General features: G+C 38.5%; 4 protein-coding genes across 6 annotated transcripts; 2 read left to right on the top strand and 2 right to left on the bottom strand.

Moving 5' to 3' along the window:
• The first annotated feature begins 32053 nt into the window (after positions 1-32053).
• On the top strand, positions 32054-70850 carry NSMAF (neutral sphingomyelinase activation associated factor). Of its 3 annotated transcripts, XM_053970212.1 has the most exons (31): positions 32054-32134; positions 41982-42071; positions 42171-42249; positions 42341-42408; positions 42494-42530; positions 45239-45289; positions 47716-47787; positions 48152-48199; positions 48325-48377; positions 48885-49014; positions 50811-50882; positions 51694-51802; positions 53856-54032; positions 55016-55095; positions 56457-56547; positions 56641-56704; positions 56823-56874; positions 57818-57938; positions 58180-58311; positions 60073-60115; positions 60550-60713; positions 61983-62091; positions 63439-63497; positions 63953-64020; positions 65590-65657; positions 65909-66032; positions 66769-66852; positions 67864-68014; positions 68402-68504; positions 69425-69534; positions 70476-70850. In XM_053970212.1, exons 1-31 carry the CDS (start codon positions 32082-32084, stop codon positions 70568-70570), a joined length of 2757 nt encoding a protein of 918 aa, XP_053826187.1. In that variant the 5' UTR covers positions 32054-32081; the 3' UTR covers positions 70571-70850. The 3 variants fall into 3 exon arrangements, with proteins under 3 accessions (XP_053826187.1, XP_053826197.1, XP_053826200.1); XM_053970222.1 differs by lacking the exons at positions 32054-32134; positions 41982-42071; positions 42171-42249; ... (14 more) ...; positions 57818-57938; positions 58180-58311 and adding an exon at positions 58793-58810; XM_053970225.1 differs by lacking the exons at positions 32054-32134; positions 41982-42071; positions 42171-42249; ... (16 more) ...; positions 60073-60115; positions 60550-60713 and adding an exon at positions 62429-62554 and having other exon boundaries at positions 62047-62091.
• A 3827-nt stretch (positions 70851-74677) lies between these two features.
• Positions 74678-90192, bottom strand: SDCBP (syndecan binding protein). The gene is made up of 9 exons (XM_053994114.1): positions 90096-90192; positions 85579-85660; positions 82575-82653; positions 79960-80069; positions 79483-79641; positions 78251-78426; positions 76883-77054; positions 76268-76359; positions 74678-75394 (listed from the first exon to the last, which is right to left on the bottom strand). Exons 2-9 carry the CDS (start codon positions 85627-85629, stop codon positions 75340-75342), a joined length of 894 nt encoding a protein of 297 aa, XP_053850089.1. The 5' UTR covers positions 85630-85660; positions 90096-90192; the 3' UTR covers positions 74678-75339.
• A 14595-nt stretch (positions 90193-104787) lies between these two features.
• LOC128809133 (cytochrome P450 7A1) lies at positions 104788-111448 on the top strand. The gene is made up of 6 exons (XM_053980868.1): positions 104788-104867; positions 106135-106375; positions 106726-107339; positions 108660-108790; positions 109718-109893; positions 110521-111448. The coding sequence occupies exons 1-6, from the start codon at positions 104788-104790 to the stop codon at positions 110818-110820; spliced, it is 1542 nt and encodes a 513-aa protein (XP_053836843.1). The 3' UTR covers positions 110821-111448.
• A 17849-nt stretch (positions 111449-129297) lies between these two features.
• On the bottom strand, positions 129298-142109 carry UBXN2B (UBX domain protein 2B). Its single transcript, XM_053991853.1, has 9 exons — positions 141965-142109; positions 139429-139529; positions 137832-137903; positions 136171-136330; positions 134597-134674; positions 133157-133266; positions 132554-132691; positions 132276-132437; positions 129298-130152 (listed from the first exon to the last, which is right to left on the bottom strand). The coding sequence occupies exons 1-9, from the start codon at positions 142088-142090 to the stop codon at positions 129990-129992; spliced, it is 1110 nt and encodes a 369-aa protein (XP_053847828.1). The 5' UTR covers positions 142091-142109; the 3' UTR covers positions 129298-129989.
• Positions 142110-144179: the final 2070 nt, after the last annotated feature.

Raw genomic sequence — 144179 nt, 5'->3', positions numbered from 1 at the left:
CATAGATGTTGCTTGCACTTGAGGACTATAGGACATACAATCCTGAGTGATACTCCCCAGATGGTGCGGTTTTTTTCAGCCTCTATACCTGGGTCAGGTGGCCTTTTCTATCTCCAAGGCATGGAGTTTTAGCCCAAAGCCTAAGAGCAGTCTTTTCCAATACCGAATGAGACAGAGAAGCAGCTGCACAGATTGTCCCACTGTCACAGAGCAACACATTACCATAATAGCTGCCAGATGGCCAGGCTTTGCCTTTATTATTGGAATTACCATTCATATCACAGGAGTGCTGAGATTTCCCAGCCAAAATTGGCACTTGAGAGACGCATGATAAAATGCATCCTTCACCTACAGAGGTTCCCATCTAAAACATCAGGACAGACAAAAAGGAATAAAGAAGCAGGTGCACAGAGAAGTTAATGGTTGACCAGCGGTTCTAAGCAGAGCAGTGGCAGACCTGGAGAGCTGGTGGGTGCTGTGCTGCCCTCCTGGCCACACTGACCACCCCACACCTGCAGGGGCTCACAGCTTCCAAGCCAGCTTGAGACCTGCACAGCCCCCAGTGCAAAAGCTCCCAATCACTTCCTAGGCATGTGCTGGGATTACTCCTGCTGTGCCATAGTAAATACTAGCGTGGCAATACCAGAGGGCAAAGTGAAGTTTTAACACGTTAATGACAGATTGTTCCTGGAAACCATCCTATCTTGGATTAAAAATGATGACAAATAAATTTTTCCAGCATCTCCTTGATATGTTACTGATACAAACTGATAGATTTTATCTTTGTCCACTCCCATTAGGGGGAAAATATCTCGAGAGTGGTTAGTAAGAGTGCAGAGAAAGATCCACCATCAGATAGTACATGTGCACTGGCTTTGTCTATTGTAAGCCCACAAGGAATCACATGCCTTTTTGGTTTTAATTTTGCTGAGATCAGAAAAATCAGTTTAACAGAAGCAATAAAAACTTACCCAGAAAGGTAAAAAAGTCCTGGGGTGAAAGATAAACCATATGGGGGATTATCGAGGTAGGTCACATTTTTCTCTCAAGTTGAGTAAACACCTCATACTGATAAAATCTTGCAGCCACACTTCATTTGATATGAGAAAACATCTGTGGGAGGGAAGCATCTGTTCATTATCACTCATGGGTTTAATTGTAGAGTTCTTATCACCCAGTGGTGTTTTCATACTTACCACAGGCACTACTGTATGTCCAACCTCAACGAGAGAGAACATTGCAGTGATGGGTGGCTTGTTTCAAAATGGAAGATTGTTCCAAATAACCTGGTTTTCTTCTGAGAAAAAGGAAAGGGGCAAAATTTGGGCAGTGGTGTCTCCTATAGCAGTTAAACTGATACCTTGGAGAATAGCTGTTTTGAAAGACTGTTTTGAAAGATCATCCGGCTCCAATGAGTTAGCTATTACTCTGCCTAGCAGCCACTGGAGCTAATGTGATTCCTTTATCCCCAGAGTGGAAGACTTACCGTTTCCCCTAACTTTAAAATAAATACGTGAACCAAAACAATTTTTTTTTTTTAATAAAGCAACTTGGAGCTCAAAGGAATTCAGGGTGATGCAAAAAGCAGTAGGAATACAAAAAAAGAAAGGGGAACATAGTGATATGAGGGGTGATGTTATTAGAGAGATTTTGTCCATGTCTTCTTGCAGTGATGGCCCTCAATGCTTGTCACCTCTTCCCTCATACTCTGCTCCCAGACTGAGGTCTGTGCTTCCAGTTCTAGTTTCCAGTCAAAGCCTCCAACATCAGAAAATGAAAAAAAGAGTCACCAAATTCTGTTCAAATCACTTTTCCTACTTTCCCATGAAAAAAGAAATAATCATTGCAGGGCTGAAATAGTCCTCTCAGTGTGAGTTTAATTAATTGAAGCAAGATAGTCCCCAGGAATCAAGTCATAATGCCCATCAAAAACACTGTAATAAGTAACCCCATAGCTATAGATGAGGGATTTTTTTCATTACTGTTTCAATCTCAACCCTTCAGAAATCCTTTTTGTATTTCATCCATGACTCAGCTGATTTAGGTACTTTAATTCCTCCTTTCTTCCTTCTTGCTTTCCATATTGTTCTGTATTCTCTAACAAGACGAACATAGAATTCACACTGTGAAAGATGAGAGGTAATCTCTGATAGCTACTTGAAAGCTCAAGTTGAAAATAATCTTGTGACACAAAGGGCTGCCTTTCCTTGTTCTGTAGATTTATACTCAATACTGGTCACATGCCAAGGAGTTTACCAAGATGTTTATTTCCCCACATATGGCCATCTCAGCATGCCAGTCTATTGAACAACATTCAGGAGTAGCCATCCACTGCAATTACATGACATATTATATTAAAAAAAAAAAAAAAAGCAAACAAATTATGATGAAATCTGAAGATTTCTTCTCCCTAATGCTCTAAGCTTAAGTTCCCAAAACTATTTGTTTATTCAAAACCTTGTTATCACAGACACTGAGATTTAGGTGCTTCAATTTCTCCTTTTTTTTCCCCTTTTTTTTTTTTTTTTTTTTTTTTTTTCATTTTTTTTTCTTTTAACTGGAAATCCCTAGATTTGGCTGTGGTCAAGGCAGTAAAACAGAGTTTTGAATGTTCAGCTCCTTTTGGCTTGCAGCCCTTCTTGCACCCACAAACAGAGCAAGCTTTCTCTGTTGATCACTTTTTAAGCTGTTCTGCCTGAAATTACTGCAAATCCTTTAGAATTTGAACCCAAGGAAGAAATTCTCTAAAATCTACTGAGCATCCACTATACTCAACACTTTCTTGTTGAGGTACTGCCTTTCTTTTTCTCTTTTCTCTGTCCTTTGGGTAAAGCAGTATTAAGTGTCCTGCATATACTGACATTGGCTCTACCATAGAGCCCCAGACTGCAGCTGTGCCCCCTCCCCTCCCAGGCTGCCAACAAAAATTACTTGCTACTGGAACTAGCAAAATATCCTTTAGGATAGAGAAAACCCTTCATTCAGCTGGTGTCCCTGCCCCCAGTGGCACTTTTGAGCTCACAATTAATCTAAGTTCCCCAAATTAGGATTTTCAGATCTTGTGCTCCCTGACTTCTTCACATTTCCTTTGTCTGTAAACTAGATCATCACCACTCAGAGTGCTTTGTCACAATTCATCTGATTCTATGTCATTTCAGATCTTTATTAAATCCAAGCAGTTTTAGTAACATTGTGGCAGCTTTCCACCATTCATATTCAAATATAATTGAATTATGTTTCCTATAGCTATTGACCACGCAAAAACAGTACAGCATATCAAGATACCACTGGAAAAAGAGCACAAAGAAGAGTTTGTATATATCTTCTGCGGCCAAGGCATTGCTTCTGTAAGAAAAGTAATTTTCGTTCCTTTCAAGTTTTTAAGTTTTTCCTATGCAGATTTTGTAGGCTTGTATTTTATTTCCTGGTTTAGGTTGTATTTTTTAAAATTAAAAAAAAAAAAAAGTGGAGTAATTTGATTTGAGAAAATTATTGATTCTTTGGGCATCAACTCCTAAGTTAAGGGGCATTTTTATGGTGCCCATACTTTCCTTACCGCATTAAAACACTGCCCTTGAAAAATAGAAAGCACTTTCTTCCAAGTTTTTTTTTATGTCTGGTCTGACATTTTCAGTCATAAACCCAGAATTTAAACTTAGAATGCATTTTTTCAGAGTGTTTTTTCTACCTTCTACTTTTTCTTGAACAGTGACTAAAGTAGTCCCTTGCTTACAGTTCTCAGTTCCCAAAGAAAGAGGGCAAAAGTTATACTAGGGAAACTTCTCCTGTACTTGCTTTCAAAGGGTAAATTCCCATTATCACCAGCTGCTGGTCAGCTAAATGATGGATGTCATTTATATCAGGGACTGTGCAATCTGGTGGGCAGTACCTTCACTCCCTCTGAAAACTTGTCTCCTGGCAGAGTAAAGACTTTCACTCCCCATTGCTAATGCTTGAGGAAAAATCCACAGATCTACCACACAGATCTGTTTCTTTGCATTCTTCCAAAATGTAATGCAAGTGAAAAACCAGTCCCCATCCCCAACAGCTACTTAAAAACACTGGAAGCACAGGGAAGCTGCTCTCCTACTGACATTTAAAGCCACTTTCAGCACTAGGAAAGCACAGCAGGGGTTTAGCTATTTACACCACTGTTACACAGTCAAGGTACCAATGCCCTCTCTCCTAAGATATTAATAATTATATTCCTCTGTATTAAAATAATAGAAAGAATTATCAAATCAAATCATAAAGGTAAACATGGAGCTAATCAGAAAGGAGATTTAGGAGTTACAGTATAATTCCCCCAAAGCCCCCAGCCTAATTAGTGAAGAAGATAAACTGGTTGACAGATTGCACAGCTAGAAAAAACATAAAGCAAAGAAGGTTATAATATTTATTATTACTGTATAACACAGTGATTAGACCCCCAACGTATGTACAGATCTAATCACCATCCTCTGGAAAGGATAATAGCAGCCCTGTGAGTCTAGTTTGACAAATTAATCCAAGCCTGATCCAAATAAAGAGATTTGTAGTTTTCAATGAAAAATTAACTCCCTGGCTGTGCAGTGGGAACATCACCACATGCACTAATGGCTTTGTTACCGAGAGACAGGGCTGCACCATGTCTGTGCTCAAAGGTCTGTCACACAGCACATGGTTTGGTGCTGCAGCAAGGGTAAAGAATTAATGTAAAAAAATATGTGTTTGTGAATCATTAGTCATCATAGGACTTAAAGCCTAATCTTAGGAGATAGACAGTAGTCTAAAAAGTGTGAGCTGACAAAGCTGGTCATTATCTATTCCATGGACTTCTTGAAGGACATCTATATAGTCCTGAAAGGTTACAGTAACGAAATTTATCACACTGAGTATCACTGAGTATCTACACCCACAGTGTAGAAAAAAAATCATCCAAAACAGACTTCATTACATATTTGTACTATGATGTGGAAATTTGCTAGCAACATGAGAAAGAAGCAACATGAGTAGTAGGTGAGATGTCATGTGGACACCTACATTTTGTCCATAAAAAGGAAGAGAGCATGGAGGTTGAAGAACTTAGGAAGCTTCAGAAAACTGCTGGAACAAAAAAGCAGAATTGGAGCAAAGAATCTACCCAGCTGAAAAAGAGTAGGGAAAGGGAAGGCCTGATTTTTTTTCCATGTAGTGAAGTAGGTTTGTTGGTTTGTGCTTTACAAGAGTTCTAAGTATTTCACACACTTACATATATTTGAGGAAATGACATAGCCATTTATTTTAGTGCTATGGTCATTCCCTTGCAGAATATGAACAAATGTTGTCCAGATTACAGGCTTCACTTTATTCACCTGAACAGTACAAAAACTACATGCATATATATCAAGCAAGCACAATTTCTGCTACAGTGCTTTTAATGAGATTAAGAGGAAGACTGAGAATACAAAGCTCAGCAGTTTGCCAAAGTAGGTTCCTACTTTTCATGTGTCTAGACTCCTGAAATGAAAGCCTCCATGTGGAGTTAGCAGTAAGTACTCAGTGCGATCACAGGGCAAGTTTTGTGTCTCAGAACAGCTTCCACAGCAGTCAGTAACCTGAGAGAGTTCAGGCAGTTACTGGGAGAAGCTGAGGACAGAGGTACATTTTCCCATCTCCTGCCCCATGGCACATGGTTCTGTGCTGCCAGGAGACACTCACTGACTTCCCTGGGTTTTCTCAAAAGCATTCAGGAGGGACCAATTCCTCTTCTCGGGTGACAGCAGCAGCAACAACCTTCTGTCCAGAGAGCAGAAAACTTGAGTTCATTTCCTCCTGTTTCCAAAGAGGACACCAAGCCATTGTTGCACAATGTCCCAAACACAGGACGGAAAGATTTCCTTCAGTGGAGATGATAATCCTGAAGGAAAGCTCTAAGAAATATCTGTAGTAAGGTGTGCAGGTACCTTTGGGATTAGAAAGCATTATCACAATATCTGTTTAAATTGGAATAACTTTAATATGTGTTTAACTTGGAAATTAGACTGGAGTGTGAATCTAACATAATTTTCTATCTACCTCTAATCTTCCTTCCCAAACTGTGCAAAATTCAGTGTAATCTTCCTTTTTGATTTTCAGTCTGAATGCTTTTTACAGTTTTGGCTAAAGAGCAGAACTTTTCAAGAGATCCCTTTCCAACCTTCTGAGATTAAAGCCTTTACTAAAGCAATGAGGTGTGTTTGCCATCCTTTGTGGCTGTATCTGAGTGATTTAGAGAAGCAACATTATGTTATTGTCTAGTGTCTTTTGAACAGCTGGGCTTTAAACAGTACAGACAAATAGTTGAGGAGAATTCAGGCTTTTATAATATCAATATTCAGAGAATAGAATTTTTTTTAAAAATCTCCTTTTATTCCAACAGCTAAGTGTTTCCCTGAAATTCATATTTGATGAATTAGATAACTATCAGCAATTCTTAATCTAAATGCCCAAAACACTATTACGCATGTGCTGTACAAAGATCATATGTGGTTATAACTGGACCCAGACACTGTGAGAGGAAAACTCACATAAAACAGTTTCTGGAACTAGTAAATGAAAAAAAAAAAAACAAACAAACAAAACCAAAAAACCAAAAACCAAAAAAAAAAAACAAAAAAAAAAAAAAAAAAACAAAACAAAAAAAAAAAAAAAAAAGCAGCAAAGGAATAAAGATAAAAGAAGATTTAAAAGTTGGGTTTTTTTCTCAAAAAAAACCAAAAATCTGACTCTAAATAATCTCCCAAGATATGGTTAGGTTAGGGAAAAGTTATCAGAAAAAGTGTTTTTAAGTCACTAAGTCTAGCAAGGGCACCTAAGACCCACTGATGCACTCAAATAAATATGAAGCATTTTGTTGTGTGTAAGGTTATTTTGCTGTTAGACTGTTCAAATAAGGCTGCCTCTGGTGCTACTGACCTAATGGACCTTAACTTGCTATCCACAGTCCTGGGTTATACTAAAGAAAGCCACACAGTCTCATTTAACTAGACTGAAAGATGTAGGGAGAAGACACCACTATGACCACTTAACCCGCTTTCCCACCTGTGTGGTACAAGCCTGTTTGATCTATGCGCCAATGCAGGCACAGCCCTGAGTGCCAAGCCATGAGCAGATGGCACAGGAGATGACTCCAGGACTAATTGCTTATCCCATGCAAATATAACAGCTCCTGTCTCTGAGAGGCTCTCTGTGTGCAGGGGAAGGTACTGAAAAGTGTTCCTTTCCTACCAAACAGTGAAACAAATACGTTTGATTGGAAGAGTCTTGGGGTAAGATTTGACTCAGATCAGCATTCAGATATTGACCATTGGGCTTCATACAGCTGGTTCCTGCATGTAATTAAAAACACTTTAAAGAGCATGTGATCTCAACTTAGATATTTCTAAATTACTTCACCATGGATTTTGGTAAACAATTAAAGTTTTCAACTACCATGGAGTGTTTGTGTCCTCAGCTTCTCAAAGCTGGATATTTTCATGCATCTACATCCAAACCAAAGAATCCTCTATTCTCACCTATTTTTCTCCTGCAGTCAGCTGTAGACTGTGACCAAAGGCATCCTCCTAACTCCTCCTTGTTGAGCTAAACAGACAGAGCTTTTGCATTCCCTCCCTCTCTCTCTCTCTCTAATGTATGTTTACTTGTCCTTCTGTATCTGTCATGACTGTTCCCTGAATGCTCTCCAAATTGCAAACATTTTCCTCAGGCTGCAGAGAAAACATTAACACAGGATTGCAGTAACAGTTAGATTCATGCCAAATGAAGAGGGAATATATTTTTCCAGCTCTTAAGATCACTCTGTTTACAGTCCAAAGATCACATCAACACTACAGCCCACTGCCATACAATAAGCACTTCTATTGAGTTGGCCTATTTCTTACTACTTGGTGATTTCATTTGCACAAAGAGGGCTAACTTGAGAGACATTATATGTGACTATCTGAAAAATAAAATTTGTTTACAATGAGCAGCTTATCCCTTTCTCTTCAACATTCACCTTTTCCCACAGCGTCCCTTACTTCTGTACTTCTGCAAACCCAATCAGCAATGAGAAACACAGGAAAGGTTCCAGATCTGCTCCCAGTGGGAAGAAGTAACTCTGTCCAACATGTTCCCCACATTTGCAAGGACTAGTTAGGAAATTTTCTATTCAGTCATATATGCCATGTTACTTTCTATCATCCCAGCTTTCACCCCTGAGGTTGCTCTGAACTCTGTCAAAAACCTCTAAAATACATATGTGAGATATATGTGAAAATAATATGTGAGAGGTGAGTATATTTGAAAGAATATAAATCTGAAAGCAGTTTTTGCATTCTGACTAGATATTTCTTAATCAGAATTAAGAATTCAGTGACATAACTTCTGAATAAAGCTGAATGCTTCTTCAGAACTGAAAATGATCTTCAGCAAAACTCAAAATAACTTACAACTCAGTACCAAGATTGTCTCTGGGAAGAGACAATACATGATCACACCATTAATGTAAAAAATTTGTTCACTGTAGAAAAGGCATTAAGATTATCAACATTTGCAGTGATCAATCCACAGAATATAGAAATGCAAAAGGAAGTACTTATGAGTGAGACAATATTGACATTGTAGCAACAACATGGTTAATAGCTCTTCTCATGTTGCTTATATGATTTTGTTTAGTCCCATTTTAATCACATAACCTGCATTTTTAGCTTATATACCTTTTTTGCAATCTGCTTGACATCAAGAGAAGAAAGGTTATTTTTTTCCTTTGTGCTATTCAAAGCACAACAAAGAAATTTATTTCAAAGTTTATCTGGTTCAAAATTTGCAGCTTGGGCAGATGTTTGTGTTTTTTTCTGTGCTTTTTGTGTACAGGGCAACAATTTTAATTTTTTTCTGATGAAAAGGAGAAAGCAGTAAAATTGGTTTTGACAATATTTTTCACATATACACAAAGCAAACCCCTTTTATATTCATATATGTGTATATATATGTGCGTATGGATATGGATATGTGTATACATATATAAACACATGTACACACACATATGCAATTCTTATTCCTCTGTTACAACTTTACATGAAAACAAAATAAAAATAAGAACATTCTTCTTCAAACTGAAGCTTCAAGATCTACAGCTGACACCATGGATTCCACAACCATTTACAAACATTTTATCACATTAAAAACAACAATAAATCATCATAAATGTAATCTGTGCTAGCATATTTTATCTGTTGCATTGATGTTTAGATTTTGCATCCAGATGCCTCATAGACTATCAACTTATGAATGGGATCTCTCTTTCTAGAAGATAGGAGAGCTGGGCAGAGAGAAGACATTTAAAACCCATCTGGGCATGATCTTAGGCAGCCTGTTCTAGTCCACACTACTTGAACATGGGAGTTTAGCCTAGACCGTCTTCAGAAGTGCACTCAGAACCCTGCCTCACTGAAGGAGAAGATGACAAGGATTCTGCTTGCTGACATATACAAATGCAGGAAAGAAGAGGCAAGGTAATGTAATTATTATGAGTGGAGAGCAGGGATAGCACTAAGAGGCTGCAAAAACAATCTCAGGACAGCATGTAGACTTCCCTGCTCTGCTTGGTGCAGGTCCCTGTACTGTTAATTAAAGAGACCCTATAGTGGGCGTTATGGTAAGGATCAGATTTCTGAAGTGAAAAAATGTCATGATTTCAATGACCTGTGGGGATGAACCAGATTTGTGTGGTGACAGCAGTGGTGTCATGGAGCCATGGGGGAGAAGGAAGGGCAACACTGTTATCTGCAATGGTGCAAGAGGGGGACTGTCCAGAAATGAGACATTAAAATGAAGGACGGAGTAAAAATGTCCCATCACCTTGTGATTATGATAGTCTGGAGTCTTGGGGTCTGTGAGACCATCTGACAGTTTCAACTATGCAGGACTTCTCTATAGTGCCTTTTGCAGAACACGCTTGTCACACAGTCCTAAAATCTGGACTCATCTCTTCAGTACTCACCTACACACTTCAGCTTTGGGCTGATTGCAGACCTGACATATTTTTGAACAGGAATGCTTGTATGATGATTTAAGGTAGTGGTTGTAACAGAGCTCATAAAGCTTGTTATTTTCTGTTATTGTCATCATCTTATTCACTAGGTTTTATGTATTCTTTTATGGTTTTAACTTATAAAACAAGCACTGAAATGTAGTGTTATTAATATAAAACTACGATAAGCACCCAGTCTTTCTCTATTCCAAAGTATGAGAAGATGTTATATGATGTAATTAATGGCAGTTAAATGAAGAACGAATTAAGGGAAATATTATTTCATGAAAAGCATGGGATTTACAGCCCCAAGAGACTTTTCAAGTGAAATAGTGAGTTGAGTGATTGGATTTTAAAAAGATCTAGATAATTATGTGACCATTAGCATTTATAATTATGCTAAGATAATTAAGTGTAATGAAACATCATGCTTCTTGATATAAACACATTACTTATATAAGTCAGGAAGGAATATGTTTTAGGAAATCAGTATTTCACAACTGACCAGGTATATTTTGGTTTTGTTGTGCAGACCTTTTTTTACACTTTTACAATCAGACAATGAACACATGTAGGCAGAATGATAGATTGAATGGAGTAGCCATCTATTTTACTCTAGAATACTCTATCTCCTCACCAGTTGAAGATAATGAAGTTTTACTGTCTATTTGTGAAACTCCTTATAAATGTTCAAAATTGACTATTCAGAATTGCCACAGAGGAAATCCTATTTGGAGATATGTCAGTAACCTTACCTGCTATATCACCTCCTTGTTGCTGTTTCACAACCAGGAATTTCATTGATGGACGTTGTAGTCTCAGAAGCCAGATGCTTTGCAAAGGAAATGTCATTGATCTAATAGAGGGCAGGCTTTTGGCAGAAGACAAAAAGTTACTGCATGCATAGTTTTAACATTGACAAGATTCAAAAGGGTTTTTTTTTCTTTATAAAAAAAGTGCAAATCAGAAGTATGTCACTGCTGGTTTTGAGGTTGAAAATCTGTGTTATTTTATTGACCAGTCTGGTTCTTTTTATTAATTCATTTTAAATATGACAGTTGCTACATTTTGCTGGTGAATATCTTTGCTTTCAAGTTGCAGGCCTGATTTATATAACCCTGCACATTGCATAGATATTCAGAGTACACAAGGTAAATGTGGTTTGACTGAAATACCATTCTATTTTAGATGTGTTTGGCATTTGCTTTCACATCATATCATCACGAAGAACAAATCTGATATACAGCCTAGCTATTTCTTGCCCATTAGGTGACGAGCAGTACTATTTTGCACAGGCTGAAGTACAAAGCTATAGTGGCTTGTTGCTCTGAAAGAAGCTGTACTTAAACTACTGAAGAGAAGTGTAAAAATTAGCTGGTAGTCAGCAGACATGGTATATACACCTAGTTCAAACAAAGATTCTCTGCATTGGCAAGTTATGCAATACTTCAGTATGTTGCTTTGCCTGGCTGTAATGTGATAACAGCGCTTATTTCAACCACTCTGAAGCTGCAAAGATTTACAAAGCTCCTTGAGATCCACCATCAAATGTTCAAAGTATAATGGTTAGATACTGAGAACTGTGGATACTTCTAGAATTTATTTAAAAAGAAAAAAAACCAACCAAAAACCCAAAACAAACAAACAAATGAAAAACCAAAGAAACTCCCTCCCGCAGCACACCTAGTGCTCTTCAGTCACTGATAGGCATTCAGCCTATATGATCAGAATAGAATAAGCCCAAAGTAACAGCTTCTGAAATGTATATAATTAAAATGTCTGTAGAGACACTCCTGGATTCATCTGCGTATTTGCTAAGGTAGGCATAGCCAAAGAGCTTTTCAAGTTAAATGACAATCCATTATTTCAAAAACTAAATAAATGGAAGAACTCCTTTAGCACAAACAAAGTATACAAAATAAACTTGGTAGTTGGAGTTTCTGCTTAGACTTTTTTGCCAAGCAGAGGCTGGCACAGAACACATTCCTATATATGTGCATATATATGGTCCTGTGCAGGGCCAGGAGATGGACTTGATGATCCTTGTGGGTACCTTTCAACTCAGCTTATTCTGAGATTCTATGATTCTGTGATTCTGTGTATGAGCATAATGAACTGTTCCAAGAGCTGAATGGAAAATTACACTCCCAGGCCAATGGACCACCATAGCAGTTTTTTCCTATAACTAGAGCTGAGGTACCAGTAACTGGACAAAATTCCTTCCTCATCTGCAATAGCTATAGAAATACCTGAATTCTGATTTCACCTCCATTGTGTCCTTCAGGAATTGCTCTTATCTAGTGAACAATCTGCAGCTCTGATAGTCGAGCCTCATCCAAGCAATCCCTTACCCAGACTGCAGCCTGAGGAGAGGTTCACCTGAATCTAATTGACGTCATACACATACTGATGGCATCAATTTTTGAGAACATTTCCATGTTTATCTGCCTGCCTATCGCTCTATCAACCTTATACAGTGCATAGCACTGCAGTGTCTGTAACTTGTAATACATGAGCAAACATTCAACTCTAATTTCTATGTACTCATGAAGAAAGAGGCATCTGTAGACATTTTAATAGGTCCAATGATTATTCCTGTCAAAGCAACTGATGAGGCAGAATTGATTGAGATGGACATCCCTTGTTTGTAAGAAAAAAAAACCTGTTACCCTGCAGCTATGAAATAACATTTTCTAGTCATCATACAGCCCCTTGGAAGTTTCAGAAAAAGTAACATACTCCTGAAGTATCAACACACAGGATCTTTAAAGACTCATTTCTTGTTAAGCTGTCTCAGCTTCAGCCTGCCAACCGAGTCAGCCCAGCTTGGGTTATATTTCACTCACTTTTCCAAAATCCACTGCTGCTGAGTCCTGGATTATCCCTGTCTAAAAATTCAGTCCCCCTGTGTCTGAAGGTGAAATTTGGTTTAGCAGCAGGAAGGTGTTAACACAACTGTACTGTGGAGATTAACGTTACAGCAAATCCTCAAAAGAACCAGAAATATCCAAGACACTTGAGATATCTATTTTTGATGAAAGCTTCAAGAAAGTAATAAAAGAATAGCATTTAATAGTAGGTCAGTTATTAATTTTCTTGGAACACCAACAAGAGCTTGGCAAGAAGCAACATGTCTGCAATACAATTTTTTGCTCTTTATGTAATAAGTAGTTCTGCATACAATTTAACTTTCTCTGTTCAAACTCCATATTTATTGTTTCACCTGCTTTGAACTAGCAACTGTGATCTCATTTATGAAAGGTTAAAAACAGTGTTCAGTTTCATTGCAGTTACTTTAGTATATACTGCTGCCCCTGGTGAGATGTATGTGTAAAGTCCCACTTTGCTAATGGTGGTTCTGGAAGCTTTTTCAGAAGTTTGAAAATCTTTTAAAGAACCAGTGACTCTGTCATCATTACAGTTATTTGAAGCAATCCCAGTCATTTAAAACAAAGTCATCTGAAGTATATACTAGATGTAATAGATAAAATGCTGAGAAAAGCACCTTGAATGAAAAGACATGCTTTCTTAGGGGATTGACATCTATGATGTCTGCTACACTAACCTTTGATCCATATGGTTGAATGAGAACAAAGTGAAGTGGACTTGCTCACCCAAGGTTTTATGCACATATTTCACAGGCATCTAAACTTCATCAGAATATGAATACATAGTCATTCAGTTTAAGAATTTTCCCATCTGAGCTTAAATGTTTCTAATACTTCTGTTATTGTAAGAAATCAAAGCAGCAAAGGAAAAAAAAAACCTCTTCCCTAAAGCCTCTCATAGAGCTATCATTACTGCTTTAGACTCAGCAACAAAGCAAACTAAGATGTGTTTGGAACCACTGACTTAAAATCTGCAGTATGTGCACTCTAGTATGGGTGCTAGTCATGCATGTACATAATCATGTTAAAACTGCGACCCCATGAGCTTAAGCTCAAATCACAGTTCTCTGAAATTACTTGGACAAAACAGGAAAGAGGTTTTTCTTGAGTAGCTTCTAGCTCTTCTACATCATATCCTCATATACTGTGTTGGGTAATGAAGAGAAATATGATTAAGGTATTTCAAGCCTGACATGAATATTTTTCCAGTGGAGAGGGTTTTGATAATCTAGCCTTGTGGACTGAATTTGGAATTTGCTTTGCTTCTGTAATTGGACTTCTAATGCCAGCAGAATCAAGGCCTGAGAAGCAAACTAAAAATATATTTCAAGGGAATGACACATCTGTGGTACACTAAAACCATTAGGCTACTGAATGCCTGTTTTGAATTACATCAAATCACCTGAAGACCATATGGCAAATGGAAATTATTTAAGTTAACATTTACTGCCTTATACAGGATTAAGAAAGATTTTTGTTGTTGTTATTTTAGCTAAACCTATATATGTAAACTCACTTGCTTTCATGCTTTTGTAATCGATAACTGAAGGCCAAATGCAATCTGCTAGGAATGCACAATCTGCTATGAATACTTAATCTGCAAAACAGTGAGCCATTTTGCAGTGGAGAAGCATGTCTGCATTTTTAAAAATCCAATGAATAAAGGACCAGTCACCTAATCCTTAGACAGTACCACTGATTCTTCTCAAATTCACTGGGGGAACGAGGACTAAGAATCTTAAAATTAGACGAACTCAGGTGCTTAACTTTAGGAGCTAATATTTTTTAAAATTTGACCTATTTATCTATCACTGAAAGGAGAAAGTATCAGGAAGTTTAATTTCCCTGTGCACTTTTCTGTGTACATTCCATGCTGTTTGCAGGTTGCAGACGGAAAGCAGATAGCAGTCCTAAGAAAGTTTTTGTACAATGTGGCAGAAGATCTTAAATAAAATGTCAAACAGAATTTCATAATTTTCTAAGCACATTTACATGTACACACATGGCAAGTAGCCAATCTATTGCCCAAATCAGTCATCTAATAGATTTAGTGAGCCTTTGCTTTGGTCCTCACACTGACAAAATGTGACTTCCACTCTGTATTGATGTCAACACCATTTCATCTAAATTGTCCCATGAGGATCAGGCCCATAGTCAGATTGATTCCAATTTCCTAAGAAAATCTGACCCTTTTAGACTAGAATGTCCATCACAATAGAAAGTATTTTAAAGGGCATTCTGAATGTATATTTCTCACTGCTGGGATGTTTTCTGTCTCTCCAGGCCCAGGATTTGTAATGTTTTTCCAGCTATGCTTGAAGTGGATTTTCTATAGTGGGTCTTGAGATTTCTGTCTCAAGAATATTTGCTCCCAATAATTGAGCATGAATATTTAGATGTTGTAGTGCACAGCACTACAGATCAGCACTAAATACACATTTAAGGCAGTAAGAATTGTGTGAGCATAGCTGAGTAATGACTACCTGGACTTAAATGTGCTCCTACATAATGTTTTCAAAAACAGCCATCTCTCACTTAGAGGATGCTTTTCTTGTCTTTTTTTTTTTTTTTTTGGTTGGTTGGTTGGTTGGTTTTTTTTTGCCCTTTCTAACTTACATAAGAAAGAAAGAGCACTGGTCTCTTACAGATACCACCTAGTTTATTATTCATATACTGACTTCATCCCAGTGAGGAAAAAAAGGAACCTCTCTAGGAACCTCTCTAGATGGAAAAGTTTGCATTATGCATTCTGTCCAATAAAACATTGGATTTTATTATTGGTGGGTTCTGGTTTGCTAGGCATAATACAGCATATCAATGAGATGTGCTTCTTAAATATTTAGGACTTTATTTTAAAAGGGTTTTTTTTTTAAATTTCTGTAATGAAAAGTGCATGCCAGATTTATACTTTGATATCATGGCTTATTTTTATGTCTTTACATTATGTAGTTGCCTAAACCAGGATAAAGGCCTTTCCTATGTTTGTACCTGCTATATTCTGTCAGGTGGCATTATAGTTCACAGAAATGTTACTTGGCAACACCAACATCCATTATTTGTCCCTGATACCACAGTGGTTGTTATTGTGGCTGAGCTGCCAAACAACACCTGTTCAGGGACCATTCTCTAGCTTTGAAGTGAGGTGGCCTGGCCTGATCCTCTCTAGACCAGGTATCTCCTGTCCTTCAGGTCTCCTTCAGGCCAGTGTGGTACCTCTGAGGCTCTAACATACAATTATCATCATATTTGTGAATGCTCACACTGTTCACTGGAACACAGAAGGCACTGCAACTTATCAAAAGAGTGCTTTTGCTGCATGAAAATAAAATAAGGGTTACACAATTTGGATTTGATATGCTGATATGTTTGAAGTTAAAAAGCTGCTAGCACAGTCTGGGAGAACTGTGGAGGGAGAAGGGTGAGGATGGAGGGAGCCAAGTTTCATCACTCTTGTTGACACTGCCTTTTTGGGAATGGTTTTTAATGACTCAAAACCCCAAATCTGACTCTGATCTTATGGCAGAGCATGCCAGTTGGCACAGGACAAAATCATGTCAGCAGGCTACTGAGTAGTCATGCAGATTACTGGCTGAGCAGAATGTGAGTTTCTCCATGACTCTTGCTACGTAGCTGGGTAGGTGGGTATTACACACTTCCCTGGCTTCCAGTGGTTCAAGAGTGCAGCATTTGGGTGTGTGCATTTATTTGGGTGAGAACATCCTCTGGTCAGTTTTCCAAATGAGGCCATTAATTTTGATCTAATTATTCCCAATTTCCACTTGTGACTGAAAGTCAAAACTTCTATTTTTTCAAGTTTAACCCATGATAATTGGAAAGCCACACCTATTTTCAGCTCTGAATCCCGGGGCTCTGCTTGGTCTCATAAACATGCCCAATCTGTGATTAAAGATTTGGAAAGTCAGTTTGTTTTTTCTGAATAACATTTGCTAGGATGCACTTGAGTTTCCATCCCTGGAGTTATTTAAAAGACTTGTACATAGATAGGACACTCAAGGTAGGACTCTCAAAGAAATTCTTTAGTGGTGGTGGGCTTGGCAGTAGTAGGTTACGATTGCACTCAACAATCTGAAGAGTCTATTCCAATCTAAATGATTCTGATTCCATAATCTTTAGAGAGGCTTTGTGCCTGTCTGCCCTCTGCCATGGTCTTCTCTGGGAACCCACAGCCTCCCAGGCAGTTTGTACAAGAGGCTGAAGGGCACAGGGGTTCTTGACAGGCACAGAAGCTGCAAAGGCTTCCTTTGGAGAGAGGGTGGTCATCACCAGGGTACTGCACCAGCAACGCACAGAACTATAGTTGCAGTTCTTTGTTAAAGACTAAGTCTTTCCAAAGTTTTGCACATTATTCAGGACTGGAATTGAGAGAAAAAGAGGAGCATGAGCAGTTACCAATGAGGGGAAAGAAAATATTTGCTCTTTTTACCACATTTAAGTGCTACGGGAAGCCAGATAAATTAAGTCTGATTTCTTGAGCAGATCTTCATGTACACAGCTATTAATTTGGGTTAAAAGAATGTGATTCATTTGAACTCCACAGGCTTCTTTATTTAATTTTTTTTAAATTCTATTAATTTGTCTTTTGAATTCACAACATGTTTCTGTTTCTTTCAGTGAACAATATTAACATTTTCCCATGCCCAAAAATAATATGTCTTAATCCCAGTGGATTTTAACAAAGGACTGCACAGACCTGTGGTTAAAAAGTCTGCTTTCTATTTCAAAGTACATAGGTCAAATTTAGTAGGTACTTGTAGATTTATTTTTATATTTTAATGGGCCAGATTCTCAGTTTGTGTAAATCAGAAGAACTCCACTGATGTTAAGGGAACTATGTTAAATTGTATTAGCTTAGTATCCTGCTTCACAATATTTTTTTCTCTTTGTATTCAACTCAGCCTTCAGTACTCATGAACTAACCATTTGTTTGTAGTCTGTAACTCGATGCCTTTTTAAAAAATCATTATAATTAAAAATATAACATGTGGATTTTTGAAAATTAGTAGGCTCTGTGAAGGGAAGGTTCATCTTTTCATTTGCACATTGTCCAAACAATGGCTATACCTAAAGATGGCCTATACCTAAAGAGTTAGTTAGGCTATAGATCTGTCAGATGCATACATCTTACTCTATTATAAGATAGAAGACAGAACTGAATGCAGCAGAGCTGTGGGCCCTGTTAGTTAGCTAACGGCTGATCGGGGCTAAAAGGGATAAGCAGTGGAGTGAATGGACATGGGAAGTCTTCCTAGCAGCTTCCAGGAATGTTTCTGGTTGAGTCACAGTCATTTCTGCATTTTATTCCTTTTTATTCAGGTACAAATGGTATCCAAACTAGTTGAATAGGGGTCACAAGGTTCCATGAAGACAGAGACGGGCAAGGCAGCAGTGCCCATGCCATTCAGGCAGTGCACTCACCCTTCCAGCAGGCAGAGCTACTAAGTTTCCCTGTGTCTGTCCTCTGAAAGTCCCTCTAGCAGCTCTTTCACTGAATGCTAGATTTTTGATTAAAATTTTTACAGACTGATTAAGTTTGCAATGTTTTTAAAACCCTTTAGAAATTTATAGAAGTAACACCACTTCTATGCTGAATGAACAAAAGATTATTTGAAAAACAGCAACATAAGGAGAGGCCAGTTTCTGAGCTGCATACTACAACTATAATCAAACCTTCACATACAATTAAAATTATGATGATGTTTCACCAGGCCTATAAAAAATTAGGATTTGTGCTATGTGATTCCATGCATATGTATACAAAGCACAAGAGACTAAGAAATGTAATAATAAAAAACTTATACGACAGTGTGTGATATTGAAAGGACATTTTCTTGAGCTTTTCCTCATTTCTCTTCTTTGCTTCTCTGGCAGCAAGCTTGCAAATTCAAATTTGAGATCCTATGATTTTATTTATCACGTAAAGAAGACATGCATCTAAAAACTACACTTTCATCTACTATTTTTTAGAAGATTTTAATATATATTTCTATACTTTCATATGAAGTTCAAATACTATTTGACTGGTACTGCATAGAACAGGGTGACATTTCACACCACTTATATTAGCTTAGCTCACATTTATGCAACTTTGTGAACAGATTCATTTGTTGTAGTTGGATTAAATTTAGTGCAGATAGCCATGAAAACAAGGTATTTTTTAAACCAAGATAGCCAAATTTGTCCTCATTTACCTCCTGTGGAAAGCCATTAACTTTCATGAGTAGAAAGGAGAGCTGAAATTGGTTTTGCATAGTGTGGAAATCACTTCAATGCTCTGCAACTCCTTTCCTTAAGCTTATCATGGTTAAGACCGTATGAGATGACAAATGCAACCAAAATTTCGACAATGGATTTTTGGCTAGAAAGCTGAAAATCTTCTATTTAATTGAACTCTTTGTAAGATCAAAAAACTCCCAGAAAATACTATATTTATTTAGCTCATTTGGTTAGAGCAGCATGCTAATAACACAAAGGTTGTTGGTTCAGCCCCTTCAGAGTTGGACTTGATGGTCCCTATGAATGCCCTTTCAACTCAGAATATTCTGTGATTTGTGATGTATTTCTCAGTAGGTGCAGAATAATTGAAGATAGGAGCTTATGACTACATGAGAAAGTGAAGTCCATCATGGCCTTATCTCTTCAGTGGCTAAACCACAACACAGTGAAAAAAAACCTGCACATAAATCCTTCACTGTTCCAGAAATGGTGAAATCATGGATATTTTCCCTTTCAGGATGAGTACCATCCAAGTTTCCCATACTGCACATAGATGAAAATGTAATCGGCAGTAAGAATGGAAACACATAGCACAGGTTTTGATTGTCTAGAACTTAATGATGGTACTGATAAGGTTGAGTGTTTGTGGGAAAGAATCATAGGGAAGGCCAACAAGGCAGATATTCTCATGAGACTCTGTTACAGACAAGCTAATCAGGATGAAGAGGCAGAAGAAATATTCTATAAGCAGCTGGCAGAAGTCTAACAATCGCTAGGCCTTGTTCTCATAGGGAAATTCACCTTACCAGATGTCTGCTGGAAATACAACACAGAGGAAATGAAACAGTCCAGAATGTCCTGGAGTGCGTGGAAGAAAAGTTCCTGGCAGAGCTGGTGAGGGAGCCAACTAGAGAATGCACTGCTGGACCTATGGTTTGTGAACACAGGACTGTTGGGTGATGTGATGGTTGGATGCCATCTGGGGCACAGCTATCACAAAATGATTAAGTTTTCACTTCTCAAAATAAGGAAAGTGGCCAGCACAACTGCCACCTTGGACTTCCAGCAGGCAGATTTTGGCCTGTATAAGAGACTGGTTGAACGGCAGTCCTGAAGAAGAAGCTCAGGAAGGTTGGACTGAGCTTCTTTCCTTCTTCAAGAGGGAAATCTTAAAGGCTCAGGAACAGGCTGTCCCCATGGGCCAAAAGACAAGATGGTGGGGAAGAAGACCAGCCTAACTGGACAGAGAGCTTTGGCTGGAACTGAGGAAAAAAATTAAACTTTATGACCTTTGGAAGAAGGGGCAGGCAACTCAGGAGGACTACAAGGATGTTATGAGGTTCTACAGGGAGAAAATTAGAAGAGCCAAAGTCCAGACAGGACTGAAGCTGGACCTTGAAATGCAAGTAACTTTGTGTTGAAAAATCCAGAGAAAAAGCACTATCAGGAGAAAATATGTTCCTTGATCCAAAAAAAAACCATTTCTGGTTGCTGATCTGTGAAGATTATTAAAAAACATGTGGTTTTGTTTCCCTTGTAGAAGAGGAAAATATGTTGAAAGATCAAATCTTCCAACAATTAAATAAGAATGCTCCCTTGCTACTCTATTAGATCCTGAAAAGTCCCCCCAAAAAGATCCATTTAACTGAGGATTTCTCAGATTTCAGTACAATTAAATACAATATAGACATTTTGCTGGACCGTCTGTGAGGAGATGCCTTTATTAGGAGACACAGTGGCCGGGCAATCCCTTCTTCACACATGTATCACAGCAGAGGCTTCTTATTATATGACTGAGACCATCCAAGCAAAGTTCTCCCTGCTTGACTTCCAATTCACACAAAAAAACCCAACATTTGGCCTTGAAATATTCGCAATTTCCCCAAAGACACTGAGACATGGAAAAGTCCATGATATCCAAATGTTTTGCCTCATGTGGGTGGCCACCTGATAGCCACAGACTTTAGTGTAAATGCCACTATCCCAAGTTTGCAGATACTTCTCTCAGATTTTATACTGGAAGTCTTGGTTTGGTCTTTGGTGTATTACATTGAAAAATTGACTTTTTTTTGCTCAGAAATGTTACATATTCCATTCTACTGTGGTATTTGTAGTATGTCATGAACTTTAACAAGACAGATGGAACACAGTCAGCCAGATTTCACTACTGCTTCTTGGGTTTATGTTTGTTTATTTTAATCTTCATTGTGTCTGAAATCTGCCCTCAACCAAACAAAGCACTTTGATCAGGCCAAGTCTTAAAAAAAGAAAACAAAACACTGGCACAAGAATATTCTTATGCTATTGGTGATTAATATGTATACAGTGTTAGTTTAGTGCCATCAAGTGACCAAAAATATGAAACAGCACTCCTATTTTTTCCGGGTTTTTGTTTTGTTTTGTTTTGTTTTTAATCTAAAGAAAGCTAATATGTTATCCTTTCAATATAAGCACAAGCAAATAGCTTCACAAGCAGTTTATCACCTACATTTAGGGCATTTCAAGAATGAAATTTTCAAGTAAAAATTCCAAAGTTAGTTTCAAAATTTCCTCCACACATTGATACCTCAAGGTCTCCTCTGTTTTCACAGTTTATGAGGTTTGAAGTACTTCACTCACCTCTGGCTGAAATCTTTGTTGTGTAGAACTCAATAGGAGATGTCTCCAAGGTGAAAACTCATAACATTTTTTATTGTGTGGCTGTATCCAAAGGCTTGGATAGAGGGTTTTTTAATGAAGGACATCATAAACTGTGTGTATCAATTTTTATTTTGTTTTCTAAAATGCAGTAGCTATCTCTATCAGAAACAAGAATCTTAAATGGATTGAAATGAATGCACCAAGAAAAATGTTTAGGTTTTAATATGTCCACTTACTGTATGATCAAACTGTGCACAAACAAACATAGGTAATGTAAACTTCTAAGAAAATATTTCTGGAGATTATTTTTCCATATTTTGTCTGTCTAAAATAAATCTAAATACATTTCAAACACTCATTAATGTATAAGACGTAGTTTAGTAGTAGGTTTCTGATTTATTAGGATGGAAACAATCTCAGAAGCATCAATCTGAGGTGGAGTGAGTTTGTTTTGTCCTGGCTATATCACACTGATTTCCCACCAGAAGACAGAAATGTGTATCAGCCACCAGGTAAACTTAAGGCCTAGAACTGGAAGAAAAGCAATGCAAACACTTTGCTAAACACACTAGAGAGTGAAAGGAGAAGATGGCAGAGCTTCCACAGACAGAACAGTAAATAGAAGTATTTTAAAAATCCCTGCTCATGCCTTGGTGTGCAATAAACAAGCTTCAAGGTTACTGGTCTGGCAGGGCTTGCTGTGGTTGAGAGCAGAGGAAAATACCACTACAAATCATATTTGTTACCTGGTAGTCCAAGTAGCAGAAATAGGACCACAGGTGATTTTGTAAAAGTATTTTCTTGATAGTTTGTTGCATCTCCTCCTTTACAAATTAATTCCTGTATCATCTGCTGGCAGTTGGCACTTGTGGTTACAGCTTCTGGTGAAATATAAGCAAGAACAAACCTTTGTGGTGTTGCTATTTCACAAGAGCTTGTGGTTAACAGTTAGAAAAACCCTGCAAAATTGAAAGCTCTGCATATATCTCCTAGTTTTTAGAGTACTTTATTGTGTTGGGTGGCAGTGTCCTAAGTGCAGGAGAGCTGTGTAATCAGTATTCATATATTTAGACACTGCAGCATATTTAAATGTGTGATAACTTCCTGTCTATTCATTGTACTTCCTCATGGTTTATTTCTGACTTTCCTATGAAATGATAAAAATGTATTAGTTAAAAACTAAGTTATAACTAAACTAATATATAAGTTAAAACTTTCTAAATATCTTGAGAAAAAGGTGGGGAGAAAAACGTTGTCCAATATCTGGAGACACGTAACAGTGACAAGAGCACAGATAATATCACAGACCAGAGAAATGCCTGTTGCAAAGATATATGCATTTTCTGGCAAAAAACTGAAATACATTTTTTAAAAATACAATTCCTTTAAACATCTCTCCTAAATTATAAGCTTTGAAATTGTGAAAGGTTTTGGTACTGTGATTGATTGAGAAACACTGGTCAGAGTAGAGGAAAACTTGAATGTCAATCAAATTCTGTCAGTAATTGACTAGTAGAATCTTACCCTGCCCATCACAACATTTCCTTTTAGTAATGGCATTTGCTTATGCTCTCATCACTTAATTTAGACTTCTGGAGTCTTGCTGGTTTCCTTGACTTTCTTATCATCCAGGTGCCATCACCAGTGACTAATATAGCTCAATTGCTGTAATTGGTTTAATGTCATGAGCCACAATATCCTGTCACATATTATATAAATACAAGCAAGAGATGGTCCTTCTCCCAGAGAAATAACTTTCTTCTTGACACAAAGAGGTAACAAATCCTTACAGTCAGATGAAGGAAAATAATCAGAGTTAAAACCATTCAACACACAGGTACAACTGGCTAAAAGAATGCAGCCACATGTAGGACATAGATATGGTGGTCCATATAGTGATGAAAAACCATACCCCTGTCTTTTTTCTTCTGTTCCTGTCTTCTGAAACCACCACAGTTCATTGCTTAAGTTGCCAACCAGAGTGCTTTATCCTTTAATGCCTGACCATTACAGATGCTGAGCATACATGCTTCCTTTGAAGCATGGATTTCAGGTTCAAAATCTCAGAGGAAGAGTAGGTACCTTTTGCATTAGACTTCTAAAAATTCTTGGGTACTGGAAGTATGTCTTTGCAGCATGTGAAGTCTTTAATGTTTACCATCCAAGAGTGACAAGCCAAATACTCCTTCATTGTCTAAACCATCTTTCCAATATCCTTTTAAAAGAAGAGATCAAGTAACTTGAACTTCTTCCATTAATGGTCTTTCACTTTAGGAATTTCAAAAAAACCTAAGTATCAGAAGGCATACAGCATGAAGAGCTGTTCAATTTATTTTCTGCATATTGCTGAGTGATGTAGTCCTAAGTACTTTCTCACACCCTATTCGGTTCCAATTCTTTGAACAGAAGGCTATTGAAGTCAAGCTATTATAATGAGGCAGCAATATCAAATACTGCATTTTTCTCTTTCATATCATACCAAGTGGGAATTCTAAATGTGATCCTGTAAAAACTACCATATGCTTATGAGTACTGAGCAGAAGCTCTAGCTTGGTTTTGGAAATTTTTCAGAAAACACAAAACCCCAGAATTTCACCTCTGCTCCTCTTAAAATGCAAAAGACTGCTTTTCCTCTCTCCTTCGAACCAGTCAGCTGATAGCAGATATGTTTCCACCACAATTAAAAGCACAACTTACAAAACAGCTATATGAGCAGTGTCATTCATGTCCAGGGAACTTTCCCTCCACAATGCTGCCTGGCGTCCAGCCTGTCCAGGCATGTCTGATTACTGTGAGATCAACATGGTCACAGAGATTTTGAAATGCTGAAAATGTGCTAAAGTTACTCCTGCATATGTGTGAATATGGCAATGGCTAAGTTTAATCTTCATGGCAAATTTGGGGTTGCTGTTAACAAATAATGCAGACATGGCTCATTTTACTCAGGTGTAGTAGCTGTACCTTAAAATTGAATGTCTAATCTACGACAGTCATCTGGATGCTCCACAGAGTGAGCAGAGATCCTATAGAAAGCAATCCATTCCTCTTAGGTGTGATGTCCAAGGTAAGAACAGTGAATCACCCATCTCTCTCCATGATGCACAGTAGAAGCCTGAGAGACTACCTTAGACTAAAGGCTTAACTTGCATATTGGCTAAATTTAGATGAGAAAAAATTATCCTTAGTGCTTCAAGTGCAATTATTTCCTGAAGAGGTTCTGTTCTAAACAACTGCTCTGAATAGAAGTGTTGTTTATATTCATTTGTCACTTCTGCAGCTGCAATAAAAAATACATATAACTCTATTGACTGGTGACAGAGGAGAAAGCATTTTCCACTTTAGAAAAAAATCTAAATCTTACATTCAGAAATACAGTCATAGGACTTCTCTTTTATACATCATACAAAGCATGCCAAGTTTTCTAGATGGGAAAGAAGAAGGAAAGGCTTTTATATATTTGTTGTATGTTCTTCAATATAAAAACAGTCTAATTTGTTTATGCAGGCCTTAGCTGTGCTGATCTTGTATCTCCTCAGTTGATCACAAGTCTTAGCTTTTAGATAGGACTTACGATAACATAGGTTTGCTTTTTATCTTTTCTGACTTAGGAAAAGCAGGATAAAGTCAACCAATACACAAGAATATATGTCAAAGAAATAATTCATTTGTATACATGTCTGAAAATTAATCTAAATTATGCATTTGTTTTATTGATTTAAAATGGAAGCATGAATATTATTCTTCAGTTCTTCTTTGCAGCAAGAATGCTGTTGGACAGAGAGTTTAAGTAGCTACTACATAAATAGCCTAACACATCTGGGACTATTACCTATGCAAAAAATATAGGCATTTAAAATAGTCTTCGCTGAAAAGTTTTAAGAGTTTTAAAAACCAACTGTGTAAGCAAATTAAACAGTTTAGTTCTGCATCTCAATCCTGCTTTATTTTCCCTCTCCTACATCCCAAGAAAAACACCCTCTGCCAGAACACTGAACCTGTAGACCAAAAAAAGGGAGACTTGTGATTTTAGCATTTACAGAGTGGGATTTAAACATCCCTTTGTGTTTTATACACATATATTCTTCGACGTCTAGTCACACACACTTGCTCATGAGCAAAGGAATAAAAAAATGTATTTATCAGCTAACTAATGTTCTGCCAACAACTTAACTGGGCCCATTCAAAATGAGGCAAAGCCCAATGACATTACAAGTTACTTTTTAAATTTACATTTAAGTGATATGTTATGGTGGTGGATAAAATGGAAACTGGTATTTAGTCTGTAAAGATTATTAAATACTGCTTTTGCATAGAATATCTATCCTTAATAGGTGCTCCCTCCTTCCCTGAGACTTTTCAGGTTTTCTCTCACCACCACTATCCATGTTTATTTTCATTACTATGATATAAATTACAGCTCCATTGTTGTGTGGACTATATGTAACAAGATTACTAAAAGGCCTTTCCTTAAAACTCCAGCTATACTGAAATATGACTCAAGGGCTCATCCATTTTTCAAATGAACATTTGTGGCACCACATTTAGCAGCTCTACAGCAGAGCAGAGTGACTCATGCATCTAATGACATGAAGTATGTATGGGTGTTGGAGGGAAGCCAAGTCATCAGCTCCATAAAGTAGCTGGAACACTGAAGGGGTGTGGGAGTATCTTACTCGGTGAACACATTGGGCTGTTTTTTCCATATAGTTCACATGTGTTCCAATTCTGTTTTAATAAAGTAAATATATTTTTTTCTGTTACAAATTTGTCTCTGATCTTTAAAATTTACATGCCTTTAAAGAGACTAAATCAGTATTATTTTCTTTCCCAGCAGTGCTGAAATATAAAAGTGTACCAAACTATTTCTGGATTACCATGCACTCTGCCTTATTTTATGAGTCCTCTTCAAGATGCTTCCAAAATGAAGTGCAAGGATCTGTATATGCAGTGCGTACCAAACCAGTGGCTGAAAATCCAGCCCTCGAATTCTAGAGAGATTAACCTATGAAAACCAGCTTAATAATGTTAGCAAAGGAGCACAGAGACCTGAAGGAGATGCAATCCTTCAAGGAGTACTAAAACCAAATCAATTTATAATCAAGTACTGTATTTCAGAATGGGTGTGGTTTAGAAGGATTTCACCAGAAACATTTATTTTACATTAAATCTTCAATTTAAATTGGCATGTAAAATAATTGTACAAATTTCTTACAGAACATCTTTAAACATTGATGCTTTAAATTTCTCTCTAGGATTATTTTTTTCTCCATGGAAAATGGTGAATTACACATTTGTTTATTGATAAATTTGGTTTAATTAAAATTGATTTTAAATCAAACACACACTGTGTACACTTATAAATTGACTTACAACTAGCTCAAAAAAATCTTAGCAGAATTTAGTACAAGAAAGGTGATTACAAACTAGTTTAAATGTGTTCAGAATGGAGCTGGCAATTCTATCATGAGGGTAAACTTTACATGATTGTTTTTAATCTAGTGGATTTTCTGCATGTACCCCCAGGTTTTCACTCAGATCAGGGCAACAAGTAAGCCAATGCACATCTAATTGTTGTTGATTTTGTTATTGTTACTGTGGTAGAAGCAAGATGTACCAGTTAAGGATTTATTTATTATTCTAGGCTCTGAGTACACACACAGTGAAAAGACTGTGTGTGTCACAGAAAACTGGAACCAGTGTTTCTCTTGCAGAAGTTAGTCTCTCCTAAACTTCTCCTGAAAGCAAAACTATTCATTCATATCTTTCAAAAAATGCTTTCTTTACAAAAATGCAAACTTATTAAATCATTTAAATGTCATTGTAACAAGAGATAACTATGTTGTTTTTTTCCCCCATTACAAAAATGTGTTTCTCTTTTCTGACTAGTTCTACTAACAATAAGCTAAAGTACTCTTTACTAGTTTTGCCTTTGGTTAACATGTCATAGGTTGGCTATTGACATACCTTTCAGAATAAATATATTATCGGATGAATCCTTGAACTACACTCAGAGTCTTTTATACTCCCAACAGGAACTTCACCATTGACTTCAACAGTTGAGGTTAAGCCTACTCTGAACATGTTTAAAAATGCCCAATAAAATAGAACGGATTGACAAGAAACACTTCAGCATTGTATTTAATGAAGCTTTTTAGATACCTGAAAGACAAAGCTTTAGTGATTAAATACCATGGGGAATATCTGCCAGAAACCAAAAATGAAAAAAAAAATTAAAACCACTTGGAATATTTGAAGTCAAATGCCAGGGATCCAGTGAACCTAGGGCAAAAATACAGGTTTAGGAGTACCCCAGAGAGATGGAGCATATCGTAAGTGATAACTGTATATTAGAATGCTAGGGAAAATGGACACAGTAAATCAGGGGATGATGATTCAATGCGTATTGAATTCAGGAAGAGACAAAAGATACTGTTCCTGGTGAAAATTAAAAGGAGGAAGCAAAATTACATTATGATTCAGGTCTATTTTTCATAGTAGACTACAGCTGTACTCAAAAGGAGGAAGTTGGTGTTTTTTCTGATGTATTCTGAGCAACTAATGAAGGTATTCAAGAAGCTTGCCCATGAGATAACAATGGATTTCAATCACTTGAATACCAGTTTGAAGAACAATATGGCAGGACACAAAATGTTCAAGTTATTGTACTATTTTAGGGATGAACTTTTGCTTCACAGTACAGAGGAAGTTACAAGAGGCACTACCAAATGGAACTGCATGACAAGTAGAGACAAGCTCACTCCGATCTTAAAGGCAGAAAGTAAACAGAGTGAAAGTGATCATGACACATTTGACCAAAATAGACTTCCCTACTCTGTGCAAAAGAGGAAGAAAAAGCATGTCAGCACTGCCAACTAAGGACTGCATTGTTATGTAGAAATAGTTAAGCTAGCTTTAATCAAGCTAGTCTAGGTACTAAAAGCAGGCTCATCATAACAGCATGCCATTCTATATGAGTTAATTAACTTCCTTTCTGTACGGTCTAGGCCTGAGCTCAGTCATTTAAAGCTAACCTAGATTTTCTACAGAGAACAATAGACTCATTTTTAATTAAACATACAATAGCAAGGTATCTTGATGTGAACAAAAGGAAGAAAAGGAAGCTTAAGTAGACTGTATTAACATCACATTAAAAGCTCTTCAAAGATTTGAAGAAAGAAGTCACAATAAGGGGACATAACTGAAGGGTAACATAAAAGAATATTAATAAAAGAATAAAATTACAAAGCTTACAGTACAAAATGAGTGACAGGTAAGAAAGAGTATAAAATGCAACAAGAAAATATTCTGGAAATACATTAGAAGTGCCCAGATACTTAGCTAAATTTATCTTACCATAGAGCTTAAAGAAGGAATGAGCTAAAATCTATGTAAATTTTATGTAATCAAGTTAAAAGGGCCTAAAGAAATTTACTTAATAATATACTAAAACCAATCTCTGAATTGCTAAAAGGCTATATAGGTTTAAAGAGACAAGAAAAGGATAAAATTCATCTATCTAAGGAAAGCTGGTCTAAAGCAATCCAGATTTATTTTGATGTCAAAGAATAAGCTAAACTAAATTTCACGATTAAGAAGTTACCATAAGGTTGTCAGGAACAGATGCTCTCACACTACTCTAGTGCTCTTTTTTTACACTCAATTTCACTGATTTGGTAAAAAAAGAGGAACAGTAAGTATCATAGGTCTTGAGTTTAGTATCATTTAGACATTGTCCCATTACAGTTTCATTAAAACAAAAAGCAAGAGAAACATAATTTTCATGAAAGTGCTAAGCAATTGGCATGCTGCTTACAAAAATCAAGCTTGGAGAGAACCTGCAATCAGAACCCCTCTGTTGTCATTTCAGTTCTATTCAGTATTTTCATTAGTGATTTGCAAGATGCAACAGAACATACATATATTAAAAAACCTCTCACCACCGTGAGAGCTAGAAGACAGTATCAAATTTCAAAACTATTTCAAAACTATTTTCTTAACTAGGATAAATGTCTAAAGTTAGCAAGATTAAATACTCATGGTTAAGGCAAAATATTATACCTGAGAAGAACTTACATATATACGAAAAAAGTGGAGAACTAGATGGCATTTTGTTAGAATCAGTTCTGAGTAGAAATTTCTGTCACAATAAGACAAGCAAGTCCTTACTGGGGTATATTTACGAATGTTCCTCTCATGTGTAACACATGGGGCATAATTACTGCACTCTAGTTGGTGTTGATGCCTTATATCCTAAGATAAAGCCCAAAGTCATACTGGAAAGAAGGCAGAATAAAGCTGGAAGAATAAATCATTTATGAGTGTGGTCTATAAGAAAAGTGAAAAAAATGTTTAGTCTATGAGAGGATGATATACATATCCTCACATATAAACAATTATATGAATAAGTATATATTTATACAAAATAATTATTAAAACATATGTGAAGCACATAAATACCTTTCACCTTCAAGTACTGCATTCAGCTCTGGGGTTCTCAACACAGGAAGGATATCAACCTGCTGGAGCAAGTCCAGAGGAGGCCACCAAGATTACTGGAGGAATGGAGCACCTCTGCTCTGAGGAAAGGATGAGAGAATTGGGATTCTTCAGCCTGGAGAAGAGAAGGCTTTCAGAGTAACCTAACTGCGTCCTTCCAGTACCTGAATGGAGCCTACAAGAAAGATGGAGAGAGACTATTTACAAGAGCGTGTAGTGACAAGGACAAGGGGTAATGGCATCCAACTAAAAGAGAGAAAGTTTAGATTAGATGTAAGAAATTCTTTATTGTGAGGGTACTGGGGCATTGGAACAGGTTTCCCAGAGAAGTGGTGGATACCTCATCCCTGGAAATGTTCAAGGCCAGACTGGATGGGGCCCTGAGCCATCTGGTCGAGTGGAAGGTGTCCATGCCCACAGTGGGGGCGGGGGGGTGGAACGACATGGTTTTTAAGGTCCCTTTCAACCCAAATCCCTTCCATGATTCTGTGATTCCATGATTTCCACTAGAAATATGACAAGGAATGCAGCAAAGAAAAATCAGGTTGGCTATTGGACAAATATATATATCCACAGATGCCATTAGAAGTTTGTACAAGGTACACACAAATGTTGCAGATTTTCTCCAAACAGGTGCTTTTACAAATTGGTTAGAGATAGATGATGAAGCAGATGATAGAAGTGGTTTTCAAACTGTGATCTGTTGCCCTCTTAGATTCTATCAAGTACTCCTGAAGAGGACTCTGAAAGACAATTAGCCAAAATAAACCTGCCTTCTGTAAATACAACAGTTCTCATATTTATGTCCACAAATTGAAAATATTTGAGTAACACTGATCAACATATACGTGAATCCATCTGAGTGCAGAGAGTACATCAGACAATCTCTTGAGGTCTAGAAGCCAGTAATTCTTTTAATTTCTATGTGAAAAATTATATCCTCTCCATGAATCAATTTTCCTAGCCTATAAATAGGCAAAAAGCAGGATTTTTCTACTGCACAGGAGATCGTGTCTGTAAATGCATAATAAATTGTTCAGATACAGTGGCAGTTCAATGTATTGAAGGGTTTTTACAAAAAGTAAGAGATTTTACTTAACTCCTCTTTCCATAGAGGTCTTTCTAGGCAATGATAGCACTTGAACAAACGGCATGAAGCTGAGTCAGGGGAGTTTCAGGCGGAGTAGGAGGAAAAGGTTTTTCAACTAAGGGGTGGTTGGGCACTGGAACAGGCTCCAACTGGAACAGGCTCCCCAAAGAAGTGGTCACAGCCCCAAGCCTGACAGAGTTCAAGAAGCGTTTGGACAGTGCTTTCAGTGCGTGCTGTGACTCTTGGGGATGCCCTCTGCAGGGCAGGGAGTTGGATCCCTCCCCACTCCGCATATTCTGTGATTCTAGGCTTTGAACACACCTCCTGCCTGGACAGCTTCTGTCACACGCATTACGGGCACAATGATCTCACTGCAGTGGCACTGCATTTAAAACTTTTCTTTTAGTCCACGTAACGAAGCTGTTTCACGATGTAACACAGTGTGAGCTTCTCTCCGTGTGCGCCGCGGAGGCCCCGAAGGGCCGCAGAAACACCGCAGCCCGGTCGAGGGCGCAGAACTCTCGGCGCCGACTGACTCCGTTTCCCCGGCCTTTTCCCTGTGCCACCTTCCCCCGCCTCTCCGGCGGTATAAACGGGGCGGGCCGGGCTCGCCAGCCCGGCTGCGGCCGCGGCCGGCCGCTCTCCCCGCCTCCCTGAGGCGCGGCCTGGCCGGGCCCGGCCTGCTGTGGCGGCGGCACCGGCGCCTCGGCCGGGCGGCTCCATGGCTTTCATCCGCAGGCGGCGGCTGGAGCGGGAGCTGTACTCCAAGGAGAGGTGAGCGGCACTGCCCCACCGGCCCCGGCCGCCCCCGCTCGGCCCGGGCTCTTCGGAGGGCCCGGCGGAGCTGCGGGCGGCGGGGCCTCCGGAGAGGCCGCGGCGCAGCGCCGGGAAGAGAGCCCGGGCGCTGTGCTGCTCTCGTTGTTGTTACTGTTGAGATCAGGAGGCTGATGGTTCCCCTGAGTTAAGGCTGAAAAGGGTGTCGAAAGGACCTGGGAAAATAGGAATGCTGCTTGCCTTGCATGAAAAATAGCGTCTTGTAGATTTTTGAATATTAGTTTGTTCTCAGTTGTGCTTGTGGCATGGAGCTGTGTTTCACTGTAGTTTGTTGTAGTATGTTGTGATATTTTTTCCTTTTTTTTTCCCCTGAACACTGTAGTCAGTGTACTGTCAGCCCTTGAATTACAGGCTCTGTATTGTCTCTTTAAAGCGTTAAATTCAATTTGCGGGCTCCTGTTTGCTGACTGTAATCTTTGTTTTGTTTCTGAACGTACAACAAAGGCTTATCACACATGCTTGAGTGTATCCTGAATTTACTCTCTTATTTTTAGGTAGTGTCCCACTTTCTTTTGCCTGGCTTAGCTGTATCTGTCTTGTCAAAAAGTTTCAAAATCTTTTGCAAGCCTAATATTTCCCACTAGGAAATCTGTATGAGAGCAGTAGGTCACATGGGTCACACAGCAGAAGGACACCACCTTCTCTGGGGGGATCAGGGATCCCCAGTTGTTTCCTGCAGTAGGAACCAGGGAAACAGCAAGCTGGTCCTGTGAGAGCCCTGCGCTAATTCCTGGTGCAGGTCTCTGCTGGTTACGCAGCACTGTTTATTGTTAATGAGAAAACCACATGATGAAGAGCTGGACTCACTCTGTCCATATAAATTCTGATTCATAGCTGTACAGCCCATGAAGCTACCTACCACATCCTCTGAAGTGGGTTTTTTTTGTTTTGTTTGTTTTGGGTTTTTTTGTTTGTTTGGTTTTTTTTGGTTTTTTTTTGTTTGTTTGTTTTGGTTTTTTTTTAAGTACAGATGTGTTCTGTGTCGTGTTTTATCTTCTTGTATATCTTGTTGCTTTGCGGGGGCTGAGTTGTAAGGGGCTGCAGGCAGAAAGGACAAACTTCCAGTGTAGAAGGAAAAGAGAAATATTTTGAATTGTAAAGGATGCATCTTACTTGTAGGAAAAACAAGTAAAAACACAGTGTTAGCTGTGTTATGGATTTAATGTAAATAGTCTTTTTTTTTTTTTTTTGGGGGGAAAGCTGAGAAAAAAGGCCAAAAATCAGACTTGTCCCAAAGAACCCAAATGGGATCCAGATCTCTTCTAAAAAGCCCTGAGAACAAACTCAGCATATCAGTGTCAGAATTATTGATCTACAGTTGTTGATGAGAACTTTTTTCTATGCTCCTACTTGAAAGCATATCAGGATCTTATTATTTGATCTTGTAATTTGAGCACTTCATGAAAGATCAGTCTCATTCTCATCTGCACTGGCAACTTTTCCTATATCTGAAAACCTGTTTCTCTTTTTTTCCCCCTTGCCTAACAATTGATTGTAATATAAAATCTAAGTAAATTTATATGTTTTGTACCCTATATCAGGTCCCTCCCTCTCCCTCTTTTCCTGTGCTTTTCTCAGTTAGAAAACATTAAAAGCATTTAAGTGATTTAAAATATTTTGAGTTTAGAAATATCAGATCAGAAACATTTTTGTATTTTTGTGGCATTTTGTCCTTATAATTCTACCTTAAAACAGCAAAAAAACAGCTTGCTATGACTTAATTGAAGGGACACATTCTGAGAATTTTTTTACCTAGGTGCTGGGTAGCTGTTAGAGACACCAACTTCTGCTTGAAAGCTTTGCTTGATCTTTGTATCCTTGGGGTAGATATTTCCTAGTGAAATGAACAGGACTGCTTAAAATTTTGTGGCAACTGCGTTTGATGTGTATTTTGGTTTGGGGTTTGTTGGGTTTTTTTTTGTTTTGTTTTTTGTTACTTGTACACTGCTTTTTACAAAACTTTAAGCTATAAAAGTTCCAGTTAAGAGTAGTGTGAAACTTTGTAAGTAAGAAGTTAATCTTCTTATACAGTTGCTTTGGGGGGGGAGGAAGATCAGATTAGTTTTAAGTGATCTGAAAAAAAATATTTATTCCTAACTGATTAGTCCACTTTAATATTTAGTTACATAAGCCTTCTTTTCTGACTATATGCCATTTTCTATAAGAAAACAAGAAATGCTGAAATGTCCTATGTCCAGTTCAGTTTACTTAATCCCTAAAATATTCATCCTTCATGAACAAACTTAAATCCCTAAAATATTCATCCTTCTTTTTTACAAACAATTTTAGTTACAAACAATCAAATTAGATGATGTGGTGTTTGGCTCAGGTCATTGCTTTCTTTATAAATTGATTTCTCACTTCTGCTGGCAGTATGCCCAAATGCAGACAAGTGTAAACACTTGGTACAGAGTCTCTCTATACAGTGCTGCTGGTTTGTCTTGCACCCTGCTTGCCTTCCTGTGTGAGGGGTTCATCTCTTCTGCTGGATACACCACTCACATGAAGCAACCTACTGGCAGCATGTAGGTGCTGCACATGGATCTTTGGTGTGATGGTTGCTTGGACATTGGATTTATAGTTATTTATTTATTTTATCAGTAGTCTTATCTTACTCTCTTGAGACAAAATATGCATAATGAAGGCCTTTATCCAAAGATCAGCAAATTAGTCCTACAGCTGGCGTATACATAATTTGTTCTTGTTGGGAGGAGGAGGTTTAATTTTAGAGTTGGTTTTGCATAGCTATGTGATGCTGCTAGATTGGGCTGCCCTGCTTTTTCATCCCTGACAGTTTCCTTCTGTTGTTAGGACTGTACTTCCATTTTCAGGTCAAGTGATTGTGCAAGGTGGGTTGGATCAGCTACTTGAAACCCTTGAGTCCAAGTAGATTTCCAGCATGTGCTTTTCTGATGAAAGTACAAAAATAGTAAGGCTTCAATCACAGATTATGAATTTAAAGCAGATCAATGGGTATCTTTTCTGGGTGGTATAAACAAGATTTTGCCAAGGCACTGGTCCCAGCATGGTCATTCCTGTGTCCAGTTTGAATAAGTCCAGTGCTTTGGTTGGTAGGTGAAATTGGTATATAAAATAAACTGTGGACTTGTTTTGTTTTCCACTCAGATGTTGAATGTCTGAGTTTTTTTCAAACTGAAGTATAGAGGGACATGCGCATCAAGCAAAGTAACAGTAAAATTCTCAAGTAGACTAAGCCTGATGCAGCACACTTCTGTTTGGAGGATATTTTGTAGCATCTTGGTAGGAGTTACAAATCCCAGGTAGTAGTTTATAAAGGGTGATTGGCTTCTTGGCTGCATACTCAGAACAATGCTAGGAATGTTTGGGTGCCTTTGGGTTCCCAAACCTTGTGCATTGGGAATGACCTCATACAAGCTGAAGTTTTGCAAGCGTTTTCTTTCTACTTAGTGCTGAGTTTTCTTATGTGTCTTGGGTGTGTTCTTGACTCATATTCCTCAGGCCTTTTCTGAGTGGCAATTATATGGTGGCTCTTTGAAAAAGGATGTGAGTTCTGTTTTTCTTGGCAAGATGGTTACCTTTTTCTTTTTTTCTACCTGGAGGTGCTTCTCAAAGGAATACTGATTCCCTTCACAAGAAAATACCTTCCAGCTGACTGGTGTATGAATTTTTCAGTTATTCTTACTACAGTCTTTCTGGGACTATACAAAGACAGGAATTTGAAATAGGTCTTCAAGCAAAATTATGTTGGCATGCTTTAATTTACCTCTCCCCTTAAGTGTAGGTGCTTAACTTTTAAGCTCAAACAGCTCCTCATAGACTGTTAAAAGATTAACTCTTTGCTCTACCAGATTCTGTATACTTTTAACACTGTGGGGATTGAAGATGTTCCAGCACAAAAGCTCTTACAAGCCTCCATTACAGTTATCTGGGGGGATGTAAGGATGTGTGTGTCTACACTGTACCAGTCATCCATTGCTGTAGCTCCCACCTCCCAACATATACCCTCAGACAGACAGGCACAACTATGGCTGAAAATCTTTTTTCCATTTTGGATCTGGGAGACTCCTTGTGTTATTTAAGTTGGTGGTGTTGGTTTTTCCAGCTGTGTGAGTTGTTATAATAAAAGATATTCCCTTATCTTGCATTTTCTTCCTTCTTCCCTCTCCAAGCTGCTGCTGCTGTTGATTTTTGGATGCACAACTTGCATTAAACCTGAGATGTAACAATGTAAGTGCCTTTCCATCCACTCTAAAGCTTAAGGCTTTGCCATAGTGGCAAAGTGGTGGCTACTGATTTATTTTACCCTGGAAAGTGAAACTGCCTCTTTCCTAGCATCTCTTGATAGCAGAGCTGCTGTGGGGGTTTGCTGCATTCCAAGGGGTAAAGTCTTGTTCCTGACCACCTTGTTCTTGTGCCTGACTCTCATGGTACTGTTTCTGGTATTCTATGTACCATTCCATGTGCAAAACTATCCTGGGAAAACTCCACAGCTCTGAATAGAAGCTTGCATTATGGTTTGTCTGCTAATGTGATAACTTTTTAAGTCAAAATTGGCTGGTCTCCACAACTGAAAGTAGTTTTTGAGACATTACAAGTGTGTGTGACTAGCAAAGTTACTGAAGCTGCTTTTTTTTTTTCCCTTCAATTTCCATTTTTCAAATATTACACATAGTAAGAAAATACAGTCCTCTGAAGGTTTATTTGCTGTTGGTGAGACATTGAGGATAAAGGCTGGACTGTTAAGAGGCTATAGTATAAGACATTGAACATCTTGCAGACTCTCAACCCTTATAGCTCCTTCCATGCATGGGTTTTGAACTTTTTTGAAAATCTTGTCTAATTTGTCTCTGGGTCATTTTCAGAATAATATAATGGGGTATTTTTTGGTAGTGTTTTTTTGTTTTGTTTTGTTTTGTTTTTTTTTTTGTTTTGGTTTTTTTTTTTGTTTTGTTTTTTGTTGTTTTTTTTTTTTTTTTTTTTTTTTGTTGTTTTTTTATAGATGAGTATGTCAAGTTCATTGTAGAAGGAAAAAAAATGGTCAGTGATCCCTGAAGACATGCCTGTGGCTTACTAACTTGATCAATGCGTTGCAAACCATTAAATAGCATAGTGACCACAATATTGTGGGTATAAACCTGTCTTTATTAAGGCACAAGCATAAAAACATTCTATAATGTGCGAGTTTTATTGCTGGATTTCAAAGGATTTTGTGTCAACAGATATTCAAATTGCTTTCCAAGCTATAGCATTACCTTTCTCTAAGTAGATTTTTAATAAAAACTCATTAATGATTTATACTTGGGAAGTTTCAAGTAACAATTGGGCTATTAATTTTGAAAATGGATCAAAATTACCACTTGCTGGTAATAAGAAAAATGTCTCAAACTTGATCCTTTTCTGTTTGCCTGAAAAATAACTTTGTGATATTTCTTTACTACTGTATTACAGGAATACAAAGATTTAGAGCCTCAGGCAAAGGTGTTTAATAGAAAATGAAGGGATCTGCTACAAATATGTAAGAACAAGAACTGGGCTTTGTTTGTTGGTTTGTTATTTGGTTGGGTTTTTTTTTAGATGCTGGTTCTTCCTGATAATTTAAAAGTGAAAAAAAAATCAAAACCCTTTTACGTTTTAGATACCAAAACATTTTTGTGCATTACCCAGTTAAAACTTTTGATTTGCCTGTCTAACTGCTTAGATTGAGAGGTTTTAATGTCTTGGGATCAGACTTGAAGGCAAGGAAGGGTAGACTGGGGACCCATTTACTTATTGTTGCTTGTCTTGACATTGATTTTTTTTTTTTTGATTCAGGTTGCTATTCCAGGTCGGTGTGATAAAGTCATAGGTTTACAGTGTGTGCTGTTAATTACGCAGCACTGGGAACAGTACACCTGCTCAGTGGCTGAAAACCAAAATACAGTTTTCAACTCTTACAGGTTTAACCAGTTTCTTATACAGGGTATCTCATGCATTCTCTGCCTACTGTTATTTGTTGATTTTTTTTTCCCAAGTCTTCCTGTTGTGTGCAGAATTAAATTACTATTTTAAATGTATGTTATACATGCATACAAATCCTTGTTGTAGGACCACATAGCAGTTGATAGTATATAAATTTGGTATGCCAGTCATCTTGATATCACAAGTGTCTGCCTCCTTTAGCTCTTTGAAGGCAGTCAGCCCAAAGCCCAACTGCTTAGTTGTGTGTTGAAGATCCCCATTGCTGTAATTTTATAGCTATTATGAATGATGTCCTGGTTTTTTTCAGGCCTTCACAACACTGTTTGCCTACTTATGCAACATGCCAGAGACTGATCTGTACCCTTGCTATCTGTAGATACTTGTTAAACCTCCTGGCAAGCCTGAAGTATCATTATGTGCAGTGATGGTTCTCAAGAGGGACCCTGTTGATACAGTGACTATCAGTGGCTCTGTTTATTATGTGAAAGATATTTCTTCTGTGAAGATACAAGGCTGACACTGTACTCTAGTAACATGTGATGAAACTTGACTTTTCTTTGACAATTCTATGGTTCATTAACACAGGCAAATGAAATTTAAATACTTAGAGCAGTAAAGACTGAGATGAGTTGAGAAATTCCAGAAGGTTAGTCCAGAGATCACGCATCATAATCTTCAGAGTTCATTATTAGTAATAACTTGAACTGGTCTAGATTTGTTAGCCAGTAGTGAGATGCAAGTCTGAAAATTTTGCTTTCACTTACAGTATCATATTAATTTTAAAAGGGGCGGTTTTTGTGGCATAGTCTTGGGACAGGCAATAAGTTAGTTCCAATTGCAGTGGGTGCTTGAGAGAAGTAGAGACTTATGATCGCAATTGTGGAGATTTTATATCTGGGCTCTGTCTGCCTGCAGAAATGACTTGTTGCAGCCTGAAAATATAGGAAAATGCAGTTAGAGTAAGTGGACTTGCAAGTAGAGTAGGAGCAAGCATAGAAATGCTAGGAAGAGGCTTCCAAACATGGAAGGCTCTGCAGAGAGTGGGAGGGGAAGATAAAAATGCAAAGTGCACTTAGCCTATATGATGGATAGTGTTTGAGGAAAAGTGCTTTAACAACTTCCAGCACAGCATTGCAACCCATTTTCCAGGCAGCAAAGCTGAGGTCAGTGAGCAGGAGATCATTGCACAGGAGGTCACTGGTCTCCAGCAAGAAGCTCTACAGTGACGCTGTCTCTGTGAGCCTGGAGAATGAGTACTCATGTGGAAGAGACAAAGAGAGAATAGCAAAAGGATAAACTGCATGCTGCTAGAAAATATGATATTTAAAAAGGAGTAAACATACAGTTTCCCCACAGTACCTATTTAGCCTATATAAAGAGTTTATCTTGAGTTTTTGTGCATATCTTCGCTTTTTTTTTTTTTTTCTTCATGACACCTTCTGGTTCAGCAGCAGTAAGTGTTATGCTGGGGAAAGAATACCTCAAATTCTTAAATTCTTGCCTACAGCTTCTGGTTTTGGGAAGGTGAATTGATTTATAAAGTGACAAGTATACAAAGATACAATAGTTTCATAGAGATAGTTATACTGAAAATTTTCAAAGAGAACTCTCTTGGTTTATGTATTTTGGCTTATGTTGAGCATATTGTAGTTACTGTGAATAACAGCCAATGTTTTCATATAAAAACATAGCTTGTCTTGAATACATGAGGAATGACTGCACTTAAAAATCTAGTAAATACCAGTGCTGTCAACAGGTAAATTTGGAAAGAATATAAAAATGTGAGAAGTTTGTTAAAAGAATAGGTGGAGACAAAGAAAAGAGCCCAAGAGCGAAAAATTTCAGAAACTAATTCTATTGAACAGGCATTGTAGTTTTCTTGGAAAAAAACTATTTGTGGGACCACAAATGCCATTTCTCTGAAGCTCATGTTCCCCATGTCAATAGTGTCTTTTTCTTGATGAAAGAGAATAGATTTTTTTCAAACAAACCTGGGTGCTACCTTTATTCTTGACTTTTTTATTACTTAAATAATAATAATTATACGTATAATACACATATATATAGTATGCATATACATACTAGAAAGAAGAGCATTTTACTGGTGAATTGCTCTTTATACATCCTAACATAGCTTTATTAAAAAGCTTTAAAAATGTGATAGAGCTTGCAAGATCTGAGTTTGCAAAATCAGAAATTTTAAGTTTGTCCTGGATGATTTCAACTGGGTGATATGTTGAAAAATGGGATATAATAGGATATGAAACATAGTAGCTTCCCCACAGTTAATGAGTGTAATTCCATATGGCACAGAATAGCCCTTGGTCAGCTGGGGTCAGCTGTCCTGGCTGTGTCCCCTCCCAACTCCTTGTGCACCTCCAGCCTCCTCACTAGTGGGGTGGAGTAAAGCAGAAAAGGCCTTGACTCTGTTTAAACACACTCAGTGCTTAAATCTTTGAATTATCAACAGTTTTCAGCACAAATCTAAAACAAAGCCCCATAGTAGATACTGCAAAGAAAACCAAGCCAAAACCAGCACAATGGGATCATAAAAAAACTGTTTTCAAGAGAGGAAAGTAAAGATAAGGCCATTTTAAAAAAGCAGCAGAGCAGTAAGAGTATCTTGGAAACACAAACAGTTTTGAGTATATAGACTTACTGTTACTTGTAGTTGCAGTAAAACCTGTATTATGTTCTGTTTAAAATAACGACCACAACACAATCTTTAAGTGGACAAGATGTATTTTCAGTGACACTATTTTCTTCATTGTGCTTTTTAATGAACAGGCTGTTTGATTCACTCAGTTCACTTTGTGAACTCTTGACATAGTTATGGCTGTTTGAATACTGCTCTGGGGACACTTGGTGTTTATTAGTGTTTTCACAGGCATTTCTAGTGAAGCACATCATGAGCAAAGTACAAAAAGCTCAAAATGTGGGTGTAAATAAATACTAAGTACTTGTGCAGATCAGGTCAGCGCTGCACACAAACAAGTTGTACTTCCAACTGGGGTTGCTTTTGCTTCTCCTGCTGTGCCAGTATCCACTGGCATTCTCTAAAGCTGAAACACTTAGTGACTGAGTGTTCACCCTGTTAGAAAGTTGTTGAGTTTTGATCACTTGCAGCAGTTTTAGTTAAGTTGGTAGAGAAAGCATTTTCATGTTCCCCCTAATCTGGCCTATTTGCATTTACTTGGTACCAGCACTGGCATTACTATGATCCTGCAATTAAATACTTTTGAATACTTCAATTTCCTATTTTTGTTTTGTTGTTGTTGAGGTTGATTGTTAATCACATTAGTCCATAACAGGCTTCCTGGGGGCTGAGCAGAGGTGTGGAGGAAGTACAAAATGTGGTTGGTGAGGAAGGTAACGCTTCCTCAGAGGGCATCCATTGAGCGACTCAGTCATGTTGTAAAATCTGTGCCAATGTTGCCACTTAACATTTTAGACCAGTTTAATTTGGCTTGGCTTCAAAACAATCTAATTCTATCCATTCTAAGTGATTAGTTCCTGCCCTTCCTTTTTGTGTCATTGCATATTTTGCCTGGTATACATTGATCAGGGCTGAAGCAGAAAGCCTGGCTATATTAGAATAGTTTCCACCTAAAACATCAGAATCAAATATCTAACCTTATATGTGTTGGAAGAGCATCAGCTGATCTTCTTCACAGATACACAGATTTTCCATATAGGCTGTTATTTTAAAAAGCTAAATGAATTAAGTATTGGGGTACAGCAAAGAGATCAGTGAAAACTTTCCAAACACCCGATATGTTTTATTAAGAGTACTAACTGTTACAGTATTTTCTCTTAGAATAAAAGATTTTTTATTTTTAATTTGTAGGTTTTCACTGCTTCTTCTGAACCTGGAAGAATATTACTTTGAACAGCACACAGCTAATCATATTATAAATAGAGATTGCAAAGATGAAAGGTACAAAACTCTTACATACCTTAATTTACTGGAGTAATTCTAGGCTCATGTATCTCGAATGCATGCACAACTTTTTTTTTTTATTGTTGTTCCTTTTAGAAAATTCAGAGGCTCCCTAAAAATCTGTTCAAAGTCAATTATCTTTGAACCAGATGACAGTGTCCAGCCCATTATCAAGGTAAGCAGTGCAAACTTAAATTTCTTGGTAACTAAAGATTCTCTTGAAAAAGCTTTTAACAAAGACTGTGTATTTTTATAACTTGCTGCAGATACTGTTGCGGGATTGCATTAGTATAAAAGCCCCAGAAGATAATGAAGCAAATAACCCTTTCACACGGTAGGTAAATTTGGGATACTGTATTTATTTAACTTCCTTTAAAGCCCAAATTCCCATCATTTCAAATATCATATTTACATTTTAGGAATACATCTGGAGGGATTTCTGTTGTATGTAGCCAGGTAAGACATGCATATAATAGATTCTTGATGTATAAATGGGTGAGGTTATATAAATGAGTAAGCTTATGTTCCTTAATGGTATTTTTCCTCAAAGCTGTAATCCAAGAGTGGGAAGTTAACTGAAAACAAAACTAATTAGTGTTAGCATTAATGTGAAGCTGTTGATGCTGGAAATTGCAAACTGTTAATGACTTCATTAATTCAATAAACTGAACATTTTTGCCCTGTGCATTTTATAATGGACCTTAGGGAAACCTTAGAATTGAATGAAAAAGGAGAATGAAGTGTAATAAAACTTGTTATTAATCATCTTTAGTTTGTTTGCTTTTGTTACACTGCTTTCATCTGCTTTCTGCAGCATGTTGGGGTAATGGCAAAGCGATCTCAGTCCCTGTGGTTCAGCTTTGTGAAAACTCTGGACTGTACTGTGTGTCCACCAAATAGTTTTTAGAAGGTGTCCTGAAATATTGTCTTCAAGTTTCAGTCAAGAGTTGTGATTGTGGATGTATTAATACTTAGAGTTAACCAAGGGGATACACTTTAAATTTTGATAAATTTGAGTTGATAGGTGTTCCAAAGCTGTAAAAGTTAAAAAAAAAAAAAAAAAAAAAAGTTTAAAAAAGTTTGTGTTCCTTTCAGGATAGAACAGAGTTGAGGTAGGAAATATAATACCAATGCCCAAAACTGATGGCCTTGCTAACTTACATGCTGCTGCAGTCAAAAACAAACTCAAGCATTTAATACTGTCTATGTCAGAGAAGTTTGTGGTTTGTTTTGTAGTAACCAGTATATTTAATTTAATTTTGAAACTGCTTCTGTGAAAAATACAGTGTAATCTATTTCTTGAGTCTGCAGGTTTTCTGTGTACTGAGTGTTTTTTAAAAAAGTATTTCTAACTCCTCCAGGCAGTGCTTCCACTGTACATCATTACTCTATGTTCTGAAGAACAAGGGATTATAAGAAACATCTAATAATAAAGAGGAATTAAGTTTCAAGATGGCAAGTGTGGTTAGCACCCCCACTCCTCCCATTTGTAGCATGCCAGTGCCAGTCATCTTCCTATCTCTGAGGAAATGTTCTGAAATGCTTGGGTGGTATCATAAATACTAGTATTTTGTATAAAAGGCATATGGACTTCAAGTGTCAAGTAGTCACTGGTTGTAATTATGACAGATCATTATCTGTTTAAAAATATGTGGTTTTCTTAAGTAGAATTTTGGCCTTGTAGGAAACCACACATAGGGAATATTTGGACCATCTTAAACATCTTTGCCTTTTAGAATCATAAAAAACTGTTAGTACATAGCTGGATAAGCAGCTTTTCTTTATGTAACAGACAACTTAGAACTAATGGCTTTAAAATATAGTAAATGGGAATAATAATTTGATATTATTTCAGTATTTTTTCTTGAGATAAAACTGGGGAAAATCCTCCAAAAATAGGAAATTCATATACAGTATGCTTAAGTTTTTGCTTAGCTTACAAGTAAAGAAAACCAAACCATTATGTCTACTTCTTATGTAATGTAGAGTGCTCAGTATATTTATCCTGCAGAAGAGCAATGAATGTGAAGGAGGTTTCTCATTCTGATTCTCCTATGGCCTGATTCAGGTCTGTACATAATGATGTCAGATGAAAGACACTAATTACCATTGGTTTTTAATGTAGCACTTAGAGAGGCATGCTGAGCGTGTGGGCTTCCGAGCCTACCACTTGCTTTGGTCTAGCTGGATGTTTCTTGGAGCAGTCATGGGGTGAAGATTGGTTCTGTCAGTTGGTGGGAATGGGGAAGGCTGTATGTAGCAGCCAGAAGGGTTCTGAATCAATCTGGGAGTGTAGAACTGCAGGTGTGCTACCTATAGGAAGGAAACTGAGGCACTGGGAAAGGACCTGCGATCAACCAAGTTTCTTGGGCCAGGAGTAGAACACAGTAGGTTATGCAGTTGTCACCCCAGGACAGCAGTCCCAGTATATTTTGTTTAGTTCAGAACCAGTCCTGAGCTTAGGCCTGAGACTTAGCAAATTTAAGCCTTCTCTACAGACAGCAAAACCATAACTTGTTTCTGGCTTGTTGCCTTTTAGATGGTGGATAGTAAGGCACACCTTACAAATTAGTGTGCTACCAGTCAGGTCTTTTTATAGGCGTTGTGAGAATGTTCTGAAGAAGGAGAGTAGTTTTATGTGGGTTTTGGAGAGGAAAGATTTCTCAGAGATGAGGCTAGCACCAGAGAAATAAAACTGTTCAAAAGCATGGTTGGATGAGGGAGGGTATCTGGTGTTCATTGTGGTTGGAACTGGAAGATGATTGTTTAGCCGTAGAAGAAAGGCATTAATTTGAGAAAGTTTGAACAGTGTATGTTGCCAGTCTGGGGTAATTCCTGTTTGGGCAGAACCCTGAGCCACTAAAAGAGAGGGAGGATCTGCCCCACTGAATGTAGCTCTTTGAAGATCATATGATTAGGATAAAAGCCCACTAATCAACTGTATAAGTAAGCCTGTGAACAAAATTGGACTCTTGCCTTCCTTGCAGTTAGCTGATATAAAAGCTCATTGTTTTTCTGCAGTTTATCTAGGGTAGTTAAAGCAGGATATTACAACTCAGTGTTTTGCTTGCTTAAACAGTGTTTTTAGCTTTGTATTTACCAATACTTCTGATTAATTTTATTAATTTTTTAAGGTGTAAATCTGTAGTGTCTTACTCTTTCAGGTTTTTCTCATTAAAGAAAGAAATGTTATTGCACCCTATAAAACAGTAAGAGTAAGTATATATTTTTTTCACTACTCTTAGCAAACTGGAGTTTTGTAAGAATTTGTGTTCTCATTTCTGAAAGAGTAAGATAATTAGCATTTGAGAAATATGACAATGAAGCTTTAAAAAAATTAATTGCATATTGAAAAAAAACATGTCTGAATTCTTCTGTGATGGCTTTCTGATACTTCTTGGAGGACATACTGCAGACTTGACACTTGCCATTTACCTTGATGTGTAGCTCTATGGGCTCAGTAGATGGAGCTGTCAGCTGACTGCTTGTGTACACTGGCTAAGTGGCTCCTCCTCAGTTCTGCTCAGACTGAGATTGCTGAGATTCTGCTCAGATGAGAGATTGCTAATTGATATTTCCCAGCTGAGTGTTTGTCAGTTCAAAGAAATGGTAGATAAGGCTGCTCACAACAGAAATTGGAGCTTGCTCCTGGCTGCTTTCTGCTGATGGGGTTGGTCTGCTCTGATTCTGAGCCTGGAGGCTTCAAGGCGTACAAGTATAGATTCTTTGCTTAAATTATGAGATTAATTAAGACACAAACACAAAACTTTTATTTTTCAGAGTTAATTCACATTTTGCCCAAGAGTTGAAAAAGACAGAATTATATTTCTCAATGTTTTTGTTTAAGTAAGAAACTTCAAGAATGATGGAGTCTATAAATCTGTATTACTGTAGTGAAGAGCAGAGAGACAAGAGAGGATCTCTGTTTTCTCAACAAGGGCTTTGGGTTGGTTTTGTCATTAGATCTACCTCTAGGACTTTAAAAGTTTTTTTTTCTTTATTTTTTTTATTGTGATAATTCTTCATGTGTTGAACCTATTTTGCCTTCTAGTCCTTCTATGATTTGTTTTGCAGCCATGTGCAAGATTTATTAAGTATCAGACAAATACCTTATCCCATTGCCAACACAGTGGAAAAGGAAAGAATCAAAAAGGTTGTTTGGAAAGGTTTTCACTTCATTTTCTCCTAAGTTATGATTCATCCACAGCTAAAACATTTCTGACAGTTAACCATCACAATTTACTTCACTGAAGTGCAGCTTTTTTTCCTGCATTTTAAAACAAGAAATCTAGTTCACTTCCAATCTTTTCTGATTTTCTTTTCTGTTGCTGCTAAATATCTTCTTATTGAATTGTTGCCAGTTCCATATATGTCACTGAGTGCTGGAATTGAGTAATACATTTTATCTTCCTTGTCTTTCTTTGATTGTTTCACATCAATTACAAAGTACTGAGCTCTTGTCTTTGAATATGACTGGAGAGCTACAGAGGCAACTGCTCACAAAAATTGTCACATTGTTGGCTGTAAGCAATAGTTGTAGACCATTCACTGGGATTTCTGAGAGCTGTGTTTTTTTCCTTTTGAAGGAAAACGATGCTCTGGGTGAAATGTTGCAATGCTTTTATCTAAATTGCTACTGAATTTATTGTCTCCCTATAATCCAGTTCCATTTGCTTTTCGAAGCATGCTTTCCTCTTGCATTGCTGTCAGTTCAGCTCAGATCACATACATTACACTGAAGATCATCTAGATTTTCATATCTTCCTTCCTTCAGTTTAAAATTAATCCAGCTGTATCTACTGACCAATGTCTTGCTTTAGTCTTACTGATCACTTCATTGCTTTTTTTTTAAAGTCTAGCTTGAGAAATCACAAGGTGCTACAGAAACATGTTGATATAGTTTTATACTACATTCAGGGGTCATGAAAGTATTCGACAACCTTTGGTAAATATGAGTTGTGAGTAAAGTTAGTGCCAATTGATCCATACACATGCTTTTAATATACTTAAGTAAAAGCAGGAATGTCTACTACAAAATGACACTTAAGAAAGCTGGGAAAACTTTGTAGGAGAAAAAATGAGTGTGCCACATAAGCTGGTTGATGTGTTAGTGAGGCTTTTGTGAATGACTAGTCAAAATAGACTGTGATTGGATTTGGGATCTTTTCAGCTCAAAACTACTTATGTAGATGAGAGTGACTAACTTTTTTAGCCTAGTCTTTAAAGATTTGATGGGCTGGTGTCTTTCATCTATAAGAAATACAGTAGCTGTTTAAAATGTAACATGTCATTTGCTAGTTCTATATTTGCATGTGTTTAAAATAGATATTAAAATAGGCAGAACAGCTACTGATTTTCATTTGCTGATGTTTGCACTATATTAACTTATTCACTTCAGAGCTATTGTGCTGTGTTGTAGTAAACAACACTGCACAGAGAGCTTTCCCCAGGCAAGATATATTTGTAAAGAAAAAAGATCAACATCTGTTTTTGGGATCTTTGAGATATAACACAATCTTTAATAGCATAGTTTTACTAGGTTTTAGAGTTTTGTTATTTAGGGGTTTTTAGTTTTGTTTAATTTTTTTTCCACAGAGTTCTGCTTGACATTAATTCATAGTAAATGTGCTTTTAATTTTAGGGTAGAACAGAACACTTTTTCCAGCTGGATGTTGCTGGGAAAGTAGGAGATGTTGTGCAAACTCTACATCAGGTATGTGGCTATTTGATATCCCTGCATAGCTTATCACAGCATCTTTTGATTTTTAGTGTAGAGGTTTATTTGTGCTCAAGGTGAAAACCTTGGAGTATCTATTTTTAAAATGTGGACTTGAACACAGCATCTAGTTCTGACAGCTGTTGTAAGTGACCCATATTAGCTTTCAGTTTGCAGGGTGGTACTAAGCAAAGTAGTAACCTGGCAGTAGAAGTGAATAAATATGTCCTACTTTAAAAAGAAATCGTAACAGATCTTTTAGTATGCCATCACCAAGAATGCTGAAGCCCCTCCTGTTTCTCTTGACTTCTGAGCTGTGTGGGACACCTCTGTGCTATTTCACTTAAAGCTCATTGTTTAGCTTTACAGGGCTTCTTGTCTAGATAGGATGGGAGATCAAGCTGCTATGGTGAGTATCTGATTATTTCTAATATCCCTGCTTAATAATGAAATTGTGATAGCACTGTTTAATAATTAAGTTCTCATTGCATTTGAATCAGATACCATATTAATTTTTCTTTCCTTCCACATTAGATAACTGCTATATTACAATCACGGTTGGCTAGAACTTCATTTGATAAAAACAGGTACTTTTCTAATCACTTTCTTCTTGGATCATTTTCATCTTGTTGGTTGATTAGTCTACTGCACTGATAGTTAGATGGCTGGTTGAGTTAGTGAAAGTTCTCTAATTCAGAGAGTTAGCTTCTTAGTATTCTGAAGTATCTGGAATGTAGAGTGGGAAATTCTGTGTTGAGAAAATGAATGTGTTACTTTGTCTCCGAAACGTTTCATTTCTATGTGAATTTCCAGCAATTGGGTATGGTATATGCCAAATAAAACTATAGTTCTAGAGAAGTCAACTGGCTTACTGCCCTGAGACTGTAGCAGAATGTAGCAGTGTTCCTTTCTGGAGTGCCTGTTAAAGTGGTGGTCCCAAAAAAGAACTTTATTCCTATGCAAAATAGACTTACTGAAGTCCCCATTCTGATGTCCCAAGGCTATAAGCTAACTAAAACCTTTCTAAGTAATTTAAGGGTGCCTCTACCAAAGTAAGAACTGGAGGTAAACTTACTCCTTTTCTTCACTTGTAGATTTCAAAGCATTTCTGAAACGCTGCATATGGAGTGTAAAGCAGAAATGGTGACGCCACTGGTGACTAATCCAGGGCATGTGTGCGTTAGTGATGCTAACTTGTACTTCCAGCCTCTTAATGGATATCCTGTAAGTGCCTCATAGATGGTCTTGCTTACAATGTGAGCACGCTGCCCTGCTAGTGGACAGTTTTAATTTTCTGTACTTTTTCTCTGAAATGCACGTAGAGTTCATCTCCAAGAATACTCTTTTCAGTTATATTTAGAAGGTCATTAGTTTTCCTTTGATCTCTGCTGCATTCAGTGTATCTCTTCCGCTGAGGCTTCATTCTATGCTAACTTGCTTAGTTTACCTCCTACTGACAAAGCACAAAATGCCCTTTACTCATTCTCTATTAATAATTTGAAGATCACTATTTGTTACATTTTATTTAAAATAAATTTCTCAATCTTAGTCTGATACTGTTCCAACTTAGTGACAGCTTTATATACGTGTAGTTTACTTTGGGAGCTCTTAGCTAGATTTTCTATTAAACTGACCATTTCTTTCTCTGGGGGAAAACTGAGTGCATGGTGCTGATGGATTACTGCTTTGGAACTTTATCATAGAAACAGAAGTGATTGTCTCAGCAGGCCACTGACTTAGCTATGATTCTGTGAAATACCTTTAGTATGGACATGGCAGTAGCACTATCACCAGAAAACTTTAATTCTCAGATTAATTTTTTTTTTTCCAATTTGCTTGTCATCATGTGAGATTGCATCAGCAGCCCTGGTGCTGCTCCAGCTGGGTATGACTGGTCCTGCAGCCTGGTGCAGCAGTCTGGCCAGGGATGAAGTACCAAGCCAGACCCATCCTCTAATCCCAGTGCTGAACTGCCAGTTCCCTCCACAGGGCTGAGGACTGGAGCATACCTCTAGCGCTCTCATCCGCTGGTACCCTGTGTGGAAAGAAAGGAATCTGCCTAATTTGAGTGCCCTAAGGACAAGGAAAAGACAAGCAGAAGATTCAGTGGTGTCTGGAGACTCAGACACAGGGAAAACAAAGGGAGATCTCTGAGTAGAGGAATATTAAATTAGAGAGATCACATCTGTGACAAGAGGAAGGAATGTTTGGAGCTAGTACAGAGAGTGGAAAAGGGAATTGGAGAAAGCGTGTTTGACAAAGGAGGAGGAATTTGGGGGACAGACTTTATAGCAGGGCCTTTTGCTATATGCCAAGGGTAATAGTTTTAAACTAGAACAAGCTAGATTCAAACTAGATAGAGGAAAAAAATGATTTTTACAATGGGGGTGGTAAAACACTGGCACAAATTGTCCAGAGAGGTGGTGGATGCCCCATCCCAGGAAATATTCAAGATTAGGTGGGACCACATTCAGAGTAACCTGGTCTAGTTAAACATATCCCTGTCACTGCAGTGGGGTTGGACAAGACAGCCTTTAAAGGTCCCTTCCTACCTGAATTTTTTTATGATTCGGACGTGCTGGAAGTTAAGTCCAAGCAAGGGAAAGAAGTTTAGGGGGATAAGGGTGCCATTCTGGTTCCACCCGGCAGGTGGCACCCTTGGCACAGTTTGCCCAGCAGCCCAATGACTTCCTTTTAATACAGCGTATTGTGCTCTGCTTCTCTGGTGCATGAGCGCTGCCACTGGCGACAGACTCGGGGATAATACACTGCTGCTTACTTATTCCTGAACTGCTCTGCTACTCAGGCAAAAACCAACAGCAAAGACAAGCTTCCTCTTTCTAACATAACTGCTTAGCATCACTATTCCACTGCTAAAATTACATGGATGGATATTATTTTCATATTGCTAGTATTTGTAGTCAAGAAAAACTTCAGATTTTCTGAGGAGGGTAAGGTAGAGTTGAATAAACCTACAAGAATGTCTCCATCTTTTCTTCCCCCTCCCTCATCCCCCACAGAAACCAGTAGTACAAATAACACTGCAAAATGTGCGTCGCATCTATAAAAGACGACATGGTCTGATGCCACTGGTAAGCTCAAGTATTTATTTTATTTTATTGTCTTGTTGTATGTATGGTTTCTTAAACAGACCAGCTGAAACAGTCTGCATCATTAGGTAAAAGCCATGTGTTCTTAAAACCTCTGTATTAAATAGTAAACAGTACTCAATGATCCTTTCCAGTTTTTTAAGTGTTTTCCTTTGTTGTCAAAAAGATGAAAACAGAATGAATTTTGACAAGAATGAAAAACTTCTTTCATAAGCAGTCAGCATAGGAGAAGGGAGTACCATTAGGAAGCAATTAATTCCATTTATTTACCTATCACGGGATAGAATGAATTTCTTTCTCTTGGTGTATTTTCTCTGGATTGATTAATGGAGGAAGTTTGGTCTCTGCTTCATATTGAGACTAAAGTGGAGTGATGATTCCTGCTGTACATGACTGAGGAATGTCAAGAGCTCTGCAGTGAAACCTCAGTTGTGTGCTTTCAGTGTTAGCACTGAAATTTCAATCTTGTAAAACTTTTTTGTCTCAAAACACATTTAAACCAAATATACTTTTTTTTTTTGCCTAAGTGAATGGAGTAATGCAAAGAATTAAATGTCTATTACCTAGGCTTAATCAGTCCAGACAGAGCCAATCTATTGGCTCAGTGTAAACCGAATGCTGTTGTGATTGGGAATAGAAAATTGAATATGTTACATTCTTTGGGCAAAACTGCTACCCAGTATAGAGTCATAAGTCTTAGATATTAGTAACTGGAACATCCTGTTAAAAACCACAAGTACTACAGCTTGTTAATAATTGCTCTCATTTGTTTTTCCCCCCTTTAACATTTCAGGGACTTGAACTATTTTGCACAGAAAACGATCTGTGTTCTGACATCTACTTGAAATTCTACAACTATCAGGATCGAGACGAGGTCTATCGCCTTATTGCAAAATATATAGGTTTGGAGTATTTATTTACTAATGTAGTGTGTAGTACCTTGTGAAGGGAAATTTGCCTGCATTTTGCTCTGTTGTTGTGTGGGAAGAATGAGAAAAATAAACAGATATATAAGCTGCAACAATTTCTAATAGAAATAAGCAAAGATCAGAATGAATGTTGTGAAATGGCACCAGTTTGGTTGTGTTTGAAGAGCTGGGTGTGAAAGCTGAGGAGACATTATTGAGGCAAAACTAATTTTTTTTTTTTATTTGCAATTTGATATACACTGTCATTTAACAGTCCCCTTTCCCCCCTTCAAAAAAAATAAAAAAACAAAAATCAAACAAATGAAACAAACAAAGCCACCAAACACTATCTTCAAAGCAATGGATAACTAAGATCCACTCAGATAAATTGTGTTTTGCTGACAAAAATATAGACTAGCTTGTGTATGGATCCCCCAAGTCGTCATTTAAGACCCTAATGAGAAACTTCCTGCAATAGGTGGATTTCCAGTGCACACATAAGTACCTGAACTTTCCTCAGTCTTAGGAGTGATTGATGAAAATTACCGTTCTGAAACAGCTGAATTCTCATTTATATTAAATCTTGTATGCATTAATTCCTAGAAAGTGATGGTTATTTTTTTTGCAGATTATAAACAGAAACTTCCTAAAATGTGTCCTGGGGAAAAAAGGGAGAAAAAGACTGAGATTTTTCTGTAATTTGAAACACTGAAACTCATATTTACTGCCAATATTGAAAATGTTTATGTAAATTTCCTGCTATTTTGTTATTGTACCAGGACTCTAGTTCTGTTCCAATGAATTTATCTGAATATCAGTTGGCATTTCCCTCCTGCTTCACAAAAAAAAAAATGGAAAGGCCACAAAGGAATAACTTTCTTTTAGAACTTTTTTTAGTAGATTTTAGATTCTTCTTTGGAAAGGAAATAGATTCTGACATAATTTTCTCTGCTGTTAAAATACCTGCATGCTGTTACTGTGCTTCAGACTTTCTCTGGATAGTTTTCCAAGGTGAATTTCCAAGGTGTAGATGAAAATGCTGATGATGTTGGAGCTTAGAAATAAAAAATGGTGAGCCCTTTTCCTAAAAGTGTTTGTAGCACCTTGGTATCTCTCTGGCAGCAGAAGAGCCTCTCTTTGAAGGTGCTAATGCTTTTTACTTGTAGAATTTAAAGTACTAAAGTGAAGGAAAGATTGGAATGTCTTTTCAGCCTATGCTGAGCTAAAATAGAGGTCTGCCATAATCTAATCCAAGTTTCTTTCTTGCCATCATGCCATGGTTGCAGTCCTTCAATTCTGTTTGAGGCACTTGCCCAGGTGCTGTATATGGAATCAATGGAAGAAAGTTTAAAAATAAATAAATAACCCGGTTTTCCAGCAGCATACCTTGACATTACAGCTAATAAGCAGGGTAGTGCAGATTGAATGTACTGAGCTCCTGCCTATACTTCAAAGAGAACTCCAGGTGCATAATTCCTGTTTTTTTGAGTGTGGGCTAAGTTTTCTTTTCCTCTACTTTGTTTCAGTGGATCTGAAATGAAATCCTGTTCATGTACATACATGACTTTTTTACTGATAGTGGGCATCCTTGGTTGCAGTAGGAAAATACAATTCATTTTTTTCTTGACTCAAGCAGAACTGCTTCTAGAAATTTGAAATTCTAAAGGTTACCAGATTGCTCAGAGTTGTTCATGGTCTGCAAATATTTTTCCATCCCTATGTAAATATTCATCCATTCTTACTGTGTTTGGTTGCAGCACTCCTTCTTAATGTTTTTTTTTTTTTTTCGCCAAATGCAGTAGAGACCCTTGTGCAGAGATATTAAAAAATGTGTGAAGTATGGTAGCTACTAGGTAGCTGAATGCTGTTGTGATTGGAAATAGAAAATTGAGTATGTTGCATTCTGAAGTTGCCAGTTAATTCTGACTTGTTCTATTAAGAAACTGTGTCCTTAATTATTTTAAAGTATCTTGCATATGTTAATCACATTATAATTTGGGGGCTAAAATCCAAACCTCACAACTCTTAATGTTTTATTTTATTTTAGAAAATCATATTGCAGAGCACACAGCTGAAAGTTATGTGTTGCAGTGGCAGCGAGGACTTATATCAAATTACCAGTATCTTCTCCATCTCAACAATCTGGCTGATAGAAGCTGCAACGATCTCTCCCAGTATCCTGTATTTCCTTGGATCATAGCAGACTACTCTAGTTCAGTGTTAGGTATGTGTATATATATAAAAAAGCACGTTAGTGCATCATGACCAACCTGAAATGCGGGGGAGGGGCTTTTGCACTGCATAAACTTCATGTTACATCAAAATTAACCTGGCATTAGTGGTCTTGGGTGTTTTCCTGTGGACTTACCCCTCTCCTTTAGCTTAGGGGACAAAATACCTCACCTTTTTCTGTTAAGTATTGCACTACTCAGATACAGAGTATGTACCAAACATCTGCTTGGTTGCTTTGTAGATCAGCAGTACTGAGCATTCAAAGACTTTCTGTGATTCTTATAAATGGAAAAGAAGCAGTAAAATGTGTTTTGAGGTTTTTTTTTTTTTTTTTGGAACAAGTTAGATGCACTGAAATGTGTAGAATCCAGGTGTTTTTTATAAATCTTAGGATTGCAGATTGAATGCAAGAGGCTGACAAGGCTCATGCCTAAATAGGCTCCTTGATTAAGGGTCTTAGTGCAGTTTGTGTTGGGATTTTGTCCTTTTGAGGATTGTGTCTCCTTGCAAGAAGCAGAGTAGGGGAATCTCATGGAATTCATCAGCACCTGCTCAAACACTTCAGTCTGATTGTATGGTGGGACTTAACTGTAGCCTGATGGAATGGTTAATGAATAGGAAGAAGATAATACCAGCTGCTTTTGTGTCTTTGGTAGCAGTACCTTGATTACATGATAATACTTATAATAACTGCCCCATAAATTAACTATTAGTTCTTAAGCAAGAGGTTTGAGATTATACATACTTGGAAACAAGATGAGTAGCCATTTACAGTAAGACTTAATGGGATTGCAGTTAGTAGGGAGGGAGAAAATTACTGGAGGGGTTCTGTGTTGGCTTTTGTTTTCTTTGTTGCTGCTTGGATAGGTTGGGGGGTTTTTTGGTTTGTTTTTAAACGTTGATTAGAGTACATTAAAGTCTAGTAGAATGCTTAGAGTCTATAATCAAGCATTTGGTTTTGTTTTTTTTTTTAAGATCTGACAAAGCCTGAAACATTTCGTGACCTTAGTAAACCAGTTGGTGCCCTGAATAAAGAAAGGCTGGATAGACTTGTGGTATGTATATCTTGGCACTTATATGCCAAACGTTTTGTACCTTATACATATTGGCAATAAAAGGAGCTTTGTCCAGCAAGCTTTAGGGATTGTGTCTTATGAATTATTCTATCAAAAGTTAGCTATAAACTTTATCAGAAGCATACCCCTAACCATTCCACATTTATTTTGCAGCTTAATTTCATCAGAACTGTTTTTTTCAGTACTAATTTAAAATTATTTGAAACCATTTCCTCTCTTACTACTTTTTCATACATATATACTTTTAAAAGTTTTGCATTACTTTTAAAATAATATCCTGAAATCCATTTAATACATATATGGTGGCACTGAGATGCTATAAACATACATAGATTTATGAAACTTCAAAACCCATGGATTTAAATGCATAATGTAAAACACACATTTGAAAGAAATAAGAAAAAAGTAGTAGAAACCTTGTATTTCCATTTAAGAAAAATACTGAATTTGAGAGAGAGTACTTTAAAGGGAGGAAATTTGGATCCACGGAGGACAGAGCACTAACTTGAAAATTCTGTATACTTATAATAGTGTACCAAGTTTTTCTATTTCTCAAAGTAGGCAAGCTTTCCTTTCATAAGCTGTCAAACACATACTTAGAGACTAAGAAGGTCCTCAGTTACTTGGCTTTTAATTATTTGTGTAAAATTGTCTTCTATGGAAAGTTAATTATTCCAAAATAATTTACAGAACATTAGAAAAAAATACTGCCAGAATAATTCCATTATATTGATGAAAAAGATTAAAATGTTTCAAAATCATATAGCTTCCTAAGATTGTGAAATGCAAGAGAATATGAACAATATTGTGTTTACAGTAACAGTAAATAAAGTCTTCTTTCTAAGATCTGACTTTCCTCAAACTGTTATTGGCTTCATGCTTACTGCAGTAAAAGTCATTCAGTTTTACTATGGTAGGTTTTAGAGTAATGCATAGGAACTGCAGACAGGAAGGAATCTTCTAGGCTGATGGAAGTCAGTATGTTCTTCCATACTCTCATGAAACTTCATGTGAAAGACAGAAAAGGAAACATTTGTTTGCACTTCTTTGAATTTGAGCCACTGCAGTTATGGGCTAGAGTGAGAGGAAAAAATCACTGAGAACATGATAGTTCTGGATGATCAGTTATGACAACTATTTTGCCATATTGATTTACTGCTCTGATTAAAGCTGCATAGATATTAGAACTTAAAAGTTTGTTTTATCATTAGAAGAAAAATTGAGGGTGGGTGGTCCTAACCTGTGTCTTTAAAAAGAAAAAGTGTGTATGTGTTCAGTATTGAGGGAAAGCAGCAGTGCTGATTTGAAACAGACATTTCTTTCTTCTTTCTATGCTGCAGACACGTTACCAGGAAATGCCAGAGCCCAAGTTCATGTATGGAAGCCATTATTCTTCTCCGGGTTATGTTTTGTTTTATCTCGTTAGAGTTGGTAAGACACCTTTTATATGCTCTCTGAGCAGACAGTTACCTCCAAAGCAGACAAGGTTTGGAGCAAGCTGAGGCTGTTTTTCTCTCTCCTTAGCTCCAGAATACATGCTCTGTCTGCAGAATGGAAAGTTTGATCATGCTGACAGAATGTTCAACAGGTTTGTTTACATTTTGTCTATAACTAGGCTGGTTTTGTTTTCAAATATGCATCAACAGGGAATGCAAAGACTTAAAAATATTTTTTAAAATAATGTGTGATTGATCTGTCTTATCTAGCATTGCAGAAACCTGGAAAAACTGTTTGGATGGTGCAACAGATTTCAAAGAGGTAAATAAATGGCTGGAAAATTATTCAAATCTTCTCATCTGTGAGAAGAAGCTTTCTCATCTACTGTTGATTTGAGAGTGTTTGGTTGGAGTGTGTTAGGTTATTTTTTGTTGTTGTTTGTTTTTCAGTTGTGTGGGTTTGGTTTTTGGGTTTTTTGGTTTTTTTGTAAAGCTGATGACTGCATTTTATGAATCCTTTATTAACTGTATATTAATCCTATATCAACTCCATGTTTGCTCATCTGTGCCTGCTTTCTGGCTTTTAGTTTAACAGAAGTATCATTGTGAATGTTACTGGAAATACATGGGAATTACTAGAGTGTGGATTAAGGCTGAAAAGACAATTTTATGTATTGTGTGCTGGAATCTTGTAAGGATTTGGCTGTATTGCAATGCTACATTCAGAGAGTTAAACTGTAGAAGTAGTATCTTGGGTTTTTGAGCCTTTAGAAACTCTAACTTGTAGAATGTGTTAAGAATAATAAACTGTCACATAGTAAATACTGTTAAACTCCTTTGTCAAAGTAATGTTATTTAATACAGTGATGCTTTAAATAAATAGTCTACAGCCATGGTGGTATTTAAATAATTGATTTAACTTCTGAAATTTGTCATAATTTTAGTTTTATTCTAGATTTTAGTCTTGACTCTTACTTGATGTCTTAAAAATGAGAAAGTAGCTATGCAATGAGAGTTCTGAAGATACTAGTAGATGTTATGGATTCATATGTCACACATTACTTGTTAAAAATGTGTGCCACTCTGAATTTAGCAGTTTAGCTCAGAGAACTGACTTGTAGAGAAAACCTGGAAAGCCTGCCCAACTTTAGGGCTTGACATATGAACTTTAATAACTTTCTTTCCACTGAATGATCTTTTTAAGTGTTCAAGCTAATATTAAAACTTGGTTGTTTTTTTGTTTATTTTCTTTTTTTAAATTCCAGTTGATTCCAGAATTTTATGAAAATGATTCTAGTTTTCTAGTAAACAGTTTGAAATTGGACTTGGGAAAAAGGCAAGGTGGAAAGATGGTTGAAGATGTAGAGCTTCCACCTTGGGCATCAGGTAATAACAGTCAAACTTCTTGTATTATTAATTAATTCAAAATTGCTGGAATCGTGGTTCTTCCTAAAAAAATGTACATTCTGATTTCTTCTAAATAAGCTCTTTCTTTAAAGCACTGACATAAATTAATAGGTGCTTTTAATTTTTATTTTGTTGGCTTTTCAAGTATGAGGAGGAAGAGAAATGGATACCAATACCGAATGGGATATTTTCTCCTTTAATTAAACCTTTCTCTTGTCAGGTCCTGATGACTTTCTTCAGAAGAGCCAAGAGGCTTTAGAAAGTCCATATGTATCAGAACATCTTCATGAATGGATTGACATCATATTCGGCTACAAGCAGAAAGGAAGTGAAGCAGTTGCAGCTCACAATGGTAAACACACATTTATAGAACGAGCAGAAAAAAAAGGGGATGTTTCAATTAGGCAAGAATAGTAAATCACAACATACCTGTAATACTTATTTTGTTTTGAGTGTTCATAACTGTGCTTTGAATGCTTGATCCTTACTGGAAATAGTGATTTATCTGGTAGCATTGCCTTCGTGGTGATTTGCATCTTTGAAGATGGGCTTCAGAGGGTGGACAAGATGATTCTGTAGCATTGCTGGGAATTGCTTGCACATCACAGTGTGGCAATATAGTATGGAATTACTGTTTCCCAATTAAAAATGGGAACCTGCAGGGTCTTCAAATAAACATGTATTTAACCTTCCTCCACTGTAATTTCAGTGAGAACTTCAACACAACTTCCCCCTCCTCCTGAAAGAATTGGCAAGGGAAAGAATGGGCTAATGGGCTCCAGGTCTTTGGAGCAAGAATGAAGGAAGAAATGTGTGTTGGTTCATCTTTGTATACATACACATGACTGCATGTGAGACCTTTCACTGTTTGCAACCTTACTCTGAACATGTATCTAGCCGCTGTGGACCCTTACAAAGGGGGGTGTTGTTATGTTACTGCTGTGTAGATGTGTTTATTTACACCTGATGAATAAGTTAATCCTTTACCAATGATTAACTTATTCATCAGTTTGATATTTTAGCTGTGTATGTTACTACCCAATAAGGAAATACCTTCAAAAAAAAGAGTAGCAGATTGGATTTTTAGGGTGTTTATTCCAGAAGCCCTGATCCTTTTGAAGGACCGCAAGTAACAGAAAATGTTGAGATAGTTTGCACTTAATAAGATAGAATAAGTTTAGAAAGAAAACCTTCCTACAACAGTGGTGAGGGTAGGAATAAACAACTCCTCATTTTGGTACTCAGTACTTTCTACTTTCAGGATAAGATAGTTGAGATAGCAAGGATCGTTTTGCTGGGGTTCGTTTGGTTTTGTTTTTTTGCTGTGTGGTTGGGGGCGGGTTGGGTTGTTTTCTGCTGTTCATTCCTTTACGTGTACTTTCTCTACATGTCCTTAACAAATGATTGGCTAGATTTTAGAACTGCAGAGTTTGGCATCCAATTATACTGTAAGCATAGGTGTGAATTACAATGTACCAGAGATTTTAAATACAGTAAATCAGCATGTTAATTATGGCACCTATATTTTTACCTCTCAAAAGAGAGCACTAATGAGTACACTTTTTATGCATAACGTGATGCTTCTGCTGCAGTGTGGATTTTTATTAGCATAATTGCAGACATTTAAGTAGATAAAAGAGTCAGAAGGGATCTGTGTATGAATGAACTTAGCTCAAAGTAAATATTCTTAAGCAGAGGCCTCAAAGTCATTTGCGTCATGGCAATTCACTTGGAAAGGTGAATACACAGATCTTTCTGATAATTCTTTATTACTTTCTGTTCCCCGTCTGAAAATTAACCAAAGATCCAGTTATGCAACTGTGCTTGCTTGCTTATTTATCTGTTTATTTATTTATTGGGGGTGGGTATTTCATGAAGCTTAAGTAAGTGATCCTTCCTCTATGAAAGTACTGATTCCTTCTGAAACTTTCTGAAAATCTCTTGGAAATCCTAAGTTTTTTCAGGTAAAAAACCAGTATTAAAATGTAAGACCTCAAACTCTAATGCCTGCTGAAATAGGTTATTTGTGAGTAAAATGTAGCTCTGTTTATAGGAAGACAAACAAAATGAGCCTTATATATCTACATTGTACAAATAAACTTTTTTTTTCCAGTGTTTCACCCATTAACTTATGAAGGAGGAGTGGATTTAAACAGGTAATTAACAAGAACCTGGATGTTTTTGTTAAAGCAGTTAGCTAAGTTTCTCAGTACCTCTCCAAGTTCTCTGCCAGCTGTAAAAGGGCTCTGTACATGAATGGTGTTGCTCTTCCATTTTATACTCCCAAATATGCAGAGAACCAACACCATGTTCTCAGTTTTAGCTTGCATTGAAAAACTGTTTCTTAAGCATTTCTTCAGTCTGGCTTTTGTGCAAGTGCTTCATTTTTTCAGTCATTGGGAATATTGTTATTTTACATAAGCAAAGTTATGAAGCTCTTATATGATTGTAAATCTGCAGTAAATCAGATCTATAAGAATGTGTGATGGCTTGTAGTGCTGTAGTAACTGCACGTGCAGTTCCATGCTTTTGGGGAAGGGGAGGGAAAAAAGTACTTCCTTGGTTTAATTATATATCTTGCTTTGTAAAGTATTATGGACCCCAATGAAAAAGTAGCTCTGCTGACACAAATCCTGGAGTTTGGACAGACGCCAAAACAGTTGTTTACAACCCCTCATCCTCAAAGGAAAATTCAGAAATTGAAAAGCTTGTCTCGAACATCTAGTCACAGCATTTCCATAGCTGAGTCTCCAGGTAAATGTTTAATAGATAAACTAACAATGTGAAGGATTTGTAATTTTGAGTAGTTTCTTTCTCCCACAGGATCTCATTATACAGCTCTCTTGGCTACTTTCCCTGTAAGAAAAACAAAACTCGACCAGTTTCAAATTTCAAAATACAGGTGTTGCCCTGTATTTTGCCTTCTGTTCCAGTGGTCTCCTCTGGGACTGTTCAACCTCTGCTTCTGAAGCTGTGGGAGGGTGATCATCCCTGGCCTTTCCTGACACTTTAAATTCAAGCTGATGTGACAGCAGTTTCAATGACCATATCTGCAGGCATTCTAAATGATGCAAATGTTTGGATTTTTAACAGGAATATCTTAGGGGGTAATCAATTAATTAGCTTGATCAAAGTAAACCCTAAGAAATTAAGCATCTGAATTTTTTCTCCTTTTCCATGACTTGAATGAAAATCTGAAAGGAAATTTTTTTTCCCCTGTACTACTACATACTGTAGGGACAGAGTTAATTGAATAATTTTCTTCTAGAAAAGGATTGTAATGCCCTCACAGGCTTCTTTTCAGGGCAGGACTTAAACCACTACTCTGAAACTAAAATGCTATTGTCTTCATAATGTATATAATGATTTAACTATAAATTGGGCTGAAGATTGAGCCCAAGGTATCACTTGGAAAGATTTTTCTCATTTGTTTGTCTTCAATTCACTTATCATTTGATGGCCTTCACTTTCAAGCAGAAGAGTGACAATGTGTGCTACTTAGCATGGTAACCTGTAGCATCCAATGGCAAGACGGGCTTTGAGAGTTGTATGTGGTGATAGTAATGGCTGTGTATTGAGTAGATTTGCTGCCTGAGTCATTAATTCATACATCAACAGTTTCTCTTGGGTTTGACCTTTTTATAATTGACATCTAATTATCTCAGTTTTGTTGCATTTTTAGTCCCTTAACTTTTGCAACAGTGAAATGAAGTTGTTTTTATGTTTTCTTTTTTTGTTTGTTTGTTTTCCATTTTGGAATCACATTCTGTAAAGTCTGCTGTTTAAATGCACTAATTTGTTGAGAAAAATCCTATTTTTGACTGTGTAAGCCTATGCAAATCCAGCAAGAGATTTGGGAAGAAAAGTTAGTAATCTTGTCACTCTTTGCTTTAGTCTAAGGATCTTATTCCTGAAGCTCTGCATGATTTCTGTACTTTCATATTTATGTCAGCTACCTAGGTATTTGAAATGTCTTTTTATTTTCTATTTGTGATGGAAGTTTATTGTGGCATTTTATTGCAGTTTCTCCAAATGAAGAATCATTTGAAGATTTGACAGAAGAAAGTATAACACTTGCCTGGAACAATATTGCCAAACTAAAATTAGATACACAGTGTAAAATTCACAAAGAGTAGGTACTATTCTTTCCAGTCAAAATTCTTCCACTGAATTGCGGGGGGAGGATCTGTGTGTCAGTCTGAATGATGGGTTAGGGTTTAAGGTAAATACTTTTCTTTGGGAGATGACTTAGTGATTTGATTATGCAGGATGAACTTGAGTATATGATGGGCTATGAATCCAGAGAAGGTATTTGTCAGCATGATTTTTGCTATTTTTTTTCCTTAACTCTAGATCTGTATAAGTTCATTATCATTTTAGTACCCGATGCAGATATTGATTACTCTTCTCTAAAACTGCTAACAGCAGCCAGATAAAGACTTCCATTTATATTTTTTTTATAACACCAGGAGGACACAACTTCATCCCATCAGATTTGAAAGGTTAAACACTTAAGTTGTTCCACTGTACACCTCAAGCTGCTGCTGCATGAGCAGTTTGCCAAGTCTCCAGCTATAGATTTTCAGTTAATCCAGGTACCAAATTACTGTTCTGGTGGATTCCTAGGGATTCAAGAGTCAGTAGGGGCACTTTTCAGGTGAACTTTGAAAATACCTAATAATGAACAACGTCAGCTATATTTTAAAGAACAGGTTTTCCTTTGCCCCCATCTCTTGTCCTAGTGACTGGGCTGGTACGAAGGATTTCTTACTACCTCGAGTCCAGCTACTTTCTTGGTGACTGTAATCGAATCTAGGAAAACACAATCATGTCCCTAAAACAAGGTAATATTTGTAGTCAGAAATCTGTTGCCAGATTGTTAGCATTAGAGAAATCCTGATCCTGAAAAGAATCAAATTACAGCTTCTGATTATTTTTGTTACTTTTTTTTTCTTAAGACTGCTGAGAAATAATGAGACACAGAGCTGTGTAACTGAACTTTGGCTGTGCAGGATGCTCTGTGCTTCTGAATTCCCTGACATAAGCTTTGTCTAAATTTCTACCTATAGTGACTTAGCCAGTGTCAAATTAAAGGAGAAAAAATGTGCAAGTTCCAATTCCCTACTCTTGAGGTATTCAGTATCTGCTTGTCAGCAGCTTCCTGACTATTTGTAGCTAATACAGAATTGTAAAAACTAAATGTGAAACCATTTATCTTCTCACATGGGCAAATCCCTTCTGATGAAGATAGAGTTCTTACAGAACACTATAGGGATCCTGTCCTGGTGTTTCACATATTATGTCAAGGTATAGTTTTGTCCCTAGGCAGATAACACACTACTGTAGTGTTTTTATTCTCCTTGAATGTCTTAGCTCTTGCAGAGCTCAAATAAGAGATTTCGACTGTAGTCTATTTACAATATGGTGGTTAAGTTTCAAAACCTATGAAGTCACCCACAAGCTTACTTGTATTAAACAGGGCAATTACTGGAATAGCAGTCACTTGCAATGGGTCTTCTGTTTTCACTACATCCCAGGGTAAGTATTGCACAAGTATTTACCACAACCTGCAGTGTAAATGCAGGTTAATGTTGGGTTTTTTTAACAAAATGGCATGAAACTGAAATATATATCTGATGTAATTGAATAGCTTAACTCTATGAATTTGCTCAGCTTTATATGATTTTGACTCAAGCATTTCAATATTATCTAGGCTTGGAAGATAATTTCAGTGATAATAATAATGGATAGTAATGGAAGTTTGTCCATTTAGATACCAGAGTTCTCTTAGAGTTTGAGCATGGGGTAGTCCATCTGTAACTTGTAGAAAACAGGGTAGTTCCAGGCCCAAGTCACAAGCCTTATAAAGTTCTCAGAGACTATGAGAAACCTGGGTCTGCTTTTCATACTAAGATATTCAAGCAGGAGCAAACTTATTAGCTTCTAGAATATAAAATAGTCATTTTATTTTCTATTTTGTCCCTTATCCCCAGATTCAACTTTGAAGATGTTTTCCAAAGACTCGAAAACCATCCAGAGAAGTGTGTCCTTTTCAAACATGGTAGGCTGCTGCAAAATAAGAATGAGATTACTGGGAATCTTCTGAAAGCTGCTCAGTGAGATGGCTCTTAGCATCCATCAATGCCTCTTTTCTTTCCCCTGCCTACTCAGTTGTATTATGTGTGAATAATTTAGAAGAGTGAATTGAGACTCTCTCAGGCCACCAGAGAGACAAAGCACATTCTGCAGACATGGGGAAGAAGCATTAAACGTTTACACTGGCTCTGTTCTGAGTTGCCCTGCTATCCAGGGAAGAGCTTGTAGTAGACAGATAGTCTGGTATGAGCAGGGGTGTCTTCCTGAGCAACCTTGAAGCCATTTGGACCAGAATTACAAAGCTTAAATTCCACCCACATGCTTGCATCCAGCATTGCCTTACTGCACCCAAGTGTTTGAAACCTGTGGGTTAGCCAGCAGAGGAAAACCAAGCACAGGGAGTGGAATCTGTGCTGGATGAAAATAAGCCATCCTTCTTCCATGAGCGATGATCTCAGCAACTTGTGAACACTTTCCCCCTGCTCCTAAAAGAGCTGGGAAAAGGATTCTGAATTTGATTTTCTGTCCTTGAGCACTGTGGCCAGACCTGGGTTATAAATATACACTCCCAGTTGCCATATTCAGTCTTCTGTTGGTGGAAGACACCAAGATATATCATTTGCCTCTCTACCACCATCTCTAGCCCAGACAGAAGCCATAGCATGCTCTGACTGGTCCCCAAGTAAATTGCAGGATCAAGACCCTGTGGTCTGCCATGGGACACACTAGCAGGTGAATCTTGATACATCAATTCCTAATCTTTAGCAAAAGGAAACTTGGGAACATTGTTTCTTGGCACTGTAAAAAGGGAGCTCTTTGACTCCTAAGCCAAAAGTCTGTTTTTCATGAGAAGGCTTTGTATACTCTTATTCTTTTCCCCTGTGGTTGTAGTGCTGATCTAAACACTTCAAGCAATGCTAAAAGGAGTACTGTTTACAGTCCAGCAGATTATTGCTTTTCAAACAGACCTAAAACATGACCAATAATGATACCAGGTAGAAGCACTGGGCTGACTGTTGGTTTTTTCCTTGCCATTTCTAGTAACAGTAAAGTAAATGAGCAGGTATCTGTAAATGTTTCTTGTTGAGAGTAGCAGGAATTAGACAGTTGTATTTGTTCTTTGATGATAAGTACCTGTGATGGAGAACAAAAATCAAAAGAATCTGCATTTTTAGTTTCTGTTAGCTATTTGTGTCTAGAATCTAGAGCAGCTTAGAAGATGAAGAGCTGACTCACTTACTTCTGAGTGAGGAATTACATACCATGTGCTTGAAATGCCAGTTTCTTTGGAAAGATTTATCAGTTCTGCATGTATTTCTGAATGTTTCTGCTACCTTTATTTAATAGAGATGAAGTATTCTTGATGTTCAGTGTCCAGCCTCTTAAGTTTGTTTTTTTTTTTATCAGTGTTCATATAACATCTGCATGTTATTTTTATAGAAGATTAAAATGCTTCTTGTTCTCCAAAAGCATGTTAATGTACTTGAATTGGATTTGGGGTAATAAATTGAGTATTACTTTTTTTTTATTACAGGCTTTGTCATCTTGTCTAATCTTACCAGGAGATACTACTGTCATAAGTTCTTCATGGGACAATCATATGTGTGTATTTACTTCCTATTGACTTTATTGAATTGCATGGATTGCCTTGGTTGCTATGTTTATGGTTTTAGATAATGATAATGATAATATCATTATCTTTTTTAAATCATTATATTTTTAAAACACAGTGTCTGTATTTCTATTTTTTCCTATTAGATTTGTTAGAAACTACAGAAACAAAGTTACTTTATTTAGAAGAAAAACCCTTAAGTTTTATAAAATGTAATGCTTTTATAACCTTTCTCTGTCAGATATTTTTATTCAATTGCATTTGGAAGACAGCAAGATGTCCTATTGGGCCATGATGATGCAGTCAGCAAGATCTGTTGGCGTGATGGGCGCTTATTTTCTGCATCTTGGGATTCCACTGTGAAGGTTTGTAGATGGGATTGTTACAGTTGCATGACTATTTATAGCCAGCACTTTGTAATATTCAGCCAGCCAAATGCTTTGGGATGAATGTACCTGTTGTACTAGAGTAATAACCTAGCTAGTATCACAGTAAGTTTACTTCCTGATTTAATCTTCATTTAGATTTAGCTCAACTGTTTCAAAGCTAAAGTGTTATTTTTCAGGAAATTTCATTCATTATAGCTTACTGTAAAAAATGAGGATTCTGAAGACAAACTGTATTTGTTGGAGAAACTGGAATGTTTTGTGACTTTGGTGATTCTGTTTCTTGGGTAGAATAGATTTCTAAAATGTTTAATAATTTTGTAGTTTTACATTCTTCAGCTAAGAGGAGCAGAAACTTGCTAATCTAAAGAGCATGCCTACAGTTAGGTGGAAAGGTAATTTGGAAGCTAGAGACAGGAAAAACTTTCCCAAAGCCTGCTGTGTATGATTTTTTTGGTAAGTACACATTTAGTGCAGTGATATACCCATTCTTAGGTAGGCTCTGTAGGCTACCTGGAGTCAGCAGAGTTGTGTTCACCATGTGGCTCTGCTTAGGGTAAAGGAGTTCAGGTGCCATTGCTCTACTCTGCCACGTAGGCAAGGCCCACAGTGAACACAAGCAGCCTTCCTTGTAATGTGAGAGTTCAGCACTGAAGGAATTCATCTGGGGTTATATTACTGATTCCTTGTACAAACATAACTATCTGTGTTGTAGGTGTGGCACTGTGTTCCTGGAGAGACCTTGAGCAATAAAAAACACCACTTTGAACTCCTTGCACAGTTAGAACATGATGTTAGTGTAAGTATGTTGATACAGTGTCTGAGAATAAGAAAATTAATTGATGATTTAAATCATGATCTAGTGGTAAAGTACAAGGATTGGGTTAGGGGCTGAGGGATGTATTTTGGGTAATGTGTGTAGGGGCTTTTTGTTTTGTTTTGGGGTTTTCACCGTCTGATGGTTCTGCACCAGTGTTCCAGGATTCCTGGGCTGAACGGTCCATTTCTTGGGACTGAAGCACCAGTGTAAACAGAGGTTTCTTAATTTGTCTTGCTCAGCTTGTATGCACAGAATTCCTATGGGGGGCAGGAAGGATTGGGTGGTTTTTGTTTGCTTCTTTGGTTTTGAAAACAAATCAATCTTTTTTCAAGTGTTTTGATTGTTACAGCTTCCTCTTAATGTAAGGCAAGCAAATGAAAAAGAAATCCTGAATTGTTTACCATGCTATCACAGTAAATATCTTACTGAATTTCACTGTAAATATACACATTGTGTGCAATGAATCATTAATATGTAACTGCATACTTTTGTTTATAGCCTCTAACATCAGCCTGTGAAGATACTTAGAATGAATGTGTTCTAAACCTTCCTAAGAGTTAGTTTTTTAATTGGTCACAACGTTGTCAAATACTGAAATGGTTCTGATAACATTTAAGAACTGTACCCAAGAGAACTAGAAACAGCTGATGGGTAGGAAATTTTTTGGAAGTTAAAAATTTTACCCTTAAGGGTAGAGTCTAACAGTTAGATGGAGAGTATTGGTACTAAAAAAAATCTGAAATGTCACAATTTCTGATTCTGCAAAGCAAAAGCTTTTTAAAATACCTTCAAGGTGACCTATTATTTCTTCTTATCGTTTGGATTTTTCATACTTGTACCTAATTAAGGATGTTGAGAATTAAATTCAAAGCTTTTCATAAATAAAATATCCTCTTAGGGATAATGGGCTTGCTTTGTGTATTTTTAAACCTGTCTTAAGATGGCTCACATGAAAGAAGAGGAGAAGTCATGGGATGTTTAACTTCCTAGGTAAATACAATGGACCTTAATGCTGCAAATACCATCCTGGCATCTGGAACAAAAGAGGGTACCATTACTGTTTGGGATGTTACTACAGCAACAGTGTTGCACCAGTTGCCACATCATTCTGGGACTGTATTTCATGCTGCTTTTAGTCCTGGTACGTTGGATTTCAGTTTTTAATATGCACTGTTGGGAGTTTCAAAGGGAATCTTATTTCCTAATACCATGTTATTATCTTTCTTATTGGAATTACTGCTTTAAGGGGGATGGTGAGATGTTTTGGATTGTCACACATCTCCTCTGTAAAGAACTTAATTGTACACAAGGCCATGCTAGGCTGTAGACCAGTGATCTAGACTCTAAACCAATCTTGCTTATCTTTGCTCACTTAGAGACTTAATTTCCAGTACATTATTTATAGATAAGTAGGTCAGGTAATGTCATATCCAACATGCTGATCACAGAGTGCTTTGGCAACTAGAACTGAATGTCTGAAAATTCTTTTTTTTGCTGTTTCTTTTGTTTGCTTCCTTCTTTTGTACAGACAGCAGACATCTACTGAGCACGGGGGAGGACTGCTGTTTTAAAGTAATAGATGTACAAACTGGAATGCTCGTATCTTCTGTGACCACTGAAGAGCCACAGAGGTAATGCTGAGAACATGCGCGTTATGGAGTTGGGTGGAGATGGCTGGTGACAGCAGAGTGGGAAGGGCAGTAATACTGGGAACTTTGTTTTATTGAATCCCTTTTTAGAGTGCAAAGACTGACATTCTAGCATGTTGTGTGCATTATGATCAAGCTTTCCAAACTGGGGCAAAATCAAGCAGCTCTCTAAGTGAATAACTTTTCAATAACAACTTTCACGTCACTTAAACATGATGACAGCTGTAGCTAACCAGCTCTTCCAGCAGCTGAGCTACTGAAATGTCTAACAAGTTGAGTTGTCTTATTTGAATCATCTCTGTCACTAATATTGATCTGTTTGGTTTGTTTTAATGTTTTATTTTCATTTTGATAGTCTTCAAAAAAAGATTGGCTTTTAAAATCAAAGACCGATCACCTTTTTCCACCAACTGAAAAGTATACAGTTATTTATGGTTTATCAGATAAACAGATGGAATACTTACTCAGTTACTGGAATAAAAATATAGCAGCTATACATGGAATACACTTAATTTTTTTTGTGGGTATACATAACTACAGATGCATGTTCACATATATATTTTCACTAGTTATTTACCTGAAAGTCATCTTTACTTTTTAAGTGATGGTTTCAGGAATATGAAGTGGCAGAAGTGAAAGTGGTGGCTCATGAGAGCACTGGGAAATCACACACATGCCCTCTTCTGTTATGGGATTATGTTTCATACTGTGCCAGGGGAAGGCCTGACTGGGTCTAGGTCTTTAAAATAATTTGGGAGTAATCTTTCCAGAAAGACTGTGTTGAAAGGTAGTTTCCTTTGGTTTCATATCTCTATTTCCAGTTCTTTTTTGACCTAGTTTGGAAATGTTTGGCTGTCATCATGCAAGAGCTTGACATGAACTAATTGCAGATTTACTTGCAGGTGCTTCAAATGGGATGGAAATACCATCTTATCAGGATCTCAATCTGGTGAATTACTGATTTGGGACCTTCTTGGAGGAAAAGTTACTGAAAGAATCAAAGGGCATACAGGTATGCCTGAACTATTCCCATTCTCAAACTGAATGTGAGATTGCTATTTTCCAGCTCTTTTAGTACTGAAAAGTTTGAGAGTCATGTGCTCAGCCAGCTGGCTGTTCCTGTTCAGCTTTATCTGAAACACAAGAATTAAAAGTAGGTCCATGTGAGCCACCTAGGAAATCAAGTTAAGAATGGAGGAATATTGCTTTGTACAAGACTGGCCAAAGGGAAATTACTTTCAATTTTTTTTCATTCACACAACATTGCAAAAGTTGACATTTTTCTACCTCTTGGCCCTCAAATATAGTATAGACTGTATTGTATCCTTTGCCACAGCCTGTCCAGACTGAGTCTAACAACATTAAGTACTCTAGTAAACTTATTTTGGATGGGGATTTAAAGGCTGATTAAATGTACCTGTATAGTTTCAGTACATCAGCAACCAGGATGTGTGGGGAAAAACTACCTAAGTTTTACTAAGTTTTTAAGGCTATTTAACTAAGAACAGTTGTTTCAGATGTAAGTTCCCTACTGTAAGTTTTATGCTGGAACTTGACCTGTGGCGAGGTCATTCTATAGTTAGGGACTTTTCAGAAGTGGGCTTCTGAGGCATATCCTACAAGATGTGAATACACTTTTAACATGAAAATTCCAAACAGCAGAGTGAAAAAGCTCATTCTCCATGAATGCTTTCCTTAGTTGCCATCTGGATTCTACACTGCAATGATGTTGTCCCTCTAGTACCAAAAGTCAGCTGAGGCAATGGAGCATGAGATCCTTACTGTGAATAAGAGCAGCTACCTAGAACCCTACTAAATTTCCTCTTAGCATATATGGTGTCAGTGTAATCCAATGCTCAGACTATGCTAAACTCTCTCAAAGAAAGATCTGTACTGTCATCTCAAGTACCACACTTGCATTTGGATTTACTTGTCCATGATTTTGTTTCCCAGGTGCTGTAATGTCCATGTGGATGAATGAACAGTGCAACAGTGTTATTACAGGAGGGGAAGACAAACAAATCATGTTCTGGAAACTGCAATACTAAGTGCCTTTCCCTCCAGTCATTTAAATGAACTCTAATTTTAAACCAAACCTTTTAAAGGAACTTAACTGTGTGCAATGATGGCTGCTGAAGTTCAACCAGATAGGAAGCTTTGTTCAACCACAACTTTCTATGTTATGTTGACTTCGCTGAGAGCTCTTAACTTCCATAGAATATGCCGTTGTTTTTCATGGACTATCATACTGAAATTGCTTGTGTAAAATGGTATCTGATAAGAAATTAAAGACTTATTTTTCTGTAATTAAAGAGCTCTTAACTTGCAGTCATTGTTTGATTTACATGGAATGTATCATAGCTTGCTGTTTGACCTGCTTTGAAAGAAGCAGCATTTGCATTCTTAATTTAAGCCTTTTAGGGTGTGTGGAGCTTAATGCTGTCATGTCATGTGCAGTCAACATTTCTTCTTAGTGGAGATGCATGTGATTGTAAATACTGCTTTGAACACTGCAGCAGATGCTGTTCTGAGCAGTTCCCAGTCTGGGCTTCTAGATAATATTTAGCTGTGGCTATTGTGCAAAGGCATAGAGCACAATAAGAACAAATTCTCTCTTGCCTTTTCCTACTCAAAACCAGCAGTAATATATTGGTCTGAAAAGAAGACAAGCTTAAAATTGATCTCCTAGCAGACCAGCTACACATTACTTGTGTTGGGATAAATATTCCCCTAATCCTGTGCCTGAAGTTGGAGCATAAAAGACTATCACTCCTTTTTCTCATTTATATTACTATCCTTTTCTCTTAGTAATCTTCCACATTTTCATGTTTTCTTTAGTGTTCCCAACCTTCTTTAACTCAAATCACCTTTGGGATGGAATTTCAGTATGGCATTTAAACAGAGCTACAGTTCCTGGGTTTATCCAATCCCCCAGCTGTCTTAACCTGGGAACAAAGCAGAGTTGGACAAGGATTACTTTCTCTGTAGGACTTCAGGGTATCTTTTCCTGGGAGGAGCTGTTCTGAAGTAAAAGGCTTGAAATATTTAAATAGTTTAAATGAAGTGTTTAAATGGTTTGTTTACAGAAATAAGCATTTGCATTTGTAATGCTGCCTGAGTATGACTGAAGATCTATTTATTTCTCTGCTGGTGTTCCCTACTGCTGGTTTTGAGGTGCCCTGACACTGTGTCCAGGGCAAGTGTTCTACTAAACTGTGTTCAGTTGGATATTCTGCCTTGGGTTTGACACCCAATGCCTATTCCAACGCACAGCAGATTCTTGCTATTGTAAAGCAATCAGTTTATGGTTAGGTGTTGTTTTCTCATTCCCTCAGTCTTCTATTATGATGGATTCTGAGCTTATTTTTCAGTAAGGTAGGGCAATTAAACCAAAGTGGTATTTGTTTCAGCTGCACTACTCTCTTGACTTAGCAGATAACTGGATTTTTATGTAATCAATGAGTGTGTGTGAAGCCACACATGGCAAAAGACTAAGCCATACCATGTATGCCTGCTGTACCAGTCTTAATCTTGCAGGAGAATGTTTGGTGTCTGCCCTGTTTCTTCACCAGAAATTTATTTATTTCCCAAACATATCTGTGTGTAGGCAAAGATGATAGAACGTGACATTTCTACCCTTGCCTGGAAACTGCTTGGATGAATTCTGGATTGTCCTTTGTCACTAGGGGGCCTCCTGCTGAGCTAACAAATGAAAATAACTCAGAACTGAGGAGGCACAAGCTTCAGGGTCAAACTCCCTCAGAGAATAAACCCTTTTGATTAAATATGGATGCATGGTATGCATAGCTCTTGAGTGCAGCTGAGGTTACCTTCTGCTGTAAAGCACACTCACAAAACAGCCCTTACCCTGCTCCATTGCCTAAAGCAACCATAGCTTTTTAAAGGGAGAAAAACAGTCAAGTTAACCCTGTTGACTGGATTCTTCCTTGCAGTTTCTGTGAATTTGTGTATATGCATTTAATCATAAGTAACTCTTCAATGCTAGCTAATTTCTGCCTTAAAACAGGAGCTTTTTGATTATTCTTTTACTTCTGGTTGCTATCTGCTATAGCTGCAATTTGTTGTACTGACATTCTATCACTGTTTTTTCCAATGGATTGCCCCAGTATTTCCAGCAATCTGGCTGACAACAAAAAATATTGTCATCTTACATTCCCTCAACATATTGTTGTTTTGGTTTACTCTTTTTTTCAGTTTTAGTTTTAGCATGATTTGTTTAGTAGGGAGTCACAAGATTTAAGTAACCAAATGTCACTTGTTAAGCTGTAAACAAAGAATTTTAAAGTCCAATTAGATCTGTAATCAGCCCTTACTGACTCATCTGCTCCTAAGTAAAAACTGGTTAGAAGCAGAGATCAGTGTCTGGGCTCCAGGGATTTCACAGCTAAGCAAAGGAGCTCAGCAAAGCCCTTAGAGATGACTGCAGGCACAGGGCTAGGCCCGTGAGGCTGAATTATACCAATGCTACATAAAGCCACCAATTAGTGCCAGTGTAGGCTTGCCACAGTGGCTCCAGACACATCATTTAGTAACCAAACAGTCCCATTAAATTGGCTTGCAGGATGAATTTGATCACTTCTCCAGCCTGAAATGCTGTAATGGTTTTCTCTAGGTTAGCATAACAGAAAAATTCATTTGAGAACAGCAAGCTACATACCAAGACACTTCTTCACTGCTGAACTTCAGTCCTCCCTGGAAGAGCAGGTCTCCCAGCCCAGGAAAAGCTACAATTAGCTACACATGCTAATGAGGAAGTGGCAGATGAGACTAGTGCAGACTGCCAAGCTCTGAAGTGTTTGCTTTTCATTTTGGTGTGATCTCTTATAATCTTTTGCATATGTCCCTTAAATGGACAAGCAAAAAAGAATTAAGATGCCACCACCCTCAGACCAGTTCTTGATCCAAGTAAGTTCTGAAGGAATAGCTAAACTAATTCCCCAAATATATCTTTACAAAATAATACCTCTACTGAACTCAAGCTCTTTGCTTTGACTTCATGCTGCTGCCAATTAAGAGGAAAACTGAAGTTCAGTCTGTAATGTAATCCTAGATTTCATAGCTGAAACCTGGAACAGAGCAGAGGGGGAAAAATAGTAAAAAAGCAGTCACTAAACTTCAAGTCTCAGTTGAACATGCCCTGACCTGTTGTGGTGGGCTGATCGCAATGATCAGCTGAACCCCTCCTGAGCTTCTCATTTACCCTGCCCCACAGCAAGAGGGGCAAGAGACTCAAAAGGGCAAAAGCTATGAAAATTTATGGATTGCAATAGATGGGAGAACTAAGCAAAGGGAAATTAGGAAGTGGGGAAGAAAAAAAAAAGTGATGCAAAGGTAATCATTCCCCAGCAGACTGATGCCTAGACCAACAACTGTCTTAGAAAGGTTCCCCCCTAATCATTGCTGAGCATAATGTCAAATGGTGTTGAATTTTTCTTTGGCCAGTTTGGGTCAGTGGTCCCAGCTGTGCTGGGGACAGGGGACAGTGTGAGAAGCAAGAGAGGCCTTGACACTGCACATACAACTCAGCAAACACCCTACTGTTATCAGCCCTGCTTTGGTCACAGGCCTTCAACACAGCCTCACACCCACTCCTACAAGAAAATTAACTTCAACTCCTACTTCATTAACCCAGCCAGACTCAGCACACCCAGCAAGCTGTAGGTCATTTTACACTGAAATTCCAACTCTGTAATTAGTACATCTTGTAGAACAGCTGGCTGCTATTCAGTATGTTAAGCGTAAGGTGTAAAGAGAGTTAGAATCGTAAGAGGGCTTGGGTTGGAAGGGATTTAAAGATCACCTAGTTCCCAACTCACAGCCGTGGGCAGAGACACTCTCCACTTGACCAGGTTGCTGGGGTCCCATCCAGCCTGGCCTTAAACATTTTGAAGGATGGGGCATCCACAGCTTCTCTGGGCAACCTGTTCCAGTGCCTCACCATCCTCACAATAAAGAATTTTTTCCACTCAACACATCTTATTTAAAGTAGCCCAGAGCTACCCCTTCTAAAACATTTCAACGTTAAAAGGAGTAAGCTTGTTACAATATTTTACACTGCATTCCCTTAGTTGTTGGCTGACTTTGTTAAAACAAGCCTGTTTTAGCTCATCTTAAGTAAGTACACACACAGGATGTAAAGTTTTGGTCATTTATTTGGTTATGTCTAAATCCTTAAAAGAACATGGTTAAGGCGAGAGAGAAGCAAATTAGTTACAATTCATATAACAAATAATAAAAAGATTTGAGTATCTGTACACTACTTTAATTAATGCTTACTTACTGACTGATGCCTTGAGCTATATTCAGCTAGGTGGCATTTTTGTGTAAACAGTATTTACTAGAACAAAAAATTAACTAGTACTAGTCTTACTTCTAATATGCTATTTCAAATCTACTCTTGCAAACAAAAGCAGTAAAAATACTCATTTTTCTTCTACATACAAAGCACAGCATTGTCCTGGGTAACAACATGTAGCTTTGCAAGTGATACCTGGTTCCTTTAGTTGCAATGGCTTATAGTAGTAGTAAGCTAAATAAAAGACCTACGAAAAGAAGTCATAACACAGTTGGAATTTCACATTGTCAAGCATATAAGGCTGCAAGTTTTACAGTGTGTGAATACACGAAATATGTTGAACAGTGACATTCCCAGCCATTATTAGATGCAAATACTTGATGCAGCATATCTTCTCTCAGCCTCCAGAAAGGCTCATGTGCAGAAGAAAGAGATCACTGAGTATAATAGCCCAAGTTTAGTGGAATTATCATTATGTACACACACATCCATGGTGCAAGTTTAGACTTCAGGAATAGAGTGATCCATCAGGCTCTTCATGATGCTAGTTGCCATCCTAAGGAAAAGGAAAAGGCATTCAGGCTTGTAAGACAACTACAGAAGACCACGCAAGCTTCTGTTCACAGTAGCTTTGTCCTGGCCAGTCCTTCAATACAAACCAGAAGCTAGACTTTCACTCCACTCCTTTTACAAGTTGCTACAGACAGCTGCACCAAACTGCACCCCAAGACTGAAGAGAAGCCCACAATACTCAACACTTCTATTAGCACCTGAACTGTGTTGTTGGTATCTTTCAGGGTATGGATATGAGTGCAAGCAGAGAACAAGCACAAGAGAAGGAGAGCAGAAGGAAAGGTGGCTGTTAGACTGAAAACTGCTTTGTAGAAAGAGAATACCAAGCCAAGGGGGTGTCCTTTTCCTTTACCCAAAAAAAAACACCAAGAAAAAAAGACTCAATTACACCTGAAGCATTATTAATGTCTAGCAACTTCAAAAATATTTTTGCAGGACAGATTTAGTTATAGAAAGCCATTGTTGCCAAAGGATTAGGAAGAAACCCTAAACTATCCTGTCAAGAATCACTTTTATGCCACAGGAATTACTTGCACTACAAACAACATTTTAGTTACAAAGTAATAAATAGTTGTAGTATTCAGTTCTTAGAAATTCAGGCTTAGTCAACAGAAGTTTAGAAAAAGTTTTTTCCAGAGAGGAAAAGGCAAAGGATCATCACAAAGACAGAACAGGTTAAAAACAGTACCAACACACACCAATTTGACCAAAACATCAGATTAAACAAATTTTCAGGCACCCTCACCCCTCCTCCAATCTTCAAGTAAAGTTTGTAATTAAGTCTTGTCATGAGTACACTTTCCAGTCACTGTCGACTGGATTGTAATTAACGCCATGGCTGCTTTGTATTACTTACCTCTTTATTATATAGTCATAAATACTGGAAGGCATGACAGTGATGGTCACTACATTTCCAGCTGTTGCCAAGATGTCTGCAATCTGTGAGTCCTGTTAGTAAACAAGAAGTCATATGAGCAACACAAGCTAAGTAAGAAAGCAGCAGTTCAAGAACTTTTTCTAGACATATTTCATGTGGCTTTGAGATGCCCCCCAACTCCTTGTTTGGAGCACTCAGCGATCAGGACAAATCACTGAAACTGCAACATCACTTTACAGATGTTTGGTTATGAGTATCTTGCATGAACTGACTACAAAAGGGACACAATTCCTGCTAAAATTTGATGCAGGTTGGAAGGAGGAAGCTTCCCTTTGTTTTGCCAGCAAGATAAAAACAGAGGGCCAGCCTTGCCAGGTAGAGGCAGAGAGGATGAGAATGAGCTGTCCTGACAACCAACGCAAAACTGCATAGAGGCCCAAAACATCTATGTCTCTCCAGTCAAGTTACATCATCACTGAAGTTTTTATTTTATGAACACTAAACAATATATTACAACTTTTTTTCTCTCTCCAAAACACACTATGCATACATAAAAAGCTCACAGCTATCTACACCCCCCAGTAGTTATTTTACCTTCAACCCAATTACATTCTGGCCATTAATTTCACAGATGTTGTGCTCTGTCAGAAGTCCATTTCTTGCAGCAGAGCTGTCTTTCACTATTGAGGTTATTTTTCCATTCTTGAATATGAAACCAACATGTCCTGTGCTGTCCTTATGCATGGTAATAATTCGTTCAAAAGGTCTAAAAAGACATTTAAAATAAAAATCTTCAGTCTACTAAACCACAGAAAAAAACACATTCTATTTTAGCAACTTTAGCTTATAAAAAGTAATTGTACTCTAAGAGACTCATATATTTTCTATAATAAAAAGCTGTTGGGTTTAACTTCATTTTGTTAATGTTGTTGTATTAAAATATACTTGTTTATAAACCTTACATGTTTTCCCTGTTCTACAGATATTTCACCATCTGGATTAATAATAATACAAAAATCCCATACAACACCCACCCACCCACCACACCAACCAAACATCCATTAAAAATAAAGTTCTCTAGAAACATTACAAGGTCGGTAAAATAGCACAGGCAGTTTTAACAACTCTAGGTAGACCACAGGATTCTGAGAGTACAAGACTTCTCCAACAACATGTTGGGGACAATAAACCTTTAAATTGTGTCTTAAAAAGGCAGTAGATAAAGGAAGGGGGTGCTATGTTGGGCACAAAAGTGCTAGACGGAGCAGGGAATCTACTGCCACAGTATTTTAATTCAGTGTTTGAAGTAACTGCCCTGATCAAAGCAGCTGCCCTCCATTAAGTCAGGCTTGGTTCTTAAGCAAGAACATGGAAAAAACATTGAGGCATATACTTAGTCACATGAAGTATCATCTGTCTTCTTGCAGCCTACAGGCCTTATGTTGAATCTGACCTGTTGTTGCTACATATAGTTAGCTACAAGATCATTATTTAAAAAAACATATTGGGTCATCAAGCATGCTTTTAGTAAAACTGGCATTAATTCCTATGTAAGCAACAGAGTCCACAAGAAAAACTATCATGCTACATAAAATGCAAATGTATTAATTAATGCAGCAAACATTTTGTTACTATCTTTTATTGTTGACTTTCACTTATACTAAATGAAAAATATTTAATCTGAAAAAAAAACCACAGAGCTCTTCAATTCAGAGTTTAAATTTAACTTGTGCCGTCTCTCACTCACTAGTTTGTTATGCCTCATCATGCCCAGGAAGTTTACAAGTTAGGAACCACTTTGATTGCTCCTCACAAAGGGAACATTTCTGAAGATCTTTACAACTGAAGTACACAGACAAACAGATTTTGTTAAACCTGCTCAAGCAAGGGGAGACCCAAACCTCTCAGAATTGGATACTCAGTGATGGATAATGGCAAATCCATATCTGCAGCTGGCTTTACCTGTCCCGAATGATCATTGAAATCCTTTCTGCAGAAGCCTGTTTCAGAACTTTATGTGCTTTATCAGAACTCCAACCTGCACAGTTTTCACCATTGATCTGCAGAACTTGGTCCCCAAACCGCAGACCAGCAAGGGATGCTGGAGAGTTTGCCTGAACTAATTGGACAAATATACCCTACAAAAAAGGGGAAAAAAAGGGAGGGGAGAAGAAGAGGAAGTTCTTGCTTAAAGATAAAGACTAATCATAGATCACACAGCCACTAAAGTTTCGCATCCTACACAATATCAGCCCAACAGACAAGACAGAAGGACTTGCTAATTATCTCTTCTTAAAAGGCACTTTTGAAATTTCAGTCTGTTTCTAGATGTATTTAAAAGTCTGACAGATACTTAATGCTAGAACAAATTCAAAAACAAGCAAATCTATCTAGATCTCTAAATATTAAAAATAAAAAAAATAAAATGAGCATAATATTAAAGTCTTAAGCAAAAGGGTAAATACTTGTCTGTTTTAACAGGTGTTACAAAATTATTTCTAGTGAAACTACCCCTGAAAACAAAGTAAAGCATATCAAAGCAAATTATAAATAATACCTTTGGGAGAGAGGGGTGTTAAAAAAAAAAAAACATCACCACCCCATGCTACTCTAAGAAAATCCCATTTTCTGCATTAGAAGAACTACAGAAAAGTATTTTAACCCTGTATGCTACCTTCAGTACAATTTTTAAAACATTCAGATTAAATGGCTTAAATGGTTTAAGCACCTTTTACAAAAAAAAGGAGATACTTCTAAACTTCTAAACTAAAGGAGATAGTTCTAAAAGGATATACAGTTTACAAGTATGCTCAGCAGTTATTACATACTGTTGAACATTAAGTACGGCCCAGTAGTTCCACAAAGGTAAAGACAAGCAGTCCTGAACTGATAAAAAGTATCACAGCAACTATGCAAGGACAAGTTCACACTCTAAAGTGAAACAAAAAATATTGTATGTATTTTTCAGGTCTTATAAAACACATGGCATTAAACTGTGGCTGTAAATTCAGATCCTAGGGCAGCGAGCTGGAAATCTAGTTACAAGTCTAATGAAGGACTCTAAAATTCTGGTAACAGATAAGAAACTGTTATACAGAAGACTATTTCTGTATAAGACTGACCACATCCTAACTTCACTACTAATATAGCCCAGCAGTATAACCTCTAGAGGCAAAAGCAACTTCTACACTTACATTATCAACAGACTTAAGGCGAAGTCCAATTCTGCCATCTTGATCTTTACACAAAATTGCTTCACGGATGCCTTGCTTAATTTCTGCTCTGCGAATTCCAATATCATTTCCAGTCACTGGAGCTACCATGTAATTAGTAGAAGGTCGTGTTACCAGTTGCTGATTAAAACAAAACAGCCAGACAACTTAGTTTCAACTTTTAAGAATAGCTATATGTCAGTTTGTATGAAGTGATATTAAAAAAAAAAAAAATACACAAAATAAGCCACAACACCAAGTCCCCCCCACCCCCTCCCAACATTGGAAATGGACTGCTTAGTTTTAGAACAGACACTAAAATAGGTACTGCAACTTGAATAATTTGCCTCTCAGTCAAGTATGGTACTTAAGGGAAATAATAATCTGCTCTCTAGAATGCTAGATACACATTTAGTCTTAACACTTTTGTTCTCTAGAATATGCTTGACTGGTACCTACACCCTGTGGCTGAGCAGCTGCTGCCACTGCTAAGTTTCTCTGCACCTCTTCCTCATTGAGGCTCAGGCCCATATACTGAGAAAGTTCTGGATACAATCTGGGGTACAAGCCTACAGGAGAAAAACAAAACAAAAATCAGTACAACAGTTGGTTTAAAAGAAGGAGCAGTTAACTGCTTTCACATGTACAATTACTCCAATAAATCTTGTGCTTTTGTAATTATTTAATTGGAAAATTATGGCAGAAGACCCACTTGAATCAGAATTGTTATTCTGGCCTGGTTCAGAAGAGTAACCAGACAAGCAGCACTTCTGAGAAAGAACTTTCAGTTCTTTCTGAGGAGAACTTTCAGTTTCAGTTACTCTATTCACCCTTTACAATACCAACAACAGACACATGGTGACATGTTCCAAAACCAACAGTGAGCTGCATTGCATAAGGACACGCCCTTAAACTCTAGAAATCCTGGGCAATTAGTGGAGAACTGCTCTCTTCCCAACCCCAAACCAGGTGTACTGAAGAACACACACACAGACCTTCTACCAAGTTCAAAACAGCAAGAAGCATTCATGCCAAGGATATTCCAGATACGAGGAACGGGAAGGTTTCTGCAGAAGCCTCCTGGTTCTAAGGTTCACACTACAGTCTGCTTTGAGTGTTCATGAGAAAATAGCTGTCATTTTGTCACAGCTTCAAACTGAAGGGGCTTTATACATGCCTCTCAACAAGACAAAACACACACAGCCTTTAAAACATCCCTCTATACCGCAAGCAGAGGGAGGCACAAGGAGTAGGAGGAAAGGAAGCTGAACTGACAGACTTGTCAGACCTTGAGCTGAACAACTCCGGAAATAAACTTGATATTGCTCTTGACATTCCACAGATCATTAACTGGTGCCATCTACCAAGTGCCAGTAATGAGCACTCTTAAGAGTCCCCCTGACATTCTCACTAAATGAGTGAGGGCAGAAAAAGCTGCTTGGAGAGAGAGGCAGTGGAAAGAAGGGCTTCAGAAGCAACCAGACTCCCCAGTACACAAGGCTTAGGTTTCTAGTGCTCATTTATGGGTATAAATGTATAAAAACAGCTATTATAAGAATCCATGTCTTACCAGCAACAGAATGTAACTTTTCTGGGAAGAAGCAAAGGTCAATGCAAGGTGAATGCCAGTATAAACAAGAGATTTTTTTAGCTCTTTAATATGCTGCTTTGAATGAGAACAGTCTGATCATATTTCTGGACTAATCCAGAAGCTTGTAGCTTCATCAATATTGTTTAAAAAGCTTTTGATGAATAAATTTTCTATTTTTGCTTGTTTTTTCAAGCCCCTACACAACACAAGATTTCGGCAGCTACCCAATTCTTCTGTTTTGTTCTTTACTACACCAGATGCATCTTTGCTGGCTGAATTAAATTCTCATTTAAAACAGAAAGTGCTCCAAATAATGGAAAACATAGCAGAACACAAAATGTTGGATGATGTTGGATAGTCTCCTGTTTCTGTCAGGACAGAAGCATTTCCAGTGGGTCTGGCACATCCTATGGGTGATGGCCTTCTTTCGTTTGGGATATATTCAATAATTAATCACTCTTCAGCCACAAATTCACACACAAACTGATGTCAAAATTATGTTTTGGTTCCTGCTTGCCAAATACATGCAGGAGAATTCAAACTATTGACAGCAGTAAAGATGCTGCCAAGACTGCTAAAGTAAACTCAAATCTGGTCTGGTGAGGTTAGGCCAGATAAGTACCTAATCCAGAGAGCATCTACCAGAGGCAACTCTGGTGAGCTATGGAAACATCTGCCTTACAGTCATCTTAGACACGAACTGGAGACAAAGTTCCATCCACCAACCTTTAATATCTGATCAATCAGCAGACAGACCACTGTTCCAGCAATGCTGCTGGTCTTGCTGGTTACAAGGCTTTAGGCCTTTTAGACTTCCTGTTAGGAGTAATTTACTAAAGCAAAGCTCTAACCTCAAAAATACCTGTGCACCTTTGTGGATGTACATGTGCATGGGAGAAAGAAGGAGAAAATACAAGTACAAATCATTCAGCTTTAGATCTGATGGATTTCCAACTCATATCTGATTCCAAAATCTGCTGCAAGCTTTATGTTGATTGCACAACAAGATTAACTGCCAGCTTCCTGGGCACTTGTTGACAGAGATTTGACTGTGTCCCAAAGCAAATTCACGTGTAGAGGAAAGACACTGACTCACACTGTCCTCTAAAGCTTACAAATATGTATGTGATAAATAAGGACAACTAAGTGTCTGAGGTAAGAGCTAACAGAGCCCAAAAGTACCAACATCAAATCTTGTTATGCTAGGCTCACTTGGAAAAGGTTGTAAAAAGAGAAGGGTGACTGCTTGCCACAACTTCCTTTTATAAGCAAGCACTGTTTTTTGACTCCTATAGCACCTTACCAAGGCGGGTGTTAGCATTTCCAAAATGGAAATGTAAATAGGGTAACATTTGTTACCGTTTGTAAATAGGGTAACACACTTATAGCTATTTTTGACTGTAGTGTTACTAAGTAACTTTAGAATTTCATAACTGCTTTCCACAACATTATCCATAGGATACTATGCAGTACATGAGCTTACCTCCATCACAAGGAATTGGAGCAGAAGCTTCAGACAAGATTGCTGGATTAGCTGGATTTGAAGAAAAGGCAGTCTGAGCCTACAAGCAAAGAAATTCACTGATGTTATCTTGTATAAGAAAAAATAAATCTTAATTATGCAGGCAGGAGACTCAGTATTTTCTTTTTTCTTGTACATGCTAATTACTATTCATCTTGAAGTAATGAAGTCAAACTTTTTATGTGAAATAAATAGCTTCAATACAACATGCTGTAATAGTATCAAAACTACTTTGGCATATCAACTTGTATCTTCCTCAGAGACAAGCTACAGTGATAATGCAGAAAGGCTTTCCTGTCAACCTGTTCCATTTACATCATCAAGCAAGTTAAAAAGTCTTAAAGGAAACATTACCTTTGTCCAAAAAAAGCTTATTTATAAGTTTTAAGGTGTGACCTTCAGCAGAGTGTTTTACAATTATTTTTTTCAGATAGCTAGCAGCAGTTTTATTTCTTCACACCATTTACAGAAATTGTTAGTGAAATCCATAGTTGTTTTCAGGTGTCAAGCTCCACACAATCCAGTGCTACTAGTATATCTTCTGAAAGAATCAGATTTTCCAAGATGATTTTTCTACAGCCACTACAGTGAACTCTTTTAAGTTTTATTTCTGTATTGCTGACTGGCTTACTTTATTAAGTTCTCTTATATTTGTGAGTCAGTTTCCTTCCTTCTCAATACCTCAGCTCTATTTTTTTGGCCTTGCGTGTCCATGACCAGTGAAAAATACAGTCTTAGAGAGGCCTCCAAAGCATGATGGAAATAGCTATTCCAGTAACTTTGCTGAGGTTGAATGTCGAAGGTGGTGGTGGCAGGGGGAGGAAGTACTCAATGCATACTGAAACGTTATGCTGAACAGGACACATACATTTTCTAACACAACATGACAGTCAAATTACTTCATGATGTTAAGGAAACGCTTAAAAATAGAAAACTTCTCAGTCCTGTTCACTCCAGGAAGTTGTCTTTAAAAAAAGGTTTCACAGCAAGAATGAGTCATTATTTAGCAATATCACGTGTATTTAGAAACACAGGCTCCAACTCAAATGATGGACAAAAAGAGCAGGTTAGAATAATATTTAATGTAACAAGTCTGTTTGTTTTAGCCAGCAGTCATTTGAATCTTAGTCACTCATTGCAGATACAGATGTCTTTCAGCACTCGGCCCCCTCTTGTCCTAAGAATGCTCTCAGACTTATTTAAAGAGACAGCATTTTTATAATGTATTCTTTGGGAAAAGAAAATGATTAAGCCATTGATGCCAGCAGGTCAAGAAAGGTGTTTCTGCCTCTCTTCTTGGCCCTTGTGAGACCTCACCTGGAGTGCTATGTCCAGCTCTGGGATCCCCAGCATGGGAAGACATGAACCTGTTGGAGCCAGTCCCAAAGAAATTATCACAAGGCAATCAGAAGATGGAACACCTCTTCTATGAGAAAAGGCTGCCAGAGCTGGGGCTGTTTAGCCCGGAGAAGAGAAGGCTCTGGGGAGACTTTACAGCAGCCTTCCAATACTAAAGGGGGCTTATAAGAAAGATGGTGACAGACCTTTCAGTAGAGCTTGTTGCAATGGGACAAGGGATAAAGGTTTTAAACTAAGAGAGGGTTAGATTTAGATTTAGACCAGATATGAGAAACAAGTTTTTCAAAATGAGGGTGGTGAAGCACTGGAACAGAGGCTGTCCAGAGAGGTGCTAGATCCTTGAAGACATTTAAGGACATTTAAGGTTGGGACATTTAAGTCTCTGAGCAAAGTGATGGAGTTGAATATGTCCCTGCTTGTTGCAGAAGACTTTTACCCAAACTACTCAGTGATTCTATGAAAAGTACCAGTGAAAATGGAATGGCTTACTGATCATATTTATGACAATTTTCAACTGTAATATATAAACTCTAGCAGTTGGTCAATACAAGGCCAAAGGAGCGTGTTCTTGGCCCCAGGCTACTCAATTTTTAGTTCAGCATTACCAGACTGTAGACAAAGGACTGTGGTTACATATGAAGAATGGAGTGGGTGGACACAACAAGAAGAAATCCCAACATAGCACCCACAACTTCAAAAGCTCCACCCCACACATATAAACACAGATGAGACAGGGTATTGCATTTTGGGATACCACAGGAGAGTCAGGAAGCTGTTCTTGTAGTTTGCTTGATTGCTTCCCAATGAAAACAGCAAGGACAGAAGTACCTCCCACCTTAAAACACACTATAACACCTTGCTGTTGTTTAAACCAGGAAGGAATGCAGGTTAAGTTCAGGAAAAGGTCAAATGTTGAAGAAAATAAGGAAACTCCTTGTGAAATACATCCACATCAAACTTCACATAGAATTTTTAATCTATTAAAGTGGTTTTCATTATTTTGTTTCACAGATATTTTTTAGTCCTCATCATGTCTAATAATAAAACTACCAATATTCTTACACATAAAGGGTTTTGCACAAAGGTGATAATCTTGGATGTACTGTGAGAACTGGTCACTACCATGAAATAGCCAGAGGACAAATCTGATTCCAAATGGCATTAAGAAGACAGCCAGTGCTTCTTTTTTTTTTTTTTTTTTTTTTTTTTTTTTGTGCTCAATTGACCACAAAAACTTTCTGCCACAGATTCGGACACTGGGAATGAGATGCAGCATCAAGTTTAGTTTAGTCATCAAGTCAGAGCTGAAGTATGTGAAGAGACTGACTATATTTGTCTACTTAAGACCATGTATCTATACTTAAAAAAACCAAACATATTAAAGACAAATGAACACAATGAATAGATAAAGCAAAATAAATATATCCAGGTGGTAAAATAAGAATTAATCATATTAGATCAAGCTACAAAGTAAACAGGCTGTCTTTTCCCTTTCAGAGTGAGATGGTAAAACAATTTCTCAACTACAATAAGTCTCCCCTTTCCTGGATTAAATATCAGATACATTATTGTCATCAAAATTCATCTTTTTTTAAGTCTACCATACCTGAATAACTTTGTCCACCTTCAGATCTTCTAGGGAAGGATAGAGAGACATTTTGATGAAGTCCTACTGGGCAGAGGGCAGACTAGAAAAAAAATCAAATGGAAGAGCAAACAAACAACAGGATTAGCTTTCAGATAGTTACTGAGTTTAACCCCTTCATTTTTTTTTTTTCTTTTAAATCAATTAACCAGACTAAGTGTTAAACAAGTATTCTGTGACCTGCCCGTCAGCAGTAAGATATCTGGCACTACAGATGAATTCCATTAAGACTACCCATTTAATCTGTTATCAATAGCAGCCTTTGGCTAATAGGCTTTATTTAATATTCTTAGCGCTGTCAAAGTTCAGGTCTCAATGAAGAGAAAACCTACACAGAGAAAAACACAGGAAGCAATGAAAGACTTTAGGAGGCCAAGATGCAACTAGGATGAGGCTTAAGAGGGAAAACCTAATCACTCTTGTCCTAACAGGGACAGTATTTTACATTCAACTGTGGAAGCTTCCACTCTGTTGTCTAAAATATTTAAACACTTTCAACACTTCTAATATTCCACTGACCTGCTTTTGTCTGGGATAGAGCTGATGTTCTTCCTAGTGCCATGTTTTGGATTTAGGATGAGAATATTAATAACACACTAATTGTTTTAGTTGTTGCTAAAAAGTGTTTGTACTAAGTCAAGGGCTTTTCAGTTTCTCACGCCCTGCCAGTGAGAAGGCTGGAGAGGCACAAAGAGCTGAGAGGGGACACAGCCAGGAGAGCTGACCCAAACTGACCAAAAGGATACCATGTGGCATCATGCTCAGTATATAAACTGGGGGGAAACCTGGCCAAAGGCACGGGCATTGGTCAGCAGTTGGCAAGCAGTGGCAATTTGCATCATTCATTTTATATATTCCAACTATTTTAATTTTTTTTTCTTCCTTTTCTGTCACATTAAACTATCTAATTACATCGGCCCATGACTTCTCACTTTACTCTTTTGATTCTCTCCCCTTATCCTGCTAGGGCAGGGGGAATCAGGGGGAATCAGCAAGCAATTTTGTGGTGGTCAGTTTTCAGCTGGAGCTGTCATGAGATCCAGCAAGACGCCACTAGAGAGACCTGGCTTCCCATCTCCATTTGCAACACATTAACTGCAGCAAGCGACCTGTATAAACTAGGGAGATTCAGTCAGTAGTGAGTTTCAAAACACAGAGATTCCAGGCTGGCTGTCATGTGATATTCAGAGAGCCCCTGTGACAACTTATCAGGAATAAAAAAAAAAAAAAAGGGGGGGAAAAAACCACCAAACCCTAAGCAAAACAAAAAAAAAAACAAAAACAAAAACAAAAACAAAAAAAAAAAACAAAAAAAAAAAAAAAAAAAAAAAACCCAAAACCACTTCACATGATATTCTAAGGCACCATGCTGACATCCAGCTCTCCTAGAACCAGTCACTTGAGGCTTCAGGAAATCCCATTTTTCCAGAGCTCCTTAATTCACACTCTCACTGAGATCAGCTGAACTTTTGAAACCCACAATAAAACATTCCACATCAGTATATGGGAACATTTTAGTGAGAGGAAGGGAGAGGGACATAACCAGAAGACAACAAAATGTGATACAGTTTTCCAAGTCACAGAAGGTATTGAGAACATACTTAATACAGAAGTTTTAATAAAAGTTTTTGGTTGGGGGATTAATTTTCTCATTCAAAGAAAAGAGGTTCTTATTAATGTAGGATTTTAGCAAAAATTTCAGACTAAAAGTGACCACATAAATCCTCGAGCTATTGCTTTTTTAAGTGCAAAGTCAATTTCTAAATGAACACCATGCACACAGATGCCTAATGTGATACTGCAGTAACACAACAGACATCTCTTCATATTACACTAAATTCATCAACAGCTTTTGTGTTTGTTCAGCAGTGCCCAATAGCTCCAGTATCATGTCAAACTGCAATTAAAACTTCAAAAAAGCATCCTCTAAATGTGACAGAGATCTAAACTGTAAACATGTAGTCTGTTATATTACAGCAATTAATTGCCACTGACTTTTTTGATTAATTGTTGCAACTTTAGCAAACATAGTTAAAGCCTGGAAACTATAAATTAAACACATGCATTTAAGGTCAGTTTGAAGTTCTGTTTTAATCCAGCATCGACCTGAAACTATGAAATGCTTTTGCTCATCCCAAATGGCTAATAGCAGGCGTAAGCCAAAGCCCTTGGTCAGGTAAGTGGTTCCTGGATGCTCGATTCTGCTGCTCACACCAGTCAAGGTACACACAGCATCAGACTCGGCATCCCCTTCTGTGCTACAGCAGCCCTAGTAGATTCAGGTGCTGGTCCCAGCACTGGCACATGTTCAGAGTCAGCACACCCCTGGCAGCAGGCAGCAAGAGAGGGCAGGCCAAGGACAGTGTGTTCCCAAAGGAGTCACCCCATGGAAGGGCAATGAGGGACGCAAGAGCAGCACTTTGCAGGTGGTGATCTTGGCATCCAGAGCGGCAGAGAGCAGCACAGGGAGTGCCAGGTCCCCTGCCCCAGTGACCAACTTCCACAGAACACCCTGGCCAGCTTTATTTCTCCTCCACAGATCAGTCTCTGCATACAGTAACTTGTCACAGACAGGCAACCTCAACCTTCCGCCAGTTTATAAAGAGGAGCACAGTGCTTTCTGTAGAAAAGCATTAGCAAAGCTAAACATATACTAGTGTTCAGATAACATTAGAGAACACTCCAGAAGTTTATCCTGCCCCTTGACAACCCCCCTCAGCCTCTCCTCCCCAGCAAAGGGTTAACAAACCCAAGTGTTTGTCACCAAGGTTCTGCTGGGCTGGCTCCCTCATCATAAACTCACCAGTTCCTTCCTGGTTTTGGTTTTCCAACTAAATAGCCAGAGTAGCAGTCACCACTGTAACTGCATTCAGTGAGCTCATAACTTTGCATATGGTAACACAAATACCCCATGTTAGATAATGTGAGAGCCACAAGAATATAGTATTTAGTTTAAAAAAGGATTTCTAAGTAACAATTGACACCATCAAGGACCACCAGTAATTGCAGGAAGAACTTGTCCATGACTTCTGTCCAATGTTATTCACAGTAAAAACGTGAATTTCACCTGGTGCTGTAACGGCTGTAGGCACTAGGGAGTGGTTACCACAAAACGGGAGTCACTACAACCTCCTCTTCTCTCTTAAAAATCTGCACCAACATCAGAATCACTTTCCCCAGTCATTTCTATACTTGCACATACTGTGAGGAGAGCTAGTGTTTAGGGGCGTAGAAATGAAAACAAAAGGAAGGGCATGGGGCAGGGGCTGTAACTCAGCTGGTGACCCACAAAACCTGGCAGTAAAGACCTCGCCCCCCTCTTCAGTACACTTGGCTGGAAAGTCTGACCGCTCCTGCCAGCACGTCCCACTAAGGAGATCCTGTTTGCCAGAGGGAAGTACCGGGCCACCGATCGGAGAAGCATGAAAGGCGTCACTCGTGACACCCTGAGCCTGCCAGCAGGAAGTCTCGAAGGTGGGAGTGATCCCGAACTGCTTTCTGTGGCGGTGCTGGGAGGAGACGGGCTTCCCGACGCATTCTTCAGATCGGAAAGCATGAACACAACACAGGATGGTCCTACTAAACCCCAATCTGGCCAGCCTGTAGTGACTGCTGTCTTTGAAAGCACCAGCAGCCAAAACTGTGGGACGGGAAAAAAACACAAAACAAAAAACGCCCCCCCCCCATATGTCTTCCTCCCGTTGCCCGTGGAAAAAGTACAGCAGGTCACAATGTTGGCACCTATAGTGGAACACTGGTTCCCACTTCCAGAAATTAGAAGCTTATGAGCCCCGAAATTCATCTTTAAAGCAGATCGAGGACAACACTTCCCGAAGGTCAGGCTGACACACCACGAACCTAGGAGCGGTTTCGTAAGACACGTTCTCCACTAATAACTCAGTATTTGCCTTCTGATACATATCTAATTAGCTGGGAGCAATTGCCCTCATTATGCGCTCAGCTCCGAAACCTGCTGCCTCCATTTCAGACCTGAAGCAGGGCTCGCCTGCCTGAAAAGGCCTGTCGTGTCACTCCACCGCTGCAGCACCTTTCAGCCCGTCACAAGAGAACTTAATACAAATGTCCGAGCCTCCGGGCAGCGGCCGCGGAGCCCCAAGGAGGGGCCAGAAGGCGCTCCCGAACCCGAGGGCCGGGCACAGACAGTCACACAGGGCCTTATCCAGGCGCTGCTTTCCCCGTCCGCGGGCGGAGGAGCCCCTCGGGCCGGCAGCGCCCCGAGCCCGGCTGAAGCCTTCCCCCCGGCCGGCTGCGGGGAGCGGCGGCCCCGCAGGAGCACGACACGGTTCCGCGGCTGGAGCGGGCACCAACACCGCCCTCGCAAGCGGCACAGCGGGGCCGCCTCGGCGCCGGCCGCCCCCTCCCCGCTCCGCCCTGCCCGGCCCGGAGCCCCCCGCCCGCCCCGAGGAGCGCACAAAGGGCCGTGCGGAGGGGAACCCGCCCGCCGGCCCCTCGCTTACCTCCGGCCCAGGGGGTTGCTGGCTGCCGTCCGTCGGGGCTCGCAGTACGGAGAGGGGCGGCGGGAGCGGCTCCCTGGATCCCGGCAGCGCCGCTACGAAGGGAGCGGGGGCGGCGGCGGAACTGGCCCGGCCCCGCGCATGCTCGGGCGGCGGCGGGGAAGGGGCCGGGGCCGCGGTTGCGGCTGGGTTTGGCTGCCGGCCGCTGCTGCCGTGGGGCGGAGGGGAACGAGCGGGGTGCCGCTGGCCCCGCTCCCCTCTGGTCGCTTGTTTCACGTAGACTCTTGGAGTCATCAAAGTTGGAAGAGATCTTCAACATCATCCAGACCATCCGTCCACCTGGCACTAGCGCTGTAACCACTGAACCACATCACCCAGCGCCAGATCCAGACGCCTCTTAACACCTCCAGGGATGCTGACTCCACCACCCCCTTGAACAATTTGTCAGAAAAATTAATCCACAAACATCAGATGTTTATGTCCAAAGAGGAGACAGAGGAGTCCTTTTACTTTATTCGAATAAAGGGAGAGGCCATGGGACATTCCCCTGGGGTCTCTCAAATTTTTGGAGGACACAGTCTCCTCTTTTATCCTAATTTCCCGGCCGCATTTCCCTTCTCTCTTTCCCCATTGGCTGAGCTACTTGAGAGGTACAGACTTCCCGATACACCTGATGCCGATGATTTCCCTCTAATGTATAACCCTCCCTTTTAATTTTTAATTCTTATGGAATTTAGGGGTTTTCCCCACTGTTTCTTTCATCTTTCAATGTCTAATTTCAATTATCAGCAAACCTAGAGCTTATTGGTAAAAGCAAATATCTTTTTCCGTTCATCAATCAGTGGAATCCTTCCCATTGTTTCTTTTATCTCTCAGTACTAGTTTTATCTACCAGCAGACCTACAGCTTGTTTGTAAAGACAAATCCACTATTCCTCTCAAACCTATTCCAGTGCCTGACCACTCGTACAGTGAAAAAAAAAAAAATTATAACAACTGGTCTGAGTCTTCCCCATTTCAGTTTAGGGCCATTTGCTCTGGTCCCCTCACTGCAGGCACAGCAGAAGAAACCGGCCCTCACCTCAGCATAACTTCCAGTCAGGGAACTGTAGAGAGTGATGAGATCCCCTCTGAACCTCCCCCTGAGATTTCTTTGTTCTTGTAGGGCCTTAGACTCATTTGTGTGCCTTTATTAGTTGATAGCTGCCGTCTTCATGGAGAAAAAGTATGATTTTTCCGCCCATTTTCCTACTTTTTTATTTTTTCTGCTGTAATAAAGCACACCCCACTAATGGCATCATGTCTGCCTTGTTTTGTATGTCTGCTGTGGATGGGCAAGCTGTGACACATCAGAGCCAGACTGACCACACCACCTGTCCCATGGTTCAGCACCTGCCTGAGCCTTCTCCCACATGCAGGCATCAGAAGCACAGCTTTTATCCTGGAGAGGGTCCCCTGAAGAAACCATGATGTAAAGTGTACCAGCGACAGAGAAATCCCAGAACAAGCTCAGAAATGTTTTCATAAATCAATTACCATAATTACCCGCCTTTGCCTTATTTAGAGTATGAACTTCTCTAGCATCAATTTTTGGTCTTCCCTTCTTCATTACAATTCTTTGCCTGTTGTCAAATATTGTTCAACATACAGATAATTAAATGTGCTGAGTACCTAGAGGTTCTCTTCACCTAAGAAAAGCGTTCAGTAGAGGAATTGAGCAGTACTCCAGCACCTAGGCAGGAGGTCTGCTTGCACCTATGGTCTCTTTCTCCTGCCCTCAGCCAGTCCCAGCAGTTGCCGAGCTCTTCTGAGAAACAGCTTAACTCATTGCCCCAGGAGAAATCAAATCCACCAAAAAACATGGATGCTTTTCTGCTGGTTAGTGAGCCATACTAGCAATAAAAGGCTCTCTCAAGCACAAGCATGAGCCAGAGCGAGGGAGTGTGTGGCTGGAAACAGGAGAAAGTAGGAAGGAGAAGGAGAAATGGGAATGAGAAGGAAGGTTGTTTCGCTTCACTCTGGCACTAACAGGTTGTTTCATCATTTGAGCTGTCTGCACAATCATAACCTTAGCTAAGCTAAACAGAAATTTTGTTGCAATGTATATTTTTCTGTTGTTGTTGCAGTGTATTTTCCAGTTCTTGATTCTCTCCAGTTGCCAGCATCTTTGGTGAGCACCACAGGGACTGGGGTAGCAGCTGCAGCAGTGCTGAATACAGAGGAACAGCAACTCTCTGGCTGCTCAGGAGGCTCCTGTTTCTATATCCAATAATCAGCCAGACCTGGGACTCTTCCTGCATGCCACTACCTGAACCATTGGCTGCTGAGTCCTGCAGCTATGGGTCATTAAATATATATGAAGTGAAATCTTGGGCTTAGGGTATAAGTTCACAAAAATCCTGTGTTATGAGTCTTCTGGGCCAGGAGGAAGGGAGGGAATCTAGCTCTAGTTTAATAATGACCGATGATTACTGCTTTAGAAGTGCTAAATTTTCTGTGTAGCCAAAGGAGATTTTAACGTAAGTGCAGTGAAAGTTTTAAAACTGTACTCAAACAAAGTGTGCCACTCTTCATCCTGATATGAGCTCAGTGCAGTGAAGCCCCGGACCCACCCTGAAGAATGAAGCGCACTGTAGTGTTCATGTAGCATGGAAATTGCAGGTATGTGACTGACAGTTTTCCAGTGCAATTCTGCTGGGTGCCAGTGCTGACAACTGAAAGGTGGTGTTTTCTTTTGGTTTGATGTTGAATGCTCCTCTCATTGCAAAGACCTTTCTTCTCTCCAGAAAGCTAGGTTATTATTTGCTGTTTTCTGCATTACTTTATCTCTTTGTGGTCTTTCAAGATAGCCTGCTGTTATCCAGGGAGCAGCCTTTTCCAGTGGGTATCCGACTTGCACTGTCAATGCACCCTCCCTGATTTTACCCATGAGACTGTAATGGATGTTGATTTTCTTTATGATGATGTCCTAGCCCAAACACTTGGTTCCATGTGGTTTATTACTCGTTGAGCATACCATGTGTGCACTATTGCAGATACATAACCTAAGAGCAAGCAAAGTCCAGGTTATGGGCAGTAGCTCTGGCACCACGTCCACCTGCACGACATCCACCTTTGTATCAAAAGTGAATCTTATCATCCTCATCTCCCAATGTATTGTGAAACATGATTTCAATAAAGATTTTGAAAAACCGCATAACTCTGTTTCTTCTTGCTTAAGAACAGCTATTGGAGAGAGAGAGTACACTTTTGTACTGAAAAGCTTTCTCAAAATTGTTCATTTAAATATAGGAACAAAACATAATAAACCAGAAAGATAATTGCTGAAAAACGGGTGTGTCTAATCTGTGCAAATCAGTGCAGTTTGGCATGTCTCAGGGTCCTCATCCTTTAAACACACAGACCAAAGGCAATTCCAGCGATTGGTCTAATCTCGTTTCTTTCCCAGGGAAACCAAATTTTGGAAGGGGGTGGTATGTGCCTCAGTCACTCTGTGACGTGAACTGAGCACCTGGGACAGGGGAGATACTGGAGATACTTCTGTGTCCTGGAGTTTGGAGGGAAGCAGAAGAAGAGCCAGGCCATATCTTTCTAAGAACTCCACTGAGACTGGAGAGCTCTAAGGAGTCAGAGGTGAATTGCCCAAATAAATGGCTCTAGATTTGTTCCTGAGGTATGTGCATCTATTGTTTGAAAGAAGTGGAACAAATAGCCAAGTTATTAGACTTCTCTTGTTTAAATTAGAATACCCATGGGCAAGTGTAATAATTTTCCATCATCATGTACTCTTTGTGGGTTTTTTGCTGGTCTAGTGCCAACTTTCAAAGAATAATAGAAACCACCCACTGATTGGTATCAGTCCCAGCTGTTGAAAAAATCTTAAGAAAGTAATACATAATTATTACTGAAAAATTCACATTTCTCCTTTGAAGCTGAAAACAGGTTGTGCTTTTGTTTGTAAGGAAGCTCTCCACCCATTCCACAATTGGTTGCTCAAAACATGTAGAAATTGTGCAAGATAGCACCCTGTCAGCACTGGAAACAGAATAATTGTATTAAAGTGATTCCATACCTGGGGTACTTATGAGGGAGTTAACGGGTCTTGCTCTAAGCCAGGTGAAAGGAGAGTCCAAATGTGTTGTTTGTATTTCTAGAACAAACTTACCACAAAGCAGCTTAAGTAACTGTGGGGTTGCATTGCACTGAGCTGTACCTCTAGACTTCATGTACCAGAATTTTTGTCCTTTCCATGTGGAAACAAGATTTTCAGCATAAACCCCTGTTATGCAGAAGAGATTACATTACAGGAACTTTGCCCCAGTAATGTACTGCTCCAGTAATGTACTTAACATTAGATACTGCTAGGTAACTTTTTTCCTCATTCCCTATTCATATTTTTTTGATCCTGCCTTTTAAGGGCATTATAACATATTACTTTCATATTATTATATATGACTTTTAAGGGCATTATAACATAACACCCACAGGGTGGATGGCACTCAGTGAGTGATTTTCCACTGTTCAGTTGGCAGTTTCATGCCCGACTTCCTGTCTACTATTCAAACTCCACTCTAAAGATGAAAATACTAATGTTGTCACCATCCTTTCTAAGTAAGGCTCTAAGTAAGTGCTGTGCAAACAGTTGCTCATTTATTTTCTGTCGTAATTCCTGGGGTACAGACAAGGAATTCAAGCGCTCAAGTTGAATATGCTCATAATGCATTATTCTGAGCTCTCAGTTGTACAAACTCATGTCTCATGTTTGTGATAATGCAGGAGATATTTTGGTAAATCCCCACCTTCCTGACTTCACTCATGATTGCATGTGCCCAACATTTCTGCAGATTAGATCTAGAGCCTCTGGAGGGCAAATAGAAAATGAGAAACTGCTCTGGAACAAAACAGGACCTGCTTTGTGGAGAGAGGAGTTATTTGTCACTGCAGGAGAGCTCTGGGGCAGAGGTGAGAGCAGTATCCAATGCCACAGCCTGATAGTCTAGGGTGTGAGCAGTAAGATGTTCCCCTGTTCTCCTCATTCATGAGACACCTTATGGCCTTTGCAACAGATGAAGCAGAGGTCCTGCAGACAACAAGCTCCTTCATGCATGATCCTGAGCCAGTCCTAGGAGACAGGAGACAGGAAAGAGAGCCAAGGAAGGGGTGGATTTGAGCTCTATGCAGGCAAGTGGGAGGAGTGACTGTGCTCTTCCTGTGCCTAATCCACAAGTGCGATTTTGCTGGAAAGGACTTAAATAACCTGAAGAGTTCTTTCCTACCTCTGACATACATGTTTCAGGGTTTAAAAATCTATATTCTTTGTTTGCATTCTGTAAAGATTTGGTAGGCATAGCAGAAATAAGGTGTATATTTCACCATAGCTGTAAGATTTTTTGTTTAACTGTTTTCCCAGGGATTCAATGTCTTTTCCTTTCTCCTGGGATCTCTGAATTAGCATTTTGTACCTTCATGTTAGATTAAGTCTAGTTCAGGCTGAAGCTGATGGTCTAATATAGGTGGTGTTCCACGTCTTGATGAAGCATGAAGCAAGACAAAAGGACAGATCCCTCTGCCCTCATAGAACCATAGAATCACAGAAGAGTTTGGGTAGGAAGACACCTTAAAGATCATATCTTTCCAAACTCCTGCCATAGGTAGGAACACCTTCCATTAGACCAGGTTTCTGGACCAGGTTTTCCAACCATCCAACTTGTCCTGGGCACAAGTGCATGAGGTCTGAAGCCTCAGGGGGAGCCTGGCTCTTTGTCTTAAAATGCCACCAAGGATAAATTTGAGCAGACATCTGTCTCTGGGATGGGGTGGTGGGACAGAGGTGGACAGTCCTTTTGCTCTGCTCTGGCTACTGGGGCTGTAACCTCTGGAAGAAGAGGCAAAGGAGAGCAGAGGCCAAGAGCAGCTGCTCCAGCAAGGCTCACTAGTGGCACCTGTTGGAGAATTGTTATGGTACCTTCGAGGTGAATTAAACACACCCTTGTGCTTAAATATAAAGAAATTCATGAACAATGCATTGGGCGGAGTCCCATCACAATATGCGCTTCTACGTGGAATCTGCAAAGATGCATCACAAACAGATTCCTTACGTACACAGCAGCACCAAATCCAAGATTATTTGCATGGGGCACCTCAGCCTGTGGATCCACCCTTCACCCAGCTCTGCTGCTCAGAGTTTGCCTCTGAGCTTGGCTCTGTGAGCAGTCTTATTCCAGGATGGTTACAAGACAAAGCGGAGACTGTTTCTTATCTCATCACCAAGGGAAACTTCACTCCCTTGGAAGGAGTCTGTTCTGGCTCTGGCATTCCTGCTTCCAGCCAGTTTAACCCCTCCTTGCCCTCCATGCCAGATCATTCCTCAGTCACAAATTACCACTGCTGAACAGTTATAATTAGAATTTCACTTTTACGTCTGTCACCACTGGAAATCTTCGGACCGAGCCAAAAATTTTGGGGGAGACTGTCATGGGAACTTGAATTGCTGTGAGCAATCAGGAGATGGTTCATCCAAAGGCATGTGTTGGTGTTGGCACAGTGCCCTTACTTTTCTGGAGCTGTCTCCATGCTGACTCAGCAAGTCAAATGCTTCCCTTAGCTCAGGAGTGGGTTTTGGCAGTCTGCCACTGCGTTTCTGGCCACATCAAGACCAGTCTTGAGCTATATAACTACTGGAGCACCAATGTTTGTCTATTTGTTAAAAAAGCAGTAACTGTCCCCATTTGTAAACTAACCAGCTGTTTAAATGCTTCTGTCTTTTACCTTGTGTTTTGTCTTTATTTTCCTGTTATCTGCAGTATCTACCTGTCACCCATCTTCCATCAGCTTCTTTCTTCCTGTTACCCTGTTCTTTTTGTGTTTTTCTGTTTTAATTTTTGTCTTTCTACCTGTAGTTTGTCTTTTCAACTGCAAAGCAAAGCTGTAAGAGGTAGATCTCTGATCTTTGCCTATTTAAGTAAAAAATAATATAGAAACATATAGAAATAAATGGTAAAATGCTATATTACATAAACTCTGGTAGTGAAAATTAATATTACTTTTCCAATTTAGTAATCTGTATTCAGTTGCAATTCAGTTTTCCAAGGCCAGAAGGCTGATTCACATGTAAAACCAGTGGGCTGTGCATTGGACAGTTTATTTTATCCCATATTCATATCTTTTAAATCTATTCTGGACTGTTAAACAGCCTTATACTGTGAAGTTGGCTTCATATTATGTCTGTTACACCACCATGACTTATTTTTCCTTTCTTTTGCACAGTGAAGATATTGCTCACTGCCACAGCTTGCTTTCTCAAAAAAAAAAACCAAAAAAACCCAAAAAACGAAACACCCACCAAAAAAACAACAACAAAAAACCCCACGAAGAAAGCTTTGGCTCATAGAAATATGATCATGAAGAGTAATGTATTACAGAGAAGAATTGAAGTGATGACTGGCAGATTTCTTCTGTAATATAGAAAGGTACTCACTCTTCAGTCTTGGCTTGTATCTTCCAAAAAATACTGTATTATAAAAAGTATAATATAGCTATAGGAAAAAGAAATCTTTAAGTAATTCTAGTAGTAGAAGACTCTATATTTTCCCTTGGAAGAGTAAAATGTGGCCCAGTTGCATAACTGTGTGCCCCACACTTCTACTTCTTTGCATTTTGCACAGTCCAATGAAGCTCAGATCTCCATTAAAAAACATATTTATATACAAACATTCTTGGCAAATTTTTCCATACCTAGGCAACAGGCTTGATAAATCCACCAGGGATGCTCTCAGAGGATGATTCCTGTGTTCATGTGTAGATGCAAAAGAAAAGTAAAAATATTCTGAAACTAAAGAAAAACTGTTCAAGGAAAGCTGTGCTTTCCATTGACCCCCACCATTTTCAGGCTGTGGATCTTTTCCAGCTGCACTGTTGATCCATCTTCTCCATTTTCCCCAAATTTCTGGAGACTTTTACGATCCCAAAGTGGCCTAATAGCTGCTGAAATCACCATCAAGGGGAAGTTGCTGGTGGTTTCCAACAGCTATCGGCCTCTGTCTCCCCTTAGACCTGTAGTAGCCATAGCTGAAATAAAAAGTCCCCACTGTCACTACAGGTGCCAAGCTGGCTCCCAGCCAGAATGGCATCTTGCCAGTAAGGTGTTGGACCTTCTGATTTCCTTTCATACTGGAACAATGGATGTTGTCTTTGCACAGGTGATCACTTCAGGAACAAAAGGAGCATGAAGCCAACTCCACAGCATCATGATGTGAAGTTTGCCAAAGTGGCCCAAATCCAGACTGCAGGACCAGAGCAATACCAGCACTTGCATAGAGAAGATGGAAATAGCTGTAAACAACAGAGAGGTTCTTAAGATGCCACCCTTCTTACATAATAGGTACAGGTGTCACTGAATTTCCATGGCTTCTAAATGCAGATGTAGAGAGAATTGTGAGTGTGATGAAGGAGGGGACATGAAGTAAGTGCTACACTTAATGGGTGCCTAACTCAGGAAGTGAATCATATAATCACAAAATGGTTTGGATTAGAAATGAACCTTAAAGAGCATATAATTCCAACCCTGCTGCCATGGGCAGGAACACCTTCCACTGGGTTGCTCAGAGTCCCATCTACCCTGGTCTTGAACACTTCCAGGGATGGAAAGTCCACAACATCTCTGGGCAACCTGTTCCAGTGCCTCACCATCCTCACAGTAAAGATTTTCTTCCTTATATCTAATCTAAATCTACCTTCTTTCGTTTTAAACCTGTACCACTTGTCTGATCACTACACGTTTGTGCAAAAAGTCTCTTTCCATATTTCTTGTAGGCCCTCTTTACATACTGGAGGGCTGACAGCTAAAGAGCAACTAGTAAGCTACAGGGCAGTGCACCTCTTTAAAAGGGGGTGAGGGAGGGAGGAAGGAAGGAAGGAAAAGAGCATCAGCAGAAGAAAAGCAAAGGGAAGCAAAGTGAGGCAGAAGATGCCGTTGCATTCCCTGCTCCATCTGCTGGAGCAGCCCAGAACAGCTTGTACTGTTCACCCAGACTATTGGATTGCAGCAATCTTCTCCTGGCTTGTTACCTAACTATCTTTCTTCAAATAATTATTTGGTAGCAGTGAGCTGCATCATTTTTGTAATCACATCTGAGATTTGGTTTCTCCCTGTTAAGTGTTTTGAGCACCTGCAATTGCACATTTAGATGTAACAGGATAATGTAGCAGCTTCTGTTTTGTTATGAAATGATACAATACAAGTCAATTCCAGAGTTTAAAAAAAGAAAAAATTGCTTCAAGAAGATGCAGTTTGCTGCACTGGATGAGTGGTAATAACTCCTCGTGGTTTGTTTTGCAGCCATTTCCTTTTCCTGCTTGGGTTCCTGTATGAGTTCTCTTTTGTCTCCACTTTCATAATTGCTCTCTTTACAGCTTCTCTTCAGCAATACTTAGAAAAAGGTAATTTTCATAAATCTTAATATTCTCAATTGTTACTTTAATAACTTGTTTAATAGTTCCCTTACCTTTTTTTTCTATTAAAATATTTTAATTCAAGTAAAGGATGGTATATTTGATTGAGATTTAGTTTTTAATGCTTGATATTAAAGGGAAGATAGTGACATTGTAAATCCCAGGTCTGATAGGAAAGTTACTGAACTTTCAACTGACATTCTTAAAAAACAATGAAAATCACAGAGAGAAAATGAACTGATATGGTGCAAGTAAATCAAGTTCATTATCTGATATATAAGCACATTCAGAGGATACTCTGAGATAAATATGGATATGTGAACTTGGTCATTAGAGGAAATATTTGTCCTTACTATTATTTAAATGCTCAGGGCAATTGCCCGGAAACAGGATGCAAATAAACCCAGTTCCCAAGCCTGTCTAATTTTATAGCCCAACAGTGTTGGTTATCCTAATGTTAGGCATTGTCTGTGCAGAGTGCTTCATCATGAAAAAATGACAGGGTCAAATATATCACAATGATATGAGATTACAAAAGAGTTGTACCTCTACAATCTACATACAATCTACAGGAAAAAAAAAACCAAAAAAGATTATGGTGGTCATGATGGTTTTTTTAAAAAAAATATTTAAAATTTTTTTTTAAGGAAACAGGAACATGCTATTTTCCTGGAGAAAGATGACTCACAAATTCTGCAGAAGGCAGAGTATAATGTAGGCAAAGTCTGCCCTCTGAACAACCATGACAGTTGTTAAAATAGAGCTGTGGAGTGATAGTGTAGTAGCATGAATTTATTTTAGGTTGTTAGATCATTAAATAATTAAACTATGGCATTATTCTTTACAGCATCTTTAATATCATTTCACTCATATTCTTTTAGATAGTCTATTATAATTTAGGTATACAAGACTTCCACCTATTCCATTGACCCAGGAAAACTAGGGAAAAGGTGACTCCAGCTAGGGATTTGTTGGAATTATATCTGGAATTACAGTCTCTCTGGGGAAGATACTACATTTCTGGCTTGATCACTTGGTGACAGCAGCTGGTTTACGAGGGCAGGCCGGGCAGTGTTGTGCCATGGGGTGCCATGGTGTGTCAGGTCTGTTGTTGTGAGGGGACACGGCAGCCAGTGTTCTCCTCCCTGTGCCTGGAGCATTGCTGATGCCTTTCACTTTGCAGACATATGATGGCTGTGCCAAGTCAACACTGATGCTGCACAAGGACCTTCAATTTCTGGTCTGTCCTCACAGTACAGGATCCTGTGTGCTGACAGCCATCATTCCTCTCTAAAAATATATGTTTCTTGTGGCTGGTGAGGAGTAAAGTCTTATTTCTTGTTCTGTTTAACATTTTCACAGATCACAAAAAAGGCAGGTTTTCAGCTTGGCCCTCAGAAACCTCAGTGATCTTGCTCAGCCTATCTCCATATCTTCATTAAAGATACTTGATGTAAATGCAAAGAAAAATACATAGGCACATGGAAGAAATACCAGTTTTGGTGTATAGAAATAAGAAACAAATATTGACTCACAAAGTTCAGTGGCTGCTGTAGAGCACCACACACAAGTGCCACACAAGGAGTTTTGCCAGTAGGTGGTGGCACATAATTATTTATTAGCTATTTTCTGGCTGCAAAGGTTCTGAGCTACAAGCAGCTTCAGTGTGCAACTTCTTGTTTAAGCTTTCCTTTCATATTGCTCCACCTTTCTGAGATCTCTTTTACAAGTTTCACAGCTGCAAAAGTATTTCATAGCTGCAATTGCATTTTCTGGCTGTAGCATGTCAGCCTGCTCCTGTTCTGTGAACTGCAGGGCTTCCTTTCCACTGCTGAGCAAAATGCTTGGTTTGTGTGGTTTCAGGGTTTTTCATCTGTTGATGAAAGAAAATAAACCAGTTCCTACAACACATGCATGAGAAAAAAAGTCAGTCCTTTCTTTGTAGTGCGTACCTCTTATTTACTTCCCATGAATAAACAAGTTACAGAGTTGGCTGTGTGGAAATCTGCTATTTACTGCCAAATGTAACCAGTAGCCTATCCTAAGTCCATCACACCCTTCTCTGCATCAGTGCTCCCAAGTTATGAAGCCATCAGTAACCCTGGAAAAACATTATTCCCCTCAGCTTGGTCTCTCTATTATTTTCTCTATTATTTTCTATTAATTTAAATACCACGTGTGGATTGTGACTAATGAAAGCCACATAGCTACAGCATATGAGACAAAGCTCGGGTTTAGATAGTGAGCAGTTTCGGAGGAGCAGGAGGAAACAAGCCTAAAGGCTTCTCTTAGGCTTCAGGAATCACCACTTCAGAAGTGAGCTGTTTTATGGGAAGGGTATTGGCTCCATGGAGGCCACAGCTCAACTTCACTAGCTGGAGCAGAGGTGACAGATAAGAGTGATCCTGGCAGCCTCTGCCCACAGCCAGTGGGTGTATCTGGGTGAAAAGTGTTGTGGTGCCCTTTGGGGGAAAGTGGTGCAATCTAACCGTGCATCAGTCTCGCCACAATTCCTGGCCCTGAAGACACGAGCAGACCTTGTGTGGACACGGCTGCCTTCGCAGCTGGTGTGGGCAGCCAGGCTGGGCTGGAAGCGGCTGCTAAATGCGCTGTACTGGGTGAAATGTCAGCATGCTCTCTTGCCTGCATCCACGTGCTCTGGTGCTGCTCTTTCTGAACTGGTTCCAGCTCAGTGTTCATTAGGGCTTGACCAAAAGGTTCTATTACAGTTCTTAAAAGGTTTTGCATTTTCTAACTACTATTTGATACATTGTTGAGTTCTTGATGAACACCCATGCTCAAACGTGCAGTGACAAAGGCTTATACATTCAAACATATGCAGTGCTTCACTCCTGATGCTGTCACTGGCCTGAGTTGAGTCTTGAGCCCAAGTTGTGTCAGTTTTTCACATTAATATTCTTCTTGCCATTTACACAAGGAGTTTTCTTCACGGAGCCAAGTCAGCATGTTTTTTCTGACTGCACCCATAACTCTTGTATGTCATCCCCTTGGGCTGGGGCAAGACGGTCAAACTCATACACAGCATGCAAAGGGTTGCAGAAAATGTACTATCTGTCAATCAGTGGGACCACATGGTGCTTTTAATCCCTTCTGTACAGACTGGTGGCAACTGCCTGAGCTCTGTCTGTGGGAAATAGTGTATTTGTCAGAAGAACACCGATGTACCACACCCAGAACATCAGGGGACTCTACTGGTGCTGCTGAAAAAACAGGAAAGCCTAATGCCTACTAATATAAATGGAAGGAGATTCAGACTTATCATCTGCTAAATTTGGTGGAGTATCTGTGACAGACAAGACTCCTGCTTGTTTTTATCACAAGGACATAAGTCACAGCCTGCAGCCTGTTTTAATACAGGCTGGCTTTGGGACTGTAGATTGGCCTATTTAAGACTTTCCTGAGAGAAAAAGCAATTATTTCAGATAAGTTGCCAAGCAGCTCCTGTGCTCTGCCTACACCTGGTTATACTTTTAGAACTATTATATATGTACAAAACAGAAAGTGAAAAAAGGTTGGCAGCTTTAGAGAAGTTACTGCTGCTGTTTGCTGGCAGCAGGATGCCATTTATAAATGATGTTATCCTCATTTTACAGCACAACAACTCAAAGCACAGAGGGAAGAGGCAACTGTGCTGGCAGCTCTACATAGTGCTACACAAGATATGATGAGGGGACACAGGCAACTGTTGCTGGTTAAATGTTATTCCTGGATGTTGGACACAAAACTGACAGTAACTTCTGACTTTCTTTTTCAATGTTGTTTCAACAACACGTGCAAAAAGAACTAGACACCAGTATAATAAAATTATTATTCTTGTTTAGGATGAAGTAGTCACAGGATGAAATCAGAGATGACGCCTGAATTTTTCAATAACTGAATTTTTCAACAACGTAAAAAGGCAGGAAATGGGAAAGCAGGTTTTTTTAAAGCAATTATATAATATCAAGCTAAATTCAGCTGATGAAAAAGAACTTTTTGTAGGAAAATAAATTAAAAACCCGTGCTTAAATAAAAAATGGTATAGAGGACTGGAGCTGACATGCAAAAGGAGTGATTTTCAGATTAAGTGAGGGCAAACCTTAATGCTGCAGAAAAGCTTAATTTCTTCAGTATAGTAACTTAAAAATTGACTCAAATGTAATGGCACGTGCACAGTTACCCCATGCCTCACTGCCTGCCCAGGTTTGAAGCCAGAACAATATTTCCACCTGCCAGATTTGAGTGTCAATGCCTTCAGTGCAGTGTTCAATTGCAACAGCAAGATGTCCAAATCTTTACTGTTTGATCACACAGCTGTAGGGACACCAACAAAAACTGGAACAAAAGTGAGTCTGAAAAACCCTTCAGTTTCTCTCTCAGAAACATATTAGGCCTTGGATGACTAATGAAACATCACTATACCTGAGCTGCCTTCTTGATGGCTTGCTGCCAGGTCTAGGAGCAAGGCAATGTTTGAATTCTCATAAGTCAACAGCAGAAAGAAGAAAATGTTTAGTGAGAAAATAAAAGGTGGTCCAAGGACAATGAAAAAAACCCCAAACCAGTGTGGTTGTCTAGATCTACTTTCATTATCTTCTATTATTCACTTTATGATTCTGTGAAAGACCATTTTTACCCTTTCTTCCAGACAAATGTTGTTAGAGGAAGTAAGTCCACCTCCGCAGCCATCCCTTTGCCCAGCTGCTGAACCCTGCCGTTCCCTCTTGCAGTGGCACACCAGAGCCAGGGCAGCCCACAAGGAGAAGGGAGAGGGGAACAGGCTGGCAGCTGAAGGGCAGCACGGGCTGCAGCCACCAGTTAGCGCAGTCTGAATCGCCTGGACACCGGTCAGTAAGCATTTCATATATTGCTAAACTTGAACTATAAACTGCAATTGGTAAATCTGCAGGATAAATCAAAATACACCTGGCTAACCTTCATATTATCAACTCTTACAGCTGTTTGGTTACTTTGGAACTGCTACTGCTACGTGACATTAGCTCAAGGCCAGATCTGCAACTGTCTGCATCAATCCAGCGAAGCTTTCGGCAGAAAGGTGACAGAGCAGAGAGGGAACAAGAAATGGTTAATCAATAGCTTGCTAGGTTGACTCAGTGCCATTAGATACAGTAGTATACCCACTGTATATAAATTGTGACTTGTCTTCTGTTTCATTCTCAGTCACTTCTCCTGTCATCCTGGTAGTTACCCATTTTCCACTTGGAAGCTTTTGGGCATTACCAGAAATGTTCCTAGCATCCTGGATCTGGGAAATGGCAGTAATACTTTGTTGTGTGTCTTGGTTTCTTCTAGGGAGGAGGAGAAGGTAAGGACTCTCTGTAAAAGCATCTCAGTGTGCCTGGCCTTTATTTGTGTCAAATATCCTGCGTACATCACTAAGAGAACTGTAGTCAGACATATGCAGGACAGCACAGACAATTCTGTAGTTTGGTCTTTTGAGAGATTTATGTTCCAATTGAATTTTTGTGTATGAACTTTGCAATAATAGTGTAGTGATGCCTAGAGGTAGATACAAATCTATGCATAGGAGAGGTAATTAAAATATGAATATGTATGTCCCGATTTCCTAAAGTTCTGGGCTGTAATGTCACCTGTATTGTAATCACAGTGAATACCTACTTATATGTAATTATTGTTTAATACCTACTTACAAACATTTTTATATTATATCTAGTAACACGATTTAATTCCTGTAATACGTATGTACGAGGTATATTCCTTAAAAGCTTTTACCCTATGACACATTCACACAGGGAGCAAGTAATTTCCTTAATTCTTCTTATTTTCTAATTTCAGCAGTCATTTTCTAGTTTTATTTTTAAAAGTTTAATTTTAAAAAAGGTGAAAATAATTAACTTCATTTACTGTAAAAGCTGAAATATTATATGAAAGTTATTTCAGAAGTCATAATGCCCTTATACTGTTTGAGTAGAAAGCTGTTTCTACTCAAAGAAGAAAATAATTTAAACATATGCTTCACTTTAACTATCTGCTTAATTTACAGCATATGCTTGATGACACGTTGTCTGAAACACTAGCTCTTATGCTTACTGAGGATCAGAGCAAAATTCCCATATTTTTAGAAAGATCTGCTCCGTTAATGGGATATGCCAATAATAACAACCTTTCCATACTAAAAAGTTTATTTGCTTGGTAATCAAATGAAATTGTGGATAAAATTACCCAAAAATTATCTTAGACAATATCAGTGTGATGGATTATTTATTAATGTGACAATTTCATAGCTGTGTGTTAGCTAATGGCAATAATTTTGCATTTGAACAGGTGAAAAATATATGTCTGATCCAGGGAAAAGAAAGATGACATAATCAAACTGTTTTATTATGTGCTTTATTATGTCTATTAATAGTTAAAGTTGTTCTTTCTTACATAGCTTAGCTCTTAAAGGGGAGATAATTATTTGTAAATAAACTACTCATTTGGGATTTTTTTCTTAATTTCTTTTTTCACACTACACAAAGCCTAATATCAGTATTTTACATACCTGATAGTCCTGGAGAAGAGATCTTTATACATTATTTTAAACTGAGTTTTTGTTTTGTGTTTTGTAGGCGGCAAGGTGAGCCACCACTTGAAAATGGGTTCCTTCCATACCTGGGCTGTGCATTGAAGTTTGGTGCCAACCCCCTTGAATTCCTTAAAGAAAAGCAGAAGAAGCATGGCCACATCTTCACTTGCCATGTAGCAGGGAAATACATTCATTTCCTCACTGACCCTTTTTCATACCATGAATTGATGCGCCAAGGAAAACACTTGGACTGGAAAAAGTTCCACTTCGCTACCTCTGCCAAGGTATTCCTGGTTTTAATATCTAGCATACAACGTATCTGCTGACATACCCAGTTAATCCCTGTAACCATAACTATGCATTTGAAATAGAATTTGTTTCACATTTCTGCACCTTTACTAGTTTAAAATATTGTGGTCTTTTTTTACCTCTTCCTAAATGGAAAAGAAATTTGCAGTGATTTAGATTGTTCTAAGACTATAAATTATTCTAAGATGGTACATTATTTTATTATATTATTATCCTTCCCTCTAGTAAGCTATGAAGTTATACTTTGGCTTTTGTTTCTGTTAGACTTTATCATACAGGTCATGACAGGCCTTACTTACCATGCATACAATTTATTTTGTGACAGGCTTTTGGGCATGGTAGCATTGACCCAGCAGAAGGAAACACCACTGAAAATTTTCATCAGACTTTCATTAGAACCCTTCAAGGCAATGCCCTAGATGCTCTCATTGAAGCAATGATGGAAAACCTACAGTATGTCATGCTGCAGTCAAGAGCACCTAAGCTTCAGTCTAATACCTGGGTGACAGAAGGACTTTATACATTCTGTTGCCAAGTGATGTTCGAGTCTGGCTTTTTAACACTTTTTGGTAAAGAATTTAATTCAAATAATGACAAAAACCTATCATCAAAGCAGGAAACTGAGAGAGCTCATATCCTAAATGCTCTTGAAAACTTCAAGGAATTCGATAAGATTTTCCCAGCCCTCGTGGCAGGGCTGCCTATCCACCTCTTCAAGAGTGCCCACAGCGCACGCGAGAAGCTGGGAGAGGCACTCCTGCACAAGAACCTCCTGAAAAGGGACAACCTCTCCCAGCTTGTCACCCTCCGCATGTTCCTGAATGACACCCTGTCAACCTTTGATGACATGGAAAAAGCCAAGACCCACGTGGCAGTGCTCTGGGCCTCTCAAGCAAACACCATTCCTGCCACTTTTTGGACCTTGTTCTATCTTCTTAAGTAAGTCCCAATGGTTGTTGCGCCCAAACAAGCAAAATATTTATCTTTCAGAAACCAAGTCATTAGCACAGGTCAATTCCACTCCTTGATACCTGATCAGTGATTAAAAAAACTTACTATTTGCAATGTTGCTATGTTGTTCAGGACTTCCACAGAAAAGCCCTTCACCCACCTGAGAACCAGTAGTGGTAGCACAGAGCAATTCTTTAGAAGCTTTTTTTTTTGTTAAGAAACAGCACTCCAGGGCAATGCTACACTTTGTCAAGAAAGATTTGGAGTAAATCTATATGATATGGCATTAAAAGTGCTAGTTGCAGTCAAAACATTAATTGTATTAAAGGCTACAAGTAAAACTAGACATTTTTAGACCATCTCACCAGAGCAGGCAAAATGAGGTTTAACTTCATTATTGTTTTCACAGATACTTAATAGAAAATAATTTATATGTTGATAGATCCCACTGAAGCTCTACTGTAGATTGCCCTTTCTGAGCTTGCTACTTGTGAGATAAGTGCACAGTTCAGATAATACTATCAAATGTCTATTTTAGAGTGGGCCTTTCTGGATTATCTGCTTCAGCATAACTAACTTTGAAGTATGTGTCTAAATTTCTAACACTTTTATTTATCGTATCTACTTGCCAATGCTATTTTTTGAAGTTATTTAGTACTTTTTGCTCCAAGAATGCATTTGCTTTAGATTTCCTGGACTTGGAGTCTTTTAACACCCTGATTGTGCCTTCATCAAGACACTATTGCACCCTCTTTTATTGTGTCTATATATTTCACCAAAGTTCATATATTCCATGTCTGAAAGAAAGGCTAGATGGTGAAGGGTACTATGTGGGCTCTTAGTATTAAGAAGATTCTTTTCAGCTAGACAGAATATTGTCACATCAGCCAGAATAAAGGATGTTATAGAACTGATCTACAATCCTGTTCCTAAACTTTCTACCTGCAGTGGGGCAATTTCCTAATCTACAATTGGCTGAGTTTTTTCTTATTTTTGGCATTGCTTTTTAGTGATGGTACTGTTTATTACCTGAATTACACACATCAGTTCTGCTCCACTTGTCATTGCAGACAAAATCAAATACTTGGGATTCCTTTCTTTTTCTTTTTTTTTTTTTCTTTGAAGTTATCATACCTTTGCCAAGACATGAAAAAATGGAACTGTAGCATTTTGTTGCAACATTTTTATTTTAGAAGGTTGTACTTGTTGGCCAACAAAATAAATTTTAGTCAGGAAGAAAGTTAATAGCAAAACCACTTCTTGAAGAATTTTTAAATTTATGTTATATCGTTGCTCTTTTGATCTCAGGAGTCCAGAAGCAATGAGAGCTGCTAGCAAAGAAGTGCAAAGTGTTTTGGAAACTGCTGAAGACAGTATCAGCTTAGATGGCAAACATATTTCCTTGAACCGGAAACAGCTGGATAATATGCCAATACTAGGTATGACTATTTTATACAGGATTATTTTATGCAGAAATCACACTACAATTTCCATGGTCTTCTATTTATTAACATATGAATGCTTGCTATAGAATTCCCATGGAATTAGCAAAGAAACAGTAGAACAGGAAACTGTATGTACCTTAGCAACAACCAACACAACCAGGCTTCCCAATGTCCCAGGTGGTACTGAGACTATCAAAATTCACATGAATGGCACTTTTTCATTGGTATGTCTCAATAATCCTACACAGCTATGTAACATAGACCCATGGATAATTCTGAACAATATTTTCTTTGATTATGTCTTTAAATCAAATAAAAAGGTGTTGCCAAAACTTAAATCCCTATTATTATCATGTGAAGCAATGTTTTCTAATACCATTACTTCTATTTCCTCTCAATAATTTTCAGATTACAAGCACATTTTTCAGAAGTTACAGAGAATTTTGATAATGTTGCTTTTTAACTACTGTTACTTTAAAAAAATTAGCTAATATTGAAACAAAAAATTACCATATTACTTTTCTTCTGAGTATGGGCTTCTATACAGGACCTCTTAAAACTTCAGAAAATTCTGCTCACTGCACTGTTTCTTTTTCTTGTTATGTTTTCAGTTTTCACTGGTTTGGTCTTTATCTCAGAGTGAAAGTATGTCTCACTTTTGAACATTCTGTTTCATCCACTATAAGCATTTTTCATGGGAAAAGCAGATTAGGCTCTCAGTGATATCTGCAGAAGGGATAGAAATGCTAAAAAGACATGAGAAATACTTTCTTAGGCATTTAGAAAGTTAATATTAAAATATTTATTCTAATAAATTCAGGGTTTGATAATGGCTCTGAAATAGCTCAATATCCATGACCTGCCCCCAGTATATGAATACACTTTTTTCCATGGCAATCATTCCTTGTCCTCTCCCAACAGACAGCATCATCAAGGAGGCGATGAGGCTCTCCAGTGCATCCATGACTTTCCGAGTGGCCAAGGAAGATTTCACTTTGCACTTGGAGAACGACTTTTACAACATTCGCAAAGATGACATTGTAGCTCTTTATCCTCAGCTGCTGCATTTCGATCCAGAAATCTATGCTGATCCCTTGGTAAGTATTTTTTCCAAATTGCATTAAACTTGGTGCTCTGGCAGAAGTTAACAGGCCTTTAGATAAAGCACTTACTGGGGTGCCCCATGGCTGGTTTTCTGTTGTACCCCAGACAGTCTGTTCTTACACCTGAAGATGTGATAATAGGAAAAAAAAATAAAATAAAGGCAGTGCAAGCACTGTCTGCAAAACATGTTTTAGTGTAACCAAAAGGTGTGCTACCAGCCCCAGACAGCCTTCTACTTACTGCCTTCCTCAGTGAGGGAAGATCACCATGATGAGGGTCTTCAAAAAAGGATAAGGATAAAAGTTTCCCAAAGCCACAGAATTAAAATTCTTCCAGTTCTCCTTCTGCTGCATGAACAAGAATGCAGGTTACAATCCTTATTTTTAGAGGTCAGGACAGAAAAGGAGAGTTATCAGCAAAGAACCTGGGATCCTGTCCCACATAACAGAACTTCTCAGAAGCTACTCTTTCTAAAACAGCACCATGGGGGCTGGTGGTACTGTATGATACTTATTGCTGGAGACATCTCTTTCCCAGCCTGCATTTTGTGTCTTAGCAGCTTTATCTGTTTTTTGGAGGTATCCAAATATCAAGGAACTCTTTTGTGTGTTTAATTGCAGACATTCAAATACGATCGCTTCCTGAATGAGAAGGGAGAGGAGAAGACCGACTTCTACCGGAATGGTCGGAAGCTGAAGTATTATTACATGCCTTTTGGGACAGGCATAGCAAAGTGCCCGGGCAGGTTATTTGCTGTCCATGAAATTAAACAATTTTTGGCTCTGATTTTTTCATATTTTGAGCTAGAGCTTGTGGACAGTAATGTGAAGTGTCCCTCTCTAGATCAATCCCGTGCAGGACTGGGTATTTTGCAGCCATCCAATGACATTGATTTCAGGTACAGGCTGAAATGCTTATGAATATACGTTTTGTATTATGCAAATACACTATGTACTAGTAGTACATAAATACACTGTATATACTAACAGTACTAAATACACTCTATAACATATGCTTTATATACATTTTATGTATATATACAAATGAAATGCTTCAAGTCTTGGGGGAAAATCTATATGAAGATGCTAATTCACCATTTAGTGAAAAATGTGCACCAGTATGGTACCAGCGTGCAGTGGATTTAATGCTCTCTTTTGATGCAAATGTCTCCCTTTTTACCAACCGTTTTGAAATTGTGTGGATACAGCAGCCATTTTTTTTTCTGTCAGCAAATACTTTCCCACAGGTAGAATTTCTTGAGCTAATTCATAATAATTCCAAAATTGTACTACAGTTAAAACATATTCTTTTCTATAATTGAAATGTTTTGGGGGGGGGCTGGGCCTCCTCACAGGTGAAATAAAGTTTTTGTTATATAAAGGCAGATTCTCAATGGGGAGGGGTGAGTTTCCTGGGGAATTACATTTATGGTTTTATGAAAAACTAGAAGAAGACTTGAAAAAAACCTACAGAAATATTCACGTTCAAGTGAAATTGCAAAACTTGTATTATATTCTTTGTAAGATACTTATTTTTAGAAAGTGCTAACTGTGTTAAAATAAATTATATTGGCTGAACCAAATGCATCTCTAGACTGTTTGTTGTTTTAACATCTTAACATTATCAAAGGTTTATGCACTCATCCAAAGTCACCCAAACCAGTTTTAAATTAGCCAGCTCAAACACCAATATGGAGATAAATAAATATCTATCACATATTCACCAGTGGTTCTGGCTGCATTTAGCCTCATTGCCTAAACTCCATATTTCCATAAGCCTCTTTAGGTGTTCCTAGTCTAATTTCATTAAAGTTACCATGTAGTAGTATGCCCACACATTTTATTTTCAGTGGTAGCATGTCCAAAAGATCTTTTTTTTTCAGGGTTAATATAATTTGGACAGCATCCCTGTCCTTTTCTGCTGCAAGTGACAGAAGTCTGTATGTCACAAAAGTCCATTTTTTAATGAAACTTCTTTGGTCTGAAAGAGAGAACTTCCTTATAATTTGCTGATGTAAAGAACAAATGGACTTAAAACATTGTTTTTATCCTGCTTTTTTCCAAGAACTTATGGTCTGACCTTTTGTCCTTAACTCAAAAGTAAGCCTCATGACAGAAGATGAGATACAGAACTATTTGATATTTTCAAATTTCACATTCTGGCAAGATACCCAGCCTAGCTGATAGAACTCTTCCTAAATAAGGAATTTTTGATCGAGTTTTATCGAGAATTATCTATTCTTTTTTTTCTCACTATCCACCATGCTAAATATTCAAAGGTTAATAAAAAGATTATGCAGCATGTGCATAACACTTTATTTTGTGTGCAACACACATTTATTACCTGTGTGTTGTCTTTGTAATTTTATTTAATCTTTTTACATTTTCAAAGGAGAACAGAGAACACTGATTTCTCGCACCATGTATAATATTAAACAATTATGTATAATGCAAGGGGGGTTGAATTATTACTTTGGTTCTCTTGATAAGAGTGGTATCCAGTACAGCTTTTTTTTCACACTTCTGTCAGTTATATTTTGTATGATTTATATAAATTATAACATATTCAAAGTCAGCTAATTTGGAGAGTGAAAGCAAGCCTGACATGTGTCCTGGCACATGTTTTTATCATTAGAGTATCTTCTCCTTCTTTCTTAAATAAATCCTGCTTGAAACAGCAGTTTTTGAGGACAACAAGGCTATGCAATATTTTAAGAAAAATACACTTCCTTGATGAAAAGAAATTCAATATGGAATTACAACAGAAAAAAAGATAAGACAACTGCTAAACTAATTCTAGGTTGCTTCAAAAATTAAGCCTCTTTTACATCCCACTGTCCCCTTCAAACTGACTGCTCCAGATTTTTCTGGCTGTGGTTTAATGGGCTCTTATGAGTTCCTTTGGTCAATGAGAAATTGAAGTATTCAGTAGCTCCTCAAGCTGATCTGACTTTCAGCTTCCCAAGTGTGGGAGAATAATGGAAGATTGGTGAGGAAGATTGTGAACATGGTCAAATGCAAGCTGAGGTTTCAAAAACCACATACATCATACCAGTCGTTGTTTAGCCTCGTGCTGGACAGCACCAGTGTTCAGATAACATAGTCCTGTGATAGATTTAGAGGTATCCTGTTGAGCATGGGTGAGAATCCTGTCCTGCTGTGGGAGCAATCAAATGGCAGTAAACTACACCTGCATGAATCCCTGATACAGAGGGGGAAAAGAGAAGGTTTGGTGATCCCCTAGCACTCACAGAGCTCCATGGTGCCTGCTTGTGTGCCTCTTCCTGGGTGCTGCTTTGGGGATCCTCCCACTGGCATCATGATTTAAATCCAGCCAGCAACCAAGCACCAAACAGCCAGTCACTCACTCCCCAAGAAGTACGATCAGGGAGATAATCAGAAGGGTAAAAGCTAGAAAACTCATGGTTTGGTTTCAACAAAACCAGATTTTCTCTCCATTTCATCCATAGTGTTGTGGTTGTTCCTGTGTCCTGCCTGAGCTGGCTCACACACCAGGGAATACTGACAATAGAGAACTCAGGGGAAGGTAAAAACATTAGAGGATCACCCCACAGATTAAAGTCCAGTTCTGAATACTGTGGAGAAAATACTGACTAAAGTGCAGAATCACCACAAACCAGTGGAACCCAGCACTGTCACCAGACAGGGCCCCGCAAGGGTGGCTCAAGCGCTCCTGCCCAAACTCCTGTGGCACCATGGTCCTCACCACTCAGCCTGGGCCAGTCCTCTCTTGCTGGGGTAGCAGCTCTCCATGGATGACTGGATCACCTAACCCGTGTATTGATATGCAGTGTACAGAACAGAGGCAACCAGCCCTTTCAGCTCACTTCTGGACTCCTGTAGCCTGGGGATGATAAAGCATGTCTGCAGGGGACTCTTTTTCATATTGACCTTGTGTTATGCAGATGAAAAGACCCGGTATAAGTCCCTAAGTATGCTTCCACTTTGTGACAACAGACACGCAGATGAACAGTTTGAATCATTTAGATATGGATTTCCTTTTTTTGTTTTTATATATATTGGGCTATATACAAGTATTTTTGTTTACTGATGTAGATGCTAATTTTCTAACCTCAGTTAAACCCCTGTTAATTGCACAGATGCAAGTGGGGGGAGAAAAGAAAGTACAAGGTCTGTGGCACTATGCCTCAGCTAATGTAATCAAATACTTCAGCAATCAATACTCATTTGCCTTGCCAGGGTCACAAACACCACAAGGTTAGATCAGGGCAATTCTTTCTGCTGCCTCTCCTAAAAGCAGGACTTTTATTAGTACAGGAAAACAAAGAAAAATAATACTAAAACCGTAAGAGCAATTAGAAATATATTGGGCAGATACAGGCTGGTAGCAAGCAGGCAGCCTCTTCTGTGGGTTTGTATTTTACATTATATACTTACTATTTAAAATGCATGAAGAGGTATGGGCAGAAGAGGAGCAACGACCTTGGCCTTCAGGTGGGCACCCTAACCATTAGGATAGCTCAGGCATTTTTCTCAGGGAATTTGTAGCGTGTTTTCTCAAAAAAAAAAAAAAAAACCAAAACCAAAAAACAAAAACTGACTCAACAGGATGATTTGCATGACTCCCTGATAGTGCCCTTACAGACAAAGTGCTCTCTTAGTTGAGAGGAGATTCAATTTCAATTTGGGATTGCAGTCCCCGGGGAAGTTAGTGAGTTCAGTCTCTCCCAACCCCCAGGGGACAACTCTAAGCTTGTGGTTGTCCTGTATAGGGTGAGTAAGAGTGAGGGATAACTCTTGAGAGACACATAAGCATAACATAGATTAGGCACACCAGGGAGATTAAATGTTCAGATTTTTTTGGACCCAGATGAGCTGGACATTGGGTTGGTCAGATGCCTCTGAACAGTGATTTGGGGATTAGGAGCAAGGAAGAGCCAGCTAAGTGAGAACATGTGGCTCATAATCCAGCAGGAGGCATTTTGGGTGAGCAGATTGATCCTAGGCAGTGAAAATGTTCTAGATGTTAATGTTCTAAATGTTCTAAATGTTTTCAGGCTAAAAAAAAAATCTTTACTGATCATGGTGATCTTGGAAGCAACATGGTGACTTTACTAATGGAACATGACACCATTTCAGAAAACAAGACAGTTCTACAATTCTGAAACCATGCTGGCCACAGCTGTTGTAGCAGAGCTGAGTTCAGGCGGCCACTCTTCAACACGTCAACAGTGCTTTTGAGCATATATTTTTAAATCCTTCTTCAATTTTTTTAAGTCTTACAGTAGGAATATCAGGATAAGGCAGGTATCTATATTATGAGACCTCTTGTGCAAGTTTCTGATGAAGTAAAAAGAGGAAGCAAAAAGAGGAAAAATCATGGGATAATTTTTCTGAAATCATGAAATACATTTTAGATATAACTATTGCTTAGCTGATGATAGCATGCTTCAAGTTGTTCATCATCTTGGTCTAAGCAGAGAGCTGTGGCACCATAAATAGGTATTTGCCATTTATGAACTACACAGAGTGCTATATCTGAATGTCAACAGGCTGAAGACTGGACCATGATCTTCTGATGCTCCTGCTCATTGCAGGGGATTGGACTAGATGATCTGTAAAGATCCCTTCCAAGCCAAACTATTCTATGATTCTATGGTTCTATTGTCTCCTCTCATTTGCACCACCAGGTCCACACAGTTAAGGAATATACAGAGAACGCTTGACCATAATTACATTTAGCTGCACACAGGGGTTTTGGTGGTAAAAACAGTGATTGCCTCCTAATAACCTTAGAATTAAATAATAAAAAGGTTACATACTACTAACAGGAGTGCTATCAGTGTAAATACCCAGCTTGCTAACTCTTGTTTACTTTAATTTGTTTTCTGCCAAGACAGACAACTCTGTGGGACACATTTCAAATCAAATGATCTTCAGTGACCCATGAGTCATGAAGGGAGAGAGAGCTCATTTTAGAACAATTCACTAAAGAGACATAGATTTTTCAAATGAAAAGTTATTTTACTTTAATCGCCTATAAATAATATCCTGTGGGTTCCAATTATCTTTTCAAAGATAACAGTAATTTCTAAAATTTATCTTATCAGATACTGGATCCCATAGAAATTTTGAAAGATTAGAACACCTTGGCTGGCTGAATCTCTCTTGTTATGAGAACTCTTTAGTGCGACTGGACATGTAATTATTTCTTGGTAACATTCGTGCAACAGTTGATTGGAAAAGGATTGAAAATGGCCCCCAGTAACTGCAAACTTCAGACATAAAAACACCCACAGGCAGAACACTAAATACCATGGGCTGGAAGAAGTCAAACTAGAAGTCACTTCACCCTTGGTGAAATGAGCTCCCCTTTACACAGGGCAAGAACAAGCAGAGCTTCCTTGGGATGCTTAGGATTTGTGCAAGGTTCCTAAAGAAGAGACTTGTTCTCAGAGGTGCTCAGCAGGTTTCAAAAAACCAGCTGGTTTTCTGTTGGGTTCTGGAGGGTTTTGGGAAGCCTCCCTCTTCTTGTTAGCTGCAGGTAAGTACTCTGTGCAGAGTGCTGGCTGGTGGGAGCACAGAGTCAGTCCCCACTGTCTGCCCCGGGATGTGCCAGCTCTGCCAGCTGTGCCGGGGCCAGACTCGCCTCTCACTGGGTTTGTAGAGAGAACAGCGCCAGACCCCACCTCATCTTAGCCCGTGTTTCATATGGACACCTGGACTCTAAAGGTAAGCCAGATCCTGCAAGGCAATTGGAGGCAGATACGAACATTTTGTGCCTGTGAAAAGCTCTGTTCCCCCCTTGCCATGAGCTTTCATGTCTGGTTTGAAGCACAGGGTGAGGAGCATTGGCTCAAGGGTTGAATCAGCAGGCGAGAGGGGAACTGGGTCTTGATGACCTGCAGTGACCTCAGCTCTGCTCTGCTTTAATGATAATCGCTCCTTAAGCTGAGGGAAAGACTTCTCTGCTTTATGCAGCATTTCAGCTAGACTGCTCTGCCCAAGTAAGCAAAACCTTGGAAAGGTAAATAGTTAAGGGGGCACTTTCTAAAAATACATCCTCCACATTGAACGGACAATTTTATGGCTATTTTATTTCTTTGATGTAAGAACTTGGAACAAGGAATAATATCCTTATGAGAATTAAAAGCTGATGTTAAAACCAACAGGGAGAGCCATTAATGATGCAATTACATGAGTTGTGTTCACTCTGCCTCATACTCTTGGTACATTAGCTTCTTATATGTATTATTTAGACACAGCAAGCTTGGCTAAACAGACCAAAACAACTGTGGTCCACTGAAGTTCTATGTCTGGACTTAGAAAAGATTCTCCTGTGTCTGTAAAGAGATTATAGTCAGAGAACTGTCCCTGAAATCTGTTGATTTAATAATCCTGTGAATTTGCAGAAACCATAGCCAGAGAATAGGGGTGCTGGATGCAGATATAAGACATACACCACACTGCAGAGGTATCTGCAGATGAGGTTCCGAGTGAAGACACTGCAGCACCAGAAGAGAGCTGCCTGGCTGCAATTCGGAAGACCCCAGCTCCCTGCTGAAGTTCCTGGCACAGGCAGAGCAGAGGTGAGAGATGTAGGCCAGCACCATCTTGCCCCATTAATGATTTCTAAAACTGAATGGTAGCAAAAATTACTTGCTTATTTGTCAGCCTTCACTGCTAAGAATACTTTTACAATTATTATTTATTACTAATATTATTTCCACACAGATAAGGACTTGATATAAGACTTGTACAAACACAGAGCAAAACCACCATGCTTCTCCCAGGGATCTCACAATCTAAGGAAAACACAAGGTGAAACCACCCAGCTAGAAGAGGGCAAGGAAAGAATGAGGCAGCATTGCCAGAACGACAGCTAGTGGTCTGAAGAGACCAAGAGGTCAGTTAAGGTCAAGTATATCACTGACATCAAAGCATCTTGATCTGGTCAGATCGAAAACACTAGAACTAGACAGTTAATACCAGATGACAGAGACATGAGGATTAAGGTACAAAGCTTGTTGGAAACAAAAAAAGTTTATATTTGATACTATAAAAATGCAGGATAAGATAGCAATGGAGGAGGGATGACAGCATAGATAAATGGCCTTTGTGGCAAAAATACAAATGGAAGTAGCAGGAGAGGAGAGGGCAGCACTGGAAAATTACTGCAGTGCAAGGAGGAAACACTTGGGTGAATGTTTTGTTAGGAGAATGGCTATGGGAAGCTATGTCTTATCAGCAGGTATGCAGAAGGCAAGACAACATCAGAACATGAATGTCACAGAAATAAGCTTGCATTAGGTAACAATGTTTAGGGAGGAATAAAAGGTTAAGGGAGGGCATGACAGGGTGGCTCTGAGGAGATACAATAGGTTGAAGTCAGAAGATGAGGAGAAGAGGTCTGCAAGAGCATGGCTCTTTGGAAACCGTGAATCTCAATTTCTAGAGTAGACCTCGGACAGACCCTATTCCAAAAAGTTACTCTGTAAATAAAATACAACAGGCTAAATCCACATGCATGTACTATGCAAATATTTGCCACCACTTTGATCAAAGTAATTAGATGATAATGTCCAGCCTTGAAACTGGCCTCGAACAGCGTTTATTAAGGTGTTCCACTACTACAGCTATTGCTAAAGATCAGTACATCAAAGTGTTCCATCAATCAGCCTTGAACCTTGCGCAGAGGACTGCCACTGAAGCCATACAGAGTATAATGTATCTGGAGCCTGACAAAAAAGACACACATGCAGCCATCACCAGCACCATAGAACCACTATTACAATTTATGTATTGTCAAAAATATGCTGGATAACAAGAGGTAGCTAAAGAAATACAGGATTTTACTGCTTCTTATGCTTATCTGGGGAATAATTATAATATTTTTGAGGCAAGTTTTTTTCATAACCTAAAAGCCTTTCTTTCTAGTTCCTAATTTCAGTGTAATAGAGATTTTTGTAATGAGTATGTGGTAAGAATACGAGAAAGAAAGGGATATAATGGGTGCCACATATGTAAATGAAACTATGTTGTAGTCTGAAAAACACTAAATTTGCGCAACCATAGACTACAGGAAAATAAGGTTTAAAAAATATTTGAAGTCCTGTTTTGAGAGTGACAGACACCCAAAGTAAGAGTCAGTTCACAAGATATGAAACATGAATTAAGTTTCAAAATTCATACAGCCAGTGGAGATCTGGCCAGCATATGCAGGCAGCTGAACACCAGCAGCTGTCAAAGTATGTGGTGTTACTTTAGGGTAAACCAAATAAATCTCTAAATTGACATGATGGCACTCACAAGGCTTTGACTCATTTGTCCCCACACAGGAAGCAGAGACATTTGAAATACCCTGTAGTAACCCCGTGTATCTGTAGCCTCCCATCATACAGACTTACAGTCCCAAAAATCAGGTGTCGAGTCTGTTGACCTCATGGTGTCTTCAGAAACTGAAAAGCTCCAGGAATCTGACTGTGGGATAGCTGCCTGATCAAGCCCTAAACCTCTACTGAACAGAATGGGAGCTGGGTATTTTGCTCATACATAAAAGTGCACAAGTAGATACCTACATTTAAGTGCCCTAATCTCTGAATCCCATTCTCAGAGTTTTGAGGACCATCAAAGAAATGCAAGCTGTGAATTCAGTTTTGGTCATCAGCTTTCAAAAGTAAATTTTTATTTCAACAGGAACAATAGCTATTGAGCATGTAAATAATAAAACTGCCCTGGAGATTTCTGCTCTTGATTACACTCTGAAAGGAGGTCCTAGAGAGACAGATTTTTTGGTTCAGGAATTGTATCATGTAATTTTTGCATAAGCCAGGCAAGTCAAGATTGCACTGATCTGGAAAATACTTTGGCCAACAACTTCTGAGAGAAAAATGCAAATTGTAGTCACTCAAACCAGCTATTCAGGGTTCATATTTCCTGAATTACAAATTTCAATTGGAAAAAAGAAAATTAATTCTTTCCTTCCGTTGTATTCCATTGACACATTCCTGGTTTTCTTCCCATTTAAAAAGCTTTAATTTCAAAATTACTTCAAGTTAGAAGATTAAAAGATGGAAAACATATGATTTTATTTAATTTGATCTATACTGGCTGTCACAATGTTTTGGTGTGCTGAAAACTCTGACATATTTGACTTAGGTCAAATCTTCTAAATGGCTATCATCCAATTCTTTCTGGAATTAATTATTTTCATAACTTTGCTAGTAACTAAAACTTCTTTTCAATCTTACTGATAGAACTGTTAACTTTCTCCTACCAGGCACTCATGTATTGAAACATATGAAGAACTCATACAATATTTACTTTTGAAAACATTTACCAACCAATTCTTTGGAGTTCTTACACAGTAAAAGTTCCCCAAGACACTTAGCACTGGTTTGCTTCCTGTTTTATCAATATCAGAAGGAATTTAATCTAAAACTTTCACCACAGGAAAGGAAGGCATTGTGTACTGCTCTTGAAATTCTCCTCTATAAAATTTAGAATAAGGAAAAAAGTAACTTTGTGTATTTCTATTAACTTGAATGAACAGATATATCAAAGCAGATTCCAAAAATAATTTTCTATCTATTGCTGTATGCACAAATATAGATCCATCAAACTAGAGAGATGTTTCTGTCTGCTGACATTAAATTTTGATATGCAACTATCACAGCCATAAGGCACAAAACAGTTGATGAGATGCATATTGCACAAACCATTTACAATAAATATTCAGGTGCAGTGCTGCATCTCAATTTTCTACTTTAAAATATAACAGAAAAGACCAATTCCCAAATTCTTAATCACAAAGTCACTGACTGCTATCTTATAATACTACATTTTTGATTTTCTATTTATTTTGATAAGCTTCTACACATTTACATTTTTGCTGCATGAGAATTTTATTAATCTACTTGCTTATACATAAAGCAAAAGAAAGCAGTCTCTACTAACAGAAGGTAAAAATTCCTGTCTTGCTCAGCTTATAGATGAATGTCAAATCTACTTCCATTGGTACTTCCCCCTGCTTCCCCCACTCCCCAAACTCAGAAAGAAATTACATTCATTAATCATATAATTCAAAGAAATAATTCTAAAGAAACCAGAAGAAAATTGGAAAATTCATCTTGGTAAAATTCTACCCTGAATCTCGCTAGTATAGAATAAAAAACTAAGTCATATTAAAAAAGTTCATAAAGTCATGATTCTAAGAGCAAAGATTATGTTTTAGTCTTTGCGGCCACTCCCTTTCTTAATGCCTATTCCTAACATTTGTGAAATAAAGGGAAAGAAATCCTTCTTCAAAGAGTTGTCACAGTGGTGACAGTGGTCCCAACACCTTTATCTTTCCATTTGACATGCGCATCACGTCTGTCTTTTTCCTCTGCTAGGCAATTCATAGACCCAAAAACAGTTTGGGTTGGAAAGGACCTTGGAAGGTGGTCTAGTCCAGACCCCTGTCTGCAACAAGCAGGGGCATCATCAGAGCCCAGTCCAGCCCGACCTTGAATGTTTCCAGGAATGGGGCATCTTTCACTTCTCTGGGCATCCAGTTCTGGTGTCTCACCACCCAGACCATAAAAAAATTTCTTCATCTCTAGTCTCCTCTTTTAGTTTAAAAACTTTACCCCTTGTTCTATTGCAACAGGCCCTGCTAAAAAGTCTGTCCCCATCTTTCTTACAGGCCCCCTTTAAGTACTGAAAGACTGCAAGAAGGTCTTCCTGGAGCCTCGTCTTCTCCAGGCTGAACAACCCCAACTCTCTTAGATTGCCTTCGTAGGTGAGGTGCTCTCTCTTTACTTTTTTGTGGCCCTTCTTTGGACTCACTCCTCATTCCTGTGCTGAGGACCCCAGAGCTGGACACAGCACTTCAGGTGAGGTCTCTTGAGAGCAGAGTGGAGGGGCAGAATCACCTTTTGATGCAGCCAAGGACACGTTTGGGTTTCTGGGTTGTGAATGCACATTGCTGGATCATGCCTAGCTTTTCATTCACCAGCACCCCTCAAGTCCTTCCCCACAGAGCTGCCCCCAATGCCTTCATTCCCCAGCCTGTGTTGATACCAAGGGTTGCCCTGACGCAGTTGCAGGACCCTGCACTTGGCCTTGTTTAACCTCTGATGCAGTGCTCAGAGGAAGGTCATAAGAAGTCACTTGCTGCTCAAGATTTGCTTTGTTTTGTTTGCCTTTTAACTTCCTTATCTATAAAACCCATTGGATCACAGGATGAGAACAACTTCCTGCTGACTTCTACAGCAATTCCATCTGTTCTGCTTTAGAACACAGAGGAACAAGAAAAAAATAAAAGAAAAGCAATAGAAAGGGGAAGTTCTCCCAGGCTGCACTATCTGCAGTTTTTCATATGTCACGGGTTGACAGATCAGCTGCAATGATGGCTAAAACCACATTACTGGGGTAAAACTGGGACAGTATTACTGCCAAAATGCCCTGAAATTAAGTTAAACATTATAATTGTCCACTTAGTCAAAAAAGTCAAAAGATAATCAAGGTCTTTGATATGAAAAATTTAGCTTAGCTATGCGGGGGGAAAAAAGTGCAGAGTGTAAAAAGCAGAATCCATTAGTGATGTTTGAATGAAAAGTGATGATCTTTCATTACTGAGTTGAGGAAGAGTTGTTTTCTTCTGTTTTACTATATTTCTTCCAAATAATTTCTTAAATATGGACAAAAATATAGTTATCAGAAAGAAGGTGAATCCTTGGAATATAAACTAATATGATCAGCTACTCAAGCATATTATTACTCAAGTAGAAGCATTAGCTGCAGAAGACCAAATAAAATGGATGAGATGCAACATAATAGATGAGATCCTGACAGTACAGAATGAAACTTTGCTGTCAGAAGATTCCCTCAGTTTCAGTGGCGGGTGTTTAAGAGGCAAGAATAGAAAAAAAAAAGGATGACATTTATCAGAGATGGGCAGCCACCTTCTTGGGAAGTATAGACTGAAAGCTCTGTGGGTGCTAAGATAGCTGGAGTAAGAAAGCAATGTCTTTCATTGTCACTCACATCTGTTGAAGCTTTTCTAGGAGAAATACCTGATATGAATTATAATCTATTCCTCCCTCAGAATGTGAAGATTAAGAGAGGAGAAAGAACCTCCCCCTAATCATTTCCCAGAACCGTAACAGTATAGTTATGGGGGTTTTTAACTCTGTGTTGCAGGAATTAAATATCCTTATAACTGTGAACAAGCTTTCTATAACTATGCTACAGAATCTCAAGTTCAGTGAATATATTACAAAAATCCATATTATTGACTATTATATTGTTACTCTAGAGGAAAGAGACTGATTTGTTCATCTAAGAGTATCTTAAATCTTCCATAAGTCCCCATCCAACCTGGCCTTGACCACTTCCAGGAATGGGCATCCACAACTTTTCTGGGCAGCCTGTTCCTGTGCCTCACCTCTCTCACAGAGAATTCTCTAATTTATTCTAACTTCTTCTAATATCTGATCTAAACCTACCTTCCATTTGAAGCCATTCCCCACATCCTGTCACTACATGCTCTTATAATGAGTCCCTCTCCATCATTCCTGAAGACTCCCTTTGGGTATTGGAAGGCTGCAACTAGGTCACCCCAAAGCCTACTCTTTTCCAGGCTTAACAATCCCAGTTCTCTGTGTCTTTCCTCGTAGGAGATGCGCTCTATCCCTCTGATCATCTTCTTAGCAAGTCTATTAGCAAAATGTAGCTTTCTTAATAATAAAGACATCTCACTATTTGAACAGCACTTAATAAGTGGCTACTGTGCTTGTACAAAGCCAGCAGCACTCTCTGAGCTTGGATAGGCTACTGTTCTAAGAAAACTCATAAAATTAAATGCATGTTTGTTGGTGGCCTTGACTATGAGTAAAGGCCATTTGGAAATCACTGACTTCGGGTCAGCTCTACCTTCACTGCTTGCGCAGTCGGTTGGGTAATAACACCCACAGTGACAACCAAGGCAAACAGACCTCGCCAGGTTGACATGTTCTGATACTGGATATCAGTCAAAGCAATAGGAGCTAGAGTTGATGGGAACAATAACACAGTCATGATTTTTTATTGTTTCAAAGTTTTACTGCAAAGTTTTATTACTTTATAAAAAGTTATTATTAATTTATTTAAAGTTAAATAAAATTTTATTATAAGATAAATATATATTTGTCTTATAAGATATTTATTTATCTTCAGGGCCTGAAGATTGCACCTACAAACAGGCAGCCACTATTTTTTCAGAACTGCAGTCATGCTGAGAGACATGAAACCAGCCACAAAAAAACTAGGATGAAAGCATTGAACATAAAGTTCATTATTCTCATGGATGCCTACAGGCAGGCCAATAGGAATTGCATAGGAAGGCATAATTTAAAGAGACTTTCCATACATGCACAAAATAACGTTTAGATGAGTAAATAAATGAAAACCTCTGTATGGAAGAGATCAGTGTAGGTTAGAGAAGAAACATGAACAATCAAAGTTCCTCCAAAATCCTTTCAAGGTTCTAGTTTTCTCACATTTGTTTATTTGCTGACACTATGACTTACTCCACACGCTTATCATATATGTGACCTAAGCTTCTTTCTTAACTTGGGCCATAAGAGACTATTACAAACACAAAAAGCCCAGACAGAACTGGAATCCAAAGGCCAGGCTCTGCAACAACAGGAATACAGAAAATACTAAGTCAACCTTATATGTTATTGAGGCCTATGGTGGCAAAGTGTGTGTGGTTTATCCAAACTTTTCCAGTCTTGGGATTTAAGTGGGGGGGGAAGTGAACCTGAACCCTGAGCAAATCCTTTTAAGGTTTAATTGTCTGTCTCTCCACTTCAGTCCTTTCAGTAAGCAAATCCTGGCTTACAATTTTTTGTGTAGTGACCAAGGTTACCAAGCATTTGCAAACCAGTTGAAGGTCTGTGTCTCTTTCATGAAATACAGTTTTCAGGAATTGGCCTTAGAAAATGAAACAAATTATTAGACTATAAGAGCAGGAGCACATAATTTAGTAAAAAGCTTTCTGACATAACCATTTGCCTATATCCACTTATGCTCCTTCCTCTGCTTTCAATGATTCCTTTAGACTACAGGATTTGAGGGCTGCTATGGGAAGAAGTCCTGCATGAATAACAATATGCAGAATATAATTTTATAGTTAAAAGAGGTGAAAGCATATATGGGAAAACAACATCAAAAGAAGAGAACCAATACTAAAAAAGTGATAAATAAAGAAGTGGAAACTACTATTGACATGTATTGAGATACTCATTCATGGACAAAAATGGTAGCATTTTTTTGATTCAGAGGCAAAGTCTCCTCTACTGAAAATTTCCCAGTTTCTTATACCAGAAATCAGTTTGCTAAGTAAAGAATTCAAAAGCAAATAGAAGTAAATATGTCATCTATGTTTTTCTCAATTAACTGCAAGCTTTCAAAAAAACCCTAGTACTCACACTTTCACATTCAGGCTGAGGTATTGGTTAGCAAAATCTAGTTTAAAATGGACTAAATTTTCATGAGAGACTGTAAGGACATTTATGTTGTGAACATTTGATTAATAATGACAGTGTAATTTGATTTGGAACAATTATAAGATAAACAGAAATTAATTCTTTGCACTGAAATGGAAATTTTTCAGTGGCTTACACAAGGCAAGCATTGAAGTTCTGAGGTTTCCATTGGTGCAAAACACTGTAGAAAGCTTTTGTCATAAAAAAGTTCACGAAAACGAAAATTTAATTTGGAAATCAGAAAATTTATTTTGTCCTCAAAGTGCAGTTATTTGGTAGTGCTAAAGTTAGAGCTAGTAAACACCATGAATGGTTTTGGTTTTTGTTTTTTCTAGAATAGACAATCAAAACTCTTATATCAGCACCTAGTAAGACACTGAGAATTCTGTGAAACAAATACCAGTTTCATAGGCCTGCATAAACAATCCCTTCTATTTGAACTTCAGATGGAAACATCAGATTAGAAAAATGACTCATGGTTATTCCCATTTGTGAATTCTTGCTTGTTAGTATTTAAATGGTCTAAGAGCTCACCAAATTCATTTAGACTGAAAAAGGTTTATAAATGTAAAATAGTAGCTCTTCTAGAATAATTCCCTGAAGGATTTTTTAAAATTTAATTTTAATACAGTTAAGATTTTCTCTCTTGGTTTATCTTAATGCAGTGTGGAATAACAAATCTAACTTCTCATATCCCTGAAAAAGAGCTAAACCACATAGCTTGTAGATTACTCCAGAGCAGACAGCTCCCAGTGAACAGAAGAGAACTCTCCCCCTTTCTCAGTTTTAGATGAAAAAAATTTTAAACATAGTTTCTTTGCTTTAACCTTCAGATGTGCTACCAGGGAGTTCTTTGATTATGGGCAGAACAAGACCATTACTAAAGAGAATTGCAACTAAGAAGTGTAAGAAGTTGAGCTCTAGTCTGCAATTTGAGTTCTTTGATGTTCAGCAGACTTTTTTTGGAAGCCTTGTAATGGAAATTTTGGAAGAGGTATAGTGATGTACGTAACATCTCCAGCCCTTTGAATATGAAACATACATCAGAATTTATTAATTATGACTAGAGAAAGGCAAAGCAACTTGCTTTTCAAAAACTAAGCAATCTTATTTTAGTCTCACCACTAAACCCAAATAAATTTGGTTTAATTAAAACAAATCTTACAGAAAGCTAGCATAACAGATTTAAACAAACAAACAAATAAACCCCCAAACAAAACAACAAAAAACCAACAACAAAAAAGAAAGTTGATTTTTAAGGCTGCTTCATTCCAGTAGTTCAGCTATTGAAAACTGTGTTTGAATTTCCCTTTGAGAATAGCTGAACTGAATTTCCAGCTTTGTACAAGCTCCTAATTAGTGTTATGCTTTCCTCCCTGTGAAGTAACTGCCCACTTTAAATCACTTCATCCCTGTTTTCTTCCTCCTAAGTTACCTGTTTTGAGCTTTTTTAAGATAAGAAGTTTAACTTAGGACCAAAGACTTAATGGAAATGCTCTCTCAAAAGAGAGGTTGTTAAGAAACAGAACCAGCACCATAAACTCAAACTTGAACAAAGTCACTAATAACAATCACAGGGATTAAAATTCTCTCCCAGTCAAAAAGTCAATTCTGTAAACCTCAAATGGGTGTAGATGGTTCTGCTGCACTGTTTTCATCTAACCCCATTCCAGGGCCAGAGCTTTCCAGGCTAAATAGAAGCAGCATTATTTTTATTGTTTTCAGGACCCCACCCCAATTATACCCACTCTACAGAAACACCAGAAGTTGACTGCTTTTGGCATGCCATTGATTCAGCATTTACCCCAGACTCTTGATGCTGTCTCACCTGCCCAGAGAGCAGCACATGCCTGTGCTGAGGCCTACCAGCTTTAGGCAGCATGAGCAAGGGGGAGATGCATCTCTGTCTCTTCTCTCTGCACAGAGTAAAACAATTTAAAGATCATGGGAGCTGTAACTTAGTGCAAGCAACTAAGCAGGGAGTGAGAAAATAGCACCTTAGAGTACTTGTGTGCTCTTCCTTCCTTCATTTAATATTGGACAGATTTTCACCAAAGAGCAAGAACAGCATGAGATAACTGCTAATATATGCTAATTATACAAGTGTGTCCAGTAGTTTAATTAAAACAGAGTGTTTGCAAACATCTCAGTGGGCTGCTGAGGAAAAAACCAAAACCCCAAAACTAACAAGGCTGTGTTTATCCAGAATAAACTATTACTGAGGAGTTTTCTTTAAGGAAAACATTCAGGTTTTAATTATTTAGCTCTTGTGCGATAAAGGATTTCTAGGAAAGTCAAGCAGAAGTGAAGCCTGAGCCTTTCATAGTCTGCTTAGAAGAACAAGCAATAGGATTATTACCTGTATTTAACGGAAACTAAATGGAACTCCCAAACTTAGCCACCTTACTGTGAGACAAAGACCATCATCCTCTACCAAGCTCTTTCTCCCTTGTAGTCAGTCTTAACTGCATATCCACATAGGTCTGCACTCAAAGTACAGTTTTGTGCCAAAAATGCCAAGATGTTAGCTATAAGTGACAATTTATAGTAATAAAAGCTATGACATAAAATTATGAGATGTAAGATTCCATAGGCTTTCAAGTACTGAGAAGCATGAAATATCTAAACATAAGTATTGATATATTTTCTTAGTGCTTGACAAAATTATGTCAACTTCTGGGACACCCAGTTAATCTCAGCTACCAGTAAACACTAAAATTTAACAGGTATTCGAAACAAAGAGACTGTGATAATATGTAGTTGTAGGATTTGGCATAAGAGGAAAAAAAAAGTAACAATTTAGTTAACACCTTTTCTTCATATATCACTGCTTAATCAATAATGGTCTTCAGAAGTAATAAGCAATGTATCTTTACCAATATTCTGAACCAAAATATGCCCAAACCACAGACTGCCCAAAATCAATATCATGAACTTTGGCCTCACATTTATATAGAGAATTGTTAGTATATTGGATATAAAATGCATGCGTAGTACATGACAATTCCCTTATGTTTAGGCTTAAATATTTGGCACACAACACAATCTCCACTTTTTTCACAACATAAATTTGGAATAACACAAGAAGTCTTGTCTGCAATCTTAAACATAAAGCTTTAATTACTTAGCACATGAAATGAATTATTATTAAAATCATGCAGATATTCAGATTGCAAAACAAAATACTTCAAATACAACTGCATGTTTAAAATCTACTCAGTCAAATATCTACTTTGAGGAAAAAAGTAGATTTGTTATATTTGTAAGAATATACTGAGCAATTATAACCTTAACATAAATAAACAAGTATCGATATTTTCAGAACAAAATAAACATGAAAACCAGCAATTTTTAGCACATATTGGTACAAGAGATACAGCCTACCTACTCTCCTTCATAGTGTGATCCACTCATCTGATATAAATCCAAAAATACTAAAAAAACTGTGTACCACTAAAGCTAGTTTTCCCCAACATAAGACTCCAACCCGCTTACTGCAATGTTGGGGCAAGTTTTTTTTAAAAAATATGTAATTTCAAAGATGAAGGGGTTTAATTATACAGCTTCCAAACAAGCACTGTGAAAGCTGCACAACCAAATTTCCAGCGAATACTATAAAATGCCTTTGGCCAAAATTCCAAATACAAACAACTGAAATTCAGGTCAAAAATATGTGACCAATTAACACGTTTATGCTGTCACTTGCATGCACAAAAGTAGACCAGTTCTGTGTTTGTGCACCTCAGTGTATTTTTGTTTGGGGTTAAGTAACTGTTTGTGTAAGGAATCACGTTGTTGCATAGGGTCCAACTGCATACTCGGATTCATAATGACCAGAGGCCTCCTCTAAATCACATAATTTCCCCAGATGACAGTGGTCTCTCACATTTCTCTTTCAAGAAAAAAAAAAACAAACATTTATTTTCATTACAAGTAGTACAACTAGAATACAAATAAGAACATTCTATTATAGTCTGCAACAGCTGAGGTTTGCATCTCTTGAACTGATTCACTCATACGAGCAACAATACAAGGAAAATGACATAAAAACTAGAATATAAATATTATATTACACCATGAAACAATACAAATAGAACATACAAAAATCATATTAGGGCATTAATTATCTGTAAACCTATTAAAAAGAACACCTTAATACTATACAGTTTGCAAGGTAAACATAACCTACAGTCTAAGTTTTCAAATGGCTGTTTGTCAATGCAGCATAGAACATTTCCATAGTGCAAATCTTACCAACTCTATGAAAGATACTGTCCCCTTCAGAAAAATGCTTCTTTCCCTACCCCCTTCAAAAAAATGAGTCACAAAGTCCTATCTCATTTCACATTTAGTATAAGATATGGTTTGAAACATATTAACATACAGAACCTTAACACTGAAAAAAACCTGAACAATGTTGAGAAATTAAAATAAAAGAGTTAGATATGTTATAGCTGGAAGACATGAAATCCAAAAATATGATCCCTGGAAAAGAGGAAATAAAAAGACACTGATATCACCTTTCTTTCATCCGTTGGAAACATATTGTATGACAGTACAGCAGAGTCCCTATGTTGTATAACAATCACAAGATTACTTTAATTGCTGAAGAATCACAGTGTTAAGTATATCTGCTTCTTGTAGTGTCAGGCTTTCATCTGTTAGCTCTTTATTTGGAAAGGTAGTCACAAGAACAAAATCCGTTGTTGCAAAAGCTGGACGGGACTGGATAATGAAATCTCGAATATGCTTAATCCTGTGAAAAGGATATGGACATGAAAACTCTGCATGACTCCATCTGACATACTTCTCTGAACATTAAGATGAGCAGAGAACACAAAACCATTAAGCAGACTAAACTACTAACTAAGTTCTAGATTTCATATTTCTCTTTGATCCAGATGACTAATGATTGTAGCTTACAATTTTTTGTTCTTGCATAAAAAAATTCCCTGAAAAATTATAGTGAACGTTGCTTGTTTTCTCAAATAACAGAAACAAATTTTTAACATGGAAGTATATTGCAAACTGATACCTAACACAGGAAGTCAAGTAACCTCAACATCACTGTCAAAAGTTTAATTATTGATTAGTGTGTTTCAAAAAAGGGAAATTATTAATGGAAGAAAGAATCTTAAAATATATAGTCACAGTGAAGAGGAAGCAGACAGGAATTATTAATGCACTTCAATAGCAAGAGCTTTCCTCTATTTTCACTTGGCAGTGAACTTCTGAACAATAGTTAATAAAACAGTCACATAAACAATATAACAAGAATAATTTTTAAAGACATGGCTAAAAAATAGTATTTTAGAGATAAAATTCTGAAATTTGAGGATTTTTTATTAAGATATTAAGCTGAGAATAAATATGTGAAGATAATAAGTTGGCAAATTTACTGCAGCCAAATAAGCAGCAATTTCCACTTTCTATCAGTCTTCAAGGCCTTTGACATAAGTAATGCACTTTGCCATACATATGATCAAAATCAGCTGCTAAAGAGCACCATAGAGATTCACAGTAAAGAAAAAGTTAATATTAATTAAACAAGCTGCTGTTAACACAATCTAAGTTGTTACAGATGTCACTGGCAAGTTTACCACTTCTACCCTTCCATGCAAACAGAAGAACACAACTCAGCTACAGAGGCTCCCAAAAGCCCCATGGTTTATCTCGGTCACTTCTCAGCAGATGCTGTGAAGAAAGAATCTGGGCCTGCACTCTCAGCATATATTATCAGGTCTAAACTATCAAAAAATACTGCTGTATCTTCCTCTCTACTGGTATCTCAGCTGAAATTTCCTCACTCTGGTCTATACTGTCAGGTAAAGAAAGCTACACTTTGTCCTTATTCTGAGCCAGGAGGAAAAAAGAAAAGAGATGAGCTCTCCATGTAACAATATTAACATGGAATTGGGTCCATGCTAACACCATCTCCAAGTCAGGATTCAAGCTGCCGCCATGTTGTAACACAATTGTGCAGATTTCAAATTAAGGCTGGCTTTAACAGTGCTAAAGCATGGGTGGAACTGGTGCCCAAATCTCTGTCCTCTGCCCAAAGATCTCTCAGTAGTGGAGAGCAGAGCTTTGCAGAACCTTGCACTAACATAACCTCATGGGGTTGGCCAACACTGTTTGTGGCACTAGCCCAACATCAATAAAATTGGTGCCAAGCTCTAATCAGCAAAGCTACTAGCAAATCTAAAACCTCATCAAGTTCACACACTGCCAATTCTTAGGAGATGACCATCCAAAACAGACTTTAGTTCTCAGTATTATGTCCAGCTCACATGCTGGAATTGCAAATGAGCATGAAGTGTCTATATACCCTGCTGCATATGGGCTGCAGTCCATACTTAGAGCCCGTGTCATGTTTTGTCACAGCCTTAAGTATAACAAGGTAGGAAGCTGAAATTCTTGATTATGGGCCACAGGATTTCTCTGCCCATAGTGTGAACTATATTCCCATTGAGACTATACTCCACACTTTGCAATGAAGTGTTTTCACAGTGTTTCCCAAGTCATCCATCTGGTCCTCCCAAGGAGGGCCCAGGGCTGGGATGAGCACATAGTGGGGCTATACAGATTTCAGTTGTCCTGGGAACAGTTACAGCTTGTACTACGTCTTTAAAAAACAAAGGACATAATTGGTTATACAAGTTTGCACAGAAGTTGCAGTTATTAAATATATTGTGTTTCCAAGTACAGAATTTTTGACAGTTTATCATATATCCATGTAGTGAAAGTGACACAGAACAATACATTTCAGCAAGTCTGGTATTTCCACCTTTTTGATGTCTTGCTGAGACTCATTTAACAGCAAAACAAAAAATTATTGAAATAGTTACTGTTTCCTGCATTGATGCAGAATCAATTTACCTGTGTGTTTGATTAAATCTTTGTATTAACCGGCTTCCATCTGCTAATCTGATTTGAATTTTAGTTGCTGGCATGGAATCATCAATCAGAACAGGTGCATTAAGAATGGATTTCTCCTCCTCCTCTGGGGAAGAAGGTGTGCTGACTATTTCAGGTGTAAGACTATAGGATCGGAAAAAAAACAAACCAGATGTTACTAATGGAACCATGACAAAGTAGTCTGAAATTTTCAGTCACAGGATGAATACAGAGCACAGAACAGATCTAGCTTTTTTCACCTTCCAAGCTTTTGCCCTTCGCCACTGAAGGCTTTGAATCGCAGTCTGGGCTTCACATATTCCTGTTCTTGGTGATCTTCCATATCCAAATTTACCTGGCCACCATGAACAAGTCGCTGCAGTTCCAAAGGAATTTCCCTTAATTACAAAAATAATACATTACAATAATTAAATTTTCAATTACATTCTGCAAAAAGAAATCATCCAAAAAGTACACACACAGTATGAGTCAATACTAATATTAAGTATACTTTGAAAGTCACATTCAATTGTTTTATGAATTGATTTCATCCTAAAAGAAGAAAAAAAAAATCAGTGAACTAACAGCCAAAACCTAGAATACACCAACAGCTGAATCATAGAATGAGCTAGGAAAAAATTGTGAATATAAAAGCTGTTGTAGCAAGTACCATTCAGAGTTAAACCACCAAAAGAACCAAAGTATTGCAAATTTTTAAGTGCCCCATGCATCTGGTGACAAATACAGACTATATTTTATGGGTTCAGGCAAAGAAGAAATCTGGAGCTTTTGATAAATGTGTGGAGAAAGGATTTTTCTCCACTTCAAAGACACACCTCAAAAAAGTTGTTATTTTAACTTACCCTCTTTTAACCGACTCAAGAAATTGAGCATTTGTTGGATCTGAATAGGATCTCAACTCGCCATCATCTAAACTGAATCCATTCCTCCACAGTTTCAGCAAAATTTGAACCTATGAAGTAAAACAAGTTAAAAAAAAGTGAAGAAAGACAAATAAGGCAGCACAATTTTGTACAGATTAATTATAGAAATTTTGAACTATACTAAACAGATTTTGTACAAGACCACAAACTAGAAGGCAAATCATAAAATAAGAACAATACCTTGCACTGTAACTGTCATTGTTAGATTATTTTTGAAAAAGCCCAATGGTTATAGACTACTATCTTCTAGACCACTTTCCTACCTCAGGAAAAAGAATCTCTTAATCTGCTATCCATGAGATAAAGTATCATACAGTGAGGGTGTAGTGATCTTCACAGTGTTCCAATTATTTCCAAAAGCAGTTAACATTTTTATTGAGAAATTAAGAAATAAACCCATAAAATTACAAATTACTGCTGATACATCAGTTACAGCAAAACCTACACTTTCCTTAAATTATTACATGGTGAGCTCCAACAAAGCTGAAAGTAGCTCCATTCAGCTCAAAAGCTAAGAATCCTGGAAACCAGCCTCCTTTGCTCCCTTCTTATTTTGCTACATGAAAGTTCCAGCCAGGGCCTTCCAGCTTCAAAACCTGCATCCTCTCTTCCTTCTAAGTGCTTTGCCATCCAGCAAAACTAGGCTCCCCCAGCCAGTATAACAGGCCTTCCCTTAGAAAACTATTTATGCTCCCAGTTATGGAAAGCCCACTCCAGCAAGAGTCTGGCTGGGTATAGCTGGCTGTTACTTGGAGTAGAAGGATTGCTGAAGAGTAAAAGGCTCCTTGTGTGGAACGACAGCACCCCCTAGCCAGGACCACATCCTTTGGCCTTAGTATTTGTTTCTAGAGAAGTTGAAAATTTGCTTTAGCCATTCACAAAAAGAGTGAAGTGCAGAGAACTTCGTTTCTCCTCACCCTCTCCTTCACATCCTGCTTTTTAAATGATAGGAAAGAAAGGCCTCAAACCTGCTGCTTCACCTTCCCTAGAACACATCCATGCCCTCCAGTTTGAGATGGGCTGCTTTGCAAGTCACAACGAGAATCAATTCCTAAAAGGATTAAAATGTTAGCATAGCTAAGAGAATCCAGGCCAACACCTGGTGGAAAGTAACTGAAAAAGAGGTGTGCTAAGAATTTTAAAGTAATTTACATCTGACAGTTCCATAATGGAAGTCTTAGGGGTATCCAATAAATCTCTTCAGAAACCTCAACAATTTCTACTGAACATGTAGCTAATATTTAGATGGTTTTTTTTCCTCATAAACATAGTTTCAGTACTACTAGCATTTCAAGCAGTAAACATGATTAAGCAAGCCTCTGTTGGAGGCCTCTGCTTTCTGCTATGAATTTTACTTACATCCTGATTTTCTCCATATATGTATTCAGAGTGCTTTTGTGATGAGTCACCCAGTCTGTATCCACCACCAGAAAATGACTGAAAAAAAATACAAAAAAAGCTTATAAAATAATTATCTAAAACAGTTTATTAAAATTTTTACCTAGGTGCAAAAAAAAAAAAAAAAAAAAAAAAAAAAAAAAAGCCATCCACAAGCTTTGTGATAAAAAGCTCTATAATGTAATTTCTAAGTGGAAAATTTTATCTAGCAGCCATAGTCAGAATAAGAAAACTTTGTGACACATTTCAGCTTCTGTTCTGTACACTTTTTCAAACATAAGAATCATAGAATACTTCAGGTTGGAAGAGACCTTTAAAGGTCAAAAACTTGAATGTTTCCAGGAATGGGGCATGCACTACCTCCCTGAGCAACCTGTTCCAGTGTCTTACCACACTCATTGTAAAAAATGTCTCTCTTATGCCTAGTGTGAATCTACCCTCTTTTAGTTTAAAACCTTTACCGCTTGTCCTGCCACAACAGGCCTGCTAAAAAGTCTATCCCCATCTTTCTTATAGGCCCCCTTTAAGAACTAGAAGGCTGCAATAAGGTCTTCCCAGACCCTTGTCTTTTTCAGGCTGAACAATCCCAACTCTCTCAGCCTTTCCTCATAAGAGAGATGCTCCATCCCTCTGAGTATTTCTGTGGCTTTCCTCTGGACTCACTCTAACAGGTCCATGCCCTTCTTGTGCTGTGGACCCCAGAGCTGCATGAATCACTCCAGGGGTTCTCTCACTATGAGTACTCAGGGGTGCTCATAGTGGAGTAGAGGGGCAGCATCCCCTTCCTCACCCTGGTGCCCATGCTTGTTGTGATGCAGCCCAAGCACCACAGCTTTCTGGGCTGTGAGTGCACATTGCTGAGTCATGTCCAGCTTTTCATTCACCACTACCCCCATCCTTCCCCAGAATTGCTCTCAATCCTTTCATCCTCCAGCCGGTGCTGATACTGGGAGTTGCCCTGATGCAGATGCAGAATCCTGCATCTGGTGTTGCTGACCTGATAAAGTTTCCATGAGCCCACTTCTTAAGCTTGTCCAGATCCCTCTGGATGGCATCAAAGACCTCAGGCACGTCAACTGCAACACTCAGCCTGGTGTCACCTGCAGACTTGCTGAGGCTGCGCTCAACCCCACTGTCTGTGTTACTGATAAAGATATTGAACAGCACTGGTCCCTCTATGGATACCTTGTCACTAACCTGCATCTAGACACTGAACTGTTGACCACAACACTTCAGGAGCAATTCTGTAGGTAAGATTTGGGATGCAAATTTAGTCTGGTTTCTTATTTACTCAATTGTAATTAAAAACAAACCATATAATTCCAGTTCATGGTGATTTCTAATGATTTCCTCTGAAATTGTGTGGTTTTTCTCTTTATTTTCTAGAGCAAGCTGTTTGAAAACAGACAATATAAAACTGTTTTGAGCAAATCTGCTATTTGTAAATCAGAGAAAGAGACACTTGCTATCCTGTGGTTTGACGAATTTCAGAGACACAAAGGTAAAGACAGATCAACACATTTCTTAACTTTTACCTTGGCTTTACTGAAATCACCAGATGCTCTTGAGGCTTCATCTAATGGGACAGCTCCATGTTCTTTTGCTTCCTTGAAGAGTTCAGCAACAATTTTACTTGGATTATTAGAAGCCCCAGAGATCTGTAATCCTCTATATTCTGAGTCACCTGAATAAAATCTTTAGAACAGTAATGCACATAAGCAACAATGCTTTAAGTAACAAGCACATTTTTTCTCTTCCCATCAAAAGAAAAAAAAATAATCAACAACGAGACAAAACTGGCACAAAACCTCTTCATTCTGATAAATGCTTCACTTGGTTCCAACCTTCTCAATAATCCAAGCAGCACTATATTAAAGACATTTGACTAACAAAGAACCAAGGTGCCTTCTGGAACAGATCCCATAGATCAGAGGGCAAGGCCATAAGTTTTAAGTGAACACAGTCCTGATGGAGCTGGGTAACTTACATGGCTGTTACCTACTCCCAGAAAGACTGATTTCCTCAGGGGTATCCTGTGCATGGGACTGTACCTGGACTGGATAGAATATAAATTCATAGCTAACACCACCTTAGCAGAACAAGTATAAAACTGTTCTTGGAAAACCTGAACAGTGCCACAATTTGGTTTTTTAATTCAAAGATCTATCATACTTCCATTCCCAACAGTATCAGAAATGTAAATTTTTAAATAAATATAATTAACTTTCAAGGCATTTTAAAACCTGCAGAAACTGTTGTGAAAGCTAATTTGTGGGTTTTTTTTCCTTCACAGCAGCATTACTAGCTCTTGAAGACAAAATGCTACACTACAAATAATTCTGTTCAAAACTGTATATCTGTTTGATGATTAAGATCAAGATATTCCTTGAGAATTACCTTGAGAAATCTCTAAATACCATTGAAATAGATGCTGTAAAAAAAAAATCTGTAAATAAATCAAAATCTGTCAAACCTGATTGTTTTTCCTTTGATTACAGGAAGTGTTAATAACTAATAACTGCTTTCCACTTTCCTCAACTTTTACACAACCATTTGGGGTAAGGCAAATCAATTAATCCATGTGAAACTGTTTCTCAGACCAATGCCTTCACAATGTGTTGATTTAATCATATTTTACAATTACCAGAAGAGAGTATTGGGTATGAGGGTACTGTACAATCATACTGTTTTTATAATGCCACATAATTGTCAATCCCTGAGTAACATCTCCTTTGTACATCTCCTATGTTTATTACCCCAACTACAGTTTATATGGGAAATCTTTAATTATTAGATTTAAAAGAATGATAGTGGTAAGGATATGAAACAGGAATTCTTATCAGAATCTGTATTCAAGAAAGAAAAGAAGTACTCAAATATTTGAGCAATAGATACAGAGAACAATTCAGGACATTCAGAAAGACAAAAAAGGTTTTGAGTACAAGTTACAACCTTTAAGACCATACAGGTTAAGGCATCTACAGGTCCTACATCACTCCAGCCAGATTCTGCTAAATATAATTTTACAACAACAGCGTACAGATAACAGTCTAATAATGTGCCCTGGCTCTTTGCAGGACAGACCTAGCTCGCATGCATTTTGAAAGAACATGAGGGAGCAAAGTGTGAATGTGACACAAATCCCAGTTACTTTCATAATTGTTAATTTTTTTGTTTTGTTTTGTTTTAGAAATACCTTTGGTTTTCTTTGTCATCACTCATGCTTCTCTCTGGTTTTCTCAACCTTTTAAGAGAATCCAGTTTAAGACTGCCAAGAGAAAAAAAGAAAACATTTGAAGATGACTGGCATATAAACTTCATATCTAACTTCTGAAATGACTTCTTTTTCAAAACTAAGAATATCGACTTGTGTTTTCTGGTTTTGGGGGGTTTTGTTTGGTTGATTGGTTTTTTGGGTTTGTTTTGGTTTGGGTTTTTTTTGCCAAAGTACACAGCCATGAATGCTTCTTAGTGAACAAGGAGGAAAAGGCACACGTATGGCAGAGTCATTTTGCATTAACAGTTGGACTGGATGGTCACTATAGGTATACTCAAACTGAACTATTTTTTTATAGCATAGAAGATCAGCACTGTTTCCATGCAATTAATGCACTGCTCTCATCTGAGAGCAAGCTGAAGTCTACTAATTCATCTCTTCCTTCTCACACAGATTCCAGTATGAATGCCAACAAATAACAAGTATTTGCCAACTATCACACTGAAGTATTTGAGATATGGTATTGCAGCTTCTCCTTTGGCTGGGAGTGGGAAGTTATAACTTCATGAGATGTACTGGTAAATGGAGCTGTTTGCTTTATTTGCTTGTAAACTTAGTTCTACGTAGCTGCTTAGTCAGCTTAGGTGGGTTCACTGAAAGTAACAAAGAAAACCTCAAAACTCCCTATACTTCCAACTGTTCCATACTCTGCTAGAGTCTCTCTTTCTGAAGAGATTTCTGCATTTGCAGTGAACTTGAAGCATAACTGGTGACTAAGATCTTTTCTGTTGCTTGACCTCCTTTAACACTGAGATCCATACTGGCAGCAGCGACTCAAAAACAAGCCACATACAGGACTTGTTACGGCATCACTGTCAGTAGTTTTATAAATATTTCTCTTCTTTAAATTATTTTTAATTAATTAAAAACTGGCAAGATACTTTTATAAAAACATCCAAGACTATGCTGAATCTTCAAATGTTATGTGAACTGCAAACACTGCAGTTTAGTAGTGTTTTAGGAAAAGCTGGACTGAAATATAGATATGCGTCTTTCCTTACACCTGCCCAACTCAGACAAATTCATTAAGAAGCCTTTCTTATTTCTGTCACCCCATAGGAACCTACTAATAATTTTTAGAATCACTATTTGTCTCATCAGGCACTACCATAAATACAACACTGAAAGCAGTTCATTTGCCAGGTTTCACACAAGCTGCTAGTTTATTGAATTTTGAAGAAACAAAGAATTGCAGTAATTTTCTGATACAGCAAATTTCCAAATTATGTCTGTGTAAAAAAAGAGCAACACAGCATTTTGCTCATAGCATCTCACATGAAATGGATTTAAAGTGTTTTGGAATACCTGGAATACCAATTGGTAAAACGGCTCCTAAATAAATTTTAAAAGCATTCTGAGAAGACAGACAATGAATTATTGCAGGGATTCACAATTTTTGATTATGTATTGCCATAGATTGCTTTTAGTACAAGGAGGGATCAAGCAGGAATGACAAAGTTTTGTGAGCTAATAAAACACCTATCCATGCATTTCTGAAAAAAACCCCACATCTTACCTCTGTGATACCTTTGGGTTACTGATCTTTGTAGCTGTTGGCTTGTCAGAACACAATGACTGTCTTTTAGCCTCATCTTCATATAACTCTGCCAAAGCCAGCTGTAGGAAACAGAACTCTTTTTTGTAAGTCTATAACTCAAGAACTACATATGGAATAGAATTAAGACAACAATTAATGTGAAATATCCATCACTCCAGAAAAGCAGAAATATCAACACGAGGAACCCCAACTAAAATTCAACTTCCCTTGTGCTTTATGAGAAAGAACCAAACTACATAATGCTTAAAGGCCATTATGACTTGGAACTTGCACTCTGCTATCCTTTTGTTTCCACTGTTTTACCAGCTACATAAAACCTGTATTAGATTCAGAGTCACGAGAGTAAATACAGAGATATTAAGCATCAGCTCATTAATGGTAACAAATTGAAATAAAGCAGCAACCTAACCCTCTGATAGAAGCAAATGATACATTTTACAAACATTTTACGTAGAAATGTAAAAAACATAATTCAAATAAGCATGTACTGGGAAGAATAACAAATTCAGCCTTGCTGGCTTGAATTCAAGGCAACACTCCACAAATACTTACACAAACCCCAATAACTTTTTCACAAAGATTCCTGAAATGCTGCCATATCACTGGCAAGCTCATTCTTAGCAATTTATGCAAGGAACCTGCAATGTCATTTCAGCAATCTTTCTTTTGTCCTGAATAGGACTCTACTTTGTCAAATCATCCTTAGTTTTGTCCCCAAACCACTCTGCTTATACTATGCGACTGACATTAACATTTTATCATACACACCAGAAAAGGTACTAGGCTAGAGTTTCATTACAATTTTATGTAGAGGGGATACATATTAAAATAAAATGAAACATCATCTGTCCTTGAAAACACACTGCTACGAACACAGGGTAGTAATCCCATATTATTTTTTGCTTTTATAATATTATGAGGTATTTTCTGCAGGAAAAATAAATATGAGGAATTATATCCATTAAGAAAATTAAATTGAGGAAAGAGAGCCCAAAAAATCTGCTGAAGGCCTCTATTCCATCTGAGGATAGAAGAAAATACCTTTCAGATATGTAAAGATGATGGGTAAGTCATAGACAACATACCCTATTACCATCCCTAATCCAAGGATTGAGAGAGCATGGAAGGGCATGGCCAGACTTCTGAGCTTTCCTCACACCCCGTCTCATATTGTGGCACCACAAATCAAGTACAGACCCAGGAGGGTACTTCCTTGGGGTTTAACACTTTATCAATAAGTATCTAGCCAAAATGCCAGTCTGCTTCAGATGACTAAAACCTTATGAACCGGAAATATTAACACAGACTTTGTTACTGTTACATATTGTAACAATTAAAAAGCAATCCCGGAGAATAACACAACAGTAACACTGGAGAAGGGAAGGCTCCAGAGAGATCTCGCTGGGGCCTTTCTGTACTTAAAGGGGGCTTAGAAAAAAGAGGGAGAACGACTTTTTATATGAGTAGATAGTGATAGGACAAGGCAGAATCGTTCTAAACTACAAGAGGAGAGATTTAGGTTAGATATTAGGAAGAAATTCTTTACTCAGAGGGTAGTGAGGCATCAGAAAAGATTTCCCAGAGAAACTGTGGATGCCCTATCCCTGGGAGTGTTGAAGGTCAGGTTGGATGCAGCTCTGAGCAACATGGTCTAGTGAAAGGTGTCCGTGCCCATGGACTATAGAACTATATCATCTTTAAGATGAGTTTCCAACTCAAACCATCCTATGATTGCGGCAAAATTAATCTTAAGAAGAACCTATGAAAATTCCAAATAGTAATAATGAAAAAAAAAAAAAAACTATACCCATCTTTCTCTTTCAATTATATGTAATTAAATAGAACAGAGACAGTTTCAGCTACTAAGTTGCACCTGTTTTCCAATCAATTTCTTGCTAAAAGATATTGAACCTTCATAAAATGTCAAATCACATGCAAGGGAAAGGAATACTGCTAAAAGGGTTTGTAATTAAGCATTTAAGTACCAATGCTAAATTACATTTGTGATCACACTCTACTTTTCCCACATACACCTGGGAAAAGATCTTGTCCTTAGTCTTACATCACATCTGCAGAGACTGGCATTTTCATACGAGACAAGACATTCCTATCAAATAATCAGGAAATGCAGTGACACTTCAATAACTTCAAGGACAGTTACAACCCAACTAGTGAAGTGTCGGGAGAGTTCTTCCCGTTCCCTGGAGAACAGAGCACACACTGCTTCCTAAAGGGCCTAGTGCTCTTCCAGAGGCGTCCTCCCCTTCTCAGCCTCAAAGGGGCGTGAGAGCTGAAGGAAGAAAAGCCGAGTGGGCTCAGAGCGCACGTCGGGGCAGCCCCGGCGGGGGACCCGCACACCGCCCTCTCCCCTCAGGGCCGGCCCGAGGGAAGGCCTGGGGCGGCCCCGAGGGGACGCGGCGCTCCGCTCCGCCCGGCCCGGCCCGGCCCCGCCCCGCCCCACTCCGGGAGGGGGGCGACACCTCCGCCCTCTCACCTGCAAATCCCGGGCGCTGGGCGGGCGGCCGCTGCTCCGGGGCTGGCGATCCCTACGGCCGCCGGCGGCCGGGGCTGCGGGCACATCCCCGTCCGGCTGCGCGGGCGCTGCCCCGCCGTCCGCCATCTTGTGGAGGCGGTGGCGAGGGCCGGGCGGGGCGGGGCCAGCGCCGCCGGGGCGGCCGCCATGGCAACGGGAGAGGCCGTGCCCTGCCCGCCGCGCCGGCCCCGGGGCCGCTGGAGGCCGGCGCCCCGATCGTCGGAACTTTACAGAGTAAACTTTATGCACCTCAGCAGACAAAGCCATTAGCATTCATTCGCGGCGAATTGCATAGCTTATCTACCAGTAGTCAAAGCCCTGCTTGCTGGTATGTCTTGGTTCTCATGCTACTTAGTCTGCAGGTGCAGTTCTTCCCTCCATTTGAGTCTGGGCTCCATTTTGAGTCGGTGGTCAGAGTTGGTGGTTGCGGTCGCCCACTGCCGGCATTATCTATCACAGAATCAAATGGGCTGGAACAGACCTCTGAAATCATCTATTCCAACCTGTGACCAAACGCCACCCTGTCAACTAGACCATGGCACTGAGTGTCACATCCAGCCCTCCACCACCTCCCTGGGCAGCCCATTCCAATGTCATATCCCCCTTTCTGTGAAGAAATTCTTCCTAATGTACAGCTTAAACCTCCCCTGCCTCAGCTTAAGAATATGTTGTCTCATCCTGTTGCTGGGGAGAAGTGGCCAATTCCCACCTGGCTACAAACTCCTTTCAGGGAGTTGTAGAGAGTCGTAAGGTCACCCCTGAGAGTTCTTTTCTTCAGTCTAAACAACTCCAGCTCTCTCCACACAGGACTTGCGCTCCAGACCCTTCACCAGCTTTGTTGCCCTCCTCTGGATCCTTCTCTTTCCCCAGTTACTGCTCACTTCTGCTGACTTCACTCCCGGTGGCTCTTGTCCAGACAGACCTGTCATCTTGGGAGTGTCTTGTCTTTTCCTTAAAACTTAGCATGATGCCATATTTTACAGGGTGTCCCTGCGGTCGTTCGGATTCAGATGATTTGTCTGTGTGCCTTCCAAACTCCTTGTGTACCTCCAGCCTGCTCACTGCTGGGGCAGGGTGAGAAGCAGAAAAGGCCTTGGTGCTGTGTGAGCCCTGCTCAACAATAGTCAAAGCACCATTGTGTTACCAACGCTGGTTTTCAGTCACAAATCCAAAACATAACATTCATGGAAAATTAACTCCAGCCTAGACAGGATGAAGAACTCTTGCCTGTGACCAGAAAGCTGAATTGCAGTACTATGAAGCTGTAGCTGTAGCCAGCTAACCATCCTCAGTTTTTTCTAGGGCTGTTCAGCTCAAGCACCTTCTGCTTTCTAATCAATCTCTCTAGACCCTCTTGACACTGGATTACAGTCCAGAAACACTGGTAATGATGGCAAATGGAGCTGGAATCTCACAGAACTCTTCAAGCTGGACTGTTAAACTGTGCACGTCATGCCTTCATAGTCAGCCAAACTCTCAGTGAGAATGCAGACAGAACAGTCTGTCCCAGCACACAAACAGCATGGGAAAAAACATATTATCTGGTACCCAGATCCATCTCAAGGGTCAATGGTGACAGTGGTGACACTGGTCTCTACAGTGGTGACAATATTGTTCTTATGGAGTATGTAGATATGAATGATTGGGTTTTTTCCTACAGAACTATATTGTGTGCTTGACAAAGAAGAATGACACCACTGAGGAGATATATTCTATGTATACATATTTATATAACATTGCATATATAATACATTTCATGCAGCTCCCACATTTAGATCTTTATATACGCTGATGACATATGCTTGCAAAGAACTCTTTGTTTAATTTAGGAAAAAATGGAACCTGAATAGAAGTAGGGTCTTCCCTCAGCTGGCTCCTGTACTTGAAGCATTCGCATGAGGACTAAACCAAGCACAAAGCTTTAGTCATGTTATTTCATTCAGCCTTCCTTGGGTTGATACGTGGTGTGCAGCTTCTGTCTAAGTCAAAATGTCCTGTGGTGATGCAGACCAAATTAGCAGAGAGGATGTCTAAACTGTAATCACTTTAAAAGCCAAATAACTTTATTATAAAATCATTTTTTTTATAATTCGGTATTCCATATTTTGACAGGCATATCTTCCCTAAACATTGGCATTATTCCTTTCTGTCTTTCTCTGATTGCCTCCTCTGCTTA

Source organism: Vidua macroura, chromosome 1, assembly GCF_024509145.1.
Source record: "Vidua macroura isolate BioBank_ID:100142 chromosome 1, ASM2450914v1, whole genome shotgun sequence".
Lineage (NCBI taxonomy): Eukaryota > Metazoa > Chordata > Aves > Passeriformes > Viduidae > Vidua > Vidua macroura.
Note: the sequence above shows the minus strand (reverse complement) of the source record. Positions and strands in the feature narration are given on the sequence as shown.

Excerpts from the sequence above, each read along its gene's own strand:
- NSMAF (XM_053970212.1), top strand. The coding sequence starts at position 32,082 with ATGGCTTTCATCCGCAGGCGGCGGCTGGAGCGGGAGCTGTACTCCAAG. Across the intron at positions 56,548-56,640 it reads GTTTTATCTCGTTAGAGTTG|CTCCAGAATACATGCTCTGT; the intron begins GTAAGACACCTT and ends CTCTCTCCTTAG. Across the intron at positions 62,092-63,438 it reads CAGTGTAAAATTCACAAAGA|GGCAATTACTGGAATAGCAG; the intron begins GTAGGTACTATT and ends TGTATTAAACAG.
- SDCBP (XM_053994114.1), bottom strand. The coding sequence starts at position 85,629 with ATGTCTCTCTATCCTTCCCTAGAAGATCTGAAGGTGGACAAAGTTATT. Across the intron at positions 80,070-82,574 it reads TCCAATTCCTTGTGATGGAG|GCTTGTACCCCAGATTGTAT; the intron begins GTAAGCTCATGT and ends TTTCTCCTGTAG. Across the intron at positions 78,427-79,482 it reads GCCTTAAGTCTGTTGATAAT|GGTATATTTGTCCAATTAGT; the intron begins GTAAGTGTAGAA and ends CCTTTTTTGTAG.
- LOC128809133 (XM_053980868.1), top strand. The coding sequence starts at position 104,788 with ATGTTCCTAGCATCCTGGATCTGGGAAATGGCAGTAATACTTTGTTGT. Across the intron at positions 107,340-108,659 it reads ACCTTGTTCTATCTTCTTAA|GAGTCCAGAAGCAATGAGAG; the intron begins GTAAGTCCCAAT and ends TTTTGATCTCAG. Across the intron at positions 109,894-110,520 it reads AAATCTATGCTGATCCCTTG|ACATTCAAATACGATCGCTT; the intron begins GTAAGTATTTTT and ends GTTTAATTGCAG.
- UBXN2B (XM_053991853.1), bottom strand. The coding sequence starts at position 142,090 with ATGGCGGACGGCGGGGCAGCGCCCGCGCAGCCGGACGGGGATGTGCCC. Across the intron at positions 132,438-132,553 it reads GAAGGGCAAAAGCTTGGAAG|TCTTACACCTGAAATAGTCA; the intron begins GTGAAAAAAGCT and ends CCGATCCTATAG. Across the intron at positions 130,153-132,275 it reads AGATTTAATCAAACACACAG|GATTAAGCATATTCGAGATT; the intron begins GTAAATTGATTC and ends TCCTTTTCACAG.